Source organism: Balaenoptera borealis (assembly GCF_965194805.1).
Source record: "Balaenoptera borealis genome assembly, chromosome: 11".
Classification (NCBI taxonomy): domain Eukaryota; kingdom Metazoa; phylum Chordata; class Mammalia; order Artiodactyla; family Balaenopteridae; genus Balaenoptera; species Balaenoptera borealis.
The window spans coordinates 10,612,605-10,753,598 of record NC_138868.1 but is presented as its reverse complement, the minus strand read 5'-3'; the positions used below and the strand labels follow the sequence as shown (position 1 = coordinate 10,753,598).

General features: G+C 51.6%; 5 protein-coding genes across 11 annotated transcripts; 4 read left to right on the top strand and 1 right to left on the bottom strand.

Annotated features, from left to right (window-relative positions):
• The first annotated feature begins 7,315 nt into the window (after window positions 1-7,315).
• MS4A15 (membrane spanning 4-domains A15) lies at window positions 7,316-23,156 on the top strand. Of its 2 annotated transcripts, XM_082342582.1 has the most exons (7): window positions 7,316-7,430; window positions 12,999-13,253; window positions 16,648-16,770; window positions 18,540-18,596; window positions 20,598-20,690; window positions 21,031-21,183; window positions 22,118-23,156. In XM_082342582.1, the coding sequence occupies exons 2-7, from the start codon at window positions 13,029-13,031 to the stop codon at window positions 22,232-22,234; spliced, it is 768 nt and encodes a 255-aa protein (XP_082198708.1). In that variant the 5' UTR covers window positions 7,316-7,430; window positions 12,999-13,028; the 3' UTR covers window positions 22,235-23,156. The 2 variants fall into 2 exon arrangements, with proteins under 2 accessions (XP_082198708.1, XP_082198707.1); XM_082342581.1 differs by lacking the exon at window positions 7,316-7,430 and having other exon boundaries at window positions 9,697-13,253; window positions 21,070-21,183.
• Window positions 23,157-35,375: 12,219 nt separating this feature from the next.
• MS4A10 (membrane spanning 4-domains A10) lies at window positions 35,376-43,889 on the top strand (the record flags this gene model as incomplete). The annotated part of the gene is made up of 5 exons (XM_082342203.1): window positions 35,376-35,522; window positions 35,668-35,817; window positions 36,934-36,990; window positions 38,473-38,601; window positions 39,776-43,889. 5 exons carry the CDS (start codon window positions 35,376-35,378, stop codon window positions 39,968-39,970), a joined length of 678 nt encoding a protein of 225 aa, XP_082198329.1. The 3' UTR covers window positions 39,971-43,889.
• Window positions 43,890-80,012: 36,123 nt separating this feature from the next.
• Window positions 80,013-88,490, top strand: CCDC86 (coiled-coil domain containing 86). Its single transcript, XM_082341228.1, has 4 exons — window positions 80,013-81,492; window positions 85,713-85,842; window positions 87,364-87,438; window positions 87,627-88,490. The coding sequence occupies exons 1-4, from the start codon at window positions 80,735-80,737 to the stop codon at window positions 87,744-87,746; spliced, it is 1,083 nt and encodes a 360-aa protein (XP_082197354.1). The 5' UTR covers window positions 80,013-80,734; the 3' UTR covers window positions 87,747-88,490.
• On the bottom strand, window positions 88,359-131,809 carry LOC309605351 (pre-mRNA-processing factor 19). Of its 6 annotated transcripts, none has more exons than XR_014231352.1 (17): window positions 131,560-131,809; window positions 129,745-129,894; window positions 129,486-129,562; window positions 128,600-128,741; window positions 128,443-128,516; window positions 128,231-128,293; window positions 127,302-127,343; window positions 127,100-127,174; window positions 126,683-126,758; window positions 126,480-126,589; window positions 125,067-125,222; window positions 124,760-124,829; window positions 124,444-124,529; window positions 123,990-124,160; window positions 123,735-123,840; window positions 89,536-91,129; window positions 88,359-88,795 (listed from the first exon to the last, which is right to left on the bottom strand). XR_014231352.1 is itself a non-coding variant. In XM_082341118.1 (17 exons), the coding sequence occupies exons 5-17, from the start codon at window positions 128,730-128,732 to the stop codon at window positions 89,910-89,912; spliced, it is 2,382 nt and encodes a 793-aa protein (XP_082197244.1). In that variant the 5' UTR covers window positions 128,733-128,741; window positions 129,486-129,562; window positions 129,745-129,894; window positions 130,920-131,003; window positions 131,560-131,809; the 3' UTR covers window positions 88,359-89,909. The 6 variants fall into 6 exon arrangements, 4 of the variants coding, with proteins under 4 accessions (XP_082197244.1, XP_082197243.1, XP_082197246.1 ...); XR_014231353.1 differs by having other exon boundaries at window positions 89,582-91,129; XM_082341118.1 differs by adding an exon at window positions 130,920-131,003 and having other exon boundaries at window positions 88,359-91,129.
• On the top strand, window positions 105,705-116,862 carry ZP1 (zona pellucida glycoprotein 1; the record flags this gene model as incomplete). The annotated part of the gene is given in 14 exon segments (XM_082342171.1): window positions 105,705-105,731; window positions 106,685-106,798; window positions 108,367-108,500; window positions 108,502-108,569; window positions 108,649-108,775; window positions 108,777-108,821; window positions 108,881-108,906; window positions 108,909-108,928; window positions 108,930-109,032; window positions 110,879-110,899; window positions 110,902-111,050; window positions 111,053-111,313; window positions 111,317-111,347; window positions 111,350-116,862. Coding segments are annotated over 14 exon segments (1,161 nt in total). The 3' UTR covers window positions 111,385-116,862.
• Window positions 131,810-140,994: the final 9,185 nt, after the last annotated feature.

Sequence of the window (140,994 nt, the reverse complement as noted above, 5' to 3'; positions counted from 1 at the left end):
TGAGTCTGTTAGCTGTGAGTTTGTCATAAGTGGCCTTTATTATGTTGAGATATGTTCCTTCAATACCCACTTTAATGAGAGTTTTTGTCATGAATGGATGCTGAATTTTGTCAAATGCTTTTTCTGCATCTATTGAGAAGATCATGTGATTTTTTTTCCCCTTCTTTTGTTAATGTGGTGTATCACACTGATTACTTGTTAATGTTGAACCATTCTTGTGTCCCTAGAATAACTCCAATTTGATCATGGTGTATGATCCTTATTAAATATTGTTGTATTCAATTTGCTAGTATTTTGTTGAGGATTTTTGCATCTATAGTCATCAAAGATACTGGCCTCTGATTTTCTTTGTAGTGTCTTTGTCTGGTTTGGGTATCAGGGTAATTGTGGCCTCATAGAATAAATTTGGGAGTGTTCTCTCCTCTTAAATTTTTTGGAATAGTTTAAGAAAGATAGGAATTAGCTCTTCTGTACATGTATGGTAGATCTCTCCTGTGAAGCTGTCCAGTCCTGTACTTTTGTTTGCTGAAAGGTTTAGTTTTTATTACAAATTCAATTTCACTACTAGTGATTAGTCTGTTCCAATTATCTGTTGCTTCTTGATTCAGTCTTGGAAGGTGGTATGTTTCTAGAAATTTATCCATTTCTTCTACGTTATCCAAAGGGTTGGCATATAACTGTTCATAGTGTTCTCTTATGATTTTTGTATGTCTAGTATTAGTTGACATTTCTGCTCTTTCATTTCTTTTTTTTTTTAATCTTTATTGGAGTATAACTGCTTTACAATGTTATGTTAGTTTCTGCTGTATAACGAACTAAATCAGCTATATGTGTACATATATCCACATATCCCCTCCCTCTTGAACCTCCTTCCCACCCTCCCTATCCCACCCCTCTAGGTGGTAACAAAGCACCAAGCTGATCTCCCTGTGCTATGCAGCTGCTTCCAAATAGCTGACTATTTTACATTTGGTAGTGTATATATGTCAATGCTGTTCTCTCACTTCATCCCAGCTTACCCTTCCCCTTCCCCATGTCCTCAAGTCCATTCTCAACGTCTGCGTCTTTACTTCTGTCCAGACCCTAGGTTCATCAGAACCATTTTTTTTCTTTTTTTAGATTCCATATATATGTGTTAGCATACGGTATTTGTTTTTCTCTTTCTGACTTACTTCACTCTGTATGACAAACTCTAGGTCCATCCATCTCACTACAAATAACTCAATTTTGTTTCTTTTTATGGCTGAGTAATATTTCATTGTATATATGTGCCACATCTTCTTTATCCATTCATCTGTCAATGGACACTTAGGTTGCTTCCATGTCCTGGCTATTGTAAATAGTGCTGCAATGAACATTGGGGTACATGTCTCTTTTTTTTTTTTTTTAACATCTTTATTGGAGTATAATTGCTTTACAATGGTGTGTTAGTTTCTGCTTTATAACAAAGTGAATCAGTTATACATATACATATGTTCCCATATCTCTTCCCTCTTGCGTCTCCCTCCCTCCCACCCTCCCTATCCCACCCCTCTAGGTGGTCACAAATCACCGAGCTGATCTCCCTGTGCTATGCGGCTGCTTCCCACTAGCTATCTGTTTTACATTTGGTAGTGTATATATGTCCATGCCACTCTCTCACCCTGTCACATCTTACCCCTCCCCCTCCCCATATCCTCAAGTCCATTCTCTAGTAGGTCTGTGTCTTTATTCCCGTCTTGCCACTAGGTTCTTCATGACCTTTTTTTTTTTTTCCTTAGATTCCATATATATGTGTTAGCATACTGTATTTGTTTTTCTCTTTCTGACTTACTTCACTCTGTATGACAGACTCTAACTCCATCCACCTCATTACAAATACCTCCATTTCATTTTTTTTATGGCTGAGTAATATTTCATTGTATATATGTGCCACATCTTCTTTATCCATTCATCCGATGATGGACACTTATGTTGCTTCCATGTCCTGGCTATTGTAAATAGAGCTGCAATGAACATTTTGGTACATGACTCTTTTTGAATTATGGTTTTCTCAGGGTATATGCCCAGTAGTGGGATTGCTGGGTCGTATGGTAGTTCTATTTTTAGTTTTTTAAGGCACCTCCATACTGTTCTCCATAGTGGCTGTATCAATTTACATTCCCACCAACAGTGCAAGAGGGTTCCCTTTTCTCCACATCCTCTCCAGCATTTACTGTTTCTAGATTTTTTGATGATGGCCATTCTGACCGGTGTGAGATGATATCTTATTGTAGTTTTGATTTGCATTTCTCTAATGATTAATGATGTTGAGCATTCTTTCATGTGTCTGTTGGCAATCTGTATATCTTCTTTGGAGAAATGTCTATTTAGGTCTTCTGCCCATTTTTGGATTGGGTTGTTTGTTTTTTTGTTATTGAGCTGCATGAGCTGCTTGTAAATCTTGGAGATTAATCCTTTGTCAGTTGCTTCATTTGCAAATATTTTCTCCCATTCTGAGGGTTGTCTTTTCGTCTTGTTTATGGTTTCCTTTGCTGTGCAAAAGCTTTTAAGCTTCATTAGGTCCCATTTGTTTATTTGTGTTTTTATTTCCATTTCTCTAGGAGTTGGGTCAAAAAGGATCTTGCTGTGAGTTATGTCATAGAGTGTTCTGCCTATGTTTTCCTCTAAGAGTTTGATAGTGTCTGGCCTTACATTTAGGTCTTTAATCCATTTTGAGTTTATTTTTGTGTATGGTGTTAGGGAGTGTTCTAATTTCATTCTTTTACATGTAGCTGTCCAGTTTTCCCAGCACCACTTATTGAAGAGGCTGTCTTTTCTCCACTGTATATGCTTGCCTCCTTTATCAAAGATAAGGTGACCACATGTGCGTGGGTTTATCTCTGGGCTTTCTATCCTGTTCCATTGATCTATGTTTCTGTTTTTGTGCCAGTACCAAACTGTCTTAGTAGTTTATTGTATCTGGATCCCTCTCAATGTGGGCTGACAAGGGCCCCAGCCCCTGTATGGTGAGTTACAATTCCATCTTTGATCATCCCTGAACATTACAATGTGACTCTCTATGGGAAAGATGCCTCCCCAATAGCTGAGTGGCCTGGCCATGGCCCGGGGTTCAGTGGTCTTTTGTACCTTGCTTCATTCAGTCCCCACAGATCTACAAAGTTCTATGATCCTCATTTTGCAGAGGAGGAAACTGAGACTCAGAGAGAGAAGCTTTTCTCTGAGCCACAGTTACAGAGCAGTGGACACAAAACAGGGTTCCCAGTCTCTGACCTGCACCCCAGCACTCCATCCACCACACTGGCTCATCGTGCTTCCTTTTCTCTCTAAAAGCTCCAGTTCCCATGTCTACCCCATAGGCAGGGAAATACAAGTCACTGCTGGCCTGGGAGCAGTGCCCATGCTTGGGGCCAGGGAGGGTATAGGAGAGAAACCCAAGGGGGGAAATTTATTCTCAGTCCACCAGGAGGAAAACCTGGAGGCTGGGATCCAAAGAGCTGGGCTCAAGGCTGCCTACCTTCTTTGTCATCTTTACTCAAGACCTGCACCCCAAGCAGTCCCTGGTCTGCCACCGTGATTCAGAGCATGGCCAGGACAGTGAAGGAGGGGAGGGACACATGTCCATGTGCTGGGCAGTGTGTAGATGCTGCTGTCCGTTCATGTAGGTAACAAATATACATCGAGTACCTGCTATGTGCCAGGTGCTGTACCAGATGCTCAGGGTGTGCCCAGGGGTGAAAATCTAAGTATTTAACAACCAATACATCAACAGCACCAAGCAGTCCGGATGGACAAAGGCCCCAGTGCTGGAGCAGGGTTCTGGAGGCACAAGGTTCTGAGGCTTTAGTTGCTGGATCATGAGGAGGTGAGGGGGCCCAGGTGACAGATCTAAGCACAGGACAGATAGGTCTGGGGTCTCACTGGGCTCAGGACAATCAGAATGAAAACATTTCAACATTACAATAACCAGTGCATGTTGCCACTGTTGCCTAGCACAGCTTCAGCCCAGGGGACAAAATGGAACGGAACCAACACAGCCCCTGCCCTCTTGGAGTTCACCATCGAGCCAGGAACCTTACAGTACAGCAACGCTTTACAGCTGTCTTCTTGTTGAATCCCCAAAACATAACTTATAAATGAGGAAACTGAGGCACAGAGAATATCTTACTCAGAGTCCCACCATGACAACATCATCGAAACCAAGTACAAAGCAAGCCTTGGGCTCCAGAGCCAGAGCTCCTGATGCTGTGCGATTTCAAATCATATGTCTGACATAGGACGTGTTTCCAGAAAATATAAAGAACTCCCTAAACGCAACAGTAAGAAAACAGACCATCCAATTACAAAATGGACAAAAGACTTGAACAGACACTTTAACAAAGAGGAGATAGGATTGCAAATAAGCACGTGAAAAGTTGTTCAACATCATTAGTCATTAAGCTGTGATGAAACACCACTGTACACCTATTAGAATGGCTAAAATAAAAAATACTGATAATACCAAGTGCTGACGAAGAGGCAGAGCAACTGGAAGTCTCATGCATTGCTGGTGGGAATGGCATGGCCAGTCTAAAAAACAGTTTGGTAGATCATGATAAAGTTAATTATATACTCACCAGATGACTTGGCAGTCTCACTCCTGGGTATTTGTCCTGGAGAAAGTAAAGCTTATTTTCACACAAAAACCTATACACAAATGTTCATAGCAGCTTTATTTGTAATAACCAAAAACTGTAAATGAGGCAAATGTCCTTCACTGGATGAATACTGGGAAAACAAACTGTGCTACGTCCATATAATGGAATACTTCTCAGCAGTAAAGAGGAACAAGCTACCGATACACACAACAACTTGGATCCCAAGGGCATTATTATGAGTGAAAAAGCTGGTCCCAAAGGGCTACATGCTGTATGAGTCCATTTATGTGACATTCTTGAAGTGACAAAATTACAGAGATGGAGAACAGATCAGTGGTCGTCAGGGGTTAGAGTTGGGAGGGTGCTGACTATTAAGGGGAAATGTGAGGGAGCTTCTCTGTGGTGATGGGACAGTTCTGTACCCTGACTGTGGTGGTGGTGACAAGAATCTACATAAGATAAAATTGCATAGAGCCGTACGCCCAAAAAATGGGGTTGAAAACTGGGGAAACTTAAATATTAAAAAGGAAACTGTCTTCTAATATTAAACACATTTTGAATTAGAAATATGAAAGCATGTTTTATTTTTCTCTTTCATGTGTTTTTTCTAGTACTCTAGAGTTAGAGTATTTCTTTATCTACTGAAAAACCCACAGGAAGCAATAATAACTCAGTTCCACGAGCACCTCTGATGTCCAGATTATAGTCTCTAAACATCGTTTCCTACTAAAAGAGCCAAGGTTCCTTGGAGAACAGACTAAGTCTAGGAACCTGTACCAGAGAAAAGAAACTGTCAGTGACCACAGGGGTCATATCGGAAGGACACAGGAGCCAGTTTGAAAGGGCTCCCACTGGCTTAAAAAGGAACAATTTGAACATCAAGAATAATAACGATAGCCATAAAAATAACGACAATAATGCCTGTGGCGGGTTGAAACATGAGCCCTCACAGGGATATTAAAAAAATACCTTTGATTAACTGTGGAGGCTGTTAGGGCACTCCCATTATTCTGAAAATGGTAAATGACAGGAAAGAAACAAGCATTCCCAAAAGGAAAAACAAGGACTCACTCAGCTAGAGAGGGCGGCTGCCCACAGCAGCCGAATCATGAAGGGAGACAGGTCGTCAGCTGTGGGAAAGGAGTGGGTGAGGCTTAGTGATTGCCTTAGAGTCTGGGTGGTTCCATTTTTCCTGCTGCTCCTGGTTCTTAAAAGGTCAGCACAGCTTCTTTGGTCCCTGGCCTATGGGCTTGCTGGTGTGAGAGAGGAAAAGGCCGCCGTAGGGGCATGGATTGCTTCATTCAGCTATCACCACAGGAGGACCACGTGACTACCGACCATGGACCCTCAGTGGCACTCCTCCAGAAGTATCTACTTTTGCTCACGGAGTCCATGGGTTGGCTGGGCTGGTCTCCTGATCTGATCTGGGCTCACCCACGTGTTTGTGTTCAACTCAGTGTCAGCCAGGTGGCCCTGCTGACCTTGGCCGTGCTCTCTCACACCTCTGGGGCCTCAGCGGGCACAGCTGGGCTGGCTTGACTCCGCTCCGTGTGTCTCATCCTCCAGCAGGCTGGCCCGGATGTGCTGCATGGCAGGTGCCGGTTTCCAAGAGAGAACGGAAGCAGGTGATGCCTCCTGAGGCCTCAGGTCAGAGCTGGCACCGACACTTCTGCTGCACACTGCTGGCAAAGGAGAGCCCCAAACAGCCAGATTCAAAGATCTGGGAAACTAGACTCCTGTTGTAGGTGCAAGAGGGGTGGATACATGGGGAGATAGAGAACTAGGGCCATTTTTGCAATCCGCTGCCAGACTCTTCTATCCCTGGTTGAGCTGAGAGCTGGCCTGAACCGTGCCCTTCTGGACCATTTCCACGCCATCCTCCTGACTGTGCCCAGAGGCCACAGGGGCTATTTTGATGAGAACTTGAATGCAGAAACTGATGCACAAATTCTCTGTGCCCACCCACTTGAATACCACTCTGTGGGCATACACACTCACACACACACACGCTGCCACACTCAGATACCCTCACACACATTCACACCCCCACACACTCACACACACCACACTCACACACGCACACATGCACACACGCTCACACACCTGCACTCATGCATGCCCACACATTCACACGCACACACTCACATACACACACATGCTTTCACATGCTCACCTACACTCACACACCTGTTCCCTCACTGACATACCTTCACACCCATGTCCACACCCTCACACACACGCTCTCACACTCACACCTGCGCACACTCTCTCCTAAAATCACACGCTCTGCCCTCTGCCACCGGAAAGCGGGGGACGGACTCCCCGGCCCCTCTAATCCGATGTTGGACAAGTTCAGGTGGAAGAAAGTCAGGCAGCCTCCAGGCGACTCTCAGGGCTTCCCGTCCTCAGCAGCAGGAGGGTGGAGGCCGATGGGGACCCCAGGGGGGACTCCGTTGTCAGCTCTGACACTCACAGTGGGGCCCCAGTAGGCCACTCGCTTCTCTGGGCCTCGGTTTCCCCTTCTGTACATCGAGGGAAGGAGCCGATGCTCTCACGGGCCCTGGTCCCGGGAGCCCAGTGCTCCCAGCAGCAGCTTCCTGGGCCCCCTCGGTGGGTCGGGCCGGATGGGTGACGCCTCAGAGCCGGGAGGGACTTGAGAACTTCCCGGAGGCGGCAGCTCACAGGCAGAGGATCTCCAAGCCCCGCACAAATAGCAAGGCTTTCACAGGAATACGTGTGAACTCAGGAGGGGCAGCGGGAGAGCAGAGGCAGCGGGGAACGAGCGGCGGTGGGCGCAGCGGCGGTGGCAGCCCGGTGAGTCCCCCCTGCCCTCCCAGGAGCGGCACCCACGCTACCCAGTCCCGGGGGTGTGACAGGGGACATGGGGCAGGGGCATGTCGGCCGCCAGGCAAGGAGAGAGGAAGAGACCACTGGGCAGAGAAGGCGGCGACCTGGGGGGCTTACCCCACCTGGCACTAAGGGGGCAGGACGGCTCCCAGGCCTCTGAATTCCTGGCCTCCTTCCGACGGTGACCCCCAGCTCAGTCCCCCCAGGCCCCATGGCCAGGTGATGGGGTAAACGAGGGGCATCTGTCTTCCCTCCTCAAAGCCAGTCACTGAGAAGATTCAGGTATCCCCCAGAGACCCTGGGACCCTAACCATCCTCCCGGGGAAATGGAATCTTCCTGTCACCTTTCCCCCTCCTCCTCCCTCCCCCACCCTCACCCAGGTGTAGAAGAAAGGTGATTCCAACCCAGATACAGGTGCCCTGCCATTTCCCTTCTCCAAGGGAAAGAGAAGGACTTGGTGGGGATTCTGAGCTGGGAAAGGGGTTTTGGGGCAAATATTCTCACCCCTCTTTTATGGATGAGGAAACAGAGGCCCAGGGAGGGGAAGGGGCTGTCCCCCGCCGAGGGCCTCAGTAGGGGCGGGCAGTAGAGAGAGTGGAATCCTGCAGAGGGGCCAGGCAGTGGGTGTGGGCACAGGGGAGGGCTGTGCTCCTCCAACATGTGTGTGCATCTTATGGCATCATTTCCAGGGCATTGGGGCAGGTCTGACCCGTCCTGAACGGGCTGGGATTGGAGGAACCCAGACAGCCTCCTGCCAGCCCAATGCCACAGGGTCAGACTTAGATAGAAGGGGCAAATTCCTGCCCATTGACAAAGCGGTGGAGCCAGGAGGCATGGGGGAAGAAGTAGATGGGACATCCTTGGAAGCCTAGAGCACCTCACATCACAGCCACCCACTTGACAGATGGGGAAACTGAGACCCAGGGGGCTTAAGCAACTTGCCCGAGGTCCTGCAGCTGGTTGAGCAGGCAGAAGGGTAGGGTGGGCTCTTCCCAGGCTAACCCCGGGGCCTAAGATCTCAACCACTCAGCAAAGCTGCCCCCTCCCAGATGTGCTCTTTGCCTTTCATCCGAGAGCCTCTCTCCTCCAGCTGGTAACACCTCCCCTGGCTGCTCCAACTGTGAATGAACAAAGCTGCATCCAGCACCTCATGAATAAAGCTGATGTCCAGAAATGCTCACAGGTCCAGGCAGCTGAGGGGCGGCCTGTGGCAGGAATGGGCCCAGCCAAAGGCAGTGGGTCCATGAGTCAGTGCAGGACCAAGAGACCTCAGCTCAGGGAAGGGAGGCCAGTGGAATCAGCATCCCAGGGCTCGCTAAGGCCACCTGGTGCAGCCTCTGTGTCCTGACAGTGTGGCCTCCAGATCAGAAGGGCCACAGGGAGTTTGGAAAGAGCGGGGGGTGGAGTGAGAGGACCTAGGTTTGCATCCCAGTTCCATCCCTTACCCTGATCGTGTGACCCTGGGCAGGTCAACTTGCTCATCCTCAAAACCACAGGTAATGAACCCTCTCTCCCCCGGATGGAATGTGCTGAGCCACCGTGTCTCTGCCTGCCCAGGAGGGTCCTGGAGAGAAGCTCCCAGAGAGACCACAGTTCGCCTCGCCCCAAGTTCTATAGGAGCCGGGCTCAAGCGCTGGAAGGGATTTTAGGGACCCATTTTACAGATGGGGAAGCTAAGGCTCACGAAGGATAAGTCAGTGGCCTGAGTCTATATACCTCACTAATGTCTCTGAGCTCAGTTTCTTTGTCAGCAAAATGGTCATGGTACCTACTTCATCAGGACGTTACCAGCAATAGAAGCTAAAAGCATTGAACGCCCTTGCACTGTGCTGGACATGAGACGGGCACTACCTCCTTTAAAACTCACAGTGACTATGTGAGGGTGAGATTGGGGCCATCCCCGCACGTCTCTGGCTGCTCTCAGGAGAGGCAAACAGCCCCAATTTGGTCACTGGATGGTCCAATCTCCTGTTAGGTCACAAGGTGATTTAGGGCACCTGGGTCCTCAGCCCAGCAAACGACAGGTAAGAAGAGGACTCGGACTTCCCTGGCGGTCCAGTGGTTAAGACTCCGCGCTTCCACTGCAGGGGCCACGGGTTCAGTCCCTGGTCGGGGAACTAAGATCCCGCATGCCTGCAGTGTGGCCAAAAAAAAAAAAAAAGAGGAGGACTTGGGGGGGGGGATGGGGGTGGTGGCACGGGGGCCTCCCCTCGCCTTCCCACAAGCTTTCCGTCCTCCTCCCCCGCTGGTTAACTGCAGGTTCTCCAGGGCCGGATGAAGGGAAGGAGGAGACGAAGGGGACAGGCAAACCAGCTTGCTACTCTTGCAAGCTGCCTCCCTGGGGCTGGCAGTGTTTGAGCCAATTTCTCTGCAGAGGTGTTTTATGGGGTCTGTGTACCTCCCCACAACTCCTCCCTCAACTCGGAATCTGGCAGGAGGTCCAAAATGCAGGCATGTGTGCTAATCTCTCCAAGTCTCCTTAAAGCCAGCCCCTGCCTCTTGTCTCAAGGTGAACAGGGAGGCATCCCCCTTCCCTGAATTTAGACTCAGGTCACTCTAAATATTCTTTGCCAAAATCCACTTAGTCTGCACTCTCAGCTGTGTAGGGGAAGGTGTCGAAGTCATCTAGTAGGTTCACGGCCACCTGCTTTTGGCAAGTCCTACTGGTTCGTCTGTGGCACAGCTCGCTCCAGTACCTGGACTCGACTGAAACTTTTATTTTAACATCTCTGACAATTATGTCCAGTTTCAAAGCCCATGGCCTGGACCATTCAACCACACTGTAATTTCTGATCCTCAGTTTAGTGGTCTGCAAAATGGGCTGAATAACACTGGCCTCATGGGACTGTGGTAAAGATCCATGGTTCCCATATGGATGAGGACTCTGCAAACGGCAGAAGGCCGTGCAGATGAGGGGCCAGCGCTGCCGCAGCTCATGAAGCCATTGATATCATGCCTTGCTGATGTCTAGTTGTTTCTTGTGTCTCCGTCCCAGACAGCCATTCCCCTGGTGAGTACCTGGTAAGCTTCTGGAGTCCTGGACCATGACTTTCCCTCTATTCCACCTGCCTGTCCCTGGCACACATGCATCAGGGTTTAGGGAGAGCTGGCTGATTCATTAGCAAGGAAGAAAGGGTCTCTTTCTAGGTGGCACATAGCTGGGGGCATGGCCAGGTGGCCTCTGGAATGCGACAGAAGGGTGGTCCCTGGCCTGAGGGTGCAGAGGTGCTGGTGGCAGCTTCAGGGGGGTGAGAAGAGAGAGAAGATTTCAAGTCTCAGGAGTTATGTGACACTTTCATTGCCACTTAACCCGCAACATCAGCTGAGAGCCTATTTTTGTAAGTGTTTTCTCTTCTAAGGGGCGGGACGGGGTGGTGAGGTCTCAGTTTTAGCGAGTTTCTCACCGCCCACCCGGGAGAGGTGTCATTAATGACACTTGTGCTCACTCCTGAGGCAGCTCCGGCCCCCTCGGAGAGCCTGGGGAGGGTTCAGGCGACCAGCCGTGGCACTGGTTCTCAGGACCCCAGAGAGTGTTCACAGACACGTCCCAAATCGCCATGGGTCCCGGGCACAGTTTTCACTTGTCCCTGGTGAAATGACAACTCAACAGACAAAGCAGCACCAAGTTAAATTTGTCCCACTTAAAGGTTTTGTCCTTTTATTCTAAAATTATGGCCTTCCTCCCTCTCTGGTGCTAAATATCCTTTCCAGATGATGGTGAGAACGTGGGGGATTTCTTTAAATGAACTTACGTGAGGAAGTGGAAAGTTAGCAGACTCTTTCAGGCCCCATTTGTTGGTAATTCACTGATCTGTGGATTCCGAGCATTTTAGAACTATTACTCCAAAGAATGGAGTACAAGGCTTGGTCCCCTCACTCTGACAAGGGCAGTATTCGAACCCAGGAGTGGATGCCTCCCATCAAGTCAGCACTCCTTCTACCGGGAGGCGGGAGTCCGGACCTATCCCAATTCTTCAATACTGAGGTGCTGTGTGACCATGGGAGACACCCGCACCCTCCCTGAACCTCCATTTCCTCATCTCTGAGCACAACTAATAATCCATGCCTTCCCTCCCTTAGAGTGAGATGAGGACTTAAACGTCTGTTATTCACACCTCAAGAAGGAGGACCCGTGGGGCGGGCGAGGGGTCCCCCAGACCCTCCGTCACCCAGCGTCTCACTCTCATCCAATGTGCTTGGACTGTCAGGCCAGGGAATCTTTCACAACATCCTCAGCAACTGTCTACTCTTCCCGGATACGTCTGGCGAGGGGGGAAATGGCCAATGGGTGGGGAAGGAAAAAAGATGGAAGACAAGAGAAAGGGAAAAGGGAAGGAAAGTGGGGTGGGGAGGTGAGAACGGAGGACCCCTGTTTCAGGTCCACGCCCTCCCTGAAGACTCGGCTGGGCTCACAATCAGGTGGAATCAGTTCCCGCCTCCACCCGCCCCTCTGTCCTAGCAGCAGCCCTGCTCTATGCTGCGAGAGTCTGAGGGCAGGACTTCCCGTGTTAATTCATCTTCCTGCTCCCGGCATGAACTTGGTACTCGGTAAATGCTCAGTCATCGTCTGTTGGACTGAATTACAAACTTCTCTTGCTTCTCCCGCCAGACGCGAGGCTCCTTGAGGGCATGGAGTCTATGCCTGACCTCTAGTCACGGTCACACTCTAAAGGATGGCTTTTCTCAGGGTTGTGTGTGTTATTTCAATTCACACCAAACCATATGAGATTATCCCCCAGTGTAATTATCCCCACTTTACAGGTAAGGAAACTGAGGAAGGGGTAGGTGGCCACCTTGCCCCACATGTCGTGGTAAGCAGAGGGGCCAGGATTCAAATCCCAGCTTCTATCTGCAGAGCCGTGTGCTGAACCAAGTAATGCCAATGAGAAGGATGCCTGTTTTTCATTTCGTTGTTTAATCTGGCAGACTCATCCCTCTGCTGTCTCCTAGTAAACTCATCTCCTGACAGTTGGGTGGTTTTCCCCAAAGTGTTTGCTCAGGCCAGCCACAAGTAAAGTTTCCATAATCCACGCGTGGCTCAGCTACATTAATGGTGATTGCTTGGGTGGCCAGAGAGAAAGGCTCCCACAGCAGGAAATCTTCCAGGGGGATTATTTACACAAGCTCATTAGTTCTGGGCTGAGGGACAGGAAATGGTGGGTGAGCTTTAGTCCTGGGTAAGGAGACACTCAGCTCTCACATTAGCTGTGTGTTCTTGAGCAAGTCACTTGCCCTCTCTGGGGAAAGGAGGCAGTTTAAATGCATGCTAAATGTCCTTTCCATGTAATAATAGCAGAGATGAAGAATGTGGCTTCTAGGGTCAGAAAGACTGAATTCAAGTCTTGGCCTTGCCTCACCTTGACCTCTGACATCCCTTCACTTCTCTGAGTGAAGCTTCCCTTCCTCATTAAGCAGAGATTTTGGTGCCATCCTCAGGGGGCTGCAGTGAGCAGGGGTAGGTAGGCAGGTTGTTCATAAACTGAAAATCTCTTATGCAGATGTGTAACCAACATTGTTATCATTATTATCTCCAGAGCCTTTGTCTCCCAGTCTCTCTGAGCACGATGTCCGCAGCTCCCACCAGCAATGGGGTGTTTGTCGTCATCCCACCCAGCAACGCCAGCGGCCTCCGCCCGCCCCCAGCCATTCTGCCCACCTCCCTGTGCCAGCCTCCCGGGATCATGCAGTTCGAGGAGCCACCGCTGGGGGCGCAGACGCCACGGGCCACCCAGCCGCCCGACCTGCGGCCCGTGGTGACATTCCTGACAGGAGAGCCCAAGGCTTTAGGGGTAAGAACCGCTCTCCGACCACCCAAGGCATAGGTGCTGGGCAGGGAGGGAGTACTCATGCACCCTGGAGAGGGGGCAGGCAGTCAAAAGATACTCAGTGAGGACTTGAGGATGCAGTCATGCACCAGGCAGACAAGGACCCTTCTCATCAGAGAGTAAACCAATGAACAAATAACTGAGATCACTCCAAATAAGACAATGGAGTCGAAAATGACCGTGAAGGGGCAACACTAGCAAAGGTGGACAGAGAGGTCTCTCTGGGGAGATGACATTGAAGCTAAAAATCTAGATGTTGGGCTGAAACCAGCCAAGTGAGATCTGGGGACATGGGCTCATCAGGTAGAGGAAAGAGCAAGTGCAAATGCCCAGAGGTGGCTTGTTCAAGGACAAAAGAGAAAGTGGACATGGCTGGAATGTAATGAGCAGAGGAAGAAGGGAGATGAGAGGAAGCTGAAGTGGTAACCAGGGCCAGCTCCTGGCTCCCGCAGGGCTGACGGTCCAAGATGTCTCTAAGGTCTTTTCCAACCTCAGACGGCCTTGAGATATTGATCTCTCAGAGGGAAACAAATATTGCACAGTAGATAGATAATAGATAGATAGATAGACAGGCAGACATATTCATCGATATATACATATAGGGTGTCTTCAGTTTGTCCTTTGGCCTCAGTTTGTCCAATGGAAGATGAAAACATGGCTTAAGTGGTGATGATGGTGGTGATCATGATGGTGGTGATGATGATGGTGATGATGATGATGGTGATCATGATGGTGGTGATCATGATGGTGGTGATCATGATGGTGATGATGATGGTGGTGATGATGATGGTAGTGGTGATGATGGTGGTGATGATGGTGATGGTGATGATGATGGTGGTGGTGATGGTGATGATGGTGGTGGTGATGATCATGATGATGGTGATGATGGTGGTGGTGATGATGATGGTGGTGATAATGATGGTGGTGGTGATGATGGTGATGATGATGGTGGTGGTGATGATGATGGTGATGATGATGGTGGTGGTGATGATGGTGGTGATGATGGTGGTGATGATGATGGTGGTGGTGATGATGGTGGTGATGATGGTGGTGATGATGATGGTGGTGATGATGATGGTGGTGGTGATGGTGGTGGTGATGATGATGGTGGTGATGATGGTGGTAGTGATGATGAGGACAATGAAAACAGCTCTCATTTACCAAGTGCCCCCAAGAGGTGCATGCATGCACTGACCAAGGAATTTGCACACATTGTCTCCTTAGAGTCTCATCACCACTTGTGACACAGGGATCATAGTTCCCATTGGACAGATTAGGGAGCTGAGGCTGGTCAACACTAAGTCACTGGCCCAAGGCCACACAGCTGGTAAGTGGCATCCTGTACCCTAGGATGGCCTGACTGTAAAGTTCTACTTCCAACCCCACTGCTCTGAGCACTCAGGAGCTCGGGCTTGAACGTGCTGGAATTTAGGATTCTACAGTTAAGGCTGCAGCAAGCCCACTGGTGCAGGAAGGGACTAGGGGCAGTGGACAAAGATGGAGTATCCATTGCTGGAGGCCTGAAACCTCAGAGCAGACTCTGGGAAACAGTGACCTCCAAAGGACTTCGGTGAGACAAATGTAAACTGCTGAAAAACATAAAAAGTAGAAACTATAGATAGGTCTTAGGGAGTGTCACCCAGGGAGAACACTGGCTTTATTTATTTATTTATTTATTTATTTATTTATTTATTTATTTAAGATTTTTATTCTATTTTTTAAATTAATTTATTTATTTATTAGTTATATTTGGTTGCATTGGGTCTTCGTTGCTGTGCGCGGGCTTTCTCTAGTTGTGGTGAGCGGGGGCTACTCTTCGTTGTGGTGCTCAGGCTTCTCATTGCGGTGACTTCTCTTGTTGCGGAGCACGGGCTCTAGGCCGTGTGGGCTTCAGTAGTTGCAGCACGTGGGCTCGTAGTTGTGGCTCGCAGGCTCTAGAGCTCAGGCTCAGTAGTTGTGGCACACGGGCTTAGTTGCTCCATGGCATGTGGGATCTTCCCGGACCAGGGCTCAAACCCGTGTCCCCTGCATTGGCAGGCAGGTTCTTAACCACTGCACCACCAGGGAAGCCCCAGAACACTGGCTTTAGAGTTAGCTGGCCTGCCACTTCATCGCTGGGAGACCTCGGAGAAGTTCCTGAACATCCCGAACCTCAGTTTCCTCATCTCCAAAATTAGGATAATAATTTTAGGATATCTACCTCATCATATTAGGGTTAAATGAGATAATGTCTGTAAAACACCCAGCACGTTGCTTAGTGTAGACAGGCATTTGGCAAGTGGCAGCAGGTGTCTTAGGAGTAATTGGAGTAGCAGTGGTGGTCCAGTAGCAGGGGAAGGACCCACTGAGAAGGAAAGCAGCACCGGCAGCTGGCACATAATGTCCCATAAGGAAGCTGAAAAGATGGAGGTCATGCAACTGAGGAGAGAAAGAAAGAGAAGATTCAAGGGGTCTGCCTTTAAACATACAAATTCTTGGCCTTCATGTTAGGAAGAATATTCCACGTGACCCCCAGAATACCACTCCACAGTCTGAACTGCCCATAAATGGACCACAGTGGTTTGAGAGGTAGTGAGCGCCTCGTCACTGAGGGCGTCTGTTTAGAAGTCAGGAGCTGGAAAGGGCTCCTGGATTAGGAAGAGGTTGAAATCAGGGGCCTCCAGTGTCCCTTTCCACTCAGTTCTAGAATTCAGTTGTTAACCAAAAACATTTGGAAAGAAATGTGGCAACAAGTACCAGAAGCCCACATGTTCCCAGCCTTGGGAAAACCATCCCACTTCTGAGAATGGATCAGTGCGGCACTGGTAAACCACCCCCTTTTAATTAATTAATTAATTAATTAATTAATTAATTAATGTGAAACCCAAGTCCAGATTCCAGCTGGTAGGAGGCAGCTCCAGCACATGGCTGGGATGAATCAATAACAGACACTCAGATGAGAAAGATGCCTAAGGAGATATCTGTGCAGGCTGCATGGGGGTGAGGAAGGAAAAGGTGAGGCATTCAGTACAGGGAATGCTGTACCTGCTGCTCAGGAAACCAGGGTTAGGAAAACCAGGTAGCAACACAGAGGATGCTTGAGATCCGTGGGTCAGAGCAAAAAGCAAACCCGTGGAGACATGGTAACAGAAGGGTGGGTCCCGAAGGCTGTGGGCTGCTGGCTTTCCTTCTTAAAACTGTCTTTTACGGTTGTTATAATGACGTCTCCTTAAAAGAATGGAACCTTGAGTTTATTTCCCAGTCGCCGACGGTTCGCTGCGAGAGCGCAGGGCTCTGCCACGCTCTCCTCCGCGGCCGGCAGGGGGCGGTGTGGAGCCCGCCCCGCCCGCCTGGCTGAGCCACCGCCCGCTCCCCGCAGACGGTCCAGATCCTCATCGGCCTCATCCACCTGGGCTTCGGCAGCGTGCTGCTCATGGTCCGCCGCGGCCACGTGGGGATGCTCTTCATCGAAGGCGGCGTCCCCTTCTGGGGAGGAGCCTGCGTGAGTGCCGGGGCCATCCAGGGAGCTGTTCCCAGGCTCATTTCTCCCCCCGCCGCCCCACCCCCCCACCATATCCTTCTAGACACAGCCACCCCTAGGTGGGGGCCTGAGCTTAACTCTAACTCCGAACTGCAAACCCTAATCATACCCTGACCCAGACCCCACTCCTGTGTACGAAAAGTTCCCAGCAAAGAGCCTAGCACAGAGCAGGCTCGCAAAAAGCATGGGATGAAGGGGATGCGGGCAGGGGATAAGGGCAATAACCACCTTGTTACCATGGTTACACGTCTCAACCCGAATCCAAACCCTGGGCTGCAGAAACCCATCAGCTCCTCTCCTGGGCCCCAGCCCACCACGAGCTCTGCTCCCTGGGAGTCCGACCAGCTCTATGACAAATAGCCTGGCCACCCACCCCTGCTGGAGAATCAGGGGAGGGCACGGTTATAATGCCCAAGATGAAGAGAGCAATTCAGCAATTACAAGGTCCCCGTCTGCACCTGAGCCTCCCAGCGCCCCCCGGGGAGAACAGATTTTTGGGGCCAGGCCAAGTGGTCTGAATCCCAGCTCCACCGTGTGTTATCAGGAGTCCCCGAGGCAAGTCACTCCATCTCAGCCTCAGCTTCCTCATCTAAAAATCGGGTCCATAGTTCTGGCCCCACCTACCCCATAGTTAGAGGGAATCAAGCACTAACACATGTGGGAGCCAATTACCAAGCCTTAATTCTGCAGCATCCATCCAGTTGCCAGAGCTAAAACATCCCAAGTCACCCTAGACCCTTCTCTTTTCCCATTCCACACCCACTCCACCAGCAGGTCCTGTCAGCTCGCCCTCCCAAGCAGAGCTTAAAACTGTCCACGTCTCCCCACCTCCACCTGGACAGCTGTGGTGGCCCCTTCCTGGTCCTCTCTGTCTCCGTGTAATCCCAGGGCCCCCCCCCCAGCCTTCTCCAGCCTCCTGCTGGCCTCTCCGAGTGATCCGTCCCCGTGGTCTCCCCAGCCTGCAGCTGAGTGCAAACATGGAAGCTGCTGGGCCTTCTAAGCCTTAGGCCCAGAACTGGCCCGGCAACACTCCGCTGCATCTCTCAGCTAAGCCAGTCGCAGGACCCGCCCAGGGTCATTGTTGGAGGCAAGTGCCGAGGGCATGGGTACCGTGACACAGGGTTCACTGGGAGCCATCTTTGGAGGGCAGCCTCCAAGCCGGCCCCGCCCACTCCCCACCCACCGCAAATCATCACAAGCCCTGTATCCTTTCATTTGCATCTCTGCTCAGAGAGGCCTTCCCTGGCCACCCCACCTCAAGTAGCCCCCAGTGATTCCTTACAATTCCTGTCACTACCACCATACTTCTTGATCGTTTATTTGCTAAGTGTCCGTCTCCCCCAGTTAGAATAGAAGCCCCGTGAGGACAGCGATCTTGTCTGTCTTACTCAACTCTGCTACCGTCTTGGCACATCCTTGCTGCTCAGGAAATGTTTGATGAGTGAATGTTTAAAGGAACAATGCCTTCCTTACAAGGCTCTGATGATACGATGTCAATGAAAACATTCACCTTGCAAGCCACGGCCCTAGTTCCCTGGACAGGGGCCCCTAGCAACCAGGGGGCACCCTCACAGAGAGATTCCAAGTGCCTGGCCAGGAGGCAGAGAAGGTGGAAGCCAGGAGGCTGCTGGCTTCTCCCTGAGACACACGGTCTCCACAGCACCAGGCATGGTGTACCCTGCCCAGTGTCCCGGCCAAAGCCTCACCGGGGTCCCCGCTTCCCCACACAGTTCATCATCTCGGGGTCCCTCTCAGTGACAGCGGAGAAGAACCACACCAGCTGCCTGGTAAGTCTGAACAGGGGACCCGGGGCAAGGGTGGGGCCACTGCCAGGCTCCACTCTGCTCTGCTTCCAAAGACGCTCACTCATCTGGCTCCTTCAGCGAGCATTTCCTGGGGGCCTGCTGGGGGCCAGGCGCGGGACAACGCCCAGACGGCCAGGCACAGACACTGCTCTACCTACGGGAGAGGAGGAACCAAGATGCACTTTCAAAATGCACTACGGGGCAGAAAGTGAGCGTCCACAGACAAAGTGTTCATGGTCATCCAGAGAAAGGGAAGAGGCAAAAAGCCCTCCTGAAGCTGGGCCTTGGTGGGCAGGTAGGACTGAGAAATACTGAAGGAAAAGCATGAGGATGCAAGGAGAGGCCATGGGCAGGGTTGCCATGGAAACCATGTGTGGTTCTATTTGATGAGGGCAAAGGTCTGGGAAGAAAAGTGGAAAGAAATTAGATGGAGAGGTGTGCTGAGTCCACATCGCCGACGGCTCAATGCCTTCTGTGGGCACCGGTGAGGGGGTGGGGGGCAATGGAGGCTTTGGACATGAGGGTGTCGAGCATCGCACCAGAGTCAAGTCCCTGCCCTCGTGGAGCTTACATTCTGGTGTCTGGTAAGACACCCAAAAACCAGACTAACAAATAAGGTCATTACAGAGAGTGAAAAGTGCTGAACAAAGCACCCGGATAATGTGAGTGGTTCCACTCAGCTAGGACGGTCTGCAGTCCCTGAGCAGGTGTCGTTGAGCTCATTGCTCAGAGGGCAGCAGCCATGGAAGAGCCTGGGGAAGAGTATCCCAGGCTGGGAGATGAGACGGGGAAGAGCCTGGGCATCAGAGGCTGGAGAAGGGGCCAGGACACCGGATTACAGCAAACAAGGGGCAGAGTAGGAGGGGCTGAGCTCAGAGGGAGAGGCAGGGAGATGACTCAGAGATGGATGCGGAGTCTGGAGTTTAAGGGCAGTGGGAGGCCACTGAGGGTTGAAGGAGACGAATCGTTGCCCTATGTACACTCCTGAGAGCTGCTGGGTGCTGGGTGGAGAATGGATTATAGCAGGACAGGACTGGACGCAGGGGACCCTCGGTATCAAACCCACGTCCCCCTAGGCTGTAAAGTCTGGCAGGGGGAGAGCTGACTTACTCTGCCACGTGCTCACAGCACCTTGGACAGTGCCTGGCTGGCAGCAGATGCTCAATAGAAGTTTGCCGGATTAATTCATCAATTAATTGATTTCCTGTGAGGCTGCTCTGGTCTCAGTGACCTCCTCGCAAAAAGGAGTCGGAGTCTTTGAGCCTGAGCAGGTCCTGCAGTCCCCGGCCCACCCATGATTGTTCCCCGCTTTAAGGCCAGGGCTGTTTAACCAGAGGTCTTCAGCTACTGGGTCAAAAGAGCATCGGGTTCTGGCAACATAGGGAGGGTGACCCCTGAGTGGTCGCCTGGACCACCCAGGTATCCCCTTGCCCCGAAGCCCTAGGCCCCCCGGTGAGGGCCTGGCCCACCGAACTCAGGCTCACAGCACCTGCCTCTCCCCTGCCTGGTGCCCCGCCAGCGTCTGCAGTGCCTTGCGCTGCCGGCCCCTGCCTGGGACCACGTGGAACTGACCCCAACACCTCTCCCAACCTCAGCGTCCACAGCAGAGGGTCTCCCCCGACCCCTGCGCCTGCAGGGTGCTCGGCCTGGGGCGGAGGGGCACAGTATTGGGTGGGTAAGGAGCTTCTGCAAACCTCACCCAGGGAGGTGGTCGTGCCCCCTTGCCAGCAGCTTCCAAGAAGACGACGGAAGGTAAGGGTCAGGGGTGGGGAAGGGGGCAGCAGGGCCTTTTCTCCTGAAGTCCCAGGGAAGGATAGGAGGAAAGAAAGTCAACAAGAACGCAGGCATGGGCACGAGCGTGAGGACATTGCCCCTTGGCGGCGGGAGGCCTGGTATGGGAGGCTGGGGAGGTGGGGAGGAGAGCTGTCGCCTCCCGTCCCGTCTCCTGCTCCTGCTTCTCCCCTCTGCTCCTTTCCTCTGCAGGTGAGGAGCAGCCTGGGGACCAACATTCTCAGTGCCATGGCGGCCTTTGCCGGGACGGCCATCCTGCTCATGGATTTTGGCGTCACTAACTGGGTGTGTTGTCTGACGCTCCCCAAGGAGTGGGAAAACTTGGAGAAGGATACAGCCACATCCAGGAGGGGGCGGGGAGAGAGTTTGCAGCACCAGGAGGCTTGGGGGCCTGGGCCTCGCCAGGGCCTGCCAATCCCAAGAGACCCCATGAGTATACGGACCCCAAGACCCTACCCCAGGGATGGGCGTGGGGACAACGGAGAGGCAGCCCAGAGAGCAGGGGAGGGCACGGGACGGGCTGCAGGACAACTGGATCCGGCTCCAGCTCTGCCATCGGCTGGCTGTGTGGCCTTGGGCACCTTATTCTAGCTCGCTCTGGGCTCCCTTTCCTCCTCTATTCTAGAATTCTCGGCTTGCCTTGACGGTGGCTTTTGGTCCCCAGGACGTGGGCAGGGGCTACCTGGCCGTGCTTACCATCTTCACCATCCTGGAGTTTTTCATCGCGGTCATTGCCACCCACTTCGGGTGCCAAGCCGCCCGCGCCCAAGCCCACGCGGTGAGTGCCTCACCCCTGCCTACCCCGACCCGGGGCCACTGCGCTGCAATGAGCTCGCCATTCCTACATCCGGGGACCCAAAGGAGTTTCCGCGGGCAGGTGGGACTGTTTTCCTCGTGGCCACAGGGAGGCGCCAGCACCAAGGGACCCGTTGCCCCGTGCGCCTGGACGCAGAGCCTCGGAAGGCAGGCGCAGGGGACGAGGGGGAGCGTTGTCCAAGGATGAGTGGGACCCTCCAGAAGTTCACGGGCCATGAGGGAGACGTGGACATCAGAAAGGGCAGCATGACTTGGGTGGGAATTGACCTTAGTTTCCCCCAAACTGGAGGACAGTGCAGACAGAGAGGCGATGGAGGAGGGCCTTCGTGGCAAGGGAACCAGTTGGAGTAAAGTCCTCCTCCGCGGGAAAATGCGGGCCACAGCGCAGGGATGCCGCTTAGGAGGTGGACTTGTGCAAAATGGGACGTGAGGCTGTTGAAAGTCTGAGCAGAGGAGTGTAAGCTCAGAGGGGAGGGGGAGTAGAGCGGGGCTCAGGGAAATCAATCCAGAGGGTTTGTCCAATGCAGGGGGTGGCGGGGCGGAGAGGCGGGGCTGGAGGCAGGGAAGCCGCTAGAAGGCGGGTGCTATGGTATCCAGGCCTTGAACCAGTGCAGGGCTGGCCAGAGACAAAGAACACCAGAATCGTAGTTCGTAGAGAAATGAGACTTATGTCTGTTTTGTTCACTGCTGTACCCCCAACGCCCGGGTCATAGTTGGCCCCAGTAAATATTTTTTGGAATATTAGGTGAACTTACGAGTGGGGTCAATTCAGACTTGCGGCATTCACTACTAGGGTGCTGTTCTCAGAACACCCACAAGAGGGCACTATTGCAACAGCTCCAAGAAGGCGCCCGAGCCTCTAGGATTGCCTGGGTTTGTTTTCTTATTCTTTGCAACCTGTGATTTTCCTGCCAAATACCTTCAGCACAGACTTCAATATCCCCAGGCCCGCAGCCTCTCCGCCCCCCGCCTATGATAACGTGGCATATATGCCCAAGGAGTCGTCCGAGTAGATGGCCACTCTGGGGGTTGGGAGTCCCGCCTCCCCTCCCCTCCACCCCCCCACCCGCACCATCCCGAGCCCGGCCTCTCCCCACCCCCACCTCGTTAATCTTGGGGCGGCCCTCGGCCCCAATCCTCACATGGTGTGGCACCGAGTGGAGACCCTGAGGATGTCTGTCCCACACATTTCCCGCAGTGGTTTATTTCCTTAAAAAGCTAGCTGATGTCAAGGGTGTGTGTCCTTCTGCCCTGCCGAGCGCCATCACTATCAGGAAACACCCCCATGTGCTGCTCTGAATTTCTCTCTCCTCGTTCGTGGAAACCCTGGCCTCACAGGGAGACGGGTTCAAGGGCCGCCCTGGCCCTCAGGCCTTGGGACGGTCGTTAAGCTCAGAGCGCAGAACCCTCCAGTAAGGAGTCCTGAGTCCAGCTGCAGAGGTCACACAGCTGGCAGTGGCTTGGCTTCGGGTCTCCGGGCCGTAGGACCGGCTCTGTCCCTTGTAATCTGCTGCTCCGTCTTTGGGCCTCAGTTTTCCTGCCTGGAAACTAAAGGTTGAACCAGATGACATTGAAGACCCTTCCCGCTCCCCTGCCTCTGGGAAACGTTTGGAGGCGCTATTCACTCAGGCCTGCCCGCCCGCCGGGGCTGCGGAGGTGGCAGGGGAGGGCTGAGTCCAGCGCACGGAATCCTGGGCAGCGTCTACAGGTGCACAGCGGTGGCGGCCCCACCCCTGGGAGGCTCAGGACCTCCCTGGGGCTCTCAGTGCTCCCACCCTCACCCCCTAGCCTGAGGAGAAGGCTGCCTCTGAAGGTACCATGAGTGGGGCTGGGTCTCTGGGCCCAGGGGACACCTCCACCTGGTATTCAGAGGCCCTTGCAGGTGGCTTCTCTCATCCATACCACAGAGGGAAATAAACTGTGCTTAAAATTTGATCTGGTCTCATAGCAATGACGTTTTTTTTAACCTTGGGGGCTAGAAAGAGTCATCGCATACTTATCAGAGGACCTGGGTAACTGTCCCATTGTCACAGCAAAAGGGCATCTCTGGGCGCTGGGCTCTGTGTGGTGTGATCCTTACCCTTGTTCTGTTCCCACCTGAGCCCCACTAAGCAGGCATTCATGTCCCCACTCTACCACTGAAGACATGGAAGCTTGAAGAGATTAAATCATGTGCCCAAGGCCACCAAGCTAGTAAGGCGCAATGCTGGGATTTGAACTCAGTTCCATCTGATGTCAGAGTTCATGCTCTTACCACGTGGCTCCCCAAAGTCCAAACCCAAGTGCTTGCCACCAACCCATTCCCCTCTCTCCCCCATTTCTTCAGCCCGAAGACTGGGACAGGGCTGCATTCCTCAGCACCCCACTTCTTCATCTAACAAACTCCTGCTCCTCCCTCAAAACCCTATGTTAATGTTGCCCCTTCCATGAGGTCTTCCCAAAGGAGGGTAGTCAGCTAGGTGGCTAAGTACCAGTGAGCCACAGAGCTGGGACAAGGGTGGGGCAAGCAAAGCCCCCTTTAAGGAGGCACTCCCTCCTGGGGTCATGCTCGTGCAGAGTTGGGTGGGCGTCACAACAGAATTTGGCTTTCAAAATCAAGAGCCAGGACTTGAGGACCTAGAGCTGAGAGTTTAAGAACACACAGTATAGAGTTGGGGGAAATGTGTTTGTGGGTTTACGAACAGTTTAACTGCCACACATAGAGGAGATTAGAGACATTTCTGAGCTGAGGGGAGAAGTTTAGAAAGGGGAGGGAGGAAGGGAGAAAAAGGAGGAAGAGAAGGCTTAGCCTCAGGCTGGGATTACCATCATCTGTGCCCTGTTGACTAAGTTCCTCAGAGATGGGAGCAAAAACGGCAGATCCATTAGGAGGAATTGAAGAGCTGATGCTTCTTCACATCCCAGACTGTAAACTGAGGAGACTGCAAGGCCCCTAGAGATGCCCCATGTCCAGACAGCATGGAGCCAGAATGTGGAGTTGAGATGACCGAGGGCTGTGCCGGGTGACACGACATGGAGCCCTACACTCCCATGTGGATGTGAGTAAAAGCATCAGAAAACTTCCTGTGTCCCCCAGGGAAAGCACCAGAGGCTGATGTGCAAAGTGGGTTGTATGAGACTGAAGCTTTACAGTAAGTAAGAGTGGAGACAGTGGCCAGGAGAGACCAGCCAGGACAGATCATGCTTGTGGACTGGAAGTCACGGGAAGTGACTGAGTTACTCTTAATTGGCAAAGCTAAGTCTTCTGCCACTGAGAGAAAATGGGAGCTAGAGAAGCAGTTGCCAAAGAAGCAGAAGAATTCTGAAAACTCCAAAATATTACTAAGGGGCATTAATGATGATCTAAATAAATGAAGAGCTATACTATGTTCATAGATTGGAAAGCTCAAAATTTTGTTAAAATGTCATTTATCTCCAAAATTTATCTATATATTTAATACATTCCCATTTGAAATTCCAACAGTTTATTTGGGAGGAAATTGACAAGCTAATTCTAAAATTCATATGGAAACTCAAAGGATCTAAAATATCCAAGAAAACCTTAAAGAAAAACAAAGTTCAAGGATTTAAACTACCAGATTTCAAAACTTACTATGCAATAATAACCAAGACAGCATAGATTTAGTGCATAGATAATTAGATCAATGGAATAGAGAGTCCAGACACACACCCTCGCAGTTCACTTGACTTTTGACAGAGGCTCCACTGCAATTCAGTGTACAAAAGATGTTCTTTTCAATAAATTGTGCTGGAGCAATTGGATTCAGTTATAGGAGAAAAAAATGAACCACAATTCCCACATTATATACCATACATAAAAATTAATTCAAGATAAGTCACACACCTAAGTTTTAAAACTTACAAAAAAGCTTCTTTAAAAGAAAGAAAATATCTTCAGTACTTTGGGATAAGCAAAGATTGCTCAAACTGGACACAAAAAACACTAATCAGAAAAGAAAATATTTATAAATTAGTGTTTATTAAAATCAAGTACTTCTATTTATCAAAAAATAACATGTGTGAAAATGCTCTACAGACCGGGAGAAGATTTTGAAACACATAATATCTGACAGAGGACTTAAATGCAAAATATATAAATAATTCCTAAAAATAAATAAGAAAAAGGAAGACAACTCAGTTAAAAATGGGCAAAGAAACTGCACAGGCACTCCACAGAAAAAGATCTCAAAGTGGCCAATAAGAGTGTTCAACATCATTAGTCATTGGAGAAATACAAATTAAAACCACAAAGAGATACCGCAACATGCGAAAATGGCTAAAATTAGAAAGACTGACTATACAAGTGTTGATGAATTTGGGGAGCTCATCTTATACATTGCTGGTGGGAGTATATTTTGATATAACCACTTTGGAAAAAATGTTTCACAGGATGTGTTAAAGCATACGGTATAACCCAACAATGCTATACCTGGATGTCCACCCAACAGAAATGAGTGAATATGTCCACCAAAGACATGTACACAAGTTTGTTATGACAGCTTTACTCATAAAAGGCAAAAACTTGAAACATCTCAAATGTTCATCCACAATAGAACAGGTAAGTGAATTGTGGTATATCTGTGTGCCACAACTATTGAAGCCCGTGTGCCTAGAGCCCATGCTCCACAACAAGGGAAGCCACCACAATGAGAAGCCCACGCACCGCAAGGAAGAGTAGCCCCCGCTCGCTGCAACTAGAGAAAGCCCACGCACGGCAACAAAGACCCAACACAGCCAAAAATTTTTAAAAAATAAAAAGTCAAGATACTATTTACAAAAAAAATGAATAAACGAAAAAGAACAAACTACTGATATATCTACCATGCAGACAAATCTCTGAGTGAAAGAAGAACATACTGTATTACGCCATTGATACAAATTTCAAGAACAGGCAACATAAAGACAGAAGTCAGCACAGTGGTTTTGCCCTAGAGAGCAGCAGCCCTGACTGAGTGAGCTATGAGCAGCCTCTGGGGCATGGGAAATGCTCTGTCTTGATCTGAGTGACGGTCACATGGGTGTACATATAGATAAAAATTCACCAGGCTGTACATATTTATGCCTTCATGTAATTACCTCAGTTTTGTAAAGTAGGAAAAAAAGGCAGAAAAAGCCACTGTGTTAGTTAACTGTTTCTATGTAACAAATTACCACAAACTTAATTGCTCAAAGCCACACATATTTACTGTCTCACAGTTCCTGTGGTCAGGACCCAGGTACAGCTTAGTCCTCCACTCAGGGTCTCACGAGGCTGCAATCAAGGAGGCAACCGGGCTGCATTCTCATCTGGAGGCTAGACTGGGGAGAAGAATCCACTTTCCAAGCTCATGCAGGTTGATGGCAGAACTCATTTCCTTGCAGCCATGGGACTGAGGGCCCCAGCTTCTTTCTGGCTGTTGGTGGTCAGCTTCCCTAAGCCCCGAGAGGCTTCCCTCAGCTCCCAGCCCATGGTCTTTATAGTCAGCCGGGGAGAGAGTTTGCAGAGCAAGCCTGCTAGCGAGATGCAGTCTCATGTAACGATGTGGTTACAGAAGTGACGTCTCATCACCTGTGCTTCTATAGGTTAGAAGCACATCACAAGTCTCACCCACACTGGGGGGGTGGGGGGGAGAGTTCTTGGGCTTATTAGAATCTGTCCACCACAGTTACATTTTGCGCATTAAAATTTTGTGAATGTGAAAATACAATGTGTTTAATTATCTCCCAGTTTAAAATGCCCTATCTTGATGCCCTAAACCCCTTCGGTTGTGGGTTTACTTTTCTCCTCTCCTTAATAGTCTTACTTCCTCACTTCCCACTCACACCACTGAAACGGCTGTTGTCATGATCTCATTGTCACCAGAATCAATGGGCTTTTTAATATCCTTATTTTAATAATAATAGCTCCATTCATCTCTTAAGTGTTGCCTACCCTGGACTCTCCTCTGGGTGATCGCATCTGCTGCTCTAGTTTCATCTCATGGTTTATTCAGCAGGTGTTTATCGACTGTGTGTCCAGGCTCTGAGGATGCCAGATGTCAACCAAATCTCTCTGCTCTCGTGGAGTTCAGGTTAGCTGTCTGTCCCCATCCTGACAATCCCCAAATCCCTGCCTTCCACCCACGTCTTTTCTCTGAGCCAGCTTCAGCATCTGCTTTCACGTTCTGCTGACATGAAACCCATACCACTTGTCAATCAATGTGACTACAGACTTGGCTGGTGCCCAAGCCAGAATCTGAGCATCATTCTTGGTTTTCCCTCTGCCTCAGCCCCAGGTATAGTCGTCCCCCACTGACTCTCCTTGCTCTAGCTTTCTCGACTTAGTCCACTCTCCCCATCCTCCTTCCCAGCACTTGTGGACCACCGTCATCTTTCACCTGCATCATGGCATCAGACTCCTGAACCCTAACCTCTGTCCCCAGCTCCAAGCTGGCCCAACCCATGTCTGGGCTAGATAACAGCCACAGAGATTTCTCTAAAGTACAAAAGCAACAGTGTCATTGCTCTGCCTAAAGTCACTTGGAGCTCTCCCCGCCCTCAGGCTAAAGTCCAGATGCTCTGGCAAAGTTGACAGAGCCCTGGAGATGCAGCCCACTCCCCTCTCCAGCCTCGGCTCTGCCCCGCTCCTCCTGCACTTGACTTGGCTGCCATACTGAACCTCTGTGAGACCCCCCTCTGCCCGGAATGCTATTCCCTGCCTGCCCCCCACTCCTATTTGTCCCACTTAGCTTCCAACCCTCCTTCAGACCTCGGTGTAGACACCACTTCCTCCAGGAAGCCTTACTGGCTTATCTTTCTCTGGTCCTTCCAGGTGAGGTGCCCTCTGCTGGGCTCTCAGCACACATGCATATCTGGGGTCCCACCCCCTCCCCTCCAGACTATCGCCTGTCTCCCTGATCGTCTTCGCCATTGCATTCTGTCAGTTTCCTATCACTGCTGTAACCAGTTACTACAAACTTAGTGGCTTAAAACAATACATTCAGGGAATTCCCTAGTGATCCAGTGGTTAGGGCTCCACAATTTTACTGCTGAGGGCCCCAGTTCAATCCCTGGTCAGGTAACTAAGATCCCACAAGCCACGTGGTGTGGCCAAAAAAAAAAGGAATACGTTTATTATCTTACAGCTCTGGAGGTCAGAAGTCGGAAAACGAAGGTGTTGGCAGTTCTGAGTTTTGGGGGGAGGCTCTGGGGCAGAATCCATTTCCTTACCTTTTCTAGCTTCTAGGGGCTGCCGCATTCCTTGGCTTCTGCCCCCTCCTCCATCTTCAAAGCTAGCAGCGTAGCACCTGCCAATCTCTCTCCTGACTCTGGTCCTCCTGCCTCCCTCTTATAAGGACCCTCGTGATTACATGGGACCCGCCAGATAAGCCAGGATAATCTCTCCATCTCAAGTCCCTTAACTTAATCACAACTGCAAAGTCCTTTTACTGCGTAAGGTGACATAGTCATGGGTTCCAGGGATTGCGACATGGACATCTCCGGGGGCCGTTATTCTGCCGCCAGAGTCTCCCTGTTCCTCAAAGGCAGGGCAGTGTCTCCTTCGGTCCTGGCCCCCCAGCACATGGCACAGTGCCTTGCTGGTAGTAAGTGCTCATTGAGGGTTTTATGAATGAGTGGGTCAGTTAATGAACAAGGGCATGGGGTGGTCTGCGTGTGTGTGCGTGTGTGTGTTGTATGTCGTACGTAACTAAAAGTGGTGAAGGAGAAGCCTCTAACCCAGAGAAAAACCACAGGTTCTGGAAAAACTTCAGAAGTAAGGTTGCAGGTAATGGGCGGGTGCAAAGCAGCTAATGGCAGGTGGGGCCTGCGCCGCAGGAGGTCCCAGGGCGCGTGTCCGGACACTGCGGGGGGGCGGGGGGCCATCAGGGGAAGTGGACCTTTTCCAGAGCTATGACTGCCTGGCCTCACCCCACACGGGAGGCCTGAGGGAAGGTGAGTGGCAAGTAAGTGAATGTGGAGGGTTGCTTCCCGCCTGGTTGTGTGTGTGACACGGAGCCTGAGTGACCCCTGAGCGTGAGTGGTGACTTTAATACTTGTCCACGGCTCCTGATACATGCCAGGCACCGCTTTAAGCATCCCACACGTTCTCACTCACTTAACCCTCTAGCGACTGCATAGGGAGTACTACCCCCATCTCGCAGAGGGGAAAACTGAGGCCCAGAGAGGTCAAGTAAGTCACCTTAGGTCTCCCAGCTATGAAGGAGTAGAACTGAGGTTTCTACTCAGGCAGCCCAGGCCCAGAGTCAGCTCTGAAGTCGGCAAGTGCGGGCACGGGTGACTATCCAGGGTGGCCAAGGGGCTCTGCATCACTTTCCTGCCCCCAAAGGCATAACAGCGTGGAGAGAGAAGCCAGAGGGAAAAGGAAGAGGCCAGGGTGAGAGCTGAGGGTGGTCAAAGCCCACTCACACCTCCTTCACCAGAACCGCCTGGCTGAGGGTCTGCTCACTTCCCAGAACGCGGGCACCAAGCTGGGAGCAGCCCGGGGACAGGTCACCAGGCAAAATGAGATGTGTCCCCACTCCCAGCCCAATGCAACTTGTGGGCCGTGCCTGGATCCTGAGTCAAGCAAATCAAAAGTCACACGACGCTGATGAGACAATCAGAGAAATGTGAACACTGAGAAGATATTTGATATCTAGTAAGTAGCAAAAACTGGAAGAAGAAGAGGTTTTCCTGACTCCCAGTGTTGAATTTTCCTCAACAAGGGAGCCATCTAACCCCAGCACAGAGCTCGGTGTGGCCGCAGGGCTATTGCATCGCCCGGAAATAGGCCCCATGGAGCAGCAGGTCTTCACTGCTTTAAATTTTCAGTTGTGACATGTGGTCACCTTTTTTTTAAAGGGTCCTTATCTTTTAGAAATAAACACTAAAATGTTTACAAATAAAACGGTTGGAAGTCCAAGCTTTGCTTACTGATGAGGAGAAGGAGTGGGAAGAGATAAACAAGATGGACACAATTGTCCCTGGGGAACAGTACGTGGCAGTTGACAGGGCCATTCTCTCTACGTTTGCGAATTATTGGAATTTTCCAGAATTAAAAAGTCTTTTAAAAGGCTCAACCTCTGACTCTGTGAAGATCACAATCATCTTCACTCCATCTGTCCTGAGCGATTGTCAACATTTTACTTTCCAAAGGAAATTTGCAACTCTAAGGAGAGACTCTCCTGCCTGGGTCTGGGGGATGGGAGAGACTCTGACAGCTCACATGCAGCTGGGTCATGAAGCAGGAGGTGCAGCCAGGAGGGAACATATCCAAAGTCTAATGTTGTAAAGATGTTCTGATCTTCTGCTGCTGCCTCTGTGGGGCTGAAGCGGATCCAGAGGGTACAGGGCGGCTGGACTCTCAGAGCGGAGGTCCCGGGCCAGGTGAGTGGACCCCATGGCAGAAACAAGGAGGGAGTGTCTTCCATCAGGTTATCTAGAAGCAGAGCCTGAGACAAGGATTTTGGACAACTGACTTATGAGGGAGCCCTCTCAGGGGAAGAGCAGGGGAAGCAGGACAGGGGCAAAGGAAGCAAGCCAGGGACAGATGTGGTTCCAGCTGCCTGCTGGCTTCAGCCGGATCCCACTGGCGGGTGATCCAGAAGCACAGACTGGGTCCCACCATGTGGCAAGGGGGTCAGCCTTTTCTACCCCATGCCAGCCAGTCATTGGCTGCAAGGTTGGGGGAGGAAGTGTCATTTAAACCTTAAATTTAAAGGGAGCAGCTGTGAGCCCCTAGCAGCCAACAATTATGGCAGCTGGAAATGGGTGCCTCTGCCCCCAGCAAAGAATATCTGGGAATTGGGGGAAACCAACAGCATCTACCCCAGGGAGGCATTTGCTACCCAGACCCCCATCCTGCTGCCACTCACTGACCATTGATACTGGGAGAGGCCTCGGCATTTCCATTTCAATCCCAGAAACTCACATACAGACACAGTGTTGAGGACACAGAGCCCCAGAGAGGGGAAGGGACTTGCCCAGGACCACTCAAGGCCAGCGCTAGAATCCGGGCCTCCTGACTCCATCCCAGGGCAGAAGCCTTCATTTCCTGCAGGGCCCCTGGCTCCTGGCAGGTGAACCTCTCTGCACCAGCACCCTGTTCTGATGCCTTGTGGGGAGGCTGGCTTTGGCACATTTGCAGCCGATTTCTAACTGGCATCCACTGAACCCCGATCCTCTATGGGTGGCCCCTGGCCCCCCCATCCCCCCGTCACATGGTGTGACTCGATACCTCTCAACCCTGCCTTTCTCTGCTTGACACGCATACACACACACACGCAGACACATACACACACACACACACACACACACACACACATCCTCAGAAGCTCGCCCTGTCCTCTAGGCCTCCACAGTACAGTCCATTCGCGTCACAGGTCTTCTCTGCCTGCTTGACCACAAACTCCCATGGACAGATCTTACTCACCGCTGCCTGGGCCCCTGTGGTGTTGAGCTCAGGACTCCGTAGATAAATCTCCGGCCACTAGTTCAATATCCATGGTTCTCTCCTTCCCTTCCCACACCCCTCCCCACCTTCTTCCGGAGCCCAGAGCTCTTATGCCCTCTCCCCACCCCGGGATCACCCCTCCCGATGATGAGACCAGGATGTATCAGGTCTTATCAGAGAACCAGACAGGACAAAGTGGAGCCCGGTGGCAGGATTCTAGGCACGCGGCAGGCTGGAGGTGATGCCGGCCAGCACTTAGTGGACGTTTGCTAGGTGCCAGGCCCCGCGTGTTACAGATGTTATCCTGTTTAATCCCCACAACCCCGGCCCACCCGCACCCCCAGGATTGGCACCAGCACTCCTTATGTGGCAGGTGGGGAGGCTAAGGGGTTGAGATGCAATCAACCTGCCCAAGGTCAAAGCTCGGGGGGGCAGAGCCAGGGTCTGGCCCGGGCTTGTTCACGTCGGGTGCTCAGGATCTGGTCCACTCTGCAGCGGAGCTGGAGGGTCCTGCCCCCTCTGTCCCTGCCTGCCCCACCCTCCAGGAGCCGAAGGAACAAAGGCTCGTTCCTGGCTGGTTCCCTGGGGGGCCAGGCTGCCGGGGCCTGTGGGTCCTGAGCTGGCTGAGGGGACTGGGGAGGGGCCAAGCCTAAAGATGTTCCTCCCACGGCCCACAGCCGTCTCCTGCCCCCTCCCCTCCCCAGCCATCTCCGCCCCAATCAGCCCTGGGCCAGGTTCTGGAGGTGCAGCAGGCAGGACAACAGGGCATAGCTTCCTGAGGACCCAGGGTCCACGCCCTTCTCGGAGAGCAGGATCTCACCTTTACAAACAAGAAACTTTCCCCTCTGGTTATCTCAGTCTGCCCTCTGCACCGCCTTCCCCTCCCGCTGTATAAAGTTCCTTCTGTCCCGTGAGAGGATTATTGAGAGTTGGAAGTGACCTTAGAGACCACAGTCCAATCCCTGCCGTGATATGCATCTGAGAAAACCAAAAGGAGGGCAAAGAAGGCCAGAAAAAGAACAGAATTTAAAGTTTATAAGTTTAAGGCCACTTTGCCCAAAAGTATTCCCCACACGACTACCACGTGTGTAGAATCACTGGACTATGAGAAAAAAAAGTTAATTTATCATGGCCAATTAACTTTGGGAAATGCCCTTAATATTATACTAAAGTGTTCCACTGCAGGAATTCTCAGAGCCTTTTATATGCTAAAGAGGGGAAAGAGAATAGATATCCAGGGTTTCTCAAACTTATTTGATCATGGAGCCCTTTTGCTACTGATCTATCAGGACCAGTGTTCCATGGAACATACTTTGAGAAAGGTTACTCCAGCTTCCTGACTCCAACTCCTGACTGACTATTTGACCCACTTGCAGCACCACAACTCTGGAAAGCTAACGCCAAGTAGAGGCACGCTTCCAGTGACTGGACACTCACTATCTCCCTGGGCAACCTGTTCCATCCAAGACAGCTCTGCCAAGAGGTCTTCATTCTTTTGTGCTTCCCAGTGGCACTGAGGTCCAGGTGCAGGGGAGAAGTCTGGTTACATCCAGTGGCTGATTGATACTGGCCTTTGCCACCAGCCGCATCCCTCAGTCCAGCTCGCTGTGTCAGAGGGGCTCTGAAGAGCTGGGAATTGAGACAGGGATGGATTCCCACGCAGAGCTGGGCCAGGTCCCAGAAAAGGGAGTCATGCAGCCATGTGTCTCTGAGCTCTGCTTCTGGAGCCCAGGAAGGAGAGAGGCCCAGCCTCCTCAACCATCCCCACTAAATCAGGGGTTGTCACTAGAGGCCAGTGGAGATACTGATCACATGTCCCAGCAGCCTGGGCACAGAGCACTGTTGTCGGACCACACACGGTCCCAATCCCAGGAACTTCTCTGCTGTGTGACTTTGGCCAAGGCACTTGACCTCTCTGAGCCTCTGTCTCCTCTTCTATGGAATAGAACCAACTTCCTGGGGATTGAGGGAGGTCAGCGTGCAAGAATGCCTCCCCACACAGTGCCTACACAGAGCCGGTGCTCACCAACCCTGGGGCCCCATCTGGCCCTTTGGCTATGAAGGACTTGCTGTCTGGGATTTAGTCACCCGGGCTACTTGTCCCCCCCAGCCTCCCAAGGCTCTTTTCCTCTCCCCCCACCACTACCTCCGTGGCAGAAAAACTGCAAAATGTGGATGCTCACAAACGACCTCCTGAATCCACAGCTGGAATTAAAATCAAGGAGAATGTGTTCCCCCCCGCCTTTTTATTAGAAAGAGTGAAAACAGCCCAGTTCCTTTAAAGGATTTGCTCATTAGCCCTGTCCCCGTGGAGAACCATCACCTACCATGATCCCCACAGCCAGCCCCCCCAATCCCCTCCCAGACACCCCCCAACTCCATTCTCCTGAGAAAAACTTCAGCTTTTCTCACCAAATCACCAGGCAGCTCCCAGGCCCTGAAGTGCCCTGGCATCAACATACAACATAGTCACCCAGCCCCTCAGCAAGTGGAGCTTTCAGCCTCCTGCAACCTTTTCCCCCAACCCATTTCTCATGCCTTTTAAAACATCCAGAACATTCATTTTCATTCATTAAGGCAACAGTGCATAAAAGAATGAAGCCCACAAGCTCTGGAGCCAGTCTGCCGGACTTTGAGTCCCAGCCCAGTCATTTACTGACTGTGTGACCTTGGGCAAGTGGCTTAACCTCTCTGAGCCCCATCTGCAAAATGGGAGCAAGGACAACTCATAGGGCTGGGATGAGGATACAATCACATAATGCATGTAAAATGCTCGTCCCGGTGCCTGGAACAGAGAAAGCATTTGTAAATGTTGACTTTTTGTCATTGTTAAATATTGGCTTCCTGGTTCAGTGCTGGCTCCTTGTAAGTCCTCAGCAGAAGTTTCCTTCCTTTCTCTTCCCTAATGCCCTAAACCCAAGAGCCACCACCATCGCCCTAGGTGGTAGGACAGTTATTTGATTCCCACCTGCCTTCTTTTGGATCATCCTGGACCAGTGAATGGGGACTGGTTCCAAAGCTCCCACCACCTTCCCGGCTTCCTGTACCCCTGGGCTCTCGCCAAACTGCAGTCGGCCAGTTTGGGTGCAGTCTGTCTTGCAATGGTTGGAAAGTTTGTCGGGTCCTCTTTTTCCTGCCCCGGAAGGAGCTGTATCCCTGAAGCCCCTGACAGAGGCTGTGAGTCAGTTTCTCGCCATCCCCAGACTCAGCTCATTCCAGGTCAAATCAAGTTCAGGGGCTGCTGCACAGGGCAGCCGCTGTTCTGGAAGGTCCTGGCCCCGAGGATAGTCACTGAGTCTCACCCAGGCACAAGCCAGAGAAATGAGACAGTTCTGTCCCAGCCTTTTCTTTTGGCCCCCAGCCAAGGTCCTCGGCTGGAGTCACGGCGGCAGAAGCCGACAGAGCAGCCACAGTTACTCCCGGGTCCGGAGCTGGAGGATCCACGCCCAAGCAGGCCTCCAGCCCAACCCAGCCTGGCCTGCCAAATCTACCCCAGAAGGTGACCCAGCTTGACCTCCTGCCTCCAGAATGGCACCAGAAGAGAAGCCCAGGAAGAGGAGCCACCTTCTCAAGGAGCTGGGGGTGTGTGTCCATTTCCTAGGGCACTGGGGTAGGGGGAGGGCAAGGAAGTGGAGGGGGCACATGAGGGGGCAGTGCAGGGAGCCCTGAGGGCGGAGGGGGATGAGAAAGCCTCCAGCTTCCCTGCTTAACACTCACCCTAAGATTTAAAAAGCCCTTGAGGGATGGGAGAGGCTGTCTACACCTACACCGACACCAGCTCAGTGGGGGCCCATAAGAAGTCCTCAGCAGAAGAAATTTCCTCTCCTTCCCTTCTCTTCCCCATCCCCCAGCCCCCAGAGGCACTGCCATGGCCACAGGTGGTAGAACAAGTGCGTGATTCCCACCTGCCTTCCGAGACGTGGTCCTTCCTTGCAGACCCACCAGGATCCCTTAGAAGGTGGGGAGTGATCTCCGTTCAGCCAGCCGGTCCAGGACCCCGACGACCTCCTTTAGGGCCACGTCCCCTGACGGCAGCTCTCTGCCCCCTGCCCCTCTCCTGCCCAGGCCTGCCACGTTGTCATCGCTCTGCTGTACTTGTTCATTGCGGGTTACCTTGTTGCTGTCGTCCAGAGCCTTCACCTGGTGGTGCTGAAGTCTTGGTATCCATTCTGGGGGGCTGCCTCTGTGAGTAGATGCCGAAACGTGGGCCGGCTGGGGAGCAGGCAGACCCCGGGGGACCTGGCATTCGGCACTGGATGCAGGGTGGGGCGGAGTGAGCAAATAGGAGGGAAGCAGCCTCAGCCCCCTTCTCCAGACTCTTAGCTCTGCCTCTGCTCTCTCAGTCACACGGGAAGCAGCTCCTTCCCAGGGGCCCCTGCAGGCCTGCAGCCCAGAAGGCCTGCAGCCCCGGGCTCTCAGCGCCCTCCCCTAATAGACCAGTGCACCCAGCACAGAGAGTGAGCGTGAGCTGGGGCAACCACACCTTCCTCAGGCGTCCTCAGGTGCCTTTGGATCCAGCCACACATCCCTGGTGCCTGAAGTCTCTGTCAGGGTTGGTCTGCAGGGCACAACTCCCGTCCCCACAAGGCCATTGGCCAGGGTGGGAGGTGAAAGCGAGACCGGTGGCCACATCTTTCCTGGAGGCTCCCCAGGGCATCCTCCGCCACCCCGAGTCTCGGCGGAGTCCCGCTTACACACCAAGTCCCAGGTCCTCGGCGCCCTCTCAGACAGGCATCCTGACCCTCTGCTGCCACTTCAGTCCTCTGTCCCCATGGCCCCCACTCCAAGCTTTCAGTACACAGTGGGGAACCACCATCTCCGCGTGGGTGCCTACCCATCCCCGTACTCCCAGTGACCGGCACATAGTAGGTGCTCAGCACACATATGAAAGAATAATTGCAGAAAAACACCAGAGACCCTCCAGGTGCTGATATCCAAGAGCTAATATCCTCCAAACTGCAGGATCCAGGAAAGGAGCCAGGGTCAGGGTGGAGAGCATAGTGCAGCTGACACCAGAGGGATGGTTTGGGCTGGTAAACGGGAGAAGCGGGAGGGGGCCGGGAGGGCAGTCTGAGTGCAGGACACAGCTGAAGCCCAGGAGTGACCTGTGCACCCAGGGAAGACCAGCCTGGCTGGAGAGGGGCCTGGGATGGGCCGTGAGCCCCCTTTGTCAGAGGAACGATGCTCTCTACCCCACCAGCCCTCAGAGGCTGGTTTTTTTAGAGAATAGCGGGAAGGGAATTTGTGGGTTTCAAGGCACCCCAGCCTCTCTCTTACGACTGTTTCAAATCTGGCCCGCAGTTCCTCATTTCAGGGATCTTGGCAATAGCAATGGAGACGTTTCAGAAAAATTATCTGGTAAGTCGGAGAGCAGAGAGCGTTCAAGCAGAAAAGTCCCCGTCCTGGAGGTCTGGCTTTTCACCCCTACTACCCACTTTTCTCCCCACCTGCTGCCCTTCCTCCACCCCAGCTCTGGCCACCGTCCTGTCAGGCCTGGAGGTGTCATCCAGCCTGTTCACACAGCAGCCCAGGTGATTGTTCTGCCAGCCCCACCTCCCTCGGCTCCCCTGTGCCCTGGGCTTGCCTCCCATGTCAGCAAGTCTATGAGGCCCGCAAGCCGGCCGCAGCTGGGTGTCCATCAACTTCTCATCTCTAAGCGCCAGCTAGACACAACTGTTCCTTGCTTGCACTGTGCTGGCTCCTGTCCGAGCACCTTGCCCTTTCCCTGCTGTGCATTCTCTCCTGGCTTTGACTTCCTCCTGATCATTCTTCAAGGCTTGGCTTACACGCCTCCTCCTCCAGGCAGTCTTCCCTGACTGCCTTGGCTGACTTCTGTGTCCGCACAGCTCCTGACTCTCTCTCCCATGCACTAAGCTTGGGCAGCAGATGTCTGAGCATCTTTCTACCCCAGGGTGGCCCAGGGAGGCACAGAGTCGGCACCCACACAAGCCCGGATGGATGGAGGTGGATGGGGGATGGAAGGACCATTCCACCAATCCTGTGTCATGGCCTCAGCCCACCTCCAGTCCCCAAGCCCAGGTCCACATTCATGCCCCACAGCTTGGGCTGGGCTGTGGCTGCCCCTTGCTCTCTCATGGGGTGTAGAGATCAGAAGGGTATTGTGCCACTTACCCAGAGCAGAGGCAGGAGATGCTTGACAAAAACCTGCCTCTTCTTCCTGGACTGGGCCCCTTTCAAAACCATAAGCCTCCCTACTTCCTACTCCTGAGCGTAGGGAGCCTCTTAGTGCAGAGAAATCCATTCTAGCGTAAGGGGTTGGAGGTGCCTTATGTCTATACTCTTTCCCTGGTACAGGGGTTTGCACTTGGCAAGAGCTCCTGGAATAATGCGTAAATAACCCAAGATGATGATGAACAGAGGCATTTCAGGGGTCATGGGTGGTGGGGAAAGAGGCAGACGTGAGTGAGTCTTCACTCAGGGCTGGTCCCACCCTTTCCTGTGGGTGGGGAAGGAGCTGGGTGGGGGGCCATTTGGGTGCCTCATCAGTTGGCATATCTGATGCCAGGAAGCTTGGGGGCAGCTTTGAGAGGGAGATGGCAGTGGGAGCATCCTTCTTTGTTACAAAGTTTATGGATCCAGAGGCGGCCCTTGGGTTCTCCCGATCCCATCCCATAGAAGGTGAGGTCCGGTCCGGACCACCGGCCTCCTCGGTGGTCAGCTAGCTCAGAAAGCCATGCTTGCACGAGGAGCCTCAGGCCCAGGGACAGGCAGCATTTTTCTGAGGTCAAAGAGTGAGCTACTGGTTGGCCTGGGTGGAGGGCCTAGATCCCGTCTATAACCTTCGGACAGTGATTTAATACTTTTCTTTTTTGCTCCTAGAAGGTGTGCCTGGTAGCAAACGCCATCAGCTTCTTCTGTGTGCTGGCTGGCCTCTTTGTCATTGCCAAGGATCTCTTTCTGGAGAGTCCATTTGACTTCCCCATCTGGAAACCCTACCCCAGTGACACTGTGAGTGCCTGGGCCCCAGGGGTCCTCTGACTCCCAGGAAGGCACTGCCTTGGGCTTGGCCCAGAGGAAGTTTCCAGCTCTCAGAAAACCTCTTCTGGAGCCCGGCACAGGCGGCTGGGCCCTTGGTGGATCTGTTCCCAGCCCATCCCCCCCACCCTGAGGCGTGGTGCCGAGGGGATGATAGCCTTCTCACTGGTCAGCATCAGGAAGCCAGACAGGACCTCGAGTCACTGAGTCCAACTGTAATAGATGGAGAAACTGAGCCCAAAGAAGGGGAGGGGCCTGTCGGAGGTCAAGTAGCAAGTTGGCAGCAAATTCAGGACCACAGTCTAGGACGGCTGATTCCCTGTTCAAGGCTCTTTAAATATCGTAGCCCCAGTGACCCCATTATCTGTGAGCCTCACAGCAGACTTGCAGAGCTGGCCGAGTTCACTTGGTTACCCCCATTTTATGGGAGTGAACACTGAGGTCCAGAGAAGCTAACCTAGTGGACCAAGGCCACACAGCACGGCAGGGGTGCAGTGAGGACTCAGCTGGGTCTAGACTCCGAGCCCAGGGCTCTTTTTGCGACTCTGCCACCCGTGAAGGTGGACCAGCCATTCCGTGTGGGTGTCTGCGGGCCTCAGGGTCAGGTTCCAAGCGTTGTGACCGTGGTGGTTCACGGTTCCTTATAGCTGCCCTCCACCATGCACATGCAGGTGTGGGCACACACACATGGACATGTGTGCACAGACACACACATGCACACACTTCCCCACCAAATGCTCATGGCCCTGTGAGACATCCCAGCTGCATGGTGGTCCTCAGCCCAGCACTTCCCCTCCCCCGCAGTAAGAAATGCTCCCTCTCCCTGAGCACAGGTATCCCCATCTAAGTGGGGTTGGAGGAGATGATGCTTAAGACCACCTGCCATTCTACCAGGGACCTACGAGATTCTCCAGTCCTCAAACACTACTCACCGAGGACCTGTGGGTGCCAGGCGCTGGGCATAGAGCAATGACTGAGACAGACCCCATCCCAGCCCCACAGAACCTCGCCCTGCCTCCGGGGCACACCTGGGAGCTGAAGCCCCACTGTCCTTGCTGGCGGGTCTAACCCCTGCCCGTGCCCATGTGATGGGTGCAGATACCCAGCGAGGCCTTACCTGCCTCTCCCTCCCCTGTCTCCCTCCCAGGTCCACATCCAGAGGCTGGAGTTGGCCCTGCTCTGTCTCACCTGCCCGGAGGTCTTCCTGCCGGGGCTCATGGCCATCATGGCCTATAGGGATTCCCACCTGTCTGCAGAGGTGAGGGTCTTCAGAAGATGGGAAACACAGAGGGTGCAGCCACAGAGGGTGCAGGCAAAGGGGATGTTGCCAAGCACTTACTAAGTGGGACCACATACAGAGGCAACCCACAGCCCAGTAGGGGAGACAATGTATGGTAGCAGGGAGGATGCCCTTCGACATGAAAAATGGGAGGCCACCAAGGAGAAAAGACCATGGGCGCTCAGGATAACAGGCCACTGTGCTCCCAGCTCTCAAGCCCCTGGAAACCTTATGGGGGAAATCCGTGGAGATGGGCAGGATCCGGACCCACAGGTAGGATGAGAGAAGGGACCCACAGCAGAAGGAACAGCAGGTGCAATGGCTCAGAGACGGGCCAGGGAAGGCTGGAGGAGCTGCAGCATGTTGTGGGCTGTGGCTGTGGTGGGAATCAGCGGGGGGATCACAGGGACTGAGCACTTTGGGAGTACCAAGGACCCTCTCTGTTCAGCACATTAGAGAAACATGACTTATTTAACTGAAGCTTCTCAACCACCCTTTGAGGTAAGTACTGACCCCACCCCATTCTACAAATAAGTAAACCGAGGCTTAGAGTGGTCACATCACTTCCCAAGGTCAAACAGCCATGAGAAAAACCAGGACTCAGACCAAGGCACGTCCCACCCATAGCCAAGCCCTCGTGTGCTCATGAGGATGGCAGAATGGCAGGCTGAGGCCAGATAGATTTAGAAATAAAAGAATAGATGCCCTCAGGATCACTTGCCCCACCCCAGAAGTTATTTCCTAGGCTCATTTCTTTAAAGGAAAAAAGTTCATACTATAATCTTAACTTTCAAACACTGTAAAAAAAAAAAAAGTTCTAAAGTCCCCATAATTCTGCAACTTTAACACTTCAATTGTTTTCACGTTAGCGTCCTTGATGTACTGAGTTTTCACATAACGCCGATATGACTTTGCACTTGCGCTTTACTTAACACCAAACAAATAAGTTGTCTTAGTCCCTGCCTGGCTGTCTGGCAGGAAGTCTTCTTCTTAAGACGGCAGAGAGCTGGAAGGGGCCTTGAGTCACTGAGGTCAACCCCATTTTTAAGGTCAGCGAGACTGAGGCCCCGCCACCTAGTGGCAGGAATTAACAATAACTGTTCCCGCTTCCCGGCATGTGCCATGCGCAGAGCACCGTGCTGAATGCCGCAGGCGGCTGTATCAGTCTCCTATCACTGCTGTAACAAAATAACACAAATTTGGCGGGGGAAAATGACACAGCTGTATTATCTTACAGTTCTGAGGTCAGCAGTTTGCAGTGGTTCTCCCTGGGCTAAAATCAAGCTGTGTGGGCCGGGCTGCCTTCGCTTCTGGAAGCTCTGGTAGAGAGTCTGTCTCCTCACCTTTTCCAGCTTCTAGAGGGCGCAGACATTCCCTGGCCTGTGGCCCTTCCTCCATTGTCAAAACCAGCAGCCCAGCAGCCTCCGATATCTCCCTTCTGTCTCCATTCTACTCCGTTAAGGACTCTTGCGGTTCCATTGTTCCCACCCAGGGAATCCAAGACGATCTCCCCATCTCAGCTTTAATCTGATGAGCAACCTCCATTCCCCTTTGCCATGTAACCTAACATGGTCGCAGGTTCGGGGGAAAGACACAGATGTCTTTGGGGGCCACACCTCCTTGAACCTCACAGCCACCCTCAGAGGCAGGTTCTGCGTTCCCGTTTCTAAGAGGAAGCATGGGGCTCAGAAGGGTTAAGTGACTCCCTACAACCACACGACCAGTAAGTGGCCAAGTCCCCGGGGCCTCTGCGCCCTCCTGCATCTGGGAGCCAGTGCCGGACACAGGCTCTGCAGCTCCCTGTCACCGATCAGGGACGAGGGAAAGGCAGCATTAGACCCGCCCCCAGAATGAATTCTAGCCCAGAGGGACCTCGGTGTATCAGCTGGCCCAGCCCCACCGGGGAAGCCAACAGGGTGAGTGGTGTGCGGGGTCACCAGCACACAGGTAGCAGGCCAGGAACAAGGGCCAGGTCCACTGCCTCCAACCTGGCCTCTCCCTTCTCAGGATCACGGATGGGGAGAGAGTCATACCCTAGCCTCCTGGAAGTCCCTCCATCTCTCAAGCCTCAGTTTCTCCACCTTCATGGGGAATTGAGACTCCAACAAGTCAGCTGGCGGGAAGGGCTTTGTCGATGGCCACTCGCTCCACATATATGAGCAGCGGGGATGGTGGCTTCTCTTTTGCAGAAGGATGACCTGTCCCTTATTCCTGACACACCATTGGAGTTCAGGGGGCCGCCGATGACGCCTCCACCATCCTATGAGGATGTGACTCAAGGCTACGTGCAGGACAAACAAGAGCAGAGGTGAAGAGACCCTGGGCTCCCCGCACCATCAGAATTCACCCCGTGGGCCTATCTCCCTGGCAGATATGGACTGATTCCGAGGGGTGGTTACCAAAAAGGGGCAAATGGTGCCATTGCTAGAAATGTCTGCCCCATGCTGGTGGCCAAGGCATGGGGCCAGCCCAGCCCCTCAGGCCCAGGAGGGATCTCCAGGCCCCCATGCCCCATAACACCTCAGCTGGACCGAGCACAGCTGGATCCTGCCTTCCCACCCAGCCAGCCCTGGGAGCAGACCCCTGGGCCGGAAGCCCCCTGCACCCCTTCCACCCTCCCTGTCTACTTCCCCCAGTCAGTAGGGCACACAGGGGACCTGTCCATGTGGGGCTGTGAGTGGAGCCAGAGAACTTCCCTCAGAGCCCAGGAAGGCACCATCTTCCCTTGACCCAACCTACCCAGAGGCCTCTGGGAGAACTTGTGCATCTGAATCCCTGGATTTGGGGTGAGGGCAGCAGGGGTGTTGAGTCAGGCAGAAACTCGGACCAGCTCTTCCCTCCAAACCGTCCGTGTGTCTCCCTGCCTGCCCCAGCAGGCCTCAGTGTCTCCACCTGTACAGCGAGGGGGAGAGTAGATGAAGTGATCCAGGTGGAAAGCTCTGACATCAGAGTCAAGTTCAGGATCCCAGCTGTGACATCCGAGGTTGCCAGTGAAGCTTCAGCCTCGGAATTCCACACCTACTTGGGCTGAATGAATATGGGAGCGAGAGACCCACCTTCCTCATTTCCTGAATTTCAGTCATCCGAGGACAGTCTTCATGAGTTTTGTTTATTTGCAGACTGTACTATATTCCCTTTATGTTTCCTTAAATTGACTTTTTTCTCAAATACGATTACGTTAGAGGGGTACTTTGTACCAGCAACAAATAGGAAGTCAGTATCTTTCCATAAAAATAAGACAACCACAAAAATCAGGTAAACGTGGTAAAAATCAAAGAAAAGCAATGTGCCTCCCCACCTCCGTGATCCCACCTGCTTCTCTCTGCCTGTTGCTCACTCTGTACCAGCCACCCTGGCTTCCTGGAGGTTCCACAGACACCCTGGGCACACCCCTGCCTCTGAACCATCCCCGTGCCCTTCCTCTGCCTGGACTCTCTTCCCCCAGAGATTTGCAGAGCTCACTCTTTGAATCTTTACTGGGCTACCTACTGGGCCAAAGCTGATGTCATTTAATCCTCACATCGATCTGGGATGTAGGTTCTGTTACCATCCCCATTTCCTGCAGCCTCCGAGAAGTTAATCAAGTTGCCCAGAGGCACCCAGCTATAAATGGCAGAGCTGGGATTCAGACAGGGACAATCTGGCTTCAAACTGAAGTGCTGCCCCCTGATGGCACCCTAACACAGCTCTAGCATGACCCCTGCTCCCTGGGAGCTGCACATTCGCTAGTCAGAAGAGACTTGCAGGTGTGAGCAGCTACGACACTGGCCTACGTAGCAAAGTCAGCCCTCGCGGCTCATGGGAGCCCTGTCCTCCCAGACGGGCCATTTCCCAAATGGTAGCCCAGGTTTTTGGTTGTCTGGGATAGAGTCCTCTGCACAGTCTTATAAAACTCCTGTGTGCAGTGATGCCCTTAGGATCACTTGTCCTTGCATCAAATATTCCTGGGGTTTGAGGTTCTTTGAGTTCTCCTATCTGCTTTGTCACCTCCCTTGGTGCCACTTCTGGCTCTCACCTCTGGTTTCGATCACTGGCTTGCCCGTAGCCTCTTTTCTCCACTTCTGATCTGCTGCTTCTGTGGGTTGCAGCTGGCTTTAGGACAGAATGTGAAGTAAAAGTCACTGGGCTCTGTGGAAGCATTACAGACAGCCAAAAGCCATGCAAATGTTTGGGACAAATACGGTCTTTGAAGGGCATGCTGAAAAGGTGAAAGAAAAGGGTGTGATGGGCAATGCGGCTGTCTGGAGAGCTGGGTGCCAGCCAATTCCAGCCCTGCCAACCATGCCACGCTCCCCAGCCTTGCCCACCTCCTTCCCTGGGAGTCTGAGAGCATCTGCATCCAACCCCCACCCTAAGTTTTCCCCAAACCTATGGTCTCCTCCAGTCTATAGGATAATCCTGCAAACGCTTACCCCATCCCCACCCGAAAACATCAAGAGGAAACGCAAAGTCACGCCCCTCGTCCTTCCTCACACTTCCCCCCTGCACCCCTGTCCTCAAGACAGGTGATGGAGCAGGGCCGCCTCACACACATTCATACCCTCCTTCCACAGGTAAAGACTGCATTGCACCTGCTATGTCTGGGGGGCAAGGCGGGGACCACCACCAGCAAACCCCTACACGGCCTCTAGCCTCTTTGAGCTTAGACTCTGGTGGGCGAGACAGGCAGTAATCAAACAATCACACCAATAAACACATAACTGCTGGAAAGGAAACCGAGAGGGGTTAAGAAGAATGTAATGGGGAACTGATGTGGAATACGGGGTGGGTAGAGACGGGGAGGGGGGCGAGTTTGGGCTTTTCTCTGGAGGTTGTCTTAATGGAGGCCTTAAGGTTGCCCAGGGACTTCCCTGGTGGCACAGTGGTTAAGAATCCGCCTGCCAATGCAGGGGACACGGGTTCGATCCCTGGTCTGGGAAGATCCCACATGCCACGGAGCAACTAAGCCCGTGCGCCACAAATACTGAGCCTGTGCTCTAGAGCCTGCGCGCCATAACTACTGAAGCCCGCACGCCTAGAGCCCGTGCTCCGCAACAAGAGAAGCCACCGCAACGGGAAGCCGGTGCACTACATCGAAGAGCAGCCCCCGCTCGCCGCAACTAGAGAACGCCCGCACGCAGCAACGAAGACCCAGCGCAGCCAAAAACTAAAAAACGTCTGCCCAGCGCTGACCAGGGGAAGGGTAGGCCAAGGCACAGGGTCCGAGCTGGCCGGGCCCTGCTGTTTCTTTCATGCAGACTGAGCTCTTTCCAGGCCTCAGCCTTCAGCCCACACCCTCACCTCCCCACCACCCCAGACGGCCTCCATCACTTGCTCCCTGCCTCCCCGCTTTCTTCCCACCATCCTGCTACCCTGCATTCATTCAGGAGCAAATTGCCTGCTAAGTGCCAGGCCCCTGCCCAGAGGGAGAAACAGAACCAGTGGGAGATATACTTTGAGGTTTGTTGCAGGGAATCGGCTTATGTGGATGTGGGGCTGGGCAGGCTGTCAGGAAGGACTTGCTGGATCTTCTGGGCATGGCCTGGAGCTGCCATCCACGAGGGATTTTATTCATCAGGGAATCCTCGGCTCTATTCTTTAAACCTTTCAACTGATTGGATCAGACCCACCAGATTATCCAGGAAAATCTCCCTTACCTAACAGTCAACTGACTATGGATTCAATCACACCTACAAACTATCAATACCTTCACAGCCACTGGGGACAGTAGCCTAGCCAAACTGATACATTCAAGGACTATCCCGGACACACAGACACAAAGAAATTGCAGAAAGAGAGTTAGATAGGACTGGCAGTTATAGAATTATCTTTAGCAGGTGTGGAGGGGGATTGTCTGCAAACATCCACATGCTAAGAAATTTTATTCCGCTCCAGTAGCTGACCTTGACTGAGTTTTTACACTGTGCCAGCCACCATTCTAGGTCTTTTATAAGAAGTCCTCACAAAAAGGAGTTCATGGTTGAGGAAACTCAAGCACAGAGAGGTTACGTAATTTACTGAAGTCACACAGCAAGAAAGCAGTAGAACCAGGAATTACACTCAGTCAGATGCCAGAGCCTGAACTGGTTGCCACTCTGCAATGCTGCCTCTGTTTCCTAGTTTAGCTATGTCAGGAGGTGACTGAGCAACTTGTCAGCATCATCTCTTAGTCCTCCAGGATCTTATGAGGAAAGGTCTGTGGTTATCCCAATTATACAGGTAAAGATACTGCGGCCTAAAGAGGTTGTGTAATGCAACTCCTTGGTGGCAGAAGCAGGATTCAAGCCTTCATTTGATTGACAGCCAAGTCCAGCCCCTTCACCTCCTTGAAACAGAGGTGAAAAAGCCCTTCTTCAGTGGCTCTGGAGAGTGAGAAACAGCCACAGGACCCACTGGGCAGGGTGTTTTGGGAACACAGATGGAACAGGGCAGCCAGGGCTGTGCTGCAGGAGGATTGGAGACCTGGCTGAGCCTCAAAGGGAGGAATGGTGTCCTGGCAGAGGGAACAGCATGGGCAAAGGCATGGGAGGGAGGGAAGCAAGAGGCAATTCTGGCCTCCAAATACAGGAAGCACCCTTTACAAAGAGGTTAGCATCAAAAGTCAGTGGGTCAGATGAAAACTATTGCTCTGGACCGAATGTTTGTGTCCCCACCCAAATTCATATTTGAAACCCTAATTCCACATGTGATGGTGTTTGGAGATGGGGCCTCTGGGGGGTCATTAGGTCATGAGGGTGGAGTCCTCATGATGGGATTAGTGTCCTTAGAAGAGACTGGAGAGACCTTGCTTTTCTTTCTGCTCTGGACCATGTGAAGACACAACGAGAAGGTGGCCGGCTGCAGGTCAGGAAGAGGGCCCTCACCAGAACCTGACGTGCTGGCACCCTGATCTCGAATTTCCAGTCTGCAGAGTTGGGAGAAATAAACGTTTGCCGCTTAAGCCACCCAGTCTGTGGTATTCTGTTATAGCAGCCTGAGCAGACTAAGACAGTCATGTAGGGTCAAAGTCATGTAGGGACTTGTCCTCAAAGTTCAGTAATACAAAACCAGACCAACTGGGGGAGCAGCACATTCCATCCCATCAGGGTTCACTCCAGGGCATCGGCTTGTGGAGAAGGTGATAGGAGTCCCCTACCTATTTAGGTCCTGACTTTTCTCTCCCCCAACCCCTGGAGCAGGGTAGAGGGTGAGGGGACAGGGCGTGAACAGTTGAACCTGAGCAGTTAAAGGTCACGTCAGGGCTCTGCTCTGGGTTGGTGGGATGGGCCTGAAGCTCGGGGCAGAGACGGGCAGGAAGGCAGCACCCAGGGTTGGGGAAGGGGCAGCTCAGAGGTCTGACTTGGATCAAATCACCTGTGGAGCCTTTAAAATCTATAGATTCCCCCAGGCTCTGCCTCCAGTGACTGTCACTTAATTGGTCGAGAGCAGTGGTTCTCATTGGCAATGTCTGGAGATATTTTTGGTTGTCATCGTATAGGGGGAGGGTGCTACTGGCATCCAGTGGGTAGAGGTCAGGGGTGCTGCTAAACGTCCTGCAATGCCCGGGACAGCCCCTCCCCTTCCAACGAGGGGAGTATCCAGCCCCAAATGCCAATATTGCCAAGGCTGGGAAACTGTGCTAGGATGAGGCCTGGGCTTCCATAGTAAGCAAAGACCAGAGGGCGCCATTGATTTGTGTTCTGGAAAGATCTCTCTGAGACTATGGTGTGGGAAGTCCAGAGAACTTCCCACCTGGACGGGAGCCAGCATTTTTCCTCTGGCTCATCAGCAAACCCTTGTGCCTGGTACCCAAGATTCAGGTCATTGAGAGTTTCCTGCCTGCTTAATCCTGCCAAAGGGCAGGTAAAGACCCCTCCCCACACATAGTTAGTCCTCTACCCTGCTCTGGCCAGCAGTTCTTGCCCTCAGAGAGGTTAAGTGACTTGCCCAAGGTGGCACAGCTAGTGAGTGGCAGAGCTAGGTCAGGGCTGCATGTGGCCCTGACGAGGGTGAGGGTCCTCAGACACCGTTCAGGGCCTCTCTGCCCTGGGGCTTCACTGACCAGCAAAGCCGGGGCCAGTCCACTGAATGGGTGAGGGGCCAGCTTGGCTGCAAGAGGACACGGGGCACTGAGAGACAGAGTGAAGAGGGCTGAGGAAAAGTACAGCGACAGCGGGGGTGAGCTAAGCACGTGGAGGAGGAGGGGGGACCCGTGGGAAGCCAAAGAGGCTGTGGGGTGAAGACCATTCCAAGATAAGGAGGATTTTTTTTAAAGCCCCAAAATATGTACGAGAGTCTGGGTGTGTGCTAGGTGGGTGACTGGATGTGTGGCTGTGAGCAGAGCCTGGGTGCACCGGGTGAATCACTTCTTTTTATTCACAGTGATGTCAACACGCACCGACTCGGAGCAGCACCCCGCTTTCTCCACGAGTGGTTTCACGTGCAAGCCCGCGGGCCGACCCACAGGACAGGCTTCCGTGGGATTTAAAGGGCATAGTGGGCAAGTCAAACATTCTATGTCTTTACCTTTCTTAATTGAGTCAAACCTGGCTCTGAAAGGTGGGATAGTGTCGACTTAAAAGAAGTGCACAACGTGAGAGTTGCGAGTTAAGTTTTATTTGGGGGTAAAATGTGGACTGCAGCCCGGGAGAGAGCATCCCAGGTAGCTCTGAGAAACTGCTCCAAAGAGGCAGGGGGGAAGGCCAGTATATATGTGATTTCGGTGAAGGGGGAATACATGCAACCAAGCACATATTTTTTACAGAAGGTTTCTGCTAGTCTCGTGAAGGTTACTGCTAGTCACGAGGAGCAGACGTCACCATGAAGGATTTTAGTGCTTTTCTAGATATGAGGAGATACAAGAATTGGGCTCATAAAATTGGCTTCTGAAAATATCTAACTATCTGAAGATCTGTTCTGCCCGTGTTTCCCAGAGCACAGAGGGCCCCATTTCTGCTCTCCACCTGAACTCCTTTCAGGGGGTGTTGAAAGTCAGCAGCTGCAGCAGGACATGGTTTAATCCTTGTAGAGGTAGATGGCAAGTGCCAATGGAAAATGCCAATGTGTAGTAGACAATAGTTTTGATCAGTCATTATTGGGGCTCTGTTGAGCACCACTGGGTCATATAGAAACTCCAGGGCTTCATCTTTGGAATAGTGGGGGGCAGGGGCAGGACCACATCCACGGAGGCCTCTGCTGCCCGTTTGGCTGCACGATGTGGACCCCGGAGCTGCCCTCGTACCCTCTGTGTGGGGTGGGCTTGCCCCCGTGAGCCCCTCCCACCACTGCCCTGAAGGCTGGAGGACCTGTGTGGCCACCAATTTTTTAATTAATTTTTATTGGAGTATAGTGATTTACAATGTTGTGTTAGTTTCTGCTGTACAGCAAAGTGAATCGGTTATATATATACATATATCCACTCTTTTTAAGATTCTTTTCCCATATAGGCCATTACAGAGTATTGAGTAGAGTTCCCTGTGCTATTCAGTAGGTCCTTATTAGTTATCTATTTTATACATAGTAGTGTGGCCACCAATTTTGAGCCCTCCTATCACCTCCCTGGTCTCCAGGCCTCCCACCTCCCCAGGAAGGGCCACTCCCCATTTCCTGGCCAAGCACTCACCTCTCTCCTCCCCTCCCTCAGCCCCCTTCAGAGGACTCCACTGTAATTTTTGGATGGGCCAAACCTTCCCCGAAAGATCCGAAGGGAAGCACGCGTAGGGCCACACTTGAAACTCAAAGATGCTATGACCATTCCCTGTTCTCTCCTCATGGAGGCCTCAGAAAAGACCCCAGGGGCTTCCCTGGTGGCACAGTTGTTGAGAATCTGCCTGCTAATTCAGGGAACACGGGTTCGAGCCCTGGTCTGGGAAGATCCCACATGCCGCGGAGCAACTGGGCCCGTGAGCCACAATGACTGAGCCTGTGCGTCTGGAGCCTGTGCTCCGCAACAAGAGAGGCCGCGATAGTGAGAGGCGCGCGCACCGCGATGAAGAGTGGCCCCCGCTTGCCGCAACTGGAGAAAGCCCTCGCACAGAAACGAAGACCCAACACAGCCAAACATAAATAAATTAATTAATTAATATTAAAAAAAAAAAAAGAAAAAAGAAAAGACCTCAGTCCTGAGACAGACCTCAGAAGATTTTTCTGTCCTTTCCAGGAAGGAGAAGGGATGAGCCCGCCGTCAGGAGTACAAGGGGGAAAAGGCACGGTTTAATTTCTCCAGCAGGTCACTCTGCCTCCCAACCAGCACGAGACGCACAGCGCTGCCTTTCTGCCTCTTGGTCTGCCGTGGAGCCTTCTGGCACCCGCTCCCGGCCTCCAGGGCGATGCTCGGAGAGCCCCAACAGCAAGGGTGCCTGGGAGAGCAGTGAGCACACAACCCGCACGGTGCGCCGGAGGTTAGCACCACGGTCATTCCAGCGCTACAGAGGAGAAGCGAGGCTGCGAGGGGGGAAGGGGCGGGGCCAGGTCCCTGTCCGGTGGGCGGGGCGGGGCTACCCCATCCAGCCCCACCCTCAGCCCGGGCTCCTCGCTGTGCCATCCCGCGGCCAGTCAAGCCTGACCCTGCCGCATCCACGTGGCCACCTCCACTCGCTTTCTGTCCCAGGCTCTTGCTTCCACCCCAAATCCCTAAGAGATTCCTCCGGAGGAGTTCCCAGCGGCCGGACCCTCCCTTTTGTCTGGGAGAACGTGGCTTAGGGGGATCTGAGAAGGGGGAAGGAAGGAAGAAGGGAGCAGAGGGGCCCCTGGCAGCCCCACTCATGGGGGGCCCACTCACCTGTGATTGCAGAGAGCAGGCCCGCCAGCCCCAGAGGCGCCGCTGGTTTCCTGGGTCGGTTTCTAGGAGTGAGGAGGAAAACCTGGGGAAACATGTCTGTTACCCACACATCCCTTCAGGGGTGGTCTTTGGGGTCGTTAGAGGACCCCACCAGCCTCCTCCCCTCCTTTCCAGAATTACCTCGCTCCAGCCACACCAACACCTGGCATCCCCCCACGGTGTCCTGTGTCTCCACTCTCCCGTCTGTCTGGAAATCTCCCAGCCTCACGGCCCACCCTCTCACACTCCTCCGTGGAGCCCCCATACCCACACTCTTGCACCACCACACACTGACTCTCATGGTGTGCCTTTCATTTTTAAGGGTCTCAAACTCAGAGCCCTTCGGGGGCCAAGTTAGCTGCATAAATGAGCGAACAAAGTGAAGTATAAGTCAACAGGAATGGCTGTAAACTGGAGAGGGCATCCCCCTTGTAAAGTCATGCAATTTCCAAAAAAATGAAATGAATACCTTGCTGGTCAGACAAGGCCCGTGAACCAGGAAGGTACTTCTGAGGGCCACAAACGCTTGTCCTTTCATCTGTGTGCATCTTCCCCACTGGACCACATGCTCCTTCAGCACGGTGACATATTTTATTACCTGTTTGTATAATAAAATAGACAATAAGGACAACAGTGTTCAACCAGCAATGGTGACACAGCTCTCACCGAATCTCTGCCTTGGTCTGGGTACAAATCAGAAGGCCTGGAGGGTGGCAAAGTATTGATAGCAGCGTTACTGAATTTGCAAATTGATGTCTAAACTCTCCTAGAAATTCTCTTCCCCGGCCTTCCTTGATACTAGTTCCTTTGGAACACTCCACTGGTCTTGCTGGCCTCTCTGCTCACTGGACGACTCCATCAGAATGTGCACCAGCCACTCAAGCTGGACATGGAGTAGAATTTTATTCTTCTCTACTTCCACTATAGCATGGGCCAGAGGGGTGCTCGCCTCTTTAGAAATGTGCACAGAATTGACAGAAGTTAAGAGAGTAGGGAAAACAGTAAAAAAAACAAAACAAAAAAACTCTTGGAGAGCAATGAATGAGGCTGGAAGAGAGGAAATTCAGAAGGCAAGGCTCCTGGAACAGCCTGTATCAATGGGTCCCAACAGGAACAGATGGCACGCCCAACGTGGGTAATGGGAGGAGGAGGGTTTAATAAAAGGGCAATTTACAAAGACAAGGGCAAGGTTTAGGAAAGGGGACAAAGAATGGTGCAATACCCCCAGGCCATTAGTGGTAGGGAGCTGTTGCCCTTGGGAGAGGATGCAGCCAATCCTTGGTGACCTGGGAGGGAGGGAGGGAAAAAATACCCCAGCTTCAACCTCCTCCCCACCCCCACCCCCACCCCCACCCCCATCCCCCCACCCCCGAGATTTCCTTCCAGCATCTCTCATTGGCTGAAACCAATAGGAAGCTGGCCAATAGGGAGCCTGCTGTGGCAGTCATCAACCACCTGGATCCTGGCATAGAGTAGGAATGAGACGGTGGGTGGGAGAGTGATCCTGGAGGAGCACACGTGGATGTCAGTACCCTGGCTGCCCCAAATTATCTGCAGTTTCCTCCCTTTGTCTCTATGAAGACCAGCCTCCCCATGCCCGCTCCACCTGGCTCTCTCCTGTCCTCAGCTGCCTGAACAGCTCTAACATCATCCCCTGCCTTAATCCCCAAGCTCCAACTCAAAGAATCTCAATGTATGCACTAGCAGGGACTTCAGACATCAGCTAGTCTACCTTGCTTTCATGCAGCAGAGGAAACTGAGGCTGAGGGAAATAACCAGTCTGAGAATTAGAGGATGCCTAGAAGGAAGAACTGGGACCAGCCTTCAGGCTGCAAACACGCCACCACAGACATCTGTGGGTACACAGCGAATGAAAACACTGCGGCCATGCCAGCGCCTAGGGAGGCAGGAAAAAGTAGGCTGCTAATGTTTTAGCAGCAGAACTTTTTAAAAGCAAAGTCTTCTGTAGATAAGACAGATAAAGGACAAGACAGATAAAGGTGGTATTTTATTACTGTAAATGTCTTTTACAAGTACATTTATCTACTGTAAAGTAAGTCAGTGAAAGCAATGGGGCAATTTCAACGAGCACCAAATTTGAAACCGAAGAGTGTAATAGCTGTATCCACACTATTTCTGAATTTGATTTGATGGCATGGTGTCAAGAAAGGCATGAGGCACATAGACAAGTAATTGCAAATGATAATGGTTTTTACCAGCTTGCCTGACAATCTCGGGATGCTGTTCAATGAAATGGGGTGGGCATGAGAAATTTTAAGTCAAAGTCAGCACAGAAGCAGGATGAACTAGCAGCCCAAGTAAACACATTAGTGGATTCCAACTGTCAAAATCTGGGATACGATGTACCCTTGAGGGTGCCTAATTGCATTACAGTTTTTAAAAAAATAGTACAATCTATGTTTTTACAATGAAATTCCAGTGAAAGTTTGTCAGAACTTTTGATGCACCACACCAGAACATTAGTACTCCTTTTTTTAAAACCCCAGGGTAGAAGGAAAATGCCAGAGTTGTCTTTGCTCTGCTATTAATCTGCTGTGTGACCTTTTTTTGAGGGGTGAGGGGTCTTCTCCTCTCTGCCTACAATTTCCCCATATATAAAATTAATAGACTGAATGAAAATGACAGTGCAGCATATCAAAATCTGTGGGACGCAGATAAAGCAGTACTTAGAGGGAAATGTATAGCCTTAGATGTTTATATTAGAAAAGAAGAGCAGTCTCAACTGTGTAAAATGAGTAAGTCTCTAACTTCACTCTAATTACCAGAATAGCCACAGCATCACAGTCATAACTCCTGACAGTACCAATCATTCTACCCCATCACTCTTATCTCACAGATGGGGAAACTGAGACCCTGGGAAGGGAGTAACTGGCCCAACATCACACTGAATGTTAGTGGCAGAGCCAGGACTTGGACTTCAGACCCATTATTGTTTTTACAACAAGCTCTTGGGAACAAGACACTGAGGCTTGTTACTCTGGGTTTCTTCATAAGATGGCACAGGAGGAAATCCCAACAATTCCTTATTCTTTGTGAACCTTTGTCAGCATCCCTTTGGGTTCCCCAAACACTTCATCTTTGCCCATTTCCCCACAATGGACACATCCACGCACATGGTGTCTTCTCCCACCCTGAGACCCTCCTGGGTGCTCCATCCCATTTATTAATCACCTTTTGGGGCTAACACTTTTTAAAGAAGATGTCTGTGGTTGGCCAATCTCTTCCTTTTTAAACTGAATCTGGTCAGTTTCTGTTACTTATGTGTTCATTCTGCTATACTGGAAGACTATTGGGGTTTTTCCCAGCTTTTATCCCTGGTACTTGATAAATCTATTGGAATTAACATGACATTTCCTTACTTTGTCTTCCTCTTGGTGTGTGTCTGAGGAGGACCCTGAAGGAAGGAACAGCCATGTAGCTGGGGTTTGGCTTGGACCCCTCTCCCTAACTGGGATGGGCAGAGGGTAGACAGCAGGAATTGACTCAGCACCCACAGTGGGACAGGCATGAAGATGTCACTCCCTTTACACAGATAAGAAAGCTGAGCAGCAGAAAGGTGAAACTGCTGGTCATAAACATCTCCAATATTTACTGAAATCCCAGTGTAGCTCTTACACAGAACAATCTCTGGTTAACTCGAGTGAGACCTTGAGTCTTGCTGAAAACTTGTGTCTTAGTCAAATCAGGCTGCTATAACAAAAATATCATAGACTGAGTGGCTTAAACTACAAACATTTATTTCTAGAGTTCTGGAGGCTGGGAAGTTCAAGATCAAGGCACCGGCAAATTCAGTGTCTAATAAGAGCCCTCCTCCTGGTCTATGACTGCTCGCTGTGTCCTCCTATGGCAGAAGGAGCAAGGAAGCTCTCTGGGGTCTCTTTCATAAGGACACTATCCCATTCATGAGGGCTCAACCTTCATGATCTAAGCACTCCCAAAGGTCCTACCTCCTAATACCATCATACGGGGGGTTAGGATTCAACATATGAATTTAGGGGGAAAAAATTCAGTTTATGGCACTTGGATTCCATGGAAATATTGGCAGAGTCCAGGCAGGACCTCAGAAATATCAGACATGGAAGTCACACATACTTGGACAATGGGTACTTTTTTTTTAGTGTCAATAACTATTATAGTAGAAATGTATACTTGATCCCAACCATGAGACTAAAAATGTTAGAATTGGAAGCAGCCTTGGGGCTCATGATCTGGTCCAATGTCTCCATTTTACAGATGAGGAAATTGAGGCCCAAGAGGGGAAGGGTCTTGCCAAAGTCACACAGCAAATCACTACCTTTAATAGAAGAAGCCAGGTCTCCTCCCTCTCCAAACAGTGCTCCTTCTACTGCCTCGGGCCAACTCCTGTGGAACTTGTGAGATGTTCCGGTCTTGTCAGCCAGCTCTAACCCTTGGCCTCTATCACCACAAAAGCACCACCTGCCGACTCTTCCTGATGCTTGCTGTGTCCACTGTCATGGCCCACAGAGGTGGTGGGGAAAGTCTAGGAAAATAATCCCTCCCAAAAAGATCAGAAGGAGATAAGGTGAAGCACACATGACCTTCGAGTGGTGTTGACAATGGGCTTGGGGAGACAGTGAACCTGGGGCCCTTGATGCCTTCAGCTGGCAGAGGAGTTGAGATGCCAGCCTAACCATCACCTGTCAAGGGCCAGGCACAGCCCTGGACAGACATGAGGCTGGCAAACGACTGGCAGACACCCATTTATGAAAGGAAACACAGGCTTTTATAGGGGACGCAGCCACTGCTGCAGAGGGCAGGTGAGTGTCTGGGAAGAGAGGCCGTTTGAGACAGGTCTACAGGAACCCAAGAGGTGAGTACAGTTTCAAGCCTCAGGAGGGCCCTGATTCCTGCTGCTGTTTGCATCTGGCAGGAAAGGAGATGCTAACCTGTATGCAGCCCCCTCCCCATGCCAGGAACTGTGCCAGGCCCTCTGCATGTAGCAGCCCATTTACTCCCGCAAGATCCCCTGGGATGGATAGTTCACCCCCATTTTTGAGATGAGAAAACAGAGGCTCAAAAAGGTCCACTGACTAGCTCAGATGCGAGAGCTGAGACGTCAGCGCCGCAGAAGGCTCACAGCCAGGAGACCTCACACGCATCACCAAATGCAGCAGGGGCTGAAGGACCAGAGGATGGGATGGGCCCGTGTTCTGCAACCTGGCCTGATGTGAAGGATCACCTGGGGGTGCTTTCAAGGGCGAGATTCCCAGGCCCCTCCTCTGGAGGGTCTGATTCAGAAGGCCGGAAGTGAGGCTCAAGGGTCTGTAGTTTTAGCAAGCACCCAGTTGATTCTTATGATCAAGCAAGACGGGGAAACATCAGGTGGGGAAAGGAGACAAGGGCGTGGGTTGAGGCCGTAGGTGCCGAGGCTTGGCGGCGGGACTGAGCCAGGCACGTTGGGGGCAGTGAGAGGCTGCAGGTCAGGGTGGAGAAGGAGCGATGTCAGGAGAGATGAGGAGGAAGCCAGGCTGCTGGGTGGGGGGCCCATGGTCAGGGGAAGGCTCAAAGCCCCAGACCTCAGACCCCAGGGGCCTCCCAGCTCTCTGTTCCTGAGTTCACTTATAATTTGAGGTGTTTTGGGGTTTTGTTGGGTTGTTTGTTTGTTTGTTTAAATTTTTTTTTCTATTTCTTTATTTTATCTATTTTTGGCCGTGTTGGGTCTACGTTGCTGCACGCGGGCTTCCCCTAGTTGTGGCGAGCGGGGGCTACTCTTCGTTGAGGTGCGCGGGCTTCTCGTTGCGGTGGCTTCTCTTGTGGAGCATGGGCTCTAGGCGCGCAGGCTTCAGTAGTTGCAGCGCGCAGGCTCAGTAGTTGTGGCTCGTGGGCTCTAGAGCGCAGGCGCAATAGTTGTGACGCACGGGCTTAGTTGCTCCACCGCATGTGGGATCTTCCCGGACCAGGGCACGAACCCGTGTCCCTTACCTTGGCAGGCAGATTCTTAACCACTGCGCCACCTGGGAAGCCCTTGCTGGGTTTTTTAAATGTCTCTCATTTTTGGTTAGGAAGACAGCATGAGGCAGTGGACTGAACGCTGGGTATGGGGGTCAGAAGGTGTGGATTCAAATGTAGACCAACCAACTGACATCTGTCTGAGCTGAGCAAACTGGGAGGAGATGATCCTGGCCCTGCACGTCTCAAGGGAGGTTTAGTAATTAAGCAGGAACATACCTGAAGACACTAGGTAAGTGGTAACAAGCTATACAGACAGGTGTAAGCCGTGGAGTTGGTGGCGTTACTAAGCGGCCTGACAGAGCAGGACGATAAGGGGAGAGACTGGAAGAGGTGTCCCGAAGTAGGAAAATCCAAGTTTGTAGCCAGAGGTCCTGGGTTCAAGGCCCAGCTGCACTCTTTATTAACTCTGTGATCCAGGCAAGTTACTTAACCTCTCTGGTCCTCAGTTTCCCCATGGGTGAAATGGAGATGGGGTTTATCAAGTTATAAACATGGGTCGGTAAGCGTGAGCCTAGGGCAGTAGTTCCCCAGTCCAAACCCCTTCCCTGCTTCCGTTCCATTGATTCCTTTTAACCTGCATCCCCACCCGTATCCTCCCAGTCCCAGGCATCGACTTTAGTGTGACTTAGTGTGTATGGTTTTGTGAATTGTTTCATGTGCAAGTATTTAATTTACGTAAATGGCATTGTGACGTCTCATTCTGTTTCTTGCTTTTATTTCCCACTCAGCCCTGTGTTTAAGATCCATACGCATCGCTCTCTGTGGACACCCTGTCCTTTGCTTTTAACTGTTAGAAATTACGCACACACATACACACACACACACACACACACACACACACACACACAAAACCATGTTTTACCAACTACCTCTCCTACTAATGGATGAGGAAACTGAGACCCAGGAAGTGGGGATCTGCCTGGGAATGCCCGCCTCATCCTGGGTATGCCCTCATCCTGTGTGTGTGCCACAGGTGTTCCACCGAGAGGATGTCTGGGAGAGCGAAAGCTGAGAGCCCGGCTCCACGTCCCTCCAGCAAGCTTGAGGCAGCCCAGCCCACAGCCCGGCTGCCCTCAGAAGTCAGCTCATCAGCGGTGACAAGCCAGGAGCAGCAGTCAGTGACGGTCCCTCCCCACGAAACCCCAAGGGCGCCCGGGCAGAGCCCAGAGGAGCCTTTCCCACAGCCTGAGACCCTGGAGAGTGCCCACCCCAGCAGGGAGGAGACATCCAGCCACCTTGGGAGTAAGTGGACCACTCAGTCCCCGCAGATCCTCCTCTTTCCAAGGTAGACACGAAACGGCCACCACCAATCCCAGCAGCCTCGTGGTCAGCAGGATTTACAGGGCCGAGGGTATATTCCAGCGGCAAAGTCAGAGCAACAGGGAGGCAAGACAGATCTGCGGGGTTTTCCCCACGTGGCCTGCAGTTCAGAAAAATAACAGGAAAAGCCTTGGGCAGCCACCATGTCCCGGAGAGCACCTGCTTGAACCCAGAGTGAGCTGGGTGACCTCCTCCTGGGGCCCCTCTGGAGTCAGGGTCCAGCTTCCCTCTGGGTCCCCTCAACCTTCCTTTTCTGATGCCCCACATCTGTACGTGGTTCTCCCCACCGTGCCTGGAAGGTCCTGCTCAGTGGTAAGATCAGTGGGCAGAGGACGCCTGTCGGGCACTGACGTCAGCACAGCAGCTGAGCCAGACGCTGGAACCCCAGATCCTCTGCTCACCAGCTGGGGCCTCTGAGCCCAGGTTTCCGAAGTGGGGCTCACTTAACTTGGCCAATGAGCTGTAAAGGAAAGGAAGATCGGAGAGAGCGTGGGAGAAGCTATTCCTCCTGGGTGACACTCAGAGACGCAGAATGTTGAGGGCAAGGTCACAGTGCTGCTTTCAGGGTCAGAGAAGCCTAGGAAGATGCTGGTCCCACCTGGGGACGAATGACCACAAACTCTGGGCAGTCAGCCTAGGCTGAGCCAACTGGTGTTCTGGAAGGAGAGGCTGAAACAAGCAGGAAGCTTGGAGACGTGGTACAGGGAGAGTGGGGACGCGGGCCGTGCGCTTGGGCACAGACAAGCCCAGGTGCCAGCTTGGCAACCTTCAGCAAGTGATGTACGCTGCTGAGCTTCACTTCCCGTCTGAATCCGGTGACGAGGGTGCCTGCCTCCTGGTACTTTGAGCCAAACGATTCGATGCTCAGGGGGTGCTTAGCACCCTTGGAGCCTGGAACCTTGGGGGGAACCAGCGTTACTAATTAATAATATCTCATGAAGGAGGACTAGGCCAGATGCCCAAGATGGTCCTAACCCAAGGTTTCTGGGGTTCTGCAAACCCATGGTGCCCCACTGGGGTTGCAGTGGCCTGGGTCTACCCCTCGTTGGCTGGGTGAGCTTGACCAGGCATTCATTCTCCCTAGGCCTCTGTTTCCTTCGCTGCCAAGTGAGGTGGTGGATGGGGAGTTTGTCTAAGATCCCTTTTGGCAGGGACGTCTGGACAAAGATCTGCTCAGCCATTTAAATCCCTGGGAGACAGAGCCCCTCCCGGGACCACTGGGGTTTTAACTCACCCCATCCCCACCCCACAGGCCCTGCAGATGATTGTTGGCTTGCTGCATGTCAGCTGTGGGGCTCTCCTGGCTGCTGTCCGAACTTTGTGGAATTTCCCACCACTTACTGGTACCCACTGGCCGGCAGAGTGCTTGTGAGTATCCTGAGGACCACGCCAGGTGAAGGCTTCCCGTGGAGCCGAGGAGGTGTACAGGGACCTGGGGACCCTGCTCCCTTCCCAGGTCCTCGGGGGAGAGTTTGAAACATCTCTGCAGTGGGGGTGAAGCTATTCTGAGCTCCAGGGGAAGAGCTCGGTCCTCTCCACCTTGCTCACCCAAGGGATGGAGCTGGGCTGTTGGGTGGTCAGCTGGGGGTTGCAGCTGCCTCCTTGCACGTGGGGTGGGAGCGGAGGGGCGTGGTGAAAAAGGGCCCCTGTCCCAATAGGGTTAGCCCAAGGAAGAAGAAAGGTCAGGGTGTGTTAGCAGGGAGAGATGCAAGTCAAGAAATATACCCCCTGCAGTGAAACAAACCCCGCCAAGTCTTAGAGTCAAAAAATTGATTTCTAGGGCTTCCCTGGTGGCGCAGTGGTTGAGAATCTGCCTGCCAATGCAGGGGACACGGGTTCGAGCCCTGGTCTGGGAAGATCCCACATGCCGCGGAGCAACTAAGCCCGTGAGCCACAACTACTGAGCCTGCGCGTCTGGAGCCTGTGCTCCGCAACGGGAGAGGCCACGATAGTCAGAGGCCCGCGCACCGCGATGAAGAGTGGTCCCCACTTGCCGCAACTAGAGAAAGCCCTCGCACAGAAACGAAGACCCAACACAGCCATAAATAAATAAATAAATAAATAAATAAAATTAAAAAAAAAAAAATTGATTTCTACGCCCAAATCTATCACCTACCAGCCCCATGATTTGGGCAGGTTGTTTCCCTTGTTTCTCCATCTTCAAACTAAGAGCCTGGTCCCTCACTCCTCAAAGCATGGCCATGCACCTGCAGCATGGGAATCACCTGGGAGCTTGTCAGAAATGCAGAATCTCAGCCCCACCCCAGACAGACTAATCCATCGGCACTTAACAAGCACCCCAGGCTCCGTGTATGCTCATGAAGTTTGAGAAGGACCAGGTACCTAGGAGTCTTTTGTGACCCACCTTCTAGAATTCTGGCCCACCAAGCTCTGCAGAGCCCAGTGGGAGGCCTCGTGCCCTTCCCTGTTGCCGTAAGCCCCTTTCCTCCCTGCTACGTGGCCACGTCGTGATGAGCCATAGATGCCCACCCTCGGGGTCAGTCCTTCCAGATGGTAAACTTTCCAGCACAAGGGAGGCAGAGCCACCCCTGGACTCTCAGACCGTAAATCCTGCCTCTCTCTGTAGTTCTTCATTGCAGGAGAAGCCACCCTGATGACCGCAGCAAACTGCACAATTTCTGGGGTGAGTTTCTCAGCCATGGCCTCTGCCTCCTGGAAAACCTCATAGGAAAGTGGATCCTTGCGGGAGCCTTTGTGCAAGATAGTGGGAAGAGTGAGAGGAGGGCCTGTGCCCTCAAACCTGCCTACCTGGGCCTGAGCTCCTGACTACCCTCCCCCATGCCCCCCGTGGGAGCCTCCTGCACCCATGGGGGTTGGGAAACTTCCTAGTCCTCCACACCTTCAGTCCAGCCCAGACCTCGCCATGGCCACCAAGTTGCCCCAATGCGATAGGGTAAATGCAGGCACATACAAGGTTAACCTTGCTGGGGGCATCGGATCAGAAGTAGCTTCAGAGGAGATCAATCAGAGTCATGATTTTGGATGCAGGGAACTGGGATGGTGTATTCATTTCCAAGGGCTGCTGGAACACACTAGCACAAGCTGGGGGGCTTAAAACAACAGAAGCTCACAGTCTCGCAATTCTGGAGGCCAGAAGCCCCAAATCAAGGTGCTGGCAGGATCATGCTCTCTCTGAAGGCTCTGTGGGCGAATCCTGCACTCCAGGGGGTCGCCGGCCATCCTCAGCATTCCTTGGCTTGTAGCTGCATCACTTCCACCTCTATGTCTCTGGCCACATGGCGTTCCTCCCGTGTCTCTTCCTTTCTGATGAGGACACCAGTCCTATTGGATTAAGGAACCACCCTAATCCGCTGTGACCTCAGACCTGATTACATCTGCAAAGACCTTATTTCCAAATGGGTCCTATTCACAGGTACCGGGGGTAGGACTTCAACATATCTTTTGGGGAAACACAATTCAACCCACAACAGATGGCAAACAGCTTTTATATCGATGCCAACTCTGGTGGGTTGTGAGGATTGATTAGTGTTGTCTGCATGGGCACAGAAGGAAGAAGCGGCCGTAGGCATCCTGCCTGTGCCCCCAGCCATAGAGCTGTCGTCTGGCTGTTCAGGCTGACTCGGCTTCCATCGGCGGCAGCAGCTCTTGGCGCCCATGGCCCATGGGATGCAGCAGTTGGAGCAGAGGTGTCTTTCTCACCTCCAGTCATTGGTTCCTAGTCCCCCAGAGCAGGTCTGCAGTTCTTCTCGGATCAAAAGCCCATGAAGGAAGCCTGTGACTCCTGGCACATGAGGCCAGCACCCTCCCCTGCTGGCTGAGTAGTGACAGGTGCTCTGGTCTCCTTGGCAGATGAGGGTCAGCATGGGGCTGAACCTGGCCAGCTCGCTGTGTGCCGGTCTCGGCATGTGCACCTTTCTAACGCAGCTGGCTGCCGGTGGCAGGTATGCCCAGGTGAGTGACTGCAGCCCAAAATGTGGAGAAGGTAAAGGAGCCAGAGAATCAGCACCTGCCCCTTTGTGTACTATTTAATCCTGGAAACAACCCGGAAAAGTCGTCTTAACCCCCATTTACCAAAGCGGGAGCTGGGGAATAGGATTGAATTGCCTTGTCAGTTACTCAAGGTCACATACCTGTAGAGTCCTTCAGGCAGAACTCGCCCCCAGGTCTGTCTGTCATTGCCTCCTACGGTGCGGGGGTGGGGGGGGGCGCGGGGGAGAAGGGGGGCGGAACGCGAGTTGGGACGACTCTGAAGGTGAAGGTAACCAGGCTTCATCGTAAGCCTGTCTTCTCCTGTCTGGGGTCCAGATCAGATCTGTGGGATGACACACAAATACATCATGGGGTCACTACCACAGCCCCCAGATGTGACAAGCATGGGGGGCAGGGAGAACACTGTGGGGAGGAGTTCTGTCTGCTTAGCCCTAGGGAAGAACTAAGGGAGCCGTCCTGATCTTCAGAGACAGCCCAACGCCCTACGCAGGTGCAGGAGGGGGAGACACACAGTCCACGGCTGCCCTGTCCTGACCCCTCAGCAGCCTCACTGCCTAAGATCCCAGACCATCCTCCATAGCCTGGGGTCCCTGGACAGCCCCAGGACTCGCCTTCCTGCCCATGACCTCAAACATCCCTGTGTGAATCGTCACACAGCCCATCCGTGCTCTCCTGACCAGTAGAGGACACGCTGCTCGTCCTAGCGTCCCCTGAGCCCCATCAGTGCTTCCACCCTCCCGGTCTCTCTCCTCCATCCCTCCCTTCTCCTTCTCCTCTGGCTCCGTAGGTTCAAGTCTCTGACAGCCTGCAGCTCTCTCTGACTCTGGTCCTCTCTCTCCCCTTTCACAGCCAGGAATCTCTTACTGTCTCTCCCTCCTCACCCCGACTCGCAGCTCAGCTCTCTCATGGACATCACCGCGACCTACTGCTGAATACACTAGACACTCTTCTGTATATTTTCTTACCCGATCTTTCTGTACTTATTGCTGTGGGAAATCAGGCTGGCTGAGGGGCTGATCACATGGGATTTGGAATCAGACGGCTGTGTCTGAATCCCAGTTTTAACTGACCGGCTCTGTGACTTTGGATGACTGCCTTCATTTTTCTGAGACTCAGTTTCATCCTCTGTGAAATGGGGCTCATAATGGTAGCTGCCTAATAAGGGACTGGGATTTAAATGAGCCCATCGCCGGTGCTCAGTGGATGACAGAGGGCTCACCCCTCCTTGAAAGCTTCTCTTCCTTTATCCATCCGGGTACCAGTTGTCAGCCCAGCACGTGGTGTTTGGTGCATGCTTTCCTGGTGGGACCTGCTAACCAGCTCCCAGGGCTGGGGTGGCCCCTCCCACGCTGAGCAGGGAGGCAGACTGGGCTTCCTGTCGCTGGCTTTCCAGGTGCCGCGCAAGAGTCTCTTGGTGCTGTTGATGGTCTTCTCCATCCCGGAGCTGGCATCACTTTCTCATGCACCTTCATGGGCTTCCAGGCCACCTTCTGCTACACCTGGCTGGCGAGTGGGTCAGCAGGGTCTCTGAGGGACAGGACAGGCACACCCTCACTCTGTCCCCAGGTCCTAGATGGGGTAGGCAAAGGGAGGAGGGACAGTGGAGCGGTGGGGTGGGGTGGGGGACAGAAGCCTGCCCTCCTGCACCCAGTGTGCAGTGGCCATGGTGAGCCCCACTGGATCTACACTGGGGGCTGCTGCTCTGAGGACCCCGTGAGAACAGGGGAGGGGGCTGGGGAAGAAGACATTGACAAAAGCTTAAAGCTCATCACCCGTGTAAAACTGATGAGGCCATACTCTGCCGGGGGCGGCAGATGCCACAGGGAACAGAGCGGAGGGGGACACCTCTGGGTCCCGCCTGAAGCCTGCAGCTCTGTGTGTTACTGCAGAGGATGGTTACAACAGATCAGCAGGGCCAGGGCTCTACCAGCTCATTCCCCGGACCCTCGTGATAGGTGTGGGGTGGGCAGGGAAGGTGTTGTGACCTCCACGTCACAGGTGAGGAAAGGGAGGCTCAGAGAACCCAGGTGACCCGGCGGAGGTCACAGCCAGCCCAGAATCTGGGCATGATTCCCGGGCAACATTGTCTCCAGGGAATCCCATAGTTATGGGAAGGAGTCACCCCAAAGCACGCAGTCTGAGGGCTCTGGCCACCACTGCCTGGTCTGCCGAGGGGGAGCCTGGGTCCCAGGGAAACAGGAAGGAATTTCTGAAAGGACTGTGGGATGGAAGGGGCTCCTGGACAAACTGAAGGCAGGTGGCCTGGCTCTTCCTTCCTCTCCAGCTCCAGTACCTGAACCCAGCTGAAGATGTGCCCACGGCTCCGGCTTTCCAGCTTGTGAAAGCCCACCACGGCAGGTGCAGCAGCCCTCAGCCACGGCCTGAGCCCAAAGCACCTGCGGTTCCTGGGAGCTGAGCTCAACGTGGCCTCCGAGGACTCTTCTCCAACACCAGGCCTCTCCAAGCCTCTGCCGCTGTCTCCCCCACTCCTGTCTCCGCAGGGTCAGCCCTGCCTTCGTCAGGTCCAGTTCCACAGATCACTACCCCGCCCCCTGACACACACACACAGCAGCATGGGGAGAGGGGTCTGCACTTGGTGTCTTGAAAACATGCCCCAACACTGCTGCTTTGTTATCAATAAAAGATTGACGTTTGGCTTGGGTGACATCTGTCTGGATGTAGTGACTAAAGGTGATTATCTTTTCTGTGTGTACGTGTCTGGGGACCCTGAGCATATCACATCCACATGTGTAGATAGGAAAGCGGGCAGGAGTATCCACCTATTCCTCAATTAACGACTCAAATTTGTTCCTGAAGACCCTGCTACTAAGCAAAAAGCCATGAAATAAAAACATTTTCATGAACACAAGTGGGATAATTATGATCCATTCCATCCCCACCCAAGGAACCCAGGCAACTCTCAGAAAAACGTCCAATGAGGGCTTCCCTGGTGGCGCAGTGGTTGAGAGTCTGCCTGCCAATGCGGGGGACACGGGTTCGAGCCCTGGTCTGGGAAGATCCCACATGCCGCGGAGCAACTAGGCCCGTGAGCCACAACTACTGAGCCTGCGCGTCTGGAGCCTGTGCTCCGCAACAAGAGAGGCCGTGGCAGTGAGAGACCCGCGCACCGCGATGAAGAGTGGCCCCCGCTCGCCGCAACTGGAGAAAGCCCTCACATAGAAACGAAGACCCCACACAGCTAAAAATAATAAATTAATTAATTAATTAATTAAAAAAAGAAAAGAAAACGTCCAGTGAAGACAAGTGTGTAGGTCATAAGCAATCTGAAGGTAAATACACTTATAAAACTGTTTCATTTCCCCCCTAAGGAAGGAAAGAGTTGTAAACGGATGGTGGGTAGAGAAGGGGTGGCAGGAAGTCCTCCCTCAGGAGATTCATCTCCATCATCTTTACTGACTTTCCACATTTGGGGGGCTCGGGGAGAGGCTTCAAGCTACCCTAAAGGTTATAGCGCAGAGAGAAGACTTTAAAGCAAAATAAAAGCTAAACTGTCAAGCTGTTGGAAACACATGAAGGCATACATGTGGCCACAGGCAAGGAAACTTTAGAATTTTTCTTGGAAGAACATTTCCCTCTTGGCTGACATGCCTGAGTCTCCTCTGAAATGTGAGGGAGCTGAGCTAGGTGGCCTCAAACGGTCCTTCCAACGCTGGCGGTGCATTCATTCATTCATTCATTCACTCAACAAACATAACCCAAGTGAGTGCCAGGGCCCCAAAAGTCTGGCTCAAGAAGCACGGAGGAACAGGGAAGGCCTTTACTGCAGGTTTTCTTAAGGATATGACCCGGGATTCCACCCAGCCTGCCATACAGAAAGCATCCCAGAGTTTTTCTGGGGACATTTTCCCCTCTCCCCAGTTTTTCACACTCGCTGCAGCCACCAAAATCCCCACTCATCCACTCAATTCTTACCTCCCGGGGCTGTCTGTGTCTATTCCTTGTCCCCATCTGTATTAGGGTTCTTCAGAGAAACAGGCCCAACAGAATGTGGGGTGTGTGTGTGTGTGTGTGTGTGTGTGTGTGTAGATAGAGAGACTTAAGTTTATTTTAAGGAATTGGTTCATGTGGTGTGGAAGCTTGGGGAGTCTAAAATCTGATGGGTTTGGCCAGCAGACTGGAGACTCAGGGAAGAGTCATAATTCCAGTCCTACAGCAGTCTGCTGGCAGGTTGCCATCTTACTCTGGGAAAGTCAGTCTTTGCTCTATTCAGGCCTTCATCTGATTGCATGAGGCCCACCCACATTATGGAGGGCAATCTGCTTTACTCAAAGTCCCCTATTTAAATGTTAATCTTGTCCCCAAAACACCTTCAAAAAAACAACCAGAACAACGTTTGACCAGCATCTGGGCACTGTGGTCCAGCAAGTTGACACGCAAAATTAACCATCACAACACCCACTTACCCCAGGCCAACGCACCCAACCTCCCACAGTGCTATACCCCACTCTCTGCGGAAGAAGCTGGTAGAAATCACAGGAGGTATAATCTGTGTTCTCTGACAGATTTTCTTGGGAGGAATCCTTGTGGAGCAATTCCCGTGGACAAAATGTACGAGCACCCACTCTGTGCCAGACCCCAGTGCACATGCTGGGGAGGAGGAGAGGGGCAGGGAGAGTGGTCTCCATCCCCACAGAGCTCACCGTCAAGTGGGGGTGACTAGGAACCTGGCCACTCTCAGTGCTTGGGAGGTTCCGGAGTGGAACAGAAGCACAGAGGCTTCCTGAGGAAGTGGCACTGAAGCTGGGATCTGGGGAAGGAATAGAAGCAACCAGGCAAAGGGAAACGGGGTGCTTCAAGTATAGGGCACTGAGGCCTGGAGGGAGAAGATGGTGTTGTCAGATCAGAAGATAGTGTGTAAGGGCCGGAAGGGGAACAGTCAGCAGGGGCCAGATCATCCCAGGCCCCACCCCACTGAGGAGTTTGGACTTTACCCTGGGGGTAGTAGGGAGCCATGGAAGGATTTGAAGCAGGGGGAGGACAGGATCAGATCCGTGTTTTTGAAAGATTTCTCAGCTGCAGTAAGGAATTAACTGGAAGGGGCCACAAGAGAAGTAATAAGCAAAATAATAAATAGTAATAGTAATAAATAATTATTATATCTAATATTAGAATACATAATACTAATTGTTATATTATTATTCCCATTTATTATTGTTTACTGTCTTCTAGATACTGTGCTAAGCACTTTACATATATTAAATCATTTAATACTCACAACAACCCTATGTCAGACACTTTTTTTTTTTTTTTTTTTGGATTCATCTTTTTTATTTCGCCTCCCCCCCTCATCCTTAATAATTCTTTGGGAATATTTCACTGCTCTGTGATGCAGGTACAGAATTCGAGTGAGGAGGCTACACCTTCAGTGTCCAGTTGTCTGAGTCCTCAGTGTGCTTCAAATGATGGAGAACTATTGCTTCTTTATGAGAAGGGTTAGTACCTCATAGCTAAGCTTAAGCTGGAGCTTATGCAATATTGATTCCATTTTATATATACTGTTGGCATGGAGGTTCCTCCTCCTCTTTTCTTTTTTTTTTTTTTTCTTTTTTTTTTTTCACACACACACACTGTATTTTATTTTTACAAGAGATAAATAGACTGACACCAAGCATTGTACATGGATGACCACAACAAAAGCAACAATGATTGCAATTACCAAACATGAAACACACTCATACTATGTCATAATATTGACATTCAGTCCAGTAATCCTCCACTGTAACAGCTCCTTTACTTTGCAGTGAAAATTGATTTGTATATTCTTTGCCTCTGAGTCCTCGTTGGATTTTTTTTTTTTTAAATTCAGACAAAGTCACAAAAATTATACTCATCCTCATCAGTTCACTCAGTCCCATGTAATTAATTTTTTTTTCATCTTGATCTTTTGTTAGCACTTTTATGAGTTCATCAGTTTTTCATTAGAGTTCTGAAAATGCTTATTCATTCAGTTCAGCAGTACAGTCAGTTACCAGAAACCTCTACTTGTCAGTCTTTTCCATGAATTTCTTAAAGATGAAACCCTTTTATAGGAACATATTTGCAAAAGCATCAGAGTACACACAGAACTGTCTGTAAATGACAAAAGACTTAAAAATGACCGCAGTTAAAAATTTGATGAAATTTCATAATAATGCAGTTGACAAGAAAATTAGTTATTTCTGAGATATACATTTTAAGGTAATAACTAGGATTATGACTTATAACATTATACCAGAACAGACACTTTTATTATCTCCATTTCACTGAGGACACAGAGGATCAGAGAGGTTAAGTAACTTTCCCAAGAACACACAGCTATTAAAGAGCAGACCTGGGTTTTAAGCCCAGTCTGCCTAATTCCAAAGGCCAGGCTCCTGGTCACTTAGAGAAGACCCACTGGGAGGCCCTTGCACATCCAAGGATAACATGGGAGGCCTCCAGGACACAGGGGCCCCCTACCTCTTAGCAGACCCCAGAAGGGAAGCTGTAGGCTCCGCTGAAGTCCTATCCCTGCAGAAGAGGTGGAGGCTAGCTCGTTTTAAATATTCATACACCAAATCCTTTAATAAAACAGACCCAACGTTTGTTCAGTTTTCCTGTTTTGTGTCTGAAAAGTACACCTGTGTGAATGAATGAGTGTGTGTTTGATGTCAGGAACTTCTGATGGGTTCAGGGATGTTGATGACATCATTGATAAAGCCAGGGGCACCAAGCACCAGCACTGACTGTGTGCCCAGTCTCATCACAGGTCTCTACACACGTATTTCAGTCCACCCTCGAAATACACAGAGGTTGCCGACATAGGTGCCGATCTTTTCCGCATTTCACACGAGAAGGAGCTAAGGCTTGGAGAGGTAAAGTGACTACCCTCGTTCCCCCGCCCCCATCACACAGCTAGGTAATGCGGAGCTGAGACCGACGGACTCCATGCTAACGCTCAGGTCTATACCACCTCTGGTACTTGCAAGCTGCATGGCCTTGAGTGACCCCCATAGCCTCTCTGTGCCCCTCAGCTTGAGAAGGATTGTCAAGAGGATTATGTAAAAACTGCGGAAAGAATGAATGCATCCATGATTGAAAGAATAAACTGAGGGAGAAAATAAAATAAACTAAAATTAGTTTGTAATCCACAAGGAGCTATGTGAATGTTAGCTATTGGTAGATAGCTGGATGCCTTGACGGGTACGTACACTGGTGCCAGGTGTGACGAGCTGAGCAGACATCGTGCACTCCACACACTCAGTGAGCACCGTCTAGCCCTTCACTAGTTCACCAACGACCCACTGACTACCTCCTACGTGCCCAACACTGTGATAAACTGAGAGGAGAAGCAGACATTTCTTTAAATCAGTGGTTTTCAAACCTGAACGTCCCTCAGAATCCCCTGGAGGGATTGTTAAAACACAGGTTGTTGGGCCTCATTCCCAAAATGTCTAATTTAGCAGGACGGGGGTGAGACCCAATCATTTACATTTCTAACAAGTTCCCGGGTGATGCTGGTGCTGCTGGTCCAGAGACAAAACTTGGAAGGCCGTTGCTTTCAATGAGCAAATATTAATTGAGTGTCTATTAGATTCTAAGGACTGGGATTTATGTACATTACATCTTTTGATACAACTCTCTACCACTGTATCTGTGAAAACCAGCTGATGGAGGATTAGTACCAGACCTCCCTGCAACTCCCAGAATGGCCTGGAATACAAGCCTCCTAGTGAACTTTCTCCCACCACTCTTGGGATCTTTTTACACCTGCTCCCGCAGAATGAAATCCACAAGAGGAAGAGCTCAGTGGCAGCCCTCCATCCCACCAGGGCTGCCACGTGTGACTGCACAGGTTGTGCACCGCACAACTCCAGATGCCATCATGCCCACAGACAAATAATGTAAACAGCACCCCCTGGAATGGAACCATTCCATCCCAACTCCTGAGAGCCCGCTGAACAAATCTGAACCCCTGGCGATTGCTGCAGGAAACTCCCCGGAAAGCATGAGTCGGGTGGAGTGGGAGGGTGAAAACTTGGGGAGAGGGTGGAGGCAGTGGTTTGGTGATGGGCAGGGGGGATGGCAGGGCCTCAGTTCCTCAGGAGGTCATCCTCATGTCACCTCTGAGGCCCAACAGGCCCCTGGGGTAAGGGTGCACTTCTTTTCCTGCAAAGCCAGGCATCGTCTCCCTGAGAAGGATAATAACAACAGCTCCGCCTCCCTGAGCTTTTACTGTGCCTGGCACGGCGCTAAGTACATTTTCACATTTAACATTCATGGCAATCCTAGGATGTAAATACTGTTTTTCCCATTTTACCCTTTTGGAAACTAAGGTTAAGTGATTTGCCCGAGGACTCCTAATTAGTAAATAAAACACAGAGGTTTGAATTCACACCTGGCTGCCCCCGAGACTGTCAGAGCCCTTCCCCAACCTTGCTTTCCTCCTGGGTGACTGTTTCCTTTCTGATTTATATGTGTGAACACACGGCTGCCCAGGGCACTCACGCATCGGTTTCCGTGATGATGATGATGGCAATGATCATAACCTCCATTTACCAAACCATTCTGGTGTGCCAGGCACTCTGCAGGGCCCAGTATGAACATTATCTCGAATCCTTACCATGTCCCCACAAGATCATTTATTATTACATCAACCGCGCAGATGTAGAACCTGAGACCCAGAAGATAATGTAACATGGTGGCTCAGAGCACAAACCCAGGGACCAAACTTTCTGGGTTTGACTCCAGCTCTCTCCTCCTCTAGCTGTGTGACTATGGGCAAATTACTTAACCTCTCTGGACCTCCATTTCCTCATCTAGAAAATGGGATAATGATAGTTCCCACCTCATAGGGTGTGTGATAAGGACTATATGAGTTAATATATGTATAGTGCTACCTTAGAATAGCAACTGCTTCTGGAGAACCCAAGACCTCACGTTCGTAAATAGTGTATCACTGATTCCTAAGGATCTAAGACTGACTGTGAGTTGTCATGAGCCAGATGTCTCACCCTGGAGGAGAAAGAGTACCACCAATCTACTGACAGACATTCAGAAGAGCATCACTTCCTGGTACCCACCTCTGTCACACGACAGCAGACTGCAGAATAACACCCAGTATCCAGGAGGCACCAAAATAGAGTGACCATATGTTCTTGGCATCGATCTAGTTTGCACCAGGTGTCCTGGTGTCCCAGCTAGACAGAAGCTCTCCTGTGGATGATAAATTATCAGGTCACTGCAGACCCTGGGAAAGTCACTCTCTGCAGACAGAAAGATCCAGAGACATGACAAGAGGCCACCAGGTGGTGGTGTGACATCGAGCACTGACCTTGAGCTGAACTTGCTGGGCCCCGTGGGGTCCGTCCCACTCAATCCTATGATGTAAGTATTGTTTTTCCCAGAAAGATATTTATTTGCAGAATGGAATAGAATTGGTGAAGGAGGGAGCAGCCAGAAAAGTCACAGGACAGAGACACCAAGCTGCTTTCTTCCTGGTGTCTTCCACTGACACCCACTCCTCCAGATGTGAATACCTCAACCACAGACACTAATCATGGCCTCCGGGAGGTTCTAAAGTTATTCTGCATGTATTATTAGGCTTATCTCACCAGCAAGAATATGCAGCCTAGCAGAAGTCATCCTGCTTGCAGGGAAGGTCGGAAACACTTGGGCACCCAGGGTAGTTTAAAATTTTGGCACCCTTTGAATTAATAATCTTCCAGCATTTGTTTAATGTTCACTTAGTGAGGACGGGAAGAAATCATTTTTCCATTAGTAAGAATCGTACCGCTTCTTTCTCTGTGTTCAGAATAGAGTTGTATTACATGCACCAAACAGAACTCTAGTTATTTGGAACTGTCTTTCTTCTTCTGATTCTTCCCCCGCTCAAACTGGAGAGCATTCCTCACACAGTTACAAACTGCAGAGGTGACTTGCTGGGGGATCATAACAAATCCTTTTCCAAATATAGTGACCAGGTGTTTCCAGATGTTCATGGTTTACTGTACTGTAGCTGTTATTCTCTCTGTAGTTTTCTTTTGCAACCAAACAGCGTTTTAGGAGACGTTTTAAAGGCTTGCAGATACGTTCTTGGTAAACAGCCCTTTGCTGTGCATTATTTGGTTTCAAAATCTGAGCTGCCTGGTAATGCCCACTCCAGGGACTGTCAGCTGGCTGGTCTCAGGGCCGGACAGGCCTGTAGGCACAGAATCTTGCAAGGTGCATCACAAAAAGACCCTATGGAGGTGGTCTGGTGCTAGGGAGGAGAAGTTTTTCTTCCTACTTAAGGGTATTATCTACTTAAGTACTTGCTTAATTATCTACGTAAGGCAATTAGGGTAAAAGGGACACTAATTTCCTTTCTACCAGCTATGTAAGGATTTACAGATAGAAACCCAAGTTAACGGGAAGCTGATCTCTGATGACCCCCTGTGAAGTTTCAGTGTTCCTCTGAGTCAGCTGGGGAAGCTGCCCACCTGGTCAGTCTCTCAATCCCCCCTGGACCTGTCTCCTCCAGGAAGTCCTCCTAGGTATTCCCTCACCCTCAGAAGCCTTAGCAGGTAAAACCCTACAGGTTTGCCACTGGGCCTAGCTTGCCTTGCTGGGCTGGCGGTCTCACAGGCTTCAGTCTTACCTCTCCAGCTGGACTCAGCATAACTTGAGGACAGCATCCCCACCTCACACTTATTTGTGGTTCCCCTGACACTCAGCAGACACCAGGCAACAAAGATCATCCGAATCGATTCTTGTTTGATGATTGATCCTAAACCACTTTAGAGAGTGTCCAGGAACAAATTCCTTGAACAAACTGCTTAGCACAGACCTGAAATCCCCCAACTGCTCATCACACATTTAATGATTCTTTTTTTCCTTTATTTCAAGAAGAGCTTGGGACTCTTAGCTATGAATTATTAATTCCTAACTCTTTTAACTATTCCCTATTATTCTCGCCTCTTCTCTATTCTATTCTCTACCATGATTCACAAGAAATTCCCACTACAATGTGAGCTTGCCATTATCCAAAAAATAATTTTCTATTATGATAATAACTAGAACCTGGTAATGTTAACTCAATTCTCTTGAGAAATCATTATCAAAAAGTGTGCTCACTTGATGTTTCATCTGCATTCACTCATTCATTCAAAACTTACTTATTAAAAAAAAAAAAAAAAAACTTACTTATTGAGCAACTGCTAAGTACCAAGTACTAGTCTGGGCTCTAAGAATGTAGTAACATACAAAACAGAAAAAAAAAATCCTGTCCATGGGGAACTGACATTCTAGTCAGTGGGAAATACACAATAGACAAGTAAACAAGTAAAATGTATTAACGTACTGAGACTAAAGAACAAGGAATCTGCTTCTGCCATCAATCTGCCTCTAATAAAGTCATGGGGCTACGACTGGGTGTCGTCCTTGCCAATCACACCTGCCCCAGGAGAAGGTGCAAAAGAGGCCACAAGATTTTCTCCCTTGAGATAGACTCCTGATTATGAGAAAATATCTCCTGGTTCCAGTTACTATTGCTGTGTAAGAAACACCCCAGAACTTAGTGGTGTAAAACAACCATTTCATTATGCTCACAGATTCTGTGGCACAGAACTTGGACATGGCATAGTGGACAGAGGTTGCCTCTGCTCCATGATTTCTGGGACCTCTCCTAAGAAGACTCAAAGTTGGCAGTGACCTGACAGGTGGAAGCTAGAATCATCTGGAAGTATTTGTGCTCATGCCTGTCAGACAATGTGGGTTGTCAGCTGGGACATCAGTTGGGCTGTCAGCGGGAACACCTTCACTGGACTCTCCGTGTGGTCTCTCCACGTGGGATGATTTGGGCTTCCTCACTGCGTGGCAATTGAGCTCCAAGAGTGAGCACCCCATAATAGCCAGGCAGAAGCGCATGGCATTCTTATGATCTAGGCTAAGAAGTCACAGAGCAACAGTTCTGCCGTACTCTTTTGGCCAAGGCAATCACAAAGGTCCTACTACTCAAGGGAAATGGTGTCAAGGTCACACTGGAAGAAGAACACATGGATGGGAGATACCATTGCAGCCAATATTTATTTATTTATTTGGCTGCACCGGGTCTTAGTTGTGGCTCGAGGGATCTTTGTTGCCACGTGCAGGATCTTTAGTTGCGGCGTGCAAAATCTTTTAGTTGCGGCATGTGGGATCTAGTTCCCTGACAAGGGATCAAACCCGGGCCGCCTGCGTTGGGAGCGCGGAGTCTTAACTGCTGGACTACCAGGGAAGTCCCACAGCCAGCTCTTTTTTTTTTTTTTAATTTAAATTCATTTTATTTATTTATTTATTTATTTTTGGCTGTGTTGGGTCTTCGTTTCTACGCGAGGGCTTTCTCTAGTTGCGGCAAGCGAGGGCCACTCTTCATCGCGGAGCGCGGGCCTCTCACTATCGCGGCCTCTCTTGTTGCCGAGCACAGGCTCCAGGCGCGCAGGCTCAGTAGTTGTGGTGCACGGGCTTAGTTGCTCCACGGCATGTGGGATCCTCCAAGACCAGGGCTCGAACCCGTGTCCCCTGCATTGGCAGGCAGATTCTCAACCACTGCGCCACCAGGGAAACCCCCCACAGCCAGCTTTTAAAAATGCAGTCTCCTACACCTTCTGTGTCTGATTTCAAAGAACAAAAATGTGGGGTATCTACATCTACCCACAGTCATCTCACAGGCAGAGAACTAAAACAACTCAAGCAGAGAGTGATAATATCTGAGTGTTCTGTAATATGTTATTTTGAAGAGAAAATAAAAGAGCAGCAGAATAACCAAATACACAAAGTTATAATCAATAACTTTGATTGATAAGCCCTGCTCTGTGTGGAAGGCATACAATTTCTTAACAACATGAAATTTCTGCCTCGGGACTTATTTTTAAAGAATCGAAAATTAGGCCTAGGCTAAAGAAAGGATTTCTTTTTTTATTTAGGTCAAGTGCCTAAAACACAGAGGCAGAGCGGTATAGGTGAAGGTATACCTGCTTTGGAGGCAGAGTCGTGGATCTGAATTCTCTCTCTGCTTGTCTCCAACTGCCCGTCCCTGAACACTTTCCTTCACCTCTAAAAAGCAGGGCAGTAGGATTAATTTCCTCATAAGGTTGCCTGAGACTAAATGAGATAATACCTGCAAACGCCCTCCATGCTTGGTAGCCACTGTGGACAGAATCTCTATCATTTAAACTGCCAGTGGAATTGGTATATTTTTGTGTTTTTCTAATCCACAGCAATAAAATGTCTTCTCATCAAATTTGCTATAATTTTTATGTCCTTAAAATTTACCATAAACACTATGCTTTTAAATCTGTAAGCATATGAAGAGGTCTTTAGGGGGAAATGATCTGTTCGTTTCTGTAACGATCTTTCGGTAGAGCAAGCCTTAGGGTGTGAGGTCCAGAAGGATGAGCCTGGCTGACCCACTGGGCTCCAGGAGCATGAGGTTTTGGACGCAGTGTGAGAGGAACGGAGAAGCAAGACTACTGACTAAGGGGAAACCTCAACTTACCAGCTCAGTCTGATACAGGGCTGGTTTTTGTTCACTGCTAGGGTGTGCAGAGGGGGAGAGAGAGCAGAGATTCCCCTGCCAAAGGGCCAGCAGATTCCCATCCTCAAATCAGGGGCCTAGTTGGTCTGTGCTTCAGAAAAGGGGCCTCATAATTTGCGCCTTGGTCACCAAGGCAAGGTCTCCAGGGGTTGCCATGGAGACGAGGCTGCCATATTGGATGGAGGAGACCACCCTCGCTGGAGCAGATATGGCACCGAGGAGGGGCCAGAGCTGCAAAGGAACCAGATGTTAGAGGAAATGAGAGGAGAGGGGTAAGTGAACAGCGAGGAAAGAGGCGAAGTGAGTCACCGTGAAACTCTGCAGTTATCCTGGTCTCAGGAACTGAGTCCTGTGTGTGGGGCCGTGTGGGGAGGCGTGTCTGTCTGTCTGTCAAGCTCACCTTCCATCCATAAGAATGAAGCCCCCAGCTGTCACCCATGGACACGTGTCCAGGGTGTGTATCTCTGCCATCGAAATCCAGCCCCATGAAACTGAGATGTATCACAGCCAGGGGATGGTGGCCAGATTTTGAGTTGAGAAGTCCTGAGTTCAGGCCCTGCCACTTAACATTCATGTGGCTTTCAGCAAGGCACGTAACCTCTCTCCGATGCTATTTCCTCACCTGTGAAATAGGGATGATGATTCTTGCTCAGCTTTCTTCAAAGGGTAGTTCTGAGATTCAAGTGTTTAACACAAGTGCCCCAAGACAATGTAAGTGCCATCGAGGCAGGGACCACAACTGCCCTGCCCCCTGCTGTACTCCTAGTGCCTCTCAGAGTAAATATTCCATCAATATTTGGTGAATGAGTAAATGGTGGTAGGATGATGGGGAACTCAGCCCCAGCCCCGTGAAGGTGAAACAGGAAGTCTCTCACCCCCTCCAGCAGGACGCAGCTCCCCTAAGTGCGGTCCACGTACCAACATCAGCATCACCAGGGAGCTTGTAGAAATGCAGAACCCCAGGCCCACCCCAGACCTACTGAATCATCACGTCTGGAGTTTGGGTCCAGAAGTCTGGCTTTTAACATGTCTTCTATGTGATTCTGATGCCCACCCAAGTTTGAGAAGCATTGCTATTGGACACATTGGGGTGAGGGTGAGAGGCGGCATGAGCTGCCATGCCCCCCTTCTTGGGGTATCTTCCTCCCACCTGGCACAGGTGTTTATTCCCCAGCCCACCCCTATGCTCCCTTCCTTGGCCTGCCCAGGGCAGGGGACCAGACTGTGGAAGCTGGCAAGGGCCCGGGGGCGTGGGAGGGCAGAGAGAGGTCTTGTCGCACCGGCAGTAGCGCATCCACCCCTTCCTGTTTCAGCAAAACCTGCAGATGCTGTGAGGGGATCAGGAGATAAGCTTTGCGGGTTCACGAGAGCTTTGCAAAGGGGTCCCTTCCCAGTCAAGTCAGCGTCTCTGCACCCTGGCAACGCCCAGGGGTCCCAGGTGCCACTCCTGCCCGTCCTTCCCCCTGGCCCCTCTGCTGAGGTCTCTGCCCCTTCCTCTTGAGGATCGGAAACTCCTTGCGAGCTGCTGGGAATGCGCAGAAAAGATGAACCTCCAAGATAAGAACAGACATGATAACCTCGCTCTTGTTGCAGGTTCTCAGGAAAGTCCGATTCACGGTGCCCAGACCAGCTGTTCACACGCCCACAGGAGGAGGGGGCAGCAAAGATTGAAGGAGGAGAACCAGGTCTCCAGAGAGGTCAAAGCAAAATGTAGCACGGCCAAATGACACATCCCGCACTTGTCTAGAAAAGCCAACAGCTCACGTCCAGGATCCTGGGATCGGCAGCTGGAACCAGTGTTTCAATTGGCAGCTCACTGTTGAGAAAGAGGGTGGGTGCCTGGCCATACTGAGAGGGACCATTGAGCAGGGAGGTGACAAATCCACTTGGCTCTCTGTGGGACCATCAACCCTGGGTGCCTGCAGGAGCTCTGGACACCACGGTCTGGAAGGCTGTAGAGAACCAGTGTCTTCCCCAGAGACTGACTGCTGTGGGAGAGACAGCTGCAGGAGCAGATATTCAGCCAGGATAAAAGACAATTCTGGGGAAGCTACAGGAAAACTGTCTTCAAATACTTGAGAACCCTGAGTGGAACAGAGAGCAGCCTGGACCCATGTGACCCAGTGAAGGGCAGGCATGGGCAGCTCAAGTCCAGTGATGCCTCTGCCTCATCGGGGCCCTGCTCTCACTCCAGCCACACTCAGCGATGTCCCAGTCGCCAGATCCACCCTCCCAGACCGAGGAAGTCCTTACACATCCTCAGCCCCCGTCTCCTACTCCTGAGCACAACGCATGTGAGAGTGAGCGCTTGGGTTTAGAGTCAGGAAGCCCCGAGTTCCAGCCCTGACCTTGCACCTTGCACCCTCTCCTTGGGTCACCCTGTGCCAGATCACAGCCTGTCCCAGCCTTGGATTTCCTTGTTGGTAAACCGCGGATGTTCCTCCCTGCCCGTTCACTTATACAGCAAACGCTCATCCAGCACGTGCTGCAATCACCCTCCTGCACCGAGGTCCCAGGGGATTAATGAGCACCCAGGGGAGGCCCGGCACTGAGCAAGTGCTCAAGGAGTGCGTCTGGTGACTGCCAGGACCCATTCCCCAGCCACCTCTGATCTTGGTGCTGAGCAGAGGATACTGGGATACAGGTTCCTGACGTCTCAAACCTGATAGGTCAAACCCTCTCAACCACAGCACCTGTGGCTGGATGTAGGCTCAATGGCTCCGAGAAGAACACCTGATCTGTATCTTCCGTCATCTGTGGGCACGCAGTTTCCTTCAGTCAGCAGATCTCAGGTTACATAAACAAGCCTGCTATTGCTGATTCAGCATACTCCGCCCCGCGCGTGCGCACACAGAGCCTCGGCAGGCCCCTGAGGCGACCTGGCACCGAGCATCTCCCAGTGCGCAGACCAAGATCAGTGTGAGCAACGGGTGAGGGAGGCCCACGGGAGGGACAGGTGCAAGGCAACTAAACTTGTCAGCACCGGAAATGTAGTTCTTGCTCATCGATGTAGAGCTGTGTGACTTTAGGCAAACAGCTTAGCTTTTCTGTGCCTTGGTTTTCTTACATGGATAACAGGGAGATTTACTCTTAAGTACTGTGGCTCTGCAGTCAGAAGCCCACATGTGGATCCCACCTCCACCATTTCTCTGCTGTGTGACTTTTACAAGTGTCCCAGCCTCTCTGTGCCTCAGTTTTCTTTATCTGTGAAATGGGAGTAATAACAACAGCACCTGCCTCACAGGGTGGTTGTGAGGATTAAATGGGTGTGTACATATAGAGCACTTGAAAGAATGCCTGGTCCAATAATTGCTTGTCCCAGTGTTTTTGGCTGGGTTCCTCCACAGCTGACTCTGAGACAAGGATTTAAACGCAAATAGTCTATTCAGAAAATGACCCTAGCAAGGGGACTTCCCTGGTGGTCCAGTGGTTAAGACTCCTCACTCCCATGCAGGGGGCACGGGTTCCATTGCCTGGTCGGGGAACTAAGATCCCACATGCCACACGGCGCCGCCAAAAAAGAAAGAAAGGAAGGAAGGAAGGAAGGAAGAAAGAAAGAAAGAAAGGAAGAAAATGACCCCAGCAAGCACCTATAAGGGAGTGGGAAGCTGAGACAGGAACAGGGGAGAAGCCAAAAGAAGGTGCATGAATGCCTTCGTAGAAACTGAGGCTCAATCCTTCGTAGAAACTGAGGCTCAATCCTGCTGGGGCCTCTGGGAGACTATAGAAGACCCACCCCCCTCAGCATCCTTTCCCCCGAGGGCAGGAGGCTGGGATGCCTGCAGTAGAAAGACAAAGAGCATATGAGAACAGAGTTCCAATAGCAACTGTCACACCAACCTTTTCTGAAAAATTCAGGAGTGTCCCCTGGGCCCCTGCACACCATTTATAATGACAATGACAGACTGAGCCTGGGTGGAAGGGATGGTTCTGGGCCAGAGATCGCTTGATGCCTCCACTGACTAGGGGTCTCCTCACCTGATCTGAAGGACGTCTGTAAAGCATCCCCTGCTCTTACATCACCTGGCAGGGACCTGAGATCACCCTCTGAAGTATTTTAAGCGGAACCAGGATACGATCCAATTGGCATTCGAGAGTGATCCCTCCAGCTGAGGACGGGTGCTCAGGAAGCCCAGGAGAGTTGAGGGGACCCAGGGTAGGGCAGGACAGTGAGGTGGCGTGCCTCCTCCACAGCCCTGGTAATGCATGCCAGGTGTGGATCTGAGTGGCAGGCCATTTAGGCGGCCAGGCTGGGGCAGGAGATTTAAGGAACTGAGAATTGGGAGTTGGAAGAGCTGGCCAAGGAGGGGTCTGAGCTGCTTCTGCAGCGGGGAGCTGCACTGCTGGGCTGGGGCACTGAGACAAAGCCTCACTGCAAGGATTTCCTTGGTCCAGGAGCAAGGGGCCCAAGGCCGCTGAGCCTGCAGATGGAGCCTCTGAGAGCGGCCAGGAAGGCAGGGACTGACACAGGATTACAGCACAAGGGTGCAACTAATTCTGACAACCTCTAAGGATAGTGAAGAAGCCGTGCCATCGCCTTACCCTTAGGGAGGTGATTTCAACAGGCTAAACTCATCGGGGTGCATTCTAGATGCTGTGTGGCACCAGCCAAGGGGTGAGAGGTGTTAAGGGATCCTCAATCCATTTTTCCATCCTCCAGGAACCTTGCCTGTGTTTTCCTCCTCCTCACCTCCTCTTGATCAGCAGTCAAGACACCCTGGGGCCCATCTGATACTCTGATACTCTCACTCCTGCTCCAGTGTCCTGTTCGCAGTGACTCAGCAGGTGGGGCTGTGCTCAGCGCTGAAGCTGAGTTAGCGGTAAAGAAGTGAATTAGCAGCAAAGTTTCCATCCAGCCTTGCCTACAGGCTCCCTGGATCTTTTTCCAATCCTCTTCTCTCCCGAAAATGGGACCCCTTCTACCTTTTTCCGCCTGCACACTCTCTTTCCCCCCGGGAGACTGGGCTCGCAGGGAAGGTGAATACGGATCTCAAGCTGGGACTCATTCTTCAATCACAGGTAAAAGCGCCAAAGCGCTTTGCGCATGCGCCTAGTAAGACCCGCTCTCCCCGGACTCCTCCCCGCGCCTCTTCGCCCATCACCAACATGGCCTCCGGGGCAACAGCCCCTCCTGCCCGGCGCAGACGTAGCGGGGTTATGACGTCATAGGACGGCGCCGGTAGTCCCAGAGACTGCACGTGGGTTCGCGTTTAGAAACTCTGTCCGGGCCATGGATACGCCGTTGAGGCGCAGCCGGCGGCTGGAAGGACTAAAGCCTGAATCCCCCGAGAACCCCACCTCGGTTCTGCGGGCGAGACGGGCCCTTGTGGAGTTCGAGTCGAACCCAGAAGAAAGGAGGGAGCCCGGGTCTCCTCGGAGTGTGCGGCCACCTGGCCTGGAGTCTCCCAGACATCAGCCGGAGACAAGCCCGGTATCACCCAGTCTACGGGAGGGGGCAGGCTTGGGGTCTCCCCGAAAGCAGCCAGAGCCGGACCCAGGGTCGCCCCAGCGTCAGCGAGACCCAGGCCTGGAGTCGCCCCAAAGACAGCCGGAATCGAGTCCTGAATTCTCCCGACTTCAGCCAAAGCCAAATGAGGAGTCACCAAAGTTTTCCCAGGACCGAGAAGAAGCGGATTCGGAGTTGCCTAAGAGTAAGGAGGAGCCGACCCCGGGGTCCCCCCGACATCAGTTGCAGCCGAGCCCAGGGTCACTAGAGCCTTCCCCCGGTCAGCAAGCGCCGGGTCCCGAGCCCTCTCAGCCACTACAGGAGCTGACACCCCAGTCGCCCGGCTCCCCACGGGATCAGCGTGAGCCGAGCAAGCCCCCGCCGGCCGGGCAGCCGGAGAGAGACGGCCTCGGGCCAAAGAAGCGAGAAGGTTCTTCAGCCCAGGCCCCAGCGTCCAAGAAACCGAAGAAGGAGGAGGTCCCTAAAATTCCGAAGGGGAAGCCCAAGTCTGGGCGGGTGTGGAAGGACCGCTCAAAGAAGAGGTGAGGTGGGGGCCAGCTGGGCAGGGATGGGGTTCTGTGTGGTGCTGGAGCCTGGGTTCAGCCTGGAGATAGCCCGTAGGTTGGAGAGATCTCACATCACTGGAGGAGTCACACAGAGAGGTAATTATAACCAGAATGTGGTAAAATGCGCTGGGATCTCAGGGAGGGGTGCCCTTAAAGGACCCCTGGATAGCACCTCATCTGTGTGTTCATTCAACACGCATTTATCCTTGTCTCTGCCCTCTCTAGTAAGGGGGCAGAAGCAAGTAAACCAGCAGTGAGGTCTTCATCCACCATTACCTGTTACAGTTATTTGCCTTTTTGATAAAAGGCACTACCAAGCGCTGAGTATATAGGACGCTGCTAAGTGCTCTCGTACGGATTGGCCGGGGGAAGGGCCTGTCAAACAGGGAGCAGCATGCTTCTTGGCATTGAATCTGCCCATGAGCTCTATGAAGCAGCAGGCATTAGGATTATCCTCATTCTACATATGAGGACGCTGAGGCTCAGGGAGGTTAAATGTGTGGTAGAGGCAGGACCTGAACACAGATCTGATTCCAAAGTCTGCGTGAAAGCCCTTTACCCGTGCTCTGTAGAACCGCCTTGCATTGAATTGCAACCTTCTTTTTTTTTTTTTTTTAACTTTTATTTTATATTGGAGCATGGTTGATTAACAATGTTGTTAGTTTCAGGTGTACAGCAAAGTGATTGTTATACACATACATGTATCTATTCTTTTTCAAATTCTTTTCCCATTTAGGTTGTTACATACTATTGAGCAGAGTTCCCTGTGCTCTACAGTAGGTCCTTGTTGGTTATCTGTTCTAAATATAGCAGTGTGTACACGTCCATCCCAAACTCCCTAACTGTCCCTTCTAAAGGGTAGGCGTGAGGTCTTGTCTTTCTGTGCCGCGGGCAGTAAGTGCTCAATTAAATGCTTGTTGAGTGAAGGAACAAAGAGGCGCAAGTGAAGAAGGAAATGTTTAGGCTGCCAGGAAGGAGAGGTGGGGTCCAGTTCATGTTTTAGCTACTGGGAACCACTGGGCAGACAGGAATTCGTGGCTGTGAGGGCCCATAGGGGAAGGCAGTGATTTTACGGAAGAAGCGGACATTTACTAAGGGATGACTGTGCGTCAAGCTTTGTGCTAGGCTTTTTGCAGATGTCATTTTGCTGAACCCCTAAACCCCAAGGCGATGGGCATTATTCCCCTCCCCCAAGCCCCTCCCCCCTCAAACAGAGAAGAAACTGAAACTTAGGGAGTGATTTCCTACAAGTCACCAATCAGAGACTTTGAAGATGGAGCGACTGTTGGACTTGGAGAAGTGGGTGGTGGCGCTGCCCCTCCACCTCGGTCCCAGCAGGTCCCAGAGAATGGTGGGGCCACTGGTGGCCATGTGGGACCAGATGAAGAGGTCGGTTCCGGTGGGAAGAGGATGGTGAGCAAGTTGAGTGTGGGAGCCTGGAGTCCTGGTACCCGGGAGGTGTGTGGGGGGGGAGAGGAGCTCACTGAGCGTGAGGAGGCTGATCCGCCACACAGGCCAGGAGGAGAGAGGGTCAGCAGAGGACACCGAGAAGCAAGAGAAAGGGTGTTTTGTCCCAGCTTCGTGCCCGAGCTGAAATGCTTCCCAGCTTCCTGTTGTTTGCTTGGAGCTGCGCTCCAGACTTCTTCCTCTCCTCTGCCATCTCTGCCATCACTGAGCGCCTCCCACACTGACCTCCCCGCTGTGTGCCCCCTGTAGGTGATGCTCCCTCCCAGCTCAGGGCCTTTGCACATGCTGTTCCTTCTGTTGAAAGGCTCCTCCCCTGGCCATTCCCTGCTCATCTCCCAGGACTCCCCTTAAACATCACCCCCTGGGAAAAGCCCTCTTTGTCCAACCCAACCAGGGTTAAGTCCACAAGCTATATGTTGTCACTGTACCTTGTATCTCTCTTTTGTAACACCCCCATTTGCACAAATGCTTGTTTACGTGTGTGATTCTTGTCGGCTGCCGGCTTCCCCTCTAGACCAGAGGCTCCAGGAGAGTGAGGATTTACCTACAAAGGCTCGATTCTCCCCAGAGCCCAGCACATGGTAGGCACTGAGTCGAACAAGTAGATGAATGAGAACAGAAGGTAGTTCATTCATTCAACCAGTTTATATTTCATTGAGCTAGGATCTGGGGGTAAACGTGGCTATAAACAAAACATTCTAGTTGTGAGAAATGGGTAACCAACACGTAATATATACATAGATCAGTAATTAGGGCAATACAGGAAAATAACAAAGCAAGAGGTGCCGGGCGTTGTCACAGTGATTAGAGATGGCTTCACTGCCACAGGCCTGAATGAACATATTGGGAGAGAGTATCCAGGCAAGGGGAACAGAAAGGCCAGAGGCACGCGTGTGCTCTTGTGTTTGAGAAACAGTCCAGAGGCCTCGTCACTGGGCACAAGGGGAGCGGTAGGAGGTAAGTGAGGTCAGAGTGGTCACGGGGCCAGGTCACGTGGGCCCACCTGGGCCCTTGCAGGGACCTGAGTGAGCGTGAGAGCCATGCGGGGTGTTGAGCAAAAAAGTGACGCGATCTGTCCTCTGCAAGGACCGGTCTGGCCTGTGGAGAACAGACCGTTAGGAGGGCAGAGGGGACACCAGGGAGACCAGTAAGGAAGCTGCTGCAGTAGAATTAAAGCACCTTCAGAAGCGGCGCCAGGCCTGTGGGTAAGGGCCAGAGGGGCTGTTGAATGGATGTTTGGGACCTTTGAGGAAGCAGCTTCAGCAGTTGGTGAGTGAGCCCGAGACAGCGGGGGCAACACCTGCTGCACAGGTGTCCCAGCAAAAGGGGGCATGCGGGGGGAGGGAGCCGAGGCCAGGAAGCACACACCCACCCACCCACCCCGCCCCACCCGCCTTGCCCAGGCCTAATGCCACCTTCTGCCCAGTCCTCCCTGGGTGCACCGTCTTCCTTCTCTGAAGGGTGGATTCACTGAGCACCTACTATATGCAGAGCACTGTGCTAAGTGCTTCTCGGGCCGTGAGCCATTAATCCTCCCACCACCCTTTGTGATGGGCACGGTTCTTGTCTCCACGTAAGGGGAGGGGGAGAAGGAGCAGTGGGGGGTGTGCTGGGGGCAGGCAGGCAGAACTGGGGAGGAGGGGTGGGAGGGGGGAGGCAGAACCAGACTGAGGACGGACAGGCCTGGGGTCAGGGTCCAGGCTGTATGTGCAGACTCCTGTGGAGCAAGAAAGGGGAAAGATGAACCGGAAGAGCCGTATTGACCTTCCCCAGGGGCCACACTGCCTGGTGCCCGCTGCAGCCCACTGCTGTGACCGCTTGGGGCATGATAGAGGGGACGTGGGTAAACAGGAGCTCTTTTGAAAGTCAAGAAATTATTGAGGGAGGCGGAAAGGCCACTACGAGAGGAACTGCTGAGGGGGAAAGAAGGCCTGTGGGACACCCGAACAGGCTTCAAATCGTTCAAGGAGAAAGCTTACAGAAGAGGGGCGGCACGGCTGCCTGAGTCCCCAAGCCCTCACCACCAGTCTCAGCAGCCCTCAGCATTTTCCTGGTCTAGTTTCCTCTTGCTCCTTGATGTTTTTCCATCTTCCCGGAATGTTTTACAGCACGTCCTAGATTTCTCATCCCACCCCTAGATCCCGGCAGTGTGCGTTCTTACAGAGGTAATCTCGCTTCTCCTGTGACCGTGTCACCATCACTCTTCAGGAAATCAAGACTTCCCCGATGTTCCCTAGGACCCACTCCATTTTCACATTCCCCTGCTGGGAGAGAGGTTCTGAATCACTGCAGGGGACCGTGACCACTTGCGCTGTTCTGAGATGAAATGGGCGCCCCAGTAGGGAGTGAGCCCCCTCTCCAGAGGCGTCCACGCCCAGCCCTCTGCGCACGGCCGGAGGAGCGGAGCTTGGTGGTGGAGGCCGTGTGGCCTGGACTCTGGTCACCGACTGCTGCTCGGGAGCAAGGTGACCTTGGGCCGTTACTTAACCTCGCTGAGTCTTTGTTTGCTCCTCTATTAACTGGAGGGAACAGGAGTTCCCACCTCAGGCACATAACCAGGGCTTAAGAAATGGCAGTGGGCGTGATCAGGGCCCTTTCCTGCTCCAAGTTCCTACAGACCCGGAGGGTCGACTGACTGCCGGCCAAGCAGGCAGGTAGGGAAGAAGGCGCAGAGCGAGGGCACCGGGGCACCCCGCGGACCCCAAGAGCACTCAGTCGCCCCCATCCAGGTTCTCCCAGATGGTTCAGGACAAGCCCCTGCGCACATCCTGGCAGCAGAAGATGAAGGACCGGCGGGAGAGAAAGCAGACCAAGGACTTCGCCCGGCACCTGCAGGAGGAGAAGGAGCGGCGCCGGCAGGTGAGGGGCCGGCCAGGCGGGGGGGGGGGGGGGGGGGACTCGGTCAAGAGCCGTTCTCCAGCCTGGGGGCCCCGGGGAAGGGTGGGAAAGGCATACAGATGGGAGGCCTCATCCGGGTGTTGCTGGCATCAGCGACACATCAGCGAAGTGGGCAGCCTGCGCGTCCGTGCAGCTCTCCCTCACGCTCATCCCAGGGCCACGGGTGCCCTGTTAGAGGTTCACGCCCAACCTCTCTAGTCTCCAGGAAGCCCCAGCAGGCAGACAGGGAGGTGGCGGTGTCCATCCACCAGGAGCGGACTGCTCAGTGGGACGTCACTCGCCTCGTGGTCCCCGGGCCACCGGAGGAGTCAGACCCCTCGCCCCCAGCCTGCAGTCCCTGCCTGGCCATGAGGGGAGGGGGTGGGTCAGCCACTTGGTCATCTGTCCCCTGCTTTGAGTTGCCCCAGCTCGGCCTGTGGCCGAGGCCCTGCAGACTGTGTGGCCGCCGCCTCGTGCTGAGGCCTTATCTAGCTTCCTGTGTGGCCCTGGCTCCCCCTTGGGCAAGAGAGAACCTTCTTGTCACCGTCCCCTTTAGAGGTGCCCCTGCCCAGCCCCCAGCCCAGACCTTCCCCTGCGCCTGCGGGAGCTCGAGTGTCACTTCTCCTTTCTCCCCGCGGGCCCAAGCCACCCCTTCTACCCTGTGTTGCCAAAGCCGAGCGAGGCCCCTGACCACGCACAGCCTTGGGGCCACCGTCCCTGCCCTGCCCCACCAGGGACAGCAGTCGGCGTAGCCGTTCCCAAGGAAGACTCCGTCTACATTCATCTTCTGAGTGTTCCCGGTGGGCCAGTACTATTCCAAGCCCTGTATGTGTGTTCATTCATTTAGTCCTCAAAACAATCTTAGGTAATCATCTTCACTTTAAAGATGGGAGGTTGAGGCACAGAGCTTAAACCACTTGGCCAAGGTCACACATTTAGGAAGTAGCAGAGTCGGGATTCAAACCGGGACCAGATGGCTCCGGAGCCTCTTCTCTGCAGCCTCCGCCCTTCCCAGCCCTGCACCAGGGTGAACCTCAGGAGACCAGCCCTTGCATTCTAGGGGCTCATGGGCTTCAGGGGGAGAGGGGGGACTCTGAGAGGACGGGAATGAGGGAAAGGGCCAGCCACCCCTTCTCCCCGGGCAGTTGATGAGGGGCGTGGTAAGGGGAACCACTGTCTGCATGGGCCTGAGTTTCCGGGTGGGGTGCCACCTGTGTCTTACCCCGCCCCGCCCCCTCCAACCCCAGTGTCGACTAAGCCCCCGTCCTCAGCCGCCTGACCAGGCACCCCCCTTCTCAGGTGAAGTCAGGAACTTCCCACCACAGTGGGCCTCTGGGTGCTGGTCCCAGGGGCACAGGGATGGTTCCTTGCTGGCTGTCCAACCCAAGCACCAGGAACGACCCGGAGCCGGGATAAGTGGGCCTTTTGCCCTTCTCACTGCCTGGGAGACCAGGGCCGCCTCGGTTGGCTCCCAGACCCAATCCCCTTCCCCTGTGTGTCCAGGAGAAGAAGCAGCGCCGCGCCGAGAACCTGAAACGCCGCCTGGAGAACGAGCGGAAGGCGGAGATCGTGCAAGTGGTGAGCATTGCCCTGCTTGCGGGACGGGACACGGCCAGGCTGAGTGTCGTGTTCCAGACACCCCGGCACCCCTGCTTCACGGCCCCTGCTCATGCCGCAGTCCCAGGCCCCCGCGGTGGCCTCCCTTTCCCTGGGGAGCAGGGCAGAGACTCCAGCCATGCTAATGCCCTCCCTTCAACCTCCCCCAGATCCGAAACCCCACCAAGCTCAAGCGGGCGAAGAAGCAGCAGCTGCGCTCCATTGAGAAGCGCGACACGCTGGCCCAGCTGCAGAAGCAGCCGCCACAGCGGCCGGCAGCCAAGATCTGAGCTCAGGATGGCCCAGGCCTTCTGTGGCCAACCACCGTGTCACACACGGCAGCCCTCGGGCCACTGGCCACACGCCTCTGCTGACCCAGCACTCCAACCCCATGGCTCCAAAACAGTGGCTCCACCCAAGACGGGGCTCTGAGCCTTCAGAAGGGCTCACAGGCAGGTCTTTGTGGCACAGAGACCCAGAGGTAGCCTGGGACCTGGCAGAGACTGGAGGAGGGAGGAGGGTCAGCTCTCCCCTTCCCCGTCCTCTCTGAGTGCCTTCAAACCACGAAGAGTAATTTCTGGTTCCTCAGGGAGCTGCTGACTGGCGGGTGACTCCCCAAAACATGTATGTTCTGTCTCAGAGTCCTGGGTCTAACCCAGGCCAGGAGGCCGGAAGTCAGGAATCCACCTCCCCCCCACACACACCTCCCCAAAGGCTGCTTTGGGTCCCTCTGCATCCCACTGACCCTGTCACCAAGCAGACTGCATCCAGCTCCGCCCCACTTTTCAACACTTAAGGTTAAAATGGGGAGGTTGCAGGGGGCAGGGTCTCTCTAGCTCCCCCTTTCCTGTACCAGACTCTGCAGAAGCCCCAGAGATCTGATTAACTCATGCCATCCAGTCTACAGCAGAAATATTTATTGAACGCCTGCTGTGTACAGGCACAATTCTAGGTACCAGGGAATACAGACAAAAGTCCCTGCCCTCAAGGATCTTTCATTCTGATGGAGAAAACATAATAAACAAGTAAAATGTGCTGTGTGTCAGTTGGCGCCAAGTGCTCGGTGAAGCAGGGGAGCAGGTAGGAGGGAGCATGGGCCAGGTCGAGGTGGGATGTCCGTTCAGCCAGCTGTCTATCGACTGCTCCGTTTGCCAAGCGCTTGCTGTGGGCCGGGCCCTGCCTGGCACTGAGAGTAAGCGCTGGGAGCCCAGCTGCGGGTGGTGGCACAGGGAACACTGGACCAAGATCCCAGGAGAGTCTCTCCCCTGGCTCTTCCGCTGCCGTTCCGTCCACCAAACGTGTACCGCACCAACTCTGCACCAGGCCCTGGGATGCTGAGCTAAACAGACATGGTAGAGTGGAGATTCCATGGTAAGTTACCCCTCACACCTACAAATTGGGGGTCAGAGCTGCAGCCCCGTGCGGTCGGGAGGGAGGTGGGTGCTGCACAGATCTAGGGATTACCAGCATTGCTCAGAGGGCGTCCCAGGGAACTGTAGGCTGGCACATGTGTCAGATGAGCTAGGAAATATCACCGGCTGTGGTCACGGAGGTTGCAGGACTCATTCAAACACTAAAGACCTTCAATAAGGATGTCCATTGCACTTTGATTAGCCCAGGTTTCCCAAGCTTTTGACCATAGCACCCCTTGCTTTTTCCACTTTGGGCAATGCTGGGTCGGACAGGTAGAGATGGGGGCTCCCACGCAGCTGCTATCTGAAGGACCTTGGGTATGTGGGGGGTGCCTTTTCACTTACTAAATAGTAATTGAACAGGTAATGCCTAATGGTTGGTATGCAGTCCCTGCACCTTGGGCAGGTTACCTAACCTCCCTGCACCTCAATTTGCACATGGTAAAAAGTGGGGCTAATAGAACCCGCCCCTCGAGATTGTGGGATAAAGCGTGTAGTTCAGTAAAGCGCAACTAAATGACCAAAGCGAAAAGGTTAGACTGGAACAGTGCTTGCCGACTTTTCCTCTCTAGCTTTCTACTCCAAAGCTACATCACTGGTTTAATGTAAAAATCCACCCCACCCATCATCTGCTAAAAACAGCTCCAGGGAGATGCGTCCTGTGTACCTTGGGGCGTCCACTACCCTAGTTTGAGATGTCTTAGGGTTTTAACCTCGCATTACTCCGAGTGTGGTCCCATCGCCTCCTGGGGGCTTGTTAGAAATGCAGATTGTCAGCACACCCGCCCGGCGGCCCGTTCAAGCAGACAGGATCCCTGGGTGACTCCCGCATAAGAAAGTCTGAGAAGCACGGCTTTAGCTCACTTCGTTTCTGAAAAGGATTCACTGAGTCACGTGGGGCGCTTTAACATGCAGATTCCTTAGCCTCCGACTAAACGTCCGGGCCCTGGGGAAGCTGCTGCGCGCGATCGCTCCCTGCCCTTGCCTCCCGGGGGCGTGGGGAGAATGGTCCGAGCCTGGCGATCCCCCGGCCCGTGCCTGCTACGCCGAGGTGGTGCGCAGAGCCTGGTTCAGGGGGCCCCGCTCGTCCTGGGATCGGGCCCGGTCCCTCTGCGGGGGCGCCGCGCGGCCACCCCGCAGCCAGCCGAGCAGGCCTGCGGGCCCGAGCGGGGACAGGCGGCGGCCGCCCAGCGAGAAGGAGGAGGCCGAGGTGGAGGAGGTGCGGCGGCGGCGGCGGCTGCTGCCCCCGCCGCCCAGCTCGCTGTCGTCCACCAGCACGCTCTCCAGCACGCTCCGCAGCGAGCGCCGCAGCTTGCGCAGCACGTCGGGGCAGGTGAACACGTACAGCAGCGGGTTGACCACGCTGTTGACGAAAGCCAGGCTGGTGACGAACGGCAGCCCGCGCCACACGAGCGGCCGCAGCGCCGGGTCCGCGTGCGCCCGCGCCTCCAGCACGCTGAACACGTGGTAGGGCCCCCAGCAGAGCGCGAAGGCCGCCACCACGGCCGCCACCAGGCGCACGAAGCGGCCGGGCCGCCGGCGGCCGCGGTGGCGCAAATGCACGCTCACGGCCGCGTGGCTCGAGGCGATGATGGCCAGCGGCACCGCGAAGGCCAGCAGGAACTTGCTGACGGCCAGGGCCGTCTGGCGCGAGTTGCACGTGGCATCGCGGTCGGGCCCGGGGTTCAGGAGCAGCACGTTGTAGTAGCACATGATGCGCCCGTCCACCCGCGGGATGGTGTCCCGGAAGATGAAGTAGGGCACGGTGTTGAGCACGGCCAGGGCCCAGAGCGCCAGACATACCCTGTGGGCCACGGCCACCGTGCGGTGGTTCTGCGCCCACACAGGCCGCAGCACCTGCAGGCAGCGGTCCAGACTGATGGCGCTGAGCAGGAAGCCGCTGGCGAACATGTTGAGGAAGAAGATGGAGGAGTGCAGCTTGCAGAAGGTGGTGCCCAGCTTCCAGGAGTGGCCCACGGCCAGGAAGTAGGTGAAGAAAGGCAGGGAGGCGGTGGCCAGCAGGTCAGACAGTGCCAGGTGCAGCACCCAGGTGGTGACCACGGTCTGGCGCATGCAGCAGCCCACCACGAAGAGGATCAGTCCGTTCTCCACCAGGCCCAGCAGCGAGGCCAGCCCGTGCAGCAGCACTGACGCGTGGTCAATGTAGCGGATGCTGGAGTTGCTGTGGCTTTGGAGGCGGCTCATCTGCTCCAGGAGGGGACACAGGGGCTTCATCGTGATGTTGGCCGACATCGTGGGCTCTGCGGCGGAGAGAAAGAGGCACTGTGGTGGGGCAGTGCCAGGCAACGGGCGACCCTGGCCAGGAGATGGGACTCTGACCCATGACAGTTACAGGTGAGGCCCCTGGGGATCAATGAAGTTGAGCAAGGGCAGTAAGGTGGGGGGATAACATCCCAGCCCCACCACCTGCTCACTGTGCAACCTTGGGCAATACACTTAACCTCTCTGAGCCTGTTTGCTCCTCTGTAACACGGATGGCAGTCATAACAGGATCTAGGTCACAGGGTTGTTGGTTGTTGAATTAAATGAGTTAATAATATATATAAGCATTTCAAGCAAGAGTAAGCATGCAGTAAGCACTGCATCAATGGCGTTGTGATTATCATTAAGCAGGCGGCCTAAGATCACTTGGAGAAATAGGAACCAAGATCAGGCCATGAAGGACTCCTTTTCCCAATCCCCAGAGCACTGGGGTGTGAGCGAGGCCCCCCTGAAGGGCAGGAGGATTCAGCTGGGCTGGAGGATGGGAATGGAAGGCGGAGTCCGTGCATTCAAGGGATGACCCACCCACGCACCCACCCACGGCACCCCCAGACCTTGCCTCTCTGCAGATCCGTCCTGTGGCCCTTCGCTCCCACAGTGGTGGCTGGTTGGGTGTGTTGACTGCAAACAGTGGAGCTAGCCCCTCCTTTGTTTGGTAGTTTAAGAGGAAATAAGATAAGAGCAGGGAGAGAGCTGGGCAGAAGGAACTACCAGATTTGGGCTCTGGAGGCCCAGAAGGGCCAAAAGACCTCTCCCCTGCTCAGGTGCAGCCCCAGGCGCTCTGCCAGCCCCAGGAAACCCAGCCCTGTTCATACTCATTCAACAGCTATTTATTGAGCAACTACTCATCTAAGTGCTGGAGAAGCCAGCCCCTGGCCAGATGTGCAGACCCACAGCCTCATCAAGAACCTGAGGCCGGAACTTGCCTGGTGGCCCAGTGGTTAAGAATCCGCCTGCCAATGCAGGGGACACAGGTTCGAGCCCTGGTCTGGGAAGAACCCACATGCCGCGGAGCAACTAAACCCGTGCGCCACAACTACTGAGCCTGCGCTCTGGAGCCCGTGCTCTGCAACAAGAGAAGCCACCGCAGTGAGAAGCCCGTGCACCACAACGAAGAGTAGCCCCGGCTCGCCGCAACTAGAGAAAGCCCGCCTGCAGCAACGAAGACCCAACGCAGCCCAAAATAAATAAGTAAATTTATTAAAAACAAGACAAAAAAAAAGAACCTGAGACCATCTGATGTGGAGCCAGTGGAGATCAGTGAGGGCAGAGGAGGTCAGGGTGGGAGGCTGCCTGCAGGAGGTGGGGACCGACAGATAACAGGGGTTGGGAACTCCGATTGTCCTGGGCCCCCCATGACATGCCAGGGACTGTGGTAGATCCTTTACGTAGGTACTCACTCTCTTGCTCACAGCTCTAGAAGAAAAGTGCTGGTACTTCTCTCCATCCCGTTTTGCAGATGAGGAAACAGACTCAAGTGTTTAAATCACTGACCCAAAGCTTCCCGAACAACACAGGCATGTGGAGGAGCGACAGTTTAGCACTCAGCCTGTTCTCTTTCCTCTACCTCTGCTCTAAGCACGAGATGATGGAGAAAGAAGAGAAGGAAAGTGGGGGAGGGAGGGGGAGGTGTTCTTCAGTATTCGTCTTTCCACGGGAGGCACTGCTGGCCAGGATGAGAAAATCCACACCCTTCTCCCGGGACCACGGTCCTTCGTAGGGTGAGGGTGCCGGATATCAAACTAGAATTTCCTTGACAGGTGAGCCGCTTGGAGCTGGGGACACGCAGGTGGGGGGAGAGGAGCTGTTGTCCCCGTGCTCCCTGAAAATGCTCGCATTTCCCAAGCTCTAGAGTCTGCAGAGCAATTACATTCACAATGACCCTGTGAGACTGCATTTTTTAGAAGAGGAAACAAAGGTTCAGAGAAGCACAGCAACTTGCCCAGCGTCCCTCAGCTGCAGTGGAAGGGAGAGAACTCCACTCCCAGCAAACACACACGAGCCATCCCCTCTCTGTGCTGAAACATTCCCTTTAGCCCCATCTAAGTCCCATGGGGACGCTCAGACAGCACATCCTGCTGTGCCCTGGGCACCGATCCAGTATGGGCCTCCTGGCTGAAGGAGTCTGCCCCCCAGCCTCCCAGGGTTCTCAGGGAGCCCAGCAGCGAAGGTCCTGTTTTGACAGAAGGCTGGGGGCAGAGAACACCAGCTTTTGGTGTCAGAGACCTGACTTTGAATCCCAGCTCCTCTTCCTGGCTGGGTGCACTTGGGTCAGTTACCTTAAGACTGCTCGTGTAACCCTCCCACCCAGATCGCTCCTGAGTCTGGGAAGAGAAGCTTTAATGGTTGACCACTGGTGCCTGGCATCTAGTTATTCCCTAAGAAAATGTAGTCCTTTCCTCCTCGGAGCAGCAAGTCTCCTCCAGTCTTTGGTAAACCCAACCCTCTGCCATCCTAGCTGGTAACAGCCCTCTCCCCTGATAAAACTGTGCCTTCTCTCCTGGGTCCAGAGAGGGCACTGAGGCTGCCCAGCCCCAGGCTGCCCACCGTCTCCTTACCTGGGCACAGAGGGAGCACAGGATTCCAGCCCCAGAGGCAGTCAGCTTCTGGAGGCAGCTAGACACAAGGCAGCGGGCAGGCAGAGGCAGGGGAGGGAGGCTGAGGGAGGAAATAGATGTCAGCCCCAGAGTGTGTGTGTGTGCGTGTGTATTTAGGGGTGGGGTGGGGGGAGGCGGGGACAGCTAGAGAGTGAGTTGTCACACTGGTGTTCAAGTAACATCCATCTCCATTGATGGGGACTGGACGTAACTGCCGGCAGCCCAGCTCATCCTATCTCCCTTTACGAAGGAGATTTTGCAAAAGCCCAAGGTCAAGTACAAGTGCACATGGGGACATAGGTGTGAGCCAGAAAGTGTGAGCCCGAGTGTGCATGGGGGGTGCTTTTGAGAGCGACAGGTATGTAGGAGAAGTGAGGAGGAGGGCGTCCTGTCCGTCTGTCCACTGTCCTGGACTGCCCTCCCCTGACCCCACCACCCTCAGGAAAGAAACTGGTGTGGCTCCTTCCATGTGCCCGGCAGCATGGGGGGGGCCCGTCTGTGAGGGGCCCCAGGGGCTCTATGGCCAGGAAGGCAGGGCGGGGCCATGGTAAGAACACAGGCCTGGCTGTCCATGCTGCCCGCAGGCCCAGCTGGGAGGTAAGCCACTTCCCCTTGCCAGCCCCCACTCGGCCATCTGTGACCAGAGCGACAGTGTCACTTCCCAGGCTGAGTGAGGTGTCCTCATTCACAAAGCACCCAGCACACAGTAGGTACTCATAAAAATCAGGTTTCTTCCCTCTTGGGGAAAAATGGGTATAGGCTGCAGGGCAAAGGCAATGCAGCTTTTATTTTAAACGGGCTGGGAATTCCCCGGCAGTCCAGTGGTTAGAACTCCACGATCTCACTGCCAAGCGCCCAGGTTTGATCCCTGGTCAGAGAACTAAAAATCCCACAAGCCATGTGGTGCAGCCAATAATAATAATAATAATAATAATAATAATAATAATAAAATGGGCTGGGCTCAGAGCCCATGGATGAGGTGATTGAACTGTATACATTTGCCTTGAACTGTTCCCTAAGTCTTCACTCCTGTTCGCTGACCAAGCTTCCTGGGACCTTTCCTCCAACCTCAGCATCCCAGCACCCAAGAAATACTCAAAACATGTTAAGAACTCAGTACCCCCAAATCAGGGCCAGGGTACCCCCATAGGATTGACTCTACAAAACTCTTCCATTTTGGTACAGACTTAATCCAGGGCCTGGCACTGGATAAATTTGCTGAGAGACTGCAATCCTGAGTGAAGAATGTGATGGAGAAACTATTGCTCACTGTCATCCAACATGGAGTCAGTAAGAGCCTTGATTAAACAAATCACTAGCTCTAGGGTAATGCCCCTTTCCTCTTAGTGACAGAGGGTCTCCGTCTGCTAAAGACAAGTGCCTACAGCCCTCCCTAGGTGGGTGTTTCCATTCCACTCGTGGGAAAGTACCTCCATCCCCATCCACCCCCCTCCACACCCAACCTGCTGAGCCATAGACATCCTCTAAGGCCATGCAGGCAGCGGAATGTAGCAGGTGATCTTGGGCAAGTAACTTCACAGCAATAAAATATGAATTTTTTAAAGGTGCTCCTTCTGCACGGTCCCTGCCCCAAAGTGGTGCACAGACTGCTCTTTGGGCTTAGAAAGAATCCCCGCCTTGGGAATTCCCTGGCAGTCCAGTGGTTAAGGCTCCATGTTCCCGATGCAGGGGGCATGGGTTTGATCCCTGGTCGGGGAACTAAGATCCCGCATGCCATGTGGTGCGGCCAGAAAAAAAAAAAAAGAATCCCTCCTCTCCTCTTATAACCTACCTCAGCTCTAGGGCCTCAGGCTTGGGGTGGGGCCCAGCCCTCCTCCTGGCTCTCAGCCCTCCCTCACCCCCTCCACCAGGTACCCTTGAGCAGTGAACACTCTGCACAAGCCCTGACGGCGGCCCTGCTCACCTGAAACGCTCACTCCTCTGCCCCTTCCCCCAACCCTCGTTTCCAATCCTGTAATCACTGTGGTGACTGTCTCCCAACGATCCCCGAGGACAATTTATGAAAAGTTACTAAAACAAACGAAGTACTCCAGATGAGCAGCGCCCCAAGGCATTTTCTAAACAAGGAGGCAGGGATGTTTGTTCCTGTAGGGCCCTTGGCTGCACTCCCACGGTGTAAACCTGCCTCCCACACAAGTCCCTCAGGCTCCACATGGAGGTGGCCTGGGCGGGAAGGAGCTGGAGTTGGGGCAGGGGGTGGGGGGGTGGGGGCACGGGGAGGATGTGCCTCTTCCCTGGATGTCAGGAGTCTCGAGCACTGGGGTTCCGCACCAGACACTTGAGAGAGAAAGTCTCGGGAGCCGTGGGGGCACGGGGAGGATGTGCCTCTTCCCTGGATGTCAGGAGTCTCGAGCACTGGGGTTCTGCACCAGACACTTGAGAGAGAAAGTCTCGGGAGCCGTGGGGGCTCTGAGCCGGGGCTCCCTGGCTGAAAGCAGAGGACAGGCGCCTCCGGGAGAAGATGCAATCAGAGAACCGTGTGGAGGCCTCCGCAGTGTCAGGCCAGTGCTGTAGGCAGGAGGACACCCAGGCGGCCAGACGGGCCCGTGTGGCTCTCAGAGCCCGGAGGAGAGTGACGTGATCAGGGCCTTGGCCAATAGACCAGCCAATCCCGCTTGGAATGTGCCTCAGGACCCACTGGAGGGCTTGTTACGTCCAGACTGCTGGGTCCCCCACCCCTAGTACGTGCGATCCAGCAGGTCTGGGGGTGCAGCCCGGGCATCTGCATTCCTATCAAGTTCCCCAGAGCATGCTGATGCTGCTGGTTTGGCTGGGATGGAGAACTCGGGTTCCTCGCGTCTGGTACACTCGGAGCAGGCAGCAGCAGCTGGGTCCTGGTAGCACTGGGAGGGAGGGAGGGTGGGCGGTCCAGTGACCCCCCCCAGGACCTGGAGAAAGATGCAGCCACCCCCAGAGCACAGGCCATAGTCCCTGAAGCACAGCCTTCTCCATGGCTTGCAACTTGATGTCAGAGCCTGAAAGAGCCAAAGTCAGGTCTGTCTCCACGTCAACCACACGTACTGCCCTGGAGGAGACGAACCAGAGCCTCACAGAGCTCTGCGGGGGTTCTGCTGCCTGTGGGAACTGTCCAGACTCTCAAAGCAGCCTTCAGGTCCTCTCGGGATCTGCCAGCACACTGCCCACCAGTCCCTGCCCCCTCCCCCTCTGCTCACCTCCAAGCCTTTGCACTCGCTGTTGCTGCTGCCTGGAATGCCTTTTCCCCTCCCCCATTCATCTTGCAAGACCCCCTTTTTTTTTTTTTAAACATCTTTATTGGAGTAGAATTGCTTTACAGTGGTGTGTTAGTTTCTGCTTTATAACAAAGTGATACATATATCCCCATATCTCCTCCCTCTTGCGTCTCCCTCCCACCCTCCCTACCCCACCCCTCTGGGTGGTCACAAAGCAATGAGCTGATCTCCCTGTGCTATGTGGCTGCTTCCCACTAGCTATCTATTTTACATTTGGTAGTGTATATATGTCCATGCCACTCTCTCACTTCGTCCCAGCTTACCCTTCCCCCTCCCCGTGTCCTCCAGTCCATTCTCTACGGCAAGACCCCTTTCTGTGATCATCAGTGTCTCTGGGCTCCCAAGAGGATGATCATGGCATCAAGTGTGTTTAACGAACAGTCAAGGGAAGGGGCCAACTACCCCCCAGCCATGGGGCCAAGCCCAGAAGGGCCTTCTCCCTCCGGCCCTGCCTTAGGAAGCAGGTTTTCATGTTCCTTTCTGGCCTCTTCAAAGAGTCAGTAAAACAGGAAGTGAGATGCACAACAGGAAGCAGGGGAGGCATGCCCTGGATCCCTCCCGCCTCCCGTACTTGGGAGGCCCTGGAGTTGGCCACACACAGCAGAGGGTCAGGACCCCACATGACACTTTGTGGGAGGCCCGGGTGGAGCACCCTAATGCCACTATCACCCACAGGTGGAGGCTTAGCGCCTCACATGGCCCATAAGCCCCTCAGTGATCTGGCCCTGCCTGTGCCTCCACCTTCATTTCTGCTTCTCCCTAATCACATCCTATCATCAGTCAGCATTTATCACTGCCTCCCCACACCCTGTACATACCAGACTGTTTCTGTCCCCTTGTGCTGTTTGCTTCCTGCTCTAGAATACCATTTCCTCCCTTGGCCTCTTTGTGAGCTCCTATTCATCCTTCAAAACCCTGATCAGAGGTTACCTCCTCTGGGAAGACTTTGCTGAGCCTTTCAGACCCTACCTCCCACATCTCTGCCTCACCTCATATACTGCACCTCTGCCCTCCATGGTAACTTTCACACAACTGCTCCCCACCCTCATCACGAGCAACTGGAGGACAGAGACAGTTCCTATTTTATCTCCTCATCACCAAAGCCAAGCAGAGGGCCTGACATGTGGGAGGGCTCTCAGTGAATGTTTGCTGCACAGAATGAATCTCTAGTATTGGAGATTAGGCCCGAAAAGAACACCCAGTTCCTCATGGTGACCAATCTGGATCCACTGTTACTCATGGCCTGATGCAATTCTCCCAGCCTCTGTTTTCACCTGTCGTGGGTGCAACCCTGGGGACTAATAACTTCCTGTTATTATTAACTAATAACTTTTCTCAGACCCACATGTATGCCAGTTAATCCTCACCAAAATATATATATATATATTTTTTTTTTTATATGCATTATATATATATATATATGCTGCACCCAGATAATCCAGGATGATCTCATTTTGAGGTCCTTAACTCAATTACATCTGCAAAGCCCCTTTTTCCAAACAAGCTTTACATTCACAGTTTCTGGGGGTTAGGATATGGACATATGTTTTGAGGGGCCGCTACTCAACCTATTTCAAATAGTAACAGCTACACTTACCAGGTGCTTCCTATGTGCCAGGCACCAGGCTAAGCACTTTACGTGTATTAGCTAGTTTAATTCTCACGAGCACCCTCTGAGCCTGAGGTAGGGACTGTTATCCTACTCACTCCCGGAGAAGAAAACAGAGAGGTTGAGTGGCCCAGCCAAGGCCACTCAGCCAGTGGGCAGAAGAGCTGGAACTCAGAAGCAGGTGCTCCAGGGACTTCCCTGGCGGTCCAGTGGTTAGGACTCCATGCTTCCACTGCAGGGGGCATGGGTTTGATACCTGGTCAGGGAACTAAGATCCCACATGCCGTGTGGTGCAGCCTAAACAAATAAATAAATAAGTAAATAAATAAATAAACCAGGGAAAAAAAAAGAAGAAGAAGAAGGTGCTCCAGCACCAGAACCCAGCGCTTCCCAGATGACTGGACTCTCTGAGGTTCATTGTCATCAGCCCTGCAGGATAAGTAGGGCTGACTTTCTGCTGTTAAACATGCTCCACAAGCTTCGGGAAACATCTCTGCAGCCGACAGGATCCACAGGTGTTACCAAGTCCAAGTTTGTACTGTTCACCACAGGACAGGCCAGTAAACTGAGAGACCAATTGTTGGGGCAAGGCCTAGCCACTTTATTCAGAAAGCCAGGAGAACGAGAAGATGGTGGACTTGTGTCCCAAAGAATCATCTTGCCTGAGTTAGAACTCAGGCTTCTTTTATACTAAAAGGCTGGGGCGGGGTACGGGGGGCGGTGTGGGGGGGTGGGGTGGGGGAAGTCAAACACTTCCTGGTTCCAGCCAGACTCCGGAGGGGATGTGTTAATTTCTTCTTTCCTACAGCCATTCACATGCGGGCTTGGTCAGGATGTTTCCTGTGAGCTAAGCAAAGGGATTTTAGCTTTACACTCATTACCTGGGAGGCAGGGTTCCCAGAGATGGGCCATTATGTATAATTTAAGCTTATAGGCAAAATCCCTTTAGTGATTAACTTGTAGCAAAAGCAATAGAATACAAAGGTTAAAGTAAAATAAACAGATCCAATATGGAGTCAGATTTGTTCTTCCCTATGACACAGAGACCATGGCTAGGGCTTCCCTTGGGTCTGTCTGCAAGCCCCTGGGGTGAGGTGACCTGCTTCCTGCTGGTTCCCATACATGCTTTGGTCCCCATGATTTTGTGTGGGTTTTTTTCCGCATGACACCAGCTGGGTGGCCTACAATTCAATTCTGACACTATCTCCATGGAGATATAACATCAGATTCCACAGGTTAAGGACTCAGTCCTATAAGACTGTCCCCTCCCCCTACTCAGACACCAATCACAAGTCCAGGTGTCACCTCTTCTTCTGATCTGAACTGGCTATCAATCTGAGGTTCCAACGACCCCCTCCTTGGGTTTGATTAATTTGTTAGAACAGCTCAGAGATCTCAGAGAAACGTTTTGCAGGAACAGCCGGATGGAAGAGGTGCACAGGCTAAGGTGTATGGGAGGGACGCAGAGCCTCCATGCTCTCTGGGTGCTACTCTCCCCGTATCTCCACATGTTCACCAATGTGGAAGCTCTGAACCCCGTCCTTTGAGGGTTTTATGGCAGCTTCGCTACACAGACATGATTGATTGAATCATTTGCTGTTGGTGATTGACCTCAATCTCCAGCCCCTCTTCCCTCCCAAGAGGTGGGGAAGGGGGGATGTGTTCTAACCCTCTAACCATGTGGTTGGTTCCCTTGGCAACAAGCCCCCATCCCTAGGTGCCTTCCTAAAGGAACCTCAACAACATAACAAAGGACACATTTGTTTTGCTCCCCTCCCAGGAAATTCCAAGGGGGTTTAGGAGCTCTGCCAGGATGGGGACGAAGACCAAATACATATTTCTTATCATAAATCACAGTATCTCAGTCCCCTTTACCCTTGCCTTTCCAGCCTAGAAAGGCCCCTGCCTCCCCTGGCACCCTCCCTCCAGCCTTGGCTTTTATTAGCAGAAGAGATGGGGTGAGGACTTCCCTGGTGGTCCAGTGGTTAAGACTCCGCACTTCTACTGCAGGGGGCACGGGTTTGATCCGTGATCCCTGGTCAAGGGAGTTCCACTGCCTTGTGGTGAGACCAAAAATAAAGGAAACAAAAAACAAAAAACAGATGGGGTGGAGAACTAACGCAGAATTCTCAGCACCTCAGTGACTTCGACCTTATTTTTTTTTAATATTTATTTATTTATTTCGTTGCACTAGGTCTTAGTTGCAGCAGGCAGGCTCCTTAGTTGTGGCATGTAAACTCTTAGTTGCAGCATGCATGTGGGATCTATTTCCCTGGCCAGGGAACAAACCTGGGCCCCCTGCATTGGGAGCGTGGAGTCTTAACCACTGCGCCACAAGGGAAGTCCCTTGACCTTATTTTTAATCCTACTTTACATATTCAGAAACTCAAGTCAAATTTTCAAAAATAAAAAGGACTAAGTTTAGAAAGGTGAGAAAGAGATAAACAAACTGAGGTTCAGAAAGAGGCCAAGAGGGAAGCCAAGCTTCCAAGTCAAGTCACCCTGATCTGACCCTCTCTCCTCAACCATAAAAAATAATGGTGGTTTTCACCACTATCACGTTCAAATGATTACCACATGCAGATTGTTCTCAGTGCTTTACATGGGTTATTTATTGAATCCTCAGAGCAACCCTACAAGTTATGTACCCTTATTAGCCCCATTATACAGATGAGGAAATGGAGTCACCAAGCCGGTAGGTGACTTTCCCAAGGTCTCTAGTGGGTGAGCATTGGAGCTTCAGGCTTGAGGCAGGAGACAGATGGGCTCCAGGCTGAGCAGCCAGAGTCTGTCGCCTGCGGAGAGATACTCCAAGATGAGGAGCAAAAGAATAGCTGAGCCGTGCCCAGAAAAGAGATAAAAGACCACATATTCCTCATTCTTGAAGTCAAGGAGTCCTTCCCAACTATACATGTGCAGAAAGGCTCCTCAGAGGTCAAAAGGGAGGGGGCATCATCTCATAGTAAATAATGTCAACCTACCCATAGCCCTCTTCGCTAGAATCCATCTTGGCTAAGAGATGCGTGTGCACACACAGGAGGACTCTGAGATAAACCAAATACGGCCTCAGAACCAGGCAAAGCAAGATGATTGGCCAAAGGAAACCGGGAAGGAATGCCCCATATAAGTGATTCAAACTATCACAAGGGCATGACTCTCTCTCTCTCTCTCAGCCCGCCCGTGTGTCTATCCACACGTAACCCTTTTCCTCCTAATAAACACTTTACTTGTTTCACTACTTTCCATCTCTATATGGAAATTCGTCTCTACACAGCTGACGGGCCAGGGCTTTGCAACTGGCCACTTGTCCCTTGTGGTCTAGTGACTAGGACTCAGAGCTCTCACTGCCGTGACCTGACTTCAATCCCTGGCTGGGAGCTGAAACCCTGCTTCAAGCCGCTGCAGGCTGAAGCGATCCAGCATCAGGCAGATGAGCTCTGGTACCCATGAGTCTTTGCAGAAATGTAGAGTCATGACCAAGGGTTCAGGGCTCTCTCTCTCCAGGACAGCTCAGCACCACTTTTCTCAAAGGCATCCTTCTGCCCTTGGCCATGAGGAAGCTCCCCTGCTCTTTCTCTGCCTTTCCAGGGACTTGGGAGAGACGCCTTCCTCACGAGTAAGGTCCGTGATCCGTTAGAAAACACCTCTCTGAATATTATCTAATTCCATGCCTATTTTACAGACGGGGAAGGTCCCTTGGCTCCTGAGAGGTGAATGCAGGATAGAAGCCAGGTCTCTCAACTCCTCTGTCTGGTGCTCTCCCTGGCACCTAAAACCCCCCATCAGGGAAAGCTCTCTGTTACAGTAGAAAGCAAAGCAATGTATTGACAGAAGGAATGATGGATTGGAGAACCAGCACACCAGTGGGTGAATGTTTGCTGAGAGGCGGGATAATTAAGTAGTCTCAAAATATCTCCCCATAATATACTTTCTAGTTACAAAGAGAAACACAGTAGCTAGCTGTAGAGTGGAGAAACCTGGCCAATCCCATCTCACCCAGTGATCAAAGATCTATCAGCAGTAATAGGACAAGCCAGTCCGATGGGCCTCCGGTTTGAATGCAATGAGAAGGACACAACATCACCTCTGGGGTGTTGCTGCCTGTTATGGGTTGAACTGTGCCTCCATTCATACATTGAAGCCCTAATCCCAGTACCTCAGAATGTGACTATTTGGAGATGGGGTCTTTAAGAAGTGATGAAGTTAAAATGGGGCTATTAGGGTGGGTCCTAATCCAATCAGACTGGTGTCCTTAGAAGGAGAAGAATTTTGGACCCGTAAAGAGACACCAGGGCTGTATGCGCACATGTGAGGGCTTAGCAAGAAGGCAGTCACCTGCAAGTCTAGGGGAGAAGCCTCAGAAGAAGCCAGACTTCCTGACATCGTGATCTTGGACTTCCAGTTTCCAGAACTGTGAGAAAATACACTTCTATTGTTTCAGCCACCAAGTCTATGGTATTTTGTTATGGTGGCCCTAGCAACCCACACACCACCAAAAATGCATAAACTGCGTCTAAGCAGCAGGAAACACGAGACAAACCCAAATGAGGGCCATGCTGCAAAATAACTGGCCTGTACTCCTCAAAAATATTCACGCTATGAAAGACACAGACAGAGGGACTGTCCGAGATTGGAGGAGGCCCAAGGAACATGATTCTGACCTTGGACTGGACCTGGTCTGGGAAAAAAACTTTCTCCTTTGCTGTAAAAGCATGAGGACAATAGGTGAATTGAATAAGGTTCATAGATTAGACAGTTGGGTCATACCAATGTTGATTTCCTGATTTTGATCTTTTAACTGTGGTTGCTTGTTTTTTAAGAAATACACACAGCAGTGTTTAGAGTCAGTCACGTCTGCAACCAGCTCTCTCATGCTATATGGAAGAAATTGTGTGTGTGTGTGTGTGTGTGTGTGTGTACGCACATGTGTGTGCGTGTACATACAATCAGAGAGAAGATGAGCGCTGAAACAAATGTTAAAAGAAGTTAACGTTTGAGGAAACTGGGTGAAGGATATATGGAACTTCTTTTCAGTAAGTCTGGAAGTATTTCAAAATAAAAAGTTGAAAACCTCCCATAGTCCCACAGGAAGAAGTCACCTCACCAGCCCCTGCCCCCCTCCAGCCACCTCTCCTCCCCTTCCCAGCCCAGCTTAAGTCCGATGTTTCCCCACCTCTCTATGCCCTGCCCTCCCCCACCCCCAAATTCCCTCCGCTTCGGCACAATACCCACCCCCCCCCACGGCACCCCCCCATGTCCACTGGCGCCTCTGCCTCTGCTCAGGCAGCCTTCCCTCCAGAAACTGCCCCCGCTCTGGGTTCGCAGGCTCCACCTGCTCTGCTCCTGGGGCCCTTAACCCACGGAGCTTCCCCCATCTCAGTGCTAATCGCAGTAAAAGTTGATCACTACCAAGTGTTCAGTCATTATCACAAATGACTTATCACCCCCAGTATTCGTCTCTTTCAGTCTCCCCTCACCCTGTGAGGTAAGCGATATCAACCCCAATCCACCAACGGGAAACCGAAGCTCAGAAAAATGACGTGTCCCTTGTCACAGCCAGAAAGTGACCAGGGGGCTGGACTGGAGCCAGAGTCTTAACGACCAAGCCACATGCTCTCCCTGCAGCTATGAATTATAATGACCTATGGGGACTAACACGCGCTGAGCCGGGCTCCTCCAGACCCTGCGCTCAGGCTTCCAGGAGATGAAGACGGGGACAGCCCCCCCCCTTGGAGGATGGCCCCTAATGAGCTAATACAAGCAAGGCCTTGGGACCCTGCCGGCCGCGTGGGAAGCGCCCCTGTCTGTGAACCAGGCTTGTTGTTGTTAATAGACTTTATTTCTTAGAACTGTCCTAGATTTACAGAAAACCTGAAAAGATAGCACAGAGAGTTCCCATATACCCCACACAGCTCCCCCTGTAATTAGCATCTCACATTAGGATGGTACATTTATTACAATTAATGAACCAATGTTGACACATTGTTATAACTAAAGTCCATTTCCTTAGCTTTTACCTAAGGTCTTTTTCTGTTTTAGGATCCCAGCCAGGAGGCCACGTTATTTAATTGTCTGTTCCCATTGTTTGTCATCGGTAACAGCCACGGGGGTATTAATGGCCTTAATCCCCCAGGAGACCTCTAGGAGGTACTTCTTCTCGTGAGTCGGGAGTCTTCTCAGCAGAGTCCAACGGCCTCTGGCTTCACCCTTCAGCATCCGTGACTCCTTCCCTCCATCCCTCTCTCCCCTCCCCCCACTGCAGATGAATTGGGAACCCATCTGAGATGAACAGCTGCTCCATCTGCTATCGCGGGTGACAGCCAAGCCCCAGGGGCCCGCGGTCTTTTCTGCCAATTACAAAGACTGCCATGCCCTGGAGAAGGTAGGGGTCTCATTGCTCTGGGGGAGACCCCACGGCTGGGAACCAGCTTGCCCTAACAAAGTGTCAGGCTAGAGAGGCCCCTCAGGGACCAGGGACACATCGGAACCCAAGACCACTCAGTGGGCTGGTGGGTGAGGAAGACTAAGTCCTGGGCACTGACCCCTCCTCTGCCTGGAGGCTGCTCCCCTGCCGCCCTCTCTCCTGTAGGATGGGCGCTCCCACCCGAGGGTGTTCGTGGAAGCTGTGCTGCCCAATGGTCACTCTGATCTGTCCCAAACCTGATCACACCTGGACTCCAGACTCCCACCTGGCACCACCCACCACATTCTCCCTTCCTGCCCCTCATCCGCATCCCCTCCGCCCTACCCCAGAGGACAGCTTAGCCCATTTAACCCCTGCCTCACTGTCCCTGGACCCACCCAGCCCACCCTAGCTCAACCCCAGCGGGGCACCTTGGAACACGGTGGGGAGCAGCTGAGAAGCAGCTTACGTAGATACGGAGGAGTCCTCCGTGCGCGCACACGCTGTCGGGAGCCTTCGTGAAGATCGGGTGGCCTGACAGCCCTTTGCTGGGCTCTGCGAGGCCACTGCCCTCCATTTCCCTGGAGGTGTGCAGCCCACTTGGCTCCTTCTCCTGTCCTCACCACTCTTGTCCCCAGCCCTAGGTACCCTCTGACTCAGGAACAGTGCCAGATGGCCTCCAGGCACATCCCCCACAGAGTGAGAAGAAGTTCAAAGGAAGCCCATCAGCTGGCTTCTGTCATGACACCAGAGAGGGTCCCTGTTACTATGGCAACACAGGTGCCACTTTCCAAACTGAGCAAGGCCCTGGTCCCCTGAATGCTGAAGGAACAGGAGGGCTTCCTCCCCCACCCCACCCGCCAGTGATGAAACTGCTCCACGCCCCGTTCCTAGGAGAGCCTGGCCCCCAGAATGGACCGCAGAAGAGATCTTTAGATGTGGTGACCACCTGCCCCAGCCTGATAACAGTTAATCTTTTTTTTTTTAACATATTTATTGCAGTATAATTGCTTTACAATGGTGTGTTAGTTCCTGCTTTATAACAAAGTGAATCAGTTATACATATACATATGTTCCCATATCTCTCAGTTAATCTATCTTTACATGTACCCCTACCCGTAGATCTAGAACATTCCAGCGTGGATGATAAATTAAATGGTGACCCTACTTCTAGAGTGTAGTTCACCTGTCTGTTGCCTGCGTGAGAAAGTCTGGTCTGTGAAGGCTTTGCTGGAGTTACCACTGCAAGAAAGGGCAGTGAGAGAAGCCAGCTCTCCCCTCCGAGGCCAGCCCTCAAATGCTGACGGTCACCCAGGCCCTCCCCGCACCATGTCTATGATGGACCCTGAACCCCAAGGCCCTGACCCTCCTCTTTGATCTGCCTTCGTCCCAGCGACTGTCCAGTGCTTCAGAAACAGTCACTTCGTCCTGGTGGTGTCCCAGGAAACCGCCTTGGTGTGCAGGACACTGATCAATCTCCACCTGGCCCGCACCGCCCCCGGCTGCCCCCCAACCAGGAGGCGGGATCCTCCGTGGTCTCCATGGCTGGCCCTCTCACTTGCTGTGACACCACAGTCCAGGAAGAGTGGGGGCCACCCTGGTGCCCATGACCACCCCCTGGGAGGGCCTCCCCCAGCTGTCTCTTCCTACAGGTGGACCGCATCCAGCACAACCAGCTGGTGACCAACATCGGCATCTGGATGGGGCCACAGGGTTCCATCACGTGGGACGGCACCTTCCTCACACAGGCTGGGCTGCGGGCTTGGGTGTGAAGGAAGCACAGGTGAGCTTAGCACAGGCTTTGGAGCCGTCTGGGTTCATGTCCAAGCTCTGCTATCACCCACTGTGTGACCTCGGATGAGCTACTTACCTCTTCCCAGCGCCACCCGCCCCCCAGGCCGGGGCAACACCCCTCAACCAGAGCTGATGTGAGCATTAGACCGGGCCTGCCCACGCCTGGCAGGCAGAAGCCACAGCAGGGCCTGAGAGGGCCGGAGTCCTCGGGAGCCCTCGCCTTTATCCCTCCAGAACTAAGCTGAGAAACGAAGCATCAAGAAGCTGAAAAGTCCCCTTCCAGGCCCCAGGAAGAAGCCAAGGCTGTGCCTGGCCGTTGCCACCTCCTGATCTCAGAGGTTACAAAGCCGCAGATGAGGCAGAAGATAACTGGGGCTGAAGCTCTGAGGGTACGGGGTGGGGTGGGGGAGGAGCGGAGGGAGAACCCTTCACTGAAAGGGGCCACCGGCACCTGCTGACTCAGGTGGCAAAACGAGCCAGGAACCCAGGATGCCAGGGGGTAACCCCTGAGGACATCTGAGCTTGTCACACCTGTCTCTGAACCCCAGGGGCCAGGCACCAACCTCACCCTGAACTAATATGGTAACCACAGGGTGTAGGAATTCTGTGCTTGGCACTGAGTGGGTTTCCAGATGTCTTTTTTCCCCACCCTCCTGCCATGAGGGCTGGGGCAGGCTGCTGGCGTCAGGGTTCAAATGTCTTTTCTTTTAAAATGCTATGTATTCCCAGAGGGACCGGGGGACAAATCTGGCATGCTTTGGACATCAGGATTTAAAAGCTACGGGAGCTAGCCAGAATTCATCACAGAAGGGAAGCATAAGGGGAAACAGCTGTAGGCCATCAGGAATGAGCTGGAGGGCTCCGCAGAGGAAAGGCCTTCCGGTCAGGGTGGAATCACTCGTGTGTACTGACACCTCCTTTGTGCCAGGCCCTGGTCTCCATTGGTAGGACGTCCTCCCCAAGGGCACCGGCCCAGGCCCGGGCCCAGGGCTCTGCCACAAGGAGAAGTAAAGGTCGAGCGCTCGGGAGCCGGGGTGGGGTGGGTCAGCTCCTCCTGCAGGACACCTCCGGGTGCCGGCGTGCCCCTCCCCCCACCAGGTGCGTGCAGTGCCACGCAGGCCAGCCAGGCACACTGGACCCAGTGGCAGACCAGCCACAACTGCAAGGACAATGATGACCCCAGGGCACTATCTCGTGACCTCACTTGATCCTTAACCACAGGCTTTGGAGGGAGGGGGGTCAGCGCCACTGTACAAATGAAGAAATTGAGGCTTAGGTTAAACGGCCAGTAAATGCTGATAAGATTCAAACCCGGGTCTGTGAGATGACAGAGCTTTCAGAACAGGGTGGGCATCTGTCAGCCCCATGGGGGCTCCATCCTCGGCATCTAGAAGATGGCCTGGCACAGCAGGCTCGACCTGTCCCCAGAAAACAAGACGTGGTGGGCAGAGGATGGGGCAACGATGCACATCACCCAGGGGACTGCAGGTGGCATCCATCCGCCCTGCTGGACCAAGCCTCCTATGTCCCATCCACATAGTACAGTAATCTGGATGCGCCGATTCTGTGTCTTCTCTCCTCCATCCTCTCCAACTTGGACTTCAGGCTTCACATCCACTGTGTCTTCAACGCCAGTGACTTCCTGCCCCTCCAGGCGCCCCTCTTTCCTCCCCCATCCAGCCACTGTGACTCAGCACAGCCCCCTGCGGCTCCAGCTGCAGATCGACAAGGGAAAAGGGTACGGTGTCCCTGCGCTTTCTCTACCCACCCCCACTTCCCAGACATACAGCCGACCGAAGTTCATGGGCCCCTCTCCCTGCAGACAAGGCTTTCAGCTCCTACCACAGGGAGGGGGACCACCCCATTGTGGGGCTGCTTCAAGAGTCTGACCCCATGGAGGTCTGGCTCCTGCAGAGGACAGACCCCATTCTGGTCCTGGTGCTGCACCAGCGCCAACCCCTTCCAGTATCCTCAGTGGCCCATCCAGTCAGGTGAGTGGCGGTGGTGCTGGAGCTGCCCCTCCCCTCCCCCTCCTTGACTTCTTTCCTCCCCAGGTGTCCTTTCGGTGACAGCTCAGGACCTGAATGATGGCCTTGGAGGGTAGCTCTGCCCTTCCACTCTCACTACCAGTGCTTCACCGTTGCCACCTTCGCCCTCCTGGACACTGGCTCCTGGAGGGCCCGCAGGGGACCACTCAGAAGCATGTGTTCTTCCTGCCTGCTCCCCATCTGCTAAGCAGGGATAAGCTGGTCACCGAATCCCTCCAGCCCCCTGCGAGCTAGTGCGGACAAAGGTCCCCAGACGGGACTTGGTCCTCCTGAGTGCTGTGGAGGGTAGTGAGCCCTGACCTGCAAACCACTCCAAAAGGAGGAAGGAAAATGCCGGATCGTGAAAGCAATCAACCCTAACCTGATCCGGGCATGGTGTTCCAGAGTGGCCTCACTTCTGACTCTAGAAATGATGTGTTCAGCATAATTCTGCTTTGAATTTTATTTTAATTAATTAATTTTTGGCTGCGTTGGCTCTTCGTTGCTGCGTGCGGGCTTCTCACTATGGTGGCTTCTCTTGTTGCGGAGCTCGGGCTCTAGGCATGTGGGCTTCAGTAGTTGTGGCATGCAGGCTCAGTAGTTGGGGGTCGCGGGCTCTAGAGTGCAGGGTCAGTAGTTGTGGCACACGGGCTTAGTTGCTCCGTGGCATGTGGGATCTTCCCGGACCAGGGTTCGAACCCATGTCCCGAACCCATGTCCCCTGCACTGGCAGGCGGATTCTTAACCACTGCGCCACCAGGGAAGTCCCTCTGCTTTGAATTTTTATAACTCAACTTCTGCGGAAGGTAAATATGGATACATTTAGTGTATATTTAGGTTTTTCTACGTAATCTATAAATGGCACCATAGGCCACATACTACTGTTTAACTTTCGTTCTACTGAACAATATAAATCTTTCACCTTAATATAGACAGATCTCTATATATTTTAAATAGATGCATGGCATTCCATCAGATGTAGACAGATGTCACTGGTTAGCACCTGGGAGGCTAGCTGAATAACCAGCTCAGCTGCGTGCCTCTTCCTGAGCCAAGAGACCCTCGCCTGCTGGATGAAGGGGTACCTGTTGGTTACGCTGCTGGCTGCTGGTTCAGGTCAGTTCCTCCTGCTTCTACTCCTTTTTTTTTTTTAAATTTATTTATTTATTTATTTTGGCTGCGCCAGGTCTTAGTTGCAGCACGCAGGATCTTCATTGTGGCATGTATGCAGGATCTAGTTCCCCGACCAGGGATCAAACCCGGGCCCCCTGCACTGGGAGCGTGGAGTCTTACCCACTGGACAACCAGGGAAGTCCCTGCTTCTACACCTTTTGGGAGCTGCCCGTGGCTTTGTGTTTTTGGAAGCCATGGTAACCCGCCCCCCCAACCCTGCCCCCAGTCATTGGTCATTGAGGGCCAGGAAGAGAGGGCGCTAGACATCTGTTCTCCTGCTGCCCAGTTAACACTACATCCTCGGAATCCCCTCTCCGCATCTGTCGGGTGGCAAAGGGAGCAAGTCGGCCCTCCCGGGGGGACTCTGAAGGCCGGGGCCAGGGCTCTACGCGGCACAGCGCTTCCCTCCCGCAGGGTCCACTACTGCAGACGTGAGCCATCCAGAACGGGGGAGGCACAGGTTCCAAATTGGGAAGCAGCACCTATGGCGCTGTACCTTGTGGGACTGGGGCTGGTCAGCGTGCCCAGATCTCTTCCCTCCTGCCTGGCCGGCAGCAGTGTGGGCCTGGGCTGGGTCCCAGACCCCATGTCCCTGCCTCAGGGCTTCTTGCCCATGGCTCTAAGCCAGCCCCGTGCCTTGACCTTATTCTCATCCCACCAGGTTTACTTCCTCTGCGGCACCTCTGCCTGCTGCCCCTCAGAGCTGAAGACTTACTTGACTACATGTAGCTCTGGGGCTGCGGGTGAGTCCAGGGTGGAGGACAGAATAGGGGGGTTCTTTGTTCTTTCATGTCTGCAGGCCTGTTCCTGGCTTCTGAGCCACATGGGGAGCAGGACGGCAATGAGCCTCAGGTCACCACAATGACATTGCCAGGTCCAGAGCATGGTAAGCTCTCCCAGGCCACTGGGCTTTGAGGATTCCTACAGGTGGGAGTCTACGCTGGGGCCTGCAGGTATGAGGCTGTGGGCAGGCCCCTCAGGCCTTGGCCCTCCAGGGTGTGCTGACAAAACGGGGAAGCTTTGGCTATAGTGAGGGCAGGAGATGGTGTGACTGAATTCATTGGGGAACTAAGCAAAGCTAGCCACGGTCCACCTCACCTGCAAAAGGGCAGCTTCAGCTCTGCCCAGTGTGATTACCAAGGGCTGGGGTTTGGGGAGAGAGTTGGAGGGGCCCTTGCCCAGCCCTGCCATCCTTCAGATCCCTTTTGTCTGGCAGGCTCCACCATGAACTGCAGCCCAAGTCCTCTCCTCTGGGTAATTCTTTTGCTGTTGGCTGTTGCCCTGGTCTGAGGGGTTGGCGTCTTTGTGGACCTGAGTCAGGCCAAGCCCAGAAGCTCCTGGAAGGCAACAGAAGGTGAACAGGCTGAATAGACCCTTGTTTCAAGCCTAGTGAAAGCAGGTGTGGAAAAGCTACTTGTGATGACTAGACAGAATCATTCTCATCTCAGACACGTGCACCTCAGAGTCAGCTCTGTCCTTTCAGAATTGCGGCCTCTATTATTGGGTAGAGTCCAATGCCTCCCAGGACTGAATTTAGGAGACTTTGCTTCTCCGCAAGGAAAGGCGGCATTCCAGGCAGAGAAAGCAGGACAAGAGAAGGTAGGGGGAGGTCAACTCATGGCAGAGTCAAAGCACAGCAATAGCTGGGAATCGGGAACCTGGCAGGGCTAATGGCCTGTGAAGGCTTGTCACCTTCTCACAGACACAGGAGCTCTGAGTGGGCATCCTCGAAGCATGCCACTTGGTTGCCATCATGGATGAGGGAATCCAGAGCTCCCGGGGCCAAGAGAACTAAACTTGACTTGAACAAGCTCCTCCCGGTCCCCCTCTGAGCCTCCCAGCCTCCCATAGAGGATGCTGGCTACTTCTCCCATCACCAGCCCCCCTTCCCACTCCCTTGGCCCCTGGGACTGGTCCACACAGGGGTGGTCGGCACAGGCTGAACAGCAGCCTGTTGGCCGAGGCTGCCTGATGCCACAGTGGGCACGGCTGCCAGACAGGTCAGTACCAGTGCTGGCTGTGCTGCTGACCGTCTGCTCGTGTATGACATGGGCCTTCATCTCTGACTTGTCGGTCTGGAAAGGACTTTGCTGCCATGTAGAGCTTCTAGGGTGGGAAAGGTAACCCAACCTAGGTGGAGTGGGTTGGGTTCAGCCTCTGGCAGCTGGAGGATCTGGTGGGGAAGTCAAACTTGGTTTCAGACACCTCTCTGGCCTTTGGTAGGGCGTGAGTTAGAGAAGTGGCGTAAAGGGAACCACAGTGCTTGAGTCAGGCCCGTGGCCTTGACACCATGCAGGCACTCTCCAGCCGTGGCCAGTTCCATCTTTTCTGTTTTCAGGATACTGGTTGAATACAAGCCAGGCTGTTTGAGTTATAACCCTGGCTCTGCCTCTTACTAGCTGTGTGATATTGAGTTATTGAACTCTTCTGCGCCTCAGTTTCCTCATCTGTAAAATGGGAATAATACCTATCCCCATAGGGATGTTGGATAAAATGAGTTAATAGATAAGAATCCTTAGAATAGTACATAACAGCCAACATTTACTGAGTACTATTAACTACCAGAATTTCTCCTCCTCCTGCCCCAAAACTAATGCTTACTTAAAATTTTTTTTTTCTTCCCCATATGAGGACAAGCTTATAGCTCAAGATGAGGAGGGGCTAGGGGAAGCAGCTGCCTTAGGCTTTTCTAGCAAAATAGAGCACTTAGGCAGGAAGATCCAGACACTTGCTATGGAAGTTAGTTAAGGAACTCCCCTTAGCTGGGACTATTTCCCCATCTGTGACTAGGGATGACTTGTTCTGTCCGACCTCCTGGCTTGTGCAGGGCCTATGGGATATACTTTTCAGGGTTAGTGTGAAATAAGTGAGGATTCTCAGCTTGGATGTTGTTTGGAGGAGCCAGGCTGACAGGCTCTGAGGGGTCAGGGATCCAGTTCCATTCAGGGCCAACTCTTCTGACCATTGCCTTCATTGCACAAGCTCATTGTGAGCATTTAAACAGCACGGAAGGGTGGTTCTGGGAATGGCATCGATGCTGTGTTTAAACCAAGCATGAGTCTATAGATGCCAACTGGAATCACATTACGTAACCAACTTTTCTCTTTAACTTTTTTTTTCATGCAAAGGTAGACATCTTGTGTCATTACCTATTACTTTCAACAGCTGCATTCTCCTTCGTATCATGGTTGAACAATATATTTGATCTCCTTTTTTAAAAACAATTTTTTTTATTAAAAACAATTTTTAAAAAAATTTTGACCGGGCCACATAGCTTGCAGGATCTTAGTTCCCTGGCCAGGCATTGAACCTGGGCCATGGCAATGAAAGCAGCAAATCCTAACCACTAGACCACCAGGGAACTTCCTGATCTTCTTTTGATGGAAACCAAGTCTATCGTTAAGGATAACAAGTGTTGAATACAATTATGTAAGCGTGTAATTCTTCGTATACCATTTTCTCAGAAGAAATTCTTAGAACTGCTGGGTTGAAATCTACGCCCCTCTTGACTGTCGGGCTCTGGGAACATATGGGTGCCTGTTCCCCACACTCTTGCCACCACAGATCAATAGCATTCTACAGCTTTGCCTATCTGAGCATCATTAGGTAAACAGCATTGCTGATTTAACATGGACCTCTTTGATTAGACGCCAAGCATCTTTATAGCCGCTTATATCTTATAAATCGCCTCTTCGTGTCTCTCATCTATTCTCCTGAGTTTGTTTCCTTGTCTGTAAAGAGCTTTCACAAGTCAAGGGGTGGATATCCTCATCTTTCAAGTTTCCCACTGAGTTGGCCATTGGTTTTTCTTCATGGGGTCCTTCCATCTTGCTGTTTGAAAGGATTACGTAACGATGAATATTTTTTCTGTCCTATTTTTATCTTTAAATGCAGCAAAGACCTTCCTTACCCTATACGCTCATAAAAGTATCCATTAACTTTTTGTAATACTCCTATGACACTGCAGGTGTTTTTCTCCTGCTGTTTCTCCTCGTGTATACAGGCTCATGATTTTGATAGGTAACTTCAGCAAACACTATTTCCATTGTACATAGATTTCTGTCAACACTTCCATGTCAAAGGGTCCTGTTTACAGAAACAAATGTACAAAGTATGTGAACAATGAAGGTCCTTGCAGCGCTAAGTCCCCTGTACTTACCCTGGAGGGAAGCAATCTAAGTTTTGACTTTCCTGGATATCAAAAGCCAGTCCAAATTTGCCCAATTTAAAACTTCTTCCCTCACCTGAAACCACCTCCTGGTATAAGAAGGCACCTGAACCTTGAGAACAGTTGAGTCAGACTTGATGGGGATGATTAACAAACCACTTTTGCTGACTTGTGGCAGGAAGCAGAGCTGCTCGGTATCTGTCAGGTTTTCTCTCTTCCTGCCTTTTGGGGAGAGGGCCAGGGGCTGTGGCTGCAGCTACGTGATACCCAAGGGGGATCCCCTCCCTCTCCATCTACCCCTGGCTCCCTCAACTTTACACTGAGATCATGGTGCTTTGCCTTAAATAAAAGGGAGAATACTTCACAGCCTGTTTCTTCAACTTAAGCAAAATTCAACTCTGTAAAGTGTGACTCCATGCTCAGACATTTCTGTAAGGGTGTTTTACATGAAAGTGACACTCTGGGGCTTTCCTGGTGGGTCAGTGGTTAAGAATCCGCCTGCCAGTGCAGGGGACCCGGGTTCGAGCCCTGGTCCGGGAAGATCCCACATGCCGCGGAGCAACTAAGCCCGTGCGCCACAACTACTGAGCCTGCGCTCTAGAGCCCGCGAGCCACAACTATTGAGCCCATGTGCCACAACTACTGAAGCCCGTGCGCCTAGAGCCCGTGCTCTACAATGAGAAGCCCACACACCACAACAAAGAGTAGCCCCCGCTCGCCACAACTAGAGAAAGCCTGTGCGCAGCAACGAAGACCCAACGCAGCCAAAAATAAATATAAATAAAATAAATTAAAAAAAGAAAAAGTACCACTCTGTTCCAGCAGTAGGAAGACCAGATACCCAGGTCAACTTTCAGAAGCAAACAACTAAAATGCCAGATTTATGTGTGTGTGTTTTTAAAAACATGTTTAAATCATTGCTGAGCTAATATTAAAAAAAAAAAAAAAAAAAAAAAGGCATGCACAGAGGCCAAAAATAAAAACAAAAACTCTGGAAGGAGCCCAGCTTCTATTCTGGGATTTCTGCGGAAGCCTGGAGGTCTTGACATTCTGCTTTGATGAGCACAGGGAACTGCAGATCAGCCCAGAGGCTGCCAGAGATGGGGAGCCTAGTGGAGGCCTCTATCCAAGCTGGGACTCAGGGGGCTTCATCTTCAGGCCAGAGGGAAGGAGAAACAAACCACTGCACGGAAGCGGCAGCAAGGGATCTTGCCTATCTTGACTATGGTGCTGGCTGGATGGATGGATGAAAAAAAAAATCTCCCCTGAGAATTAAGAGTACAATTCCCTCTTCTCTGGTCCAGATTCTTAGTCTAAGGCAGGGGTGAGGACTCTTGAAAGTTCAGTCTGGAGAAAACCTCAAGGGCTGAATTTAATTTAAAGTGATCCCAGGGTGAGAATTAAAGTAGTCTGGGCTCAAGCAGAAGCAAATGCAAACCTTGACTGAAAAAAAAAACATGATTTCAGCCAAAGTCCCAAAGAATTCTCAAAGTCACAGATAAAACGAGCATTTCACAAACCCAAAATCACAAGACACCATAAAAAAGAGTGAAAAGACAAGGCTCCAACTGAGAAGATAGTTGCAACACAACAAGGGATTACTATCCAAAATATATATGCATTTTAAAATTGCCACAAATCAAAAGGAAAAAGACAAACTAAATAGGAACATAGGCAAAGGCACAAACAGGGCTTTCGCAAAAGATAAACTCAAATGGCCTGTAAGTGGATAAAAAGATGCTCAACCTTATTAGTAATCATGGATGTGAAAATAAACTTCAAGATACTATAATATACCCCCCAGATGAGCAAAAATTTAAAAATCAGAAAATATTAAGGGTTGGCAAGGGTATGGAGACAGGTACACTCATCCATTGCTAATCAGAGTGTAAACTGGTACAACCATGTTGAAAAATAATTTGTCATTAGAAAACAGACTTGTGGTTGCCAAGAGGGAGGGAGGGTGGGGAAGGGATGGATTGGGAGTTTGGGATTAGCAGATGCAAGCTATTATATATAGGATGGATAAACAACAAGGTCCTACTGTATAGCACAAGGAACTACATTCAATATCCTATAATAAACCATAATGGAAAAGAATATGAAAAAGAATATATATGTATAACTGAATTACTTTGCTGTACAGCAGAAATTAACACATTGTAAATCAATACTTGAATAAAATAAATTTTAAAAAAGTTTGTCATTACCTATATGATCTATATAATAAATCCTCTCCTAGGTTAATATCCTAGGAAAAACCCTTGTACCAGAATGTTCACAGAAACACTGTTTATAATCGCAAAAAAATTGGAAACCCATATATCCATTACCAACAATAGGACATATAAGTGCAGTGCGAGGTATTCCTATAATGGGATTCTACAGTGAATGAGAAGGGTTAACCTGTCCAAGTTTATCCCTTGCAGGCTGGCCTCCCAGAAAAGGAGGCCTCTTACAAGGCTCCATGGAATCCAGCCACTGCCAAGTGCCTAAGGCGCTGATCAATTACAAAGCTTGGACCCCAGCCCCTTAATTATGTCAGAGGAGGGGCTGGTGCTTCTCCCACCATGAATGCAATGCGGTGAGTCCTGCTGCCCACTAGCCTCATCAAACAGCTGCAACGGCATCCTTTGGACCCTAGATCCAGGATCACGTCAAGGGAAAGAGCTGCTACAAACCCCCCGCCACCCACCCACCCACCCACCCACCCACCACAAAACATGGAGCTGGCAGGTTAGGGCCTGAAGCAAGGTTCTGCTACATCATACTGTTACCGTCTCCCTTCCCCGGAGGACAACAAAGGAGAAGCTGTGCTTCCCAATCGGGCCACTCAAAAGCACCTCAGCCCGATGGTGGGAATCGTCCCCCAGAGCGCCCTGCCCAGGATGCATGCGCCGTGTGGGACCTGCACATCTGTACGGCTGCCCCCCGTCTCTGGTGAATGCTGTTCCAGCAACCTGGGGGGAGTTCTGTTTGGCCATTTGCCTTTGTTGGCACAACAGTGAAGAACTACAGCTATGTGTATCAATACAGGTAAGTCTTAGAACAATGTTGAGCAAATGAAGTCAAAGAAAGCGAGTTGAATGATTTCATTTACACAAAGTTCAAAGATAAGCAAAAAAAAATTTTTTTAAAGGAAGAAAAATATATAGTGACAAAATTATAAAAGCAAAGGAATGATCAACCCCTATTTCAGGGTAGCAGTTTCCTCTGCGGGGGGAGAAAGAGGGATGCATTCGTGGAAGGGCACACAGAGGGCCCCCAATGCTGTCTTTCCTAAGCTGAGCGGTGGATACAAGGGTGTTTATTATCCTTTAAACTGAAAAGATATGTTTTAGACACTTTTGAATGAATGTTTCACAATAAAAAACAAAAAAACTTCTAAAATGTTGGTTAAAGACCTGTTCCAAATTCTGAAAAACTTCAGATGAGATCTTAGACCTCACGCTGCTGGTTTGAAACCAGCCACCTCCCAATCTGCCTGACTACGATCTGCTGGGCATTATTCCACCATTCCTGCCCTCCACCCTCCACGCTGTCTGTCTTCCCCTCCTGGCTCTCTCCTCCCTCCTCACTTCAGCAAGGCAGTGGGGCTGCCAGAGCCTCTCCTTCCACCAGCCACCCCTACCCTGGGTCCACCTAGTGAATTTTTACTTCTCCAAAATGTGCCTGTGTCACCTCTCCCCAGATTTACCTTTCATAACAGCTGCACCCCATCCTCTGCATTGGCACCTCTATGAGAACTCTACAGCCCCACGGTTGTATCACCTGTGTGCTCCCACCTCCCTGCCTAATCACGTTCCACTTCGTGTTATCAGAGCCTTATAAACGTAAGATTCATGAAGGAAGAAGGCCATGTCAGGCCTCACCTTTATAACACAGGTGTGGAGGGTCAAGGGCCACCAGGACCCCAGCAGTGTCAGTGGATGCCAGTGCAGACAGGAGCAGGGAAAACAGCAGCCAGCTATGGGGTGCTTCCCATGCCCTCTGCACACAACAGCCCTGTGCAGTAGGCACCATTAACTCAGTTTTACAGGTGCAGAAGCTGAGACACAAACACGTAAGTCATAGAGAGCTGCAGCTCTGGGATTCATACCTGGCTTCTGACTCCAGAGCCCACACCTAACCATAGCACTACATCCTGGAACACCGTGGAGCTGCCCGCTCCTGTCTCAGCTCATGATGGAGCAGTCAGCTGTCTCTGTAGCCAGACAGCTTAAAATCCCGGCTCTACTACTTATGGTTTCCAGCCTGTGGAACGGGGAGAACAGGGCCCAGCTGTGGTGCTGACAGCTCGGTCCTGGGGCCACTGTTACTGGGGAGACTAGTGTAACTACAGTGCCCCCAGGTGGCCGCCTTGGTCAGTGCTCCAAGGCCGAGCAAGCTTCAACAGTGGACGGACGAGGGTGGGCTTGGGGACTGGGTCCTCAGGCATGAACGATCCAGGAATGGATCGTCAAAGGGGTCAAGCTCATGTAGGATGCAATAAGCATTAATTACAAAAAATCATGAGCCTAATAAGGGTCCAGAATAGGTGAGCCCTTTAGAATCTACCAACTGAGCCCCACTTCCAAAAGGTTCACCTACAAGACAGCTGAGCTGAAATCTGGAGAGACGTGGCAGGGATGACAGCTCTCCGTTCCATTCTGGCCGGAATAACGAAGTCTGTCATCCATGCCCCCCCAGCCCTCCCCGCCCCCGCCTTTTGTTTCTGCGGAGACACAGAGCCTGGGCTTTGGTCTGAGCCCCAGGTTTGAATCTGTCTGCCCCTCAGCAGCAGTGAATTGAATGCCAGCAATGAGTACACGGCCCTGCCCTCCGGAGATTAAAACCTAGTTATGAGAGACAAATGCATAAACACCTCCAAGGTAACGTGGTTAGAACTACGCCAGAGGCACGAACCCGGGCTGAGTGAGGGCACTCGCCTGGCAGGGCAGCGACCCTGGGGAGAGCAAACAGTGTAGCAGTAGAAGTAAAAGTAGCAGCAGCAGCAGTTAAAACGTGTACGGCATTCATCACGCCCAGCACTGTCCTGAGCACTGCTCACACACTAACCTGCTTAAGCCTTACAACACCCCTAATAAGTACACTATCCCCGTCTTCCAGATGAAGGCACTGAACAGAGAGGAGTTAAATAATCTGACCGAGGCCCCTCACTGCTAAGTGCCAGAGCTGGGATTCAAAGCCCAGAGTCTGTCCCCAGAGTCCCAGAGCCTATCTTCCACCCTGGACTGCAAAGGGACATGAAGCCCCAGGGGGGTGCAGGAAGCTGCCCAGTTGCTGGACAGCTAAAGGCAAGGTTGTTTCAAGCATAAAATGAGAAAATGTACATATAGTGTCTGGCACACAGCCCTTCTGCCCATGAGAGAGGAAAGAGGGCAGGAGATGAAGGCACTGCAGAGCCTCACGATCCACATACCAGTCCTTCTAGGGCAGTGGTCTGGATCTGACTGGGGGTAGGGGCGGGACTAAAGTCCCTCTGAGATATACTCTAAGCCCCGCCCCCAATGCACATCTGCATGGATACAACACACGCTTCACACAATCTGAGGGGGACCACGGTGCCCTTTCCAACCCACAGGTCCCCCAAGAACCTTTGTCCTTACGTCCCGCAGTTTCCAGTTTTCCTGGAAACGAAGGCAGACCTTAAGAATGCATATTAGTATCCAGCCAGAAACCATGAGATGGTTTGGTGCTGTGCTTGCCCCAGGACACCCCCAGGGTCCTCAGCCACCCCCACCCTGAATGATGCTGATTCACCACCTGCAAACAGCAGCGGACAGCTCTACAGGTCCATCTTTCACTCAGCAGTTTCCCTTCTCCTTTTTGGTCCTGCTTCAGAACTATGATGGGTCTTTTCTTAAGACCCATACTCTTTTCAAATCACAAGAAATACCCCAAATTGGCTGAGGATACATAAAATTAATATCATCACACATTGAGCCACACCTTCAAATTGGTACTACTTTGGTTGGCAAATGTGGGAAAACTTCTAAGTCTTCCAAACGCTGGCTTACCACTCCACTCTTGGAAAGTTACCTGTAAGAACTAACCTAAGCTAGCAAAAGGCTGCATGCTTGAAGGTGCTCACTGCACACTGTTTACAAACAGCTAAAACTCTGGGATGTTTTCCAAAAGGCGAGTTCCATGGACACCAGGGGTTACACACACATACACAGAGCCTCTCCTTGTCAAATATTTATGAGGAAACTGGGTCCAAAAGTTAAATGGTTTCTTTGCCGGAGTTTCAAGGGTTTTACTAGTTAAGAGGCATTCTGACCCTCCTAGAAGACACGGCACGCCCGAACCGACTTGGCCACACGGCACGGACACAGCAAAGCACGCGTGGAGGGCTCTGCTGTGTCAACATGGATGGCTATGCTTTGACCCCACCGCCACCCCAAGGGGACACCCCATTTCTTGGCTCCCCTCCCTGGCGCGATTCCTTACCTACAATCACTGCCTCCCACCTTCTCACTTTTCTCGCCGCAGCGCTCTACTGGGACCGCTCTTCTCAAGGGTACTGATGATCTCCCGGGGCCACACCCAGTGGCGCCACACTCCGGCCACACTGGCCTCCTTCCCCTGCTCCAAGCCCCTTGACCATTCCAGCCTTAGAACCTTCCCTCGGTCTGCAACACTCCACCTCCCCTTTAGCTCCCGTCAATCAGGCTTCAACCTAAGTGTCATCTGCAAGAGGCCGTTCCTGACCACCTAAAGCCACACTGACCACCCTTATTTCCCTAATTAAATAGGGCATTCGCTGATCTTTTGCTTGTTTACTGTTTGCTGGCTGTCTCCCCTGGAACCAGTTCTATTTCAAATCTTCAAACACCAGCGCTACAGAAACCCTTCTGATTCAAGCTAGTCTGGGACAGATTTTCTGTCACCTCGGACTGAAGGACTGAGGAAATCCCTCCTGACATGCTGGCAGCTCCTCAGCTCCTCCCCCTCCCTTCCAGGCTCACGTGGGAGCCAACCCCACGAGGCAAGTGACGTGAGACCCTAGAAACACAGAGTCAAGGCCTGCAGGGATGTGGAAGAGTCATTATGGCAAATGGCTTGTAGATTTCTTTTTGTTTTCTTTTTTATTTCTGTTGTGCAATCGAAAAAAAAAAGGAACGATGGGCATCCTGGTGGTCAGAGTCCTACTTGGTGCCCCTCCCCTTGACTTTCCCTGCTACAGACACACAGAGGAAGGTGGCTGTATTTGGTGTTTTCTTTTTTTAATGAAAACTAGATCGCTGCTTACAAAAACCTGCCTGAGCCCTTGGCCCAGCCCCTTCACAGTGCCCTTGGCTCGGCCTCTCCCCGACTCTGCCCCACGGCTGCTCCCAGCGGGCCGGAGGCTGCACGGATGGGGGTGGTCCACGCCACCGCGGCTCTCAGCCCGCCGCCCGGACCAGAGGGAAATGATGCAAATGTCCCGCCCCATACACCCCCCGCCCCCCAGTAGTCTCTTTTCCCCTTCCCCCCCCACCCCCAACGCTACCCCACTACTGAGATGAGGCCCAGCTCCTGTCAGGAGGGCCGGGGCCTACAGGCTGTAGAACTTGAGGCTCCTGTCCATGCCTGTTGAAGCAATGAACTTGGCGTGGTGCCCAAAGGCCACCCCCGTGGTCAGGCCGCTATGCTCTGTGGGGAGAGACAAGAGACAATGGTGAGGAGGCTTTTCTTCCTCGGGGTCTCAGCACTGACCCCTGCTGATACGCTCCCAACCCATCCAGCCCTCCCCCGTCAGTGTTCCTCATCCTGCGGGCCCCTGCCCGTATGGACCTCCCCGTGGCCTGTCAACCCCCGAGGCCAGGGCTCTAGTCTGACCCGCACAGCACTGAGCTCCAGGGCCTCACTCGGTGCTGGCCCACGGCAGGCCCCTAGGTTTTTGCAGCTGGGCTGAGTGGAACGTCAGTCTCCCCCACCTAAGCTTTCGGAGCAGCTACAATTCGGCTCTGCTCGGCTCGGTTCAAGTCCGAGAACTGACTGGGAGCTAGGCTGGTTGGTATGTATTTAGTTCTGACTCCCTGTGTGTAACTGGAATAGTCTATCAGCTGGTTCTAGCTCATGGGGTTAACTCCAGGAAACTTGGGCCCCTGGCACAGGGCAGGGCTGGGGCAGGGGCAGAAGAGGCTGGGCAACCCTCCTTGCCGGGCTCGGGCAGTTCATGGGCATCAGTGCAAATTCCTAGGACCACAGCCGGCCACCAGCTCCCCACGACAAAGCCACCCCGTGCCCCCAGCCCTCCACTCCACCTAACTCTGCTCCAAATCAAAGCACCAGGGCCCAGGGAAGGCTAAAACTCGTGGGCCACACAGTCAGGCCTGGCCACCTGTGGAACACACACACTGAGTGGAATCTGGGGTGGGAGAAGGTGCTGGCGCCCTGCCCACAACCTGCTAACGAGGACAACAACTTCATCAACAAAGACAACAGCAGCTGCCGTTCACCCCGCTCCCGAGGGTGCAAGAGGCACCCTGTCACCATGCAGCACCTCCACAGCACCAGCTGGCACAATCTGCAGTGTCAGAACGCCCATTTAAAGATGAAGCAACTACAGCTCCAAAAGGGCAAGTCACATACCTGAGGCCACACGACTATAGGGAGGTTGCCAACCGTTACCCACTGTCTCAGCGTTTCATTACTTAAGGCACTTAAGTAATTACTGGTGAAGTCACTCTACATCTGCCTTCCCAACCTGACCAGAAATTCCGTTAGTGCAAACACTGGGTCTGCCTTATTTACTGCTCTAATCCCACCGTGGACTAAGACGCAATACTGAATGATAGTAGCAAATCCTTCCTAGGTGCCAGACACTGTTCTAAACACATATATTTATGGGTATTGCTATTTTGTATTTATATATTTACACATTATGTACATTTGTATTTTATATGTTTATATATTTATATAAACTCATCTAAATACATGTATGCATATATAAACTCAGCTAAACCTCACAACAACCCCACTGGGTATGTATAGTCCTCCCTTGGTATCTGAGGGGTGCTGGTTCCAGGAACTCCTGCAGACATCAAAATCCACAGACGCTCAAGCCCTTTATATAAAATGGTGTAGTATTTGCATATAACCTATACACATTCTCCTACATACTTTAAACCACCTCTAAATAACTTATAATTCCTAACATAACATAAATTCTATGTAAATAGTTGTACATATAAGGTAAATGCTACATTAACAGTTGCCAGTGTGTGGCCAATTCGAGTTTTGCTTTATTTTCGATCCACAGTTGGTTGAATCTGTGAAGGATCAACTGTACTATTATCATTCTCCTGAGAGGTTAAGTAACTTGCCCAATGTCACACAGCTTCAAGTGGTAGAGCCAGCATTTAAAGCCAAGCAGTCTCACTCTTTGAGTTCATTGTCTTAGCCATTAAACTCTACTGCCTCAGATAGTGATTAAAAGCGGCCTTGGCAAATGCAAGCCTACCCCTAGAAATTCCTAACACAGTGAGATTTTCCCACTTTCCTCTGGGCCAGGGCACCCAGAGACCTCAGGATCCCAGGGCCAGCCTCTACCTGTAAAGTGAAGAATCTCCGTCCACTGTTTGCAGATGTAGATCTGGACATCTGTGCCCCCAAGGGCCAGGTACGTACCGCTCTGGTCAAAGATCAGTGACTTCACCTGCCAGAATCAGGACAGAGGTCGCATGAGGGGAGCAGAAACTATGAGCAATCGGGGATAAACAGAGGCAGTTTAGAGTAATTCAGTGAATAACCGACAAATGAGGAGGAGAGGCGACCAAGAGAGCTGGGGGGAGGGAGGGGGCGCACCTCAAAGTTGTTATCCAGCTGCAACGTCTTAAAGTTCTTAAGTTTGCGCAGATCCCAGAGCTTGACAGAGGAGTCATCAGCCGCCGTAGCCAGGTAGTAGCCGTTCTCGGAGAAGGCGATGCTGGTGATGGGGCCCGAGTGGCCAGGGAAGTTGGCCACGTTGGTGCGCTCCTACAGTTGGGGGGCAGGGAGTAAAATGTCACCCACTGGTCAGGGGGAGAAAACGGAGCTCATCAAAGTCCTACTTCTGAGACGTCCTCTTCCCTCCTTCAGGGAGGACAAGCAGCAGGACAGCAGGGGTGGACGCCAGACCACACCTACTGCATGACACGCACACACAGCCACTGCCCACTCTTGGGACACCCCTGGGGCCAGGCGCCATCAGCACTTCATCACACTGCACAGTTGCAAGAGCTCCAGCCCTGGGCCGCAGATGGAGGCCACCACGTCCTACCTTCAAGTCCCAGATCTTGATCTGAGAGTCCATGGTTCCTGTCCCGAAAATGAGTCCGTCCGGGTGGAACTGCGCACAGGTGAGAGCTGTGAAGAGGGGAGACGGACGTGCGTCAGAGCCCGCCAGGGGAGACTAAGCGCAGCAAAGGCAGGGTCCTCACTCTTCCCACTGCTCACCGGGCTGGCACCATGCCTGGCGCTCAGCACGTACCAGTGGTGAAGTGTGTTTTTAGAACAAATGAGCAAATGACTAAATAAAACATTAAAATACACAAAACGTAGCAAATGAAGAGCCCAGCGCTTCCGAGGCAACTTACAGCAGCCAGAGGTTTCATCGGTCACCTTGGTGAGCACACGTCCTGTCTGGATGTCAGAGAAGGCCCAGTACTGAAAAAAGAGAGACAACGGAGCCAGTAAGACAGTGGGTCCCCAGGTTCTGGTGGCCCCTCAGGAAGGCAGAGACTCTAGTCCGGCAGACCCTGGCAAGGCCAGCCCCGCTTGGTAGAGGGAACATTCTCCTTGGGGTTCTGGGGAACCGGCTGGGGTTGGTAAGATGTTCCCTCCTCCCAGGATATAGGAGCTTGGGGACCAGGAGCCTCTTTGGGGCCCTGGCTGGGACCACACCTGGTCATCAGAGGAGCTCAGGAGATAGTCACCAGTGGCGTGGAGGCTGAGGCCTGTCACAGCACTCTCATGGGCCCGAACAACCTGTACACAAGAGGCGTTCGGAACAGACCAAATCCTGATAGTGGCATCTGGGGAGGCGGAGAACACCAGCTCCTAAAAGGAAAGCAAAGAGGCAGATGATCAGAGACAGAGAAGAGATGGACCACAACCATCTTACAAAAGAGGGCTGGGGACAGCCACAGCCCCGCCCTGCCTGGAACCACCCATCCACCCAACGATGCCTAAGAGAGCCCAAGGGTAAACGCTATTAGAATGGGAAATTAAACAGCCTTTGGCCAACGGCGGGAGGCCCCGCCATCTAGTGGTAAAAAGGATAACTGCACCAGAGGGAAATTTCCCATAATCCTTTTCCAGGACCAGAGAGAAATGTGGCTAGTGCAATTGAGAAACTGAATTTTAAATTTCAGTTTACTTAAATAGCCACATGTAGCTAATGGCTACTGTCTGGGGTGGCAGAGGTCTGAACAGTACCAGGCCTGGAAGGGGCTACAAGGGCATGTTCCAGTGCATCCCACACTTAAGGATTTCGGGGACAAGCTAATTCTCAGAAAAACTTACGTGGCGTCACCAACCAATTATTTTGGTTAGTTAGGACATTAAAAGCTATAAGGTAAAACCAACTACCATCTTCCATCAATGCACTTGCATAAGAGAAATAACATATTAACACGCAGTAAGCAGGAAAATAGTGCTTCAATTTGAATATATCTAGTTTAATGAAAAATTCACCATGTTATTTTTCTATTTCTAATTTCCTTAAAGGTACAGAGCAAAGACTCTGGGAAGAGCTGATCCAGCCACTTGTCCTACAGTCCCAAACTGCCCTAGACTTAAAAACTCAAATCCCATAACGTCATTAATCTGGTCAAACGAGCTGCCTACCCTCTAAACCAGCGGCTCTCCATCTGTTTTAACCCAACCACTTTCAGCGGTTAACATCGTTCTCACCCTCAGCCTGGAGGACCGTAGGAATACAGACCCATCTGTCTTCCTCAGATACATGAGGCAAGGTTCTGTTGAGCTTTGTTTACTATAGTTTGTATTATAAACGCTATAGGGTTTTTTTCCTTTTCCTAACATAAAACATTTCAATGAATATGCTTCTCAAACTACACAATTCCTTTCTCCTCCGGTTTGAAGGCCACGCTTCAGGAGCTCTGACACAGAGTAGAGGGCAACCCCGTGACCCCAAACCCGGCCCCTAACTGCCAGAGCTAGAGAGTCGGCACTCTTTCTCAGGCCCGTGTCACTTCACCAAGGAGGCAACGGGGTGGGGGTCTGGTTCTGGGACCCTAAACCACTGAAACAGGGCTCAGGAATGAGGGCTGAGGGTGCTAGGAGAGCCCTTACCTGGGAAGGGTGGAAGACCACGCTGGTGACTTTCTTGGTATGGCCTTTGAGGGTGGCCAGGATTTGCTCAGAACTCTTGTCAAAGACGACGACATTTTTATCTGCCCCACCTGAAGAGGACCAAAATGAGATCCAAAAATGTGTCAGGCCCACCCAAGTCCCTCTGCTGAAGAAGGTACTTTTGTCCCCAGGCCCGCTCTCACCAGTGAGGATCTTGTTGGTGTCGGAGGGGCAGAGGTCCAGGGCAAGGATCCCGGGAATGCTAGCACTGTGCAGCCCCTGTGCAGAGAGAGCCACATCAAACCCAGTCACGGCCGGATCAAGGCAGGCCACAAAGCCACCCAACTGTCCTGGCCCCGGCCCCAGCCCCAGCCCCGGGGAACATAAGTGACTTCTGTTCCTCATCCACTGCACTTGGATTTCTGCCTGGATGCAGTAAGTCCCTCATATGCTATTGGGAAAGCCAGAGCTGGGCAGGAAGAGAAGCCTGACAACTCAGCAGCCAAGACTAGAAACGGGGCAGGGCCAGAGGCCCTGGCGACACTCCATGCTGACCTGCCCCACCCCAGAAACAGCCTGGGAGGGCCCGGTCTCCAAGTCTGCAGGACTCCGCCACTCACCACGTGGGATGCCACCTGCCGGTATTTGCTGAGCTCTTCCGGCTTCACCAGCTCCTCAGGCACAGTCTTCCCTCTCTGAGAGAAAGAAAAAGCCCCCCAAGAAAAGTGGCAGTGAGTGCAGGACTCGGCCATCCCCCTTCCTCCTAAGGGGCCAGCCACCTCCTCCAGGCCAGCTCCCGCCCCTGACCCTGGGAGGACTCACCTTCTTCCGCTCTGTGGTTAGCACAGTGGCCTTGTCTTGAAGCTGGGGAAGAGAGAGGGGAATACGCTCAACGTGAGACACATTATTTTGCCAGGAAAACAACACGGTGAATGCTGGTCACATCTACGCTTTCACAAGCATCACCAAGAAATCATCTGCCAAGCTCTGTGCTAAAGGCTTCTGTGCATTATCTCTTTTTACTTTCATTCCAACCTTATGAAGTGGGTGTTGATGACCCTATTTCACAGAGTAGGAAATTGAGCCTCAGAGAAGTGAAGTCACTTGCCCAAGGCCACAGAGGCAATAAATGGCACGGTTCCCAGACCATGCCTGCGCCACTAAGAGGAGAGCTGAGATGCATGCTGACAACCTGAATGGCTTGGAAAAGACACACACTATCAACTCGTACTAAGGAGGATCCCCTGAGTGTAACAGAGCACCGGACTTGGACTCAGGGGCCAGCTCTGCCTCTTGTGAGCTGTGCCTTTGAATCTGGACCTCACATTCTTTAGATTCTTCACTTGTAAAATGAAAGTCATCACTCCTGTCCTGTCTCCCTCAAAACAAAAAAAATGAAAACATGTAACAAAATGTTTTAGTATCTGCAAAGAACCCTAATAAGAGCAACAAACGGTACTTAACAGTAATCAAAATCTTTAAAATTCCCACAAGTCTATAAAGTAGGTACCATTATCCTCACTTTAGAAGCAAGGCAAATTAGACACAGGACTGGTTAAGTCAGCCCAAGGTCATAAAGCTTATAACCGGTGACATCAGAACACAAAGCCAGGCAGCCCAGTCGGAGTCTGTGCTCTGCACAACTCCACTTCATCTCCAAGTGGATGGGATTTTTATTCATATTGGACTCCAGGCAGATAGTGAAAAGGGAGGGCCCATCAGCCTTCCCACCAAGTGAGAGCACGACATACCTTCTGAATAATCTCGGGGGTCATGCCCACCAGCTCGCCCAAATCCATCGGCTCGCCTGCACCCTGAAGAGCAGAAAGGTGAAGGTGAGAGGAGCACAGAAATGCCAGAGACCTTTGCAGAGGAGGGCTGTGTGAGCCACCGCGCGCGTGCGCGCGCACACACGCACACACACACGCGCGCGGGCTGCTGGCGGCGCTGCGGGGACACTCACCACAACACTCGGCTGGGAGCTCGGCACAGCCTGGGGCACGATGAGACCAGCCTGCGGTTTCAGGGTAGCCAGAGCTGGGAGAGAAAACAATGTCAGAAACGGGCTATTATAAAACAGGCGCAGCCCAGAGTGGGGCATGGCAGGCGAGAGGCCATACCTTCTCGGGCAGCAGTGACCTCCTTGGTGAGACGGGCGATGACACGGCAGGCGGCATCGTGCTGGTACAGAGCGTGCGACAGCTCTTGGCGGGTGGTCTGCAGCTGCTGGCGCAGGGTGAAGCTGTGGAGCATGACTGCGTCCTGGGAGAGGGAGACGCCACTGTGAGGGGGCGGGGAGGCGCGGGGAGCACCCAGCAGAAGAGTCAGCCCTTGATAAGAAGACTAGACCAGTACTGGTGACCCAAGCAAGACCTGAGTGACCCTGAACGCTCTGGGAGATGCTCCCGAGCTCCTACGCACGCCAAACCCTGGGCACACAGACAGGAGTGGGAGCCAACTCTTTCCCATCCCCATCTTCTCTAATTTACCGGCACATCTCAGGTGTCATGCCGTCACCTCGTCAAAAGGGAATAAAATTGCTACAGCTGCTATTTATTGATTGCCCTCACTGTGTCAGGCACTACGCCAGACGATCCTCAAGATGTAGTCGTTCATTCACATTTTAGAGCACCTACTATGTACCTGGCGCTGCTCTCAGTGCTGGGGCTCTATCGATGAGTAAAATAAGCCCCTGACATCGTGAAGTTTATACTCTAATCTTATTCTAATTCTCCCAAAACCCCGAGAGACAGGCACTAATCCATGTCAGGCGGTCAGGAAAATCAGGACTTGGACGCGAGCAGCGTGCCCAGGGACACGGCAAGCGGGCAATGGAACTAAGCGTGGAGCCCAGACCTGTGTGAGGTCAACAGGCAGCCTCCTCCTCTGCTCTCACCCTCCCCTCAACAGAGAAAATAATGCTCCATGCCTCCCACCCCCACGTCCTAGTCCAGTGATCCCCTCTCTTCAAGTGGGTAAGATACCAGTTCTCTTCCGGGGACTTACCCATTCGTCCTGCAAGGCCTTCAGAATGGCCGGGATGCTGGTGGCGGAGGGAGGCTTGGGCCGGATTGGGTGAGCAACTGCAGAGAGAGGGAAGTGGATGTGAGAACCCATAACCCGGGGCGCTCCATCGCTCCCCCCCTCCTTCCCCTTCAGCCTGCACGAACAGGCCACCGCCCCTCCCTGAGTGCGCGGGCGCCCCCTCCCGCCCTCCCAGGCTGCGGGCAAGGACGGCCCTGGATTGAGGCCAGCCGGCAGGCACCTTTGATATCAATGAGTTGCTCCTCGGACAGAGGCTGGTTGTTGATGGGATCTGTGCCGTTCTCTGCAATATACTTCTCAATGAGCCGCCGCTCGTAGACGTGATTAGAGACGGGGGACACACACGGGTGCTCTGGTACTTCATTGGAGACTGCGGAGAAGGGCAGGCAGTGAGCTTGGGGTGGTGAAAGGGCCACAGGGGTGCTTCCCCTACTGCTGGCCTCCACAAGACCACGCGTCCCTACACTCGGCTAACAGGAATCAAGACGTGACGCCAAGCCATTTTTGGACTGTACCCAGCACATTTTCCAGCCACCTAACTAGCGTCGCCATCAGTCTCCTGACAGTCAGATAATCAATAAATAATTATTACAGGACTACTAAACGCCAGGCACCTAGAGAGCAGTCAATAATCCCCGCCCAGCTCATTTTTGAACAAAGATGCTTAGGCACCCATTGTACCGCAGGACAGGGAGATACACACGAGGCCATTCAAATCTCAAGCTAGAGCCTAGATGGATTCTGACACAAAGAAATTACAAAGCGATGTGCCAAGTGCTATGATAACAGAAAGCATTTACATGGTGTTTAGTAGGTGCCAAGGGCGACTGTAAACATTCTCCACTGATTAACTCATCCTCACAACAACCCCCAACAGAGGTACCATTTACACCCCTTGAGGACAGGGATTAGAGCTGGTCTCTGCCTTCTGGAACAATGCAGATGCCCAGCGGGCACTCAGTAAACATCTAACCGATGAGCAAATGAGAGGAAGGATGGAGCTGGGAAAAACAGAAAAAAGCTTTCTCAAGATTCAAACAATGAATGTGAAAATACTTTGCACGCCGTCATTTCTTTAAGGTGTAAGGTTCCTTTTTCTAGTCTCATTTCCTTTCGCGCCTTCTTCCCTTTGTATTGGATTTATGGAGAGGTTCTGAGAGAGTAAAGGGCTTGAGAGTTAGGAAGCCAAGAGAGAAACAGATGAGAAACTAATACCCGGATAAACAATGAGAATGCAAAACATCTGCACGCCTCAATAAAACACCTAAAGGAAAGACAGGACAAGGCATTTGCAAAGAGCATGGATTCAGGGTCAGAGAACCTGGCTCCATCATGCAGCTCTGCCACTTACTAGCTGTTCTGTTTTACAAAAGCCACATTCTCCTTGAGCCTTACATCTTTATCTGTAAAACCGGATGTTTATTTCTGCTTGGAAGAATTCTTACGAGGATACAACGAGATCACAGTCTTGGAAGCGCGCTGTAAACCAACAGAGGCTTTTTAAATGTGCGCTGTTTTCATTAGTCCTACAGTCAGGCTGGGAGCTAGAGACCTGGCTTCCAGCCGTCACTGCCTCTAACCTACTGTGCGACTTCTGCAAATTGCAAAAGCTCTGCCTACCCAAGCGAGGCGCCTCAGACAACATCCAGTGCCAAGGCCTTCATTTTGCAGATAGGGAAACTGAGGCCCGCATCCCTGCGCCAGCGGAGGCGGATCCTGCACAAGCCCTAGGGTTTCCTGTTTCCCCCGCACCTGCTCCCCTCTATCCAGGCCTCAGTTCCACTGCGCAAACGAGGTGGGTGGCCTCAGTGCTGCCTGCGACAAAACGCTTGAGGCGTTATGTAAACTGTGAAGCGCAGCGCAAATGCACCCCACGCTTAAGGAGGAGGACCCCCGGGCTGACAGGCCGCCGCCCTGCCTCCCGGGAGCCCCGTTTTCACCTCCGCCCCAACCCCGGCGTCGCAGCGGCCCGCATATCCTCCCGCTCGGCTCTCCGGCCTCCTGCGACCCGGGATCGGCCCCAGCCGACACTCACTAGAGCAGATGAGGGACATGGCGCCGTCGCTGCGTTCCAAGGCTCCTCACACCAGGCTCCGGGATCAGCTTCCGAGCCTCCGCGGGCCACTTCCGGTTCCCCGCTGCTTCCGGGACGCTCCGCTGCGAGCGAGGAGCAGCCCCGCCGAGGGACGCTCGCGTAGGGCTTCACGTGGGACCGCGACCGGTCGCGCGCCTCAGCCTCTGGCACTTAACGGAAACTGCCCTTTCCCAGAATGCAATCGGGCAGGAAAGGGCGCGCCAGGAAATACTCGGCTATTTCCGGACCCTCTCGGCTCGTTCCGTAAAGCGCTCCCAGGGGCTAGGAAAGGAGAGCCGAAACTACATTTCCCATGATGCAGTGGGACTTTAAAGCCAATCAATTCAGCAACACCCTTTTGAGACCGGAGCTGGCGAGGACCGTGACACCGTAGTCTTGCAAACTTTGGTGTATGCGAGAATTTCTGAACGAACTTCTTAAAATGCATCTTCCTGGGGTCTACTTTAGAGAGTCTGCGTTGTCAGTGCATGCCCCACGTGATTCTCGGGCAAGTGTTTCTCGGAATACGCTTTGAAAGACCCAGTGAAGAAGGCGCAGATGCAGATGGTTAGAGAAACTAACACTGGCCAAGAAACTGTTCTGGTCTTGCCTCTACTACCAATTTGCTGTGTGATTTTGGGCAAGTCCTCACCTTCTGCTCATCCACACTGGCCTTTTAAGTCCTCAAACTTACCCACTCTGGTTGGTTCCAGTTACGTTTGCCCGAACACTTTCCTCAACTCCCTCTCTTCTTTCCCTCCCCTCCCATCCGCTCCAAAGTAAACTCAATCACACCTTAAGTGGTACTTCCTCTGGAGCCTCTTTCTTGACCCCTGACTGAATTTTAGTCACGGCACCCTGTAATTCTCCCCTGAGCCACTCTGGATAACTATAATCATTTAATTATTTAATTATGTACGAGTATCTGTTTGCTGTCTGGGTTCTCCGCTAGACCGTAAAGTCCGTGATGGCAGAAACCATGATTGTTCCGGTCACTGTTGTTTCTCAGAGTCTAACACGGTGCCCGACACAGAGCAGGAACGTCATAACTATTGTTGGTTGAATGACAGGCTGCGTGACAGGCCAGGCATCTTAAGTACTTGGATGTGGTAGGAAATAAAATGGATCCGTTTAGAGGGGACCTTGAACCAGAGGTGGTTAGACTTGATTGGGTTCACAGCCGGACAGCACATCAGCTATGGAGTGATAACCACATTTCCAGAAGATTCCTCTGGAAGACATTAACTGGATGGGTTGGAGGGGGAGAGAGAAAGACCCAATAATTCATTTGTTGGACAAATCTATTGAGTATCCACTATGTGCTAGTCAGGCACTGTACTTGACATTGGGGATAGCATTCTGAGCAAAACCAGAGGTGTCCCTGTGCTGGGGAGCTTATGGCTGTGACAGAAGATGGAGGAAATGGGGAGTCATTTCAAGGCTTTTGAGTTTCAAAACAAGCCCCTCAGGGAATAGAATGGATTCAGGGCAATTGATTTTGGAATAACTATTACAGGTGAGAACGTGATCTCAGGTTCCTCCCCACTCCCCCCAATCTCAATCTCCCCACAAAGGAGATAAAGATTACCTAAGGCTGGGAAGGAAAGAGGTGGGGGAATGGGCTATATGCATAGCTGTCAGTGGGTTCTTGAGACTGGAACTCTATGCCCTGCTCCCCCAGGCCAAGGCTGCTCCTCCTTGGGAAGCAAAGGTACACATTGGTCAATAACCCAGAAGCTCCATTTCCCAGGTAGATTTAGCTGCAACCTGTGTGGACAACTGACGGAGGATTAACCAGGACAATGCAGCTCCAACAACTAAGAGGATTAGGTGAATTCTTCCCCTCCATCCTTTGGCCCTATGTTAATTTTCCAAAAGTGTGTACAACCTGTAAAACAAGGGTGGGAAGAACCCTGAACTGTCTAAGAGTGTTCCTACCACTCAGATGGAAAAGAGAGTTGAAAAGAAATTAACTTGTCATAAGAAAAAAAAAAAAAGTTACATTTCCTGCACAGGAAAATTCAAGTGACATGAGATTGGTAGTCCTACAAATCAAAAACGATCTCACAAGCAAATGTGAAGTTGCAACTGTGAGAAAGGCTGGAAGGTGTGGCCCAGGATGCTACCAGAGCCTGTTCTGGAAGAAAGAGACCCTTAGCCAAGGCAGGAAGTGATGAAGGTCCAGAGGAAGATGGATGTGTCTGAGAAACATCTGAAGGAAAGAAACAATCTGACAGGGGGACAGACCGATTGCTACTCATGTGTAGTCTGTGTACAACAAAGAATGTCACTTATCATCCACTCCTATAAGGATTAACTCATTAGCCGCTATAATCGCAGCCCTACAGTACACCCTGAAAGGAATTCAGGACAAAGAACAGGATGAGGCACGCTGTGCTTTGGAAAAATGCACAAAACAGGCCCTTAGATGTAACAGGAGAATTTTTATGACCCCAATTCTTGCATCTTCCTATACTTTAGAAAAGCACTAAAATCATGAACTGAGAGGGACTTCCCTGGTGGTCCAGTGGTTAAGACTCCACGCTCCCAATGCAGGGGGACTGGGTTCAAATCCCTGGTCGGGGAACTAGATCCCGCATGCTGCAACTAAAGATCCCGCATGCCACAACAAAGATCCTGCACACGGCATCCCGTGTGCTGCAACTAAGATCCAGTGCAGCCAAATTAATTAATTAATTAATTAAAATGAAATCCCAAACATTAAAAAAAAAAAAATCATGAACAGAGATACCTGTTCCTCGTGACTAGCAGTAACCTTCTACTGAGATGTCGGATTGTACATATTCCTTGGCCAAAATCACACATATACTGGCCTCTCTCCCTACCTCTTTGGAGCAGCTCCTCAGAGCTATTGGACAGGCTGTCTCCTGGGCTATAGTCCTCAGTAAGACAATGCATGAAACTCAACACACAGCTCCTATGTTGTGCACTTTTTTGTCAGTTGACAGTTTTGGTGACCATGAGGGGAGAAACCCAGAGCAGACTTCTCTCCTTTGTCTAAACTCTAGGATGATCCAGACCCTTGGTACCAGCAAGGGCCCCTGGCGCCCGTCGGCCTCCTTGGTGTGTCCAGGTGAATTTAGCAGAGTCTCTCCTAAGCTCAGATCTCTCATCTTGGTTGACAATTCTGAGTTTAATTCAGAGGTTGTTAAGCTTCTTGGTATGAGGAGCGGGTTATCCTTCAACTTAGGTTCAAGAAGAGGTGCCTGTATTCCCCAGTTGAGAGACACTGGGAAGATTTTGCTCAGTTGCTGAAAGACACTGAGGAGGTTTGGACTGGGTGATTAGGTGGGAGGCTGACCTGATGTCTTTCCTCAAATCAGCTTCATAAATTTTAACAGGGTTTGTCAGAATAAAAGTGAAGATAGCATATGAGAGCTTGCAGCTCCAAAGATAAGAGACATAGCTCCTCCCAGGTGGTTTCAGCTTTCTCAGGCAACTGAGATATTTACGGGCGAGGGGGAGGTGAGTCCTCATACTGTACCGCAGTCCCATAGGGAAACCCACTCATTAATTTACGTTATTTTTTTTCCTATAGGTCTTTGGGGTCTTTTTGTTCTTTGTTGTTCTTGTTGTTTTTATTTTTTTTAATTTTGGCCGCACTTTCTAGCATGTGGGATCTTAGTTCCCCGACCAGGGATCGAACCTGTGGCCCCTGCAGTGGAAGCGCGGAGTCTTAACCACTGGACCGCCAGGGAAGTCCCCCAGTCATTAATTTAAAAAGTCGCTCATCCAGGGATGCGCACATAAGGATTGGCCGTCCGGTGCTCCAAGCACCTGTGGGGGTTTTAGATTGCTGGAAGGAGAAACCGAGACAGGTAAAAGAGCTGAAATGACTCTAAGGTGACACCTTAGAGGAATTAAGCTCACAAACAGCACATGGGCCCACCATACAGTTTTCAGTAGTAATTTCATCCTGACAAACCAACTTTAAAATGTGGAATAGAGTTTCCCAAAAAGAAGAAAAGAGGAGCATCATACAGCCAACCTCCAACTAAAACCCCAGTCAGGTTCATGTATTTACAGAACTTATACTTTGCAAGTACTTACTTAATTGGGAACTAAAGGAAATCCCACCCTGAAATGGCCAAGATGGGGCTCTTTTAACATTCCAAAACTGGTTTTTGCATTGTTAGAGAAATCGGTTTGATAAAACATCTTTTCAAAATTCTGAACCTAACGGAACAAAAGTCCTTCTAGGAGGAGCTTGCATTTCTCTCCTTGTGCCTTTGAGATGTAAACGTTCTACCAGGGCTCTCAGGAACTCTTATCTATCTAGACCATCTCCAATTCCTGAGACTGGAGGGGAAAAAATGGAAAAGAGGCCTTTTTAAACTCAAGCAAGTAAACAACTTATTCTGTTATATAAACAAATGAGTTTTATATTGTAATATCCAATTCATGACTAAGTTTTAAATGAAGCTTTGAGATCTCTGGTTGTGTTGTCTACATGTTTGTGTGTATGTTATAGATATGATATGTTTCTACCCGCAGGTGGTATTGCCAAAATCAATTTGTAAATGAGTTCTATTTAATTGGCTTAAGTGAAATTAAGCACTTATATAAATTCTCAGAAATATAAATAAACTAACCCAAATGGATTTCAGGTTCATATGATCTGGGAAATATTCAGTATTAAATTAATATTTGGTATTAAGTTAGTTTAAGTTTGTTGGTTTAATTAAAACTGAGATGTCTTTAAAGTAATCAGCATTAAGTGTAATATTTTTATTGTATGTAGGTTTACTAAAAGTCAAATAAGATCTTATTATCTCTTTTACAAAATTTGTCAGCAAGAAAAATAACTTGCTGTAGTAAGATTTTTACAAGTAAATTAAATGTAAATGAGATAAGAGTTTTTAGATGAACTCTTTAGAAAAAATTATGTTTTATCATATGTCTTCTTAAAAATAGTTTCTCCAGGTTTTTGGTAACTTGAAACTTTAGAGTTTTGCTAAGTTAAGTTAAAGTTTATTGACTATCTAGAAGTTTATTGACTATCTAGATCCTTTACAAATAAAATAAGATACTGAAACAGTAAAATAGGCTTCCCTCTACAGAGAAACTAATGATATTTAGAACTATTAATTGAGACTTTTTTTATAAGAAAGCACATGTTTTTAGAAATTATAGAGTTAATAAGTTTGCCATTCTACAGAATGCTAATTAAGAGAGTTCATAATTGCTTACTTCTTAGCTTTTACTAGGAATTAAGGTTTTTAAAGGTTAAAGAATATAATTAAAATAATACAATTAAAACTTCCAAAAATTAATAAGGAAAAAATATTTGTGTGCAAAGGAAGAAGAAGGTTTAAGGAATGGAAATGAATTTTGTTAAGGGAAAAGGAAGTAATTTTGTCCTAAAAAGAAGTTAAAGAGAGCGAGAGAGAGAAAGGGAAAGCATAGGACAAAATCTGAAGGTATAAAAGAAAGTTATAGAAGGTAATCTAGGAAAAGAGTTTTGTATGTGATAAGGACTGGTGAAGATTGGAATGAATTTAATTGATTGAATGAGTTTTAATATTAAAAATAAGCTGGTACAAAATTAGAATTTGGTTTTCTCTCTCTGTCAAGAGGGGCAAAGTTTTCTTGGAATATTGATCTGCTTTCGATAGCAGAATGTAAAGTTTCTCTACCTTTTAAACAATCTGTTGTAACTTTTTGTATTTGCCTTTGAAATCTTCTATTGTCACTTGATTAAGTGACTAAATATTGTTTCACAGTGACCGATGATCCTATTTGACCAAGTGTTTTGAAATCTTTTGATATCTTTGACAAACTTCCGTGCGTGCATCATGGGGGATCTTACCAGGGAACACCCAAAGTTCTTTTGACTTCTAGCTAACTTTGGGATACTTCAGAGAATACTAAAACATCTCAAAGATATTAAACTAATATCTAACATACTATTTGGTATGTTTTGGGTTTTTAAAAAATTTTTAAGTTTAATTTAATTTTTTTTTTATACAGCAGGTTCTTATTAGTTACCTATTTTATACATATTAGTGCATATATGTCAATCCCAACTATTTGGTATGTTAAATTACAGGGGAAGCATTGTCAGCCTTCTTAGGTTATAGTTTATGGGTAATTGTTATTAACATAAATGTTCTAGAAATTACATGAAATTTCTAAAATTTGAACGTAGATATAATGTTACATTATAACATTAATAATGTTATCAATCATAATGTTATCAGTCATAATTCTAGTTATTATTTCAATATTCTATGTCACAAAAATAACTAAATTTCTCTGACAATTGCATTGTAATCGGTCTTTAACTATGCCTTTTAAAGTCTCTTGTCATTTATAGATAATTACTGTTTCGCTCTGATGCTTTTGCAAAAATGCTTCATTTTCAAGAAGATTCATAGAAAGGACTTTCTGATAAGTACAGGTTTCTGATAACCTTCAGATTATACTGCTGAATTGGGTAAGAAATTAAAGAATTCGAATGGAAAACCTGATGGCTTCATAAAACTATGAAGTATCAAGATCAACAAGTATGACTTTTTGTCTGAAATATTATTGACTTTTAATCTTTGTTTTCCAGATATAAGCAAACCTTTCCCCTTAAGCTGTGACTTACAGCAATTTGGTAAATTATACCTTTGTAAGCAGAACTGAAACACTTATCTTTTCTCTCTACCTGATCCCTCCAGAATTTGGAAACTCTTAGTATTCTTATTTTCATGGCAATATGGTTATTTGCCATAAGAGTAAGTAAGTTCAATAAGAATCTACTCTCCTTATAACAGCACACAATTGGAAACATTCGTTATACTATCAAGGCTTTGATTGGAATGTCATAATAGAGAGAGATGTGCATAGGCTCAGATATGACCAGACAGCTTTAAGGAACTAAGACTGACTTTATGGAGCCATAAATCCCTTGAAAAAACAGTCTGGTATCTTGCATACAGGGTCCCCAACAGCCTTATCAGGTGAATAAAGAAAGCCACCTCCTGGCAGATGCAAGGACCTCAAGATATTTTGTACCTCAAGAAGAAAGAGATTCACCCAAATTTATAGGTATTCCAAACAGAATCTAATGGCAAGTCCTTGGCATGTCTTTCCTGGCCTTGAGAGGACTTTTAAAGTTCAAATCTGAGATTCCTTATGAAAAGTTCCAACAAAGCCAATTTAAAAGAGCATATATGATCAATTATACTTATGTAAATAATCAGGCCAAGTTTATTGAAACCAGACTCATTTTGCAAGCAAATTAGTCTTAATTTGGCTATATTTGGTAGAGATGAGGGTGGTTTTGGAGATAAGAATTATGTTTCAGTAATATACCCTGGTGGATATTAAGTTCTAGTGCTGTTAGTAGTCTTTGAGTTTCGGTATTTACTGCCGAAGACTCACTTCCTAGAAGGCTCCTTTTTACTAAGTTGCATTATTGTAAGGTTTAATTGAACTATTAAAAGGACATTCTAATCTTGTTTCTGAAGCTTACCCTAGTTATGTTTGGATGAAGATCAGATGCCCCATGACTTGCAACCAGGAGATTGTGCATACTGGAAAAGACATCATTTAAAGAACTCTCTCCAACCTAGATGAAAGGATCCTTATCAGGTACTCTTAACTAGCTCGTGTGCAGTGAAACTGAAGGGAATTGACTCTTGGATTCATTATCTCCCACTTTAAAAAGGGCCTCTGTACCAGACTGGCCTATAGAGAGGACTGCTGACCTCAACATCAACTTAAAACGACACTCAGAGGAGAAACTACACCTGCACCAGGAAAAAAAAGACAACACCAGAAGTAGACAGCTATTCCAAGATGCTGGGCCTGACCTGTGTGATCATTTCTAATGTTTTCTTGGTTTCTACAACCGGTACATAAGTCCCATGCAGAGTTTAAAAATCAATCCAATTGTTGGGTTTATGGTCAATTGCCTATGTCCAGTACTTCTGGTTTACCTTGGTGGATTTCTCCACTCCAAGCCTCTGATTGAATGGCCCTTAGGAAATTTTTTCCAGAAGAAAGAAGTTATAGTTCCGTTCAGGCCACTGTTGATATTGCTAGATGAGACCCCCTCACTTGGCCAGTCAATCATACCTGCTCTGACCCTGGCCATAAATACAAATATTTTTTAAAGGTTACTCACTCAGCTCAATCGGAACAATTAGCTAAATTTCAGTCAAAAACCATAACCTCCTGCTTATTGGGAGAGACTGTCCCTCAATTATGGGATGGATTTATATGGTTAACACCAGGCTACAGTCATTTAAATTGAAAAGTCCCCTTATGTTGGGAACAATTAAATTATACTAAGGATAATCAGATTAATAACATTGGGAAATTGGGCTGAGTACCTTATGAACAATGCCAATTTATCATTACCCTTAAATATAGTGACTGGTATGGAACAGACTGGGTCAGGTGGCCAGGGTCTGCACCTAATGAAAGTTCTTAGTTTAAATTCCTACTTCAGACGTTATTAATGCTGCTAGCTATACTACTTGTACTCTGCCTATTCTACAAGATTGTTATTTCTTGTATTACCCAATGTGCAATTGAGCCTCCAACAAAAATAATGATGACTAAGCAACTTGAAACAGTTGACCAAATATATAGTTCTATAAAAAATTAAAATGATGGTAAGAGTGTAACTCTAGATATGGGAAGAAGCAACAAGAGAGAATCATTTCCTGAACCTTAACAGACTAGTAATACAGGTGGTTCAGATACTTCTATGGCTACAATTAACAGGGTCTAGTCCAGTAATTTCACATTAGGCGGCATATCCACGAAATCCTCGCCTGACCTAGAAATAAGCCTTGCTGGCCCCATGGGACAAATTGGTTATGAAATGCCTCCCAAACCTTGGTTAAATTTATGACCACAGGGGGGCACTGTAAAACAAGGAATGCTACTCACCATGCAGTTCCACAAGTCTACTAAGGACTAGTCTACTAGTCCTAAGCCACTGTACTTGCTGACCTACAGTACACCCTGAAAGGAATTCAGGGTGAAGAACAGAATGATCCACTCTGTGCTTTGAGAAAACAGGCAAAACTGGCCCTTAGATAGTTAGATATGACAGGAAAATGTTTTATGAACCCAAATTCTTGCATCTTCCCATACTTAGAAAAGCCCTAAAATCATGAACTGACATACCTGTTCCTCATGGCTAGCAGTAACCTTCTGCTGAGACGTATGCTGGATTGCACATACCCTTTAGCCAAAGTCACAGATATACTGGCCTCTCCCACTACCTCTTGGGATCAGTTCCTCAGAGCTATCGAAGGCTGAATCAGACAGCTGATTCAGGGAGGGAGGGAAAAAAGAGCTCTATTTTAGAGTGTTGAGTTTCAGGAACTGTTTTAACATCAAAGGGGAGCCTGCCTATGTCAGCCAATGTGA

Bases quoted from the DNA above. Each gene is read 5' to 3' on its own strand.
- MS4A15 (XM_082342581.1), top strand. From the start codon at position 12,957: ATGCAGATGTGTAACCAACATTGTTATCATTATTATCTCCAGAGCCTT. The intron at 13,254-16,647 runs GTAAGAACCGCT...CGCTCCCCGCAG, and splicing joins GAGAGCCCAAGGCTTTAGGG to ACGGTCCAGATCCTCATCGG. The intron at 16,771-18,539 runs GTGAGTGCCGGG...TTCCCCACACAG, and splicing joins CCTTCTGGGGAGGAGCCTGC to TTCATCATCTCGGGGTCCCT.
- CCDC86 (XM_082341228.1), top strand. From the start codon at position 80,735: ATGGATACGCCGTTGAGGCGCAGCCGGCGGCTGGAAGGACTAAAGCCT. The intron at 85,843-87,363 runs GTGAGGGGCCGG...CTGTGTGTCCAG, and splicing joins AGAAGGAGCGGCGCCGGCAG to GAGAAGAAGCAGCGCCGCGC. The intron at 87,439-87,626 runs GTGAGCATTGCC...AACCTCCCCCAG, and splicing joins AGGCGGAGATCGTGCAAGTG to ATCCGAAACCCCACCAAGCT.
- LOC309605351 (XM_082341117.1), bottom strand. The intron at 127,344-128,230 runs GTATGTCGTGCT...TCTCTTCCCCAG, and splicing joins CCCCCGAGATTATTCAGAAG to CTTCAAGACAAGGCCACTGT. The intron at 126,590-126,682 runs GTGAGAGCGGGC...GGTCCTCTTCAG, and splicing joins CACCAACAAGATCCTCACTG to GTGGGGCAGATAAAAATGTC.